This window comes from Physella acuta, unplaced genomic scaffold (assembly GCF_028476545.2).
Source record: "Physella acuta isolate Inbredline_101_S28 unplaced genomic scaffold, ASM2847654v3 ptg001112l, whole genome shotgun sequence".
NCBI classification, from domain to species: domain Eukaryota; kingdom Metazoa; phylum Mollusca; class Gastropoda; family Physidae; genus Physella; species Physella acuta.
This window is the reverse complement of record NW_026732629.1, coordinates 234,851-336,799: the sequence shown is the minus strand read 5'-3', so window position 1 is coordinate 336,799 and position 101,949 is coordinate 234,851. Positions and strand designations below refer to the sequence as shown.

General features: G+C 36.2%; 6 protein-coding genes across 8 annotated transcripts; 2 read left to right on the top strand and 4 right to left on the bottom strand.

Annotated features, from left to right (window-relative positions):
• Nucleotides 1–2,095: 2,095 nt before the first annotated feature.
• LOC131955876 (uncharacterized) lies at nt 2,096–18,873 on the bottom strand. The gene is made up of 6 exons (XM_059320174.1): nt 18,790–18,873; nt 15,741–15,824; nt 14,254–14,468; nt 9,463–9,658; nt 2,660–2,740; nt 2,096–2,266 (listed from the first exon to the last, which is right to left on the bottom strand). The coding sequence occupies exons 2-6, from the start codon at nt 15,805–15,807 to the stop codon at nt 2,196–2,198; spliced, it is 630 nt and encodes a 209-aa protein (XP_059176157.1). The 5' UTR covers nt 15,808–15,824; nt 18,790–18,873; the 3' UTR covers nt 2,096–2,195.
• Nucleotides 18,874–24,817: 5,944 nt separating this feature from the next.
• Nucleotides 24,818–32,477, bottom strand: LOC131955883 (uncharacterized). Its single transcript, XM_059320181.1, has 2 exons — nt 32,378–32,477; nt 24,818–30,473 (listed from the first exon to the last, which is right to left on the bottom strand). Exon 2 carries the CDS (start codon nt 30,458–30,460, stop codon nt 25,313–25,315), a length of 5,148 nt encoding a protein of 1,715 aa, XP_059176164.1. The 5' UTR covers nt 30,461–30,473; nt 32,378–32,477; the 3' UTR covers nt 24,818–25,312.
• Nucleotides 32,478–32,501: 24 nt separating this feature from the next.
• Nucleotides 32,502–36,926, top strand: LOC131955880 (kelch domain-containing protein 9). The gene is made up of 2 exons (XM_059320178.1): nt 32,502–32,583; nt 33,956–36,926. Exon 2 carries the CDS (start codon nt 33,962–33,964, stop codon nt 35,000–35,002), a length of 1,041 nt encoding a protein of 346 aa, XP_059176161.1. The 5' UTR covers nt 32,502–32,583; nt 33,956–33,961; the 3' UTR covers nt 35,003–36,926.
• A 4,850-nt stretch (nt 36,927–41,776) lies between these two features.
• LOC131955881 (arf-GAP with SH3 domain, ANK repeat and PH domain-containing protein 2) lies at nt 41,777–76,307 on the bottom strand. The gene is made up of 31 exons (XM_059320179.1): nt 76,071–76,307; nt 71,195–71,267; nt 69,682–69,768; nt 69,385–69,446; nt 68,997–69,121; nt 67,487–67,562; nt 66,586–66,639; nt 66,140–66,225; nt 65,642–65,798; nt 64,094–64,120; nt 62,506–62,685; nt 61,942–61,989; nt 60,866–60,917; nt 60,548–60,596; nt 59,785–59,954; nt 59,069–59,202; nt 58,623–58,729; nt 57,971–58,151; nt 57,462–57,553; nt 57,047–57,233; nt 55,956–56,024; nt 55,268–55,312; nt 54,652–54,781; nt 49,421–49,516; nt 46,904–47,081; nt 45,202–45,311; nt 44,951–44,990; nt 44,097–44,134; nt 43,722–43,783; nt 43,488–43,601; nt 41,777–42,513 (listed from the first exon to the last, which is right to left on the bottom strand). Exons 1-31 carry the CDS (start codon nt 76,185–76,187, stop codon nt 42,439–42,441), a joined length of 3,021 nt encoding a protein of 1,006 aa, XP_059176162.1. The 5' UTR covers nt 76,188–76,307; the 3' UTR covers nt 41,777–42,438.
• Nucleotides 76,308–85,011: 8,704 nt separating this feature from the next.
• LOC131955884 (mitochondrial fission factor homolog B) lies at nt 85,012–92,867 on the bottom strand. 2 transcript variants are annotated; one of them, XM_059320182.1, is made up of 7 exons: nt 92,707–92,867; nt 92,087–92,202; nt 91,674–91,780; nt 90,032–90,178; nt 88,446–88,659; nt 87,793–87,883; nt 85,012–87,362 (listed from the first exon to the last, which is right to left on the bottom strand). In XM_059320182.1, exons 1-7 carry the CDS (start codon nt 92,722–92,724, stop codon nt 87,225–87,227), a joined length of 831 nt encoding a protein of 276 aa, XP_059176165.1. In that variant the 5' UTR covers nt 92,725–92,867; the 3' UTR covers nt 85,012–87,224. The 2 variants fall into 2 exon arrangements, with proteins under 2 accessions (XP_059176165.1, XP_059176166.1); XM_059320183.1 differs by lacking the exon at nt 90,032–90,178 and having other exon boundaries at nt 85,014–87,362.
• Nucleotides 92,868–98,083: 5,216 nt separating this feature from the next.
• Nucleotides 98,084–100,300, top strand: LOC131955878 (uncharacterized). 2 transcript variants are annotated; one of them, XM_059320177.1, is made up of 6 exons: nt 98,084–98,753; nt 98,902–99,007; nt 99,109–99,293; nt 99,413–99,666; nt 99,766–99,928; nt 100,102–100,300. In XM_059320177.1, exons 1-6 carry the CDS (start codon nt 98,558–98,560, stop codon nt 100,251–100,253), a joined length of 1,056 nt encoding a protein of 351 aa, XP_059176160.1. In that variant the 5' UTR covers nt 98,084–98,557; the 3' UTR covers nt 100,254–100,300. The 2 variants fall into 2 exon arrangements, with proteins under 2 accessions (XP_059176160.1, XP_059176159.1); XM_059320176.1 differs by having other exon boundaries at nt 99,109–99,305.
• The last annotated feature ends 1,649 nt before the right edge of the window (nt 100,301–101,949 follow it).

Below are 101,949 nucleotides of genomic sequence, written 5' to 3'. Positions count from 1 at the left end.
CACCCCACACGGGACTCTCCCCCACCCCACACGGGACTCTCCCCCACCCCACACGGGACTATCCCCCACCCCACACTGGACCCTGTCCCACCTACACGGGACTCTCCCCCACCCCACACACGGCTCTCCCCCACCCCACACATGACCCCCACCCTCACCTCCTCCAACAAACAGCACTACTCGACTCAGGCTAATCCGATTCCCAGCCCATGAAACAATAACCTGAATAAACAAGACAAAAGATGTCTCATGCTTGTTTTTATTAGCAACAGATTTCATTTTATAAGATGCTGAATGAATGGTGAAATGTAAAGGTTATACTTCTTTAGTGCGTGATTATCTGTTCTGTGATAACCTTGACTGTGTATTAAGTTTGGTCACTGAAGTCATCTCTCACATGTATATGACTGAAGTCATCTCTCACATGTATATGACTAAAGTCATCTCTCACACGTATATGACTAAAGTCATCTCTCACACGTATATGACTAAAGTCATCTCTCACACGTATATGACTCAAGTCATCTCTCACAAGTATATGACTCAAGTCATCTATCTCTGCTGCCTATCCCCAGCAAGGATGCAACGATACATTTCTTTAAAAAAGCCATCAATTCTTGTTCAGCTCAGATTTTTAAAAATTACGATCCTAACTAGGAGTATGATCGCTAAATTAGCGAAAAGAACACATCTAACCCACACTACACTCCACACACACACACACACACACACACACACACACGTTTCGAAAAACAAGTTAACATGTGTGAAAACATAAACTAAAATCTTCATTTAGGACAGACGGTGAAAAAAAAATGGAACTATTGTGTTTTTGTTGTTTTTTTATTTTAATTTGTATTTATATCAGTCAAAGAATACGTACGCACATTCAAAACAGTAACGTATTTTGTTTCGTAACAATCTCATACCAAATGGCTTCACGGGTCAAGGGGTTATGACGTTAAACTATATGATGCTCTTTAAAAAAAAACGTGTTTACTTAACATTTAAAAGAAAGTTTAAAAATAATTGAAATGTAAGACTTAGATCAAATAACCTTAATGAGTTTAAAATTCGATTTTTTTTTTTTAAATGTTTTAAACGAACGAAAAAAAAATTGGTTTTGTCGCGAAATTTGAATTTAAGTTACAGACCATAATTGCATGGAATTTGGAAAGCATAACTAAGTATAAGTGCTTGGAATCATAATAACATCATACACTCACGCACACACATACATACACACACACAAGCACACAGTTACATTCAATAAAAATTTTATCCCTAGCAAATTGGAGGGTAGCGATTTATCCCCCTTGACATTTTCATGATAAGAAAAAATAACTATCTCAAACATTTTGAGTCAACAATCTACAGTCCAGACAATATATCTTATAATTCAAGCTAACAATATACTGCCCAGACAATATAGCTTATAATTCAAGCTAACAATATACTGTCCAGACAATATAGCGTATATTTCAAGTCAACAGTATACTACCAGTAATATACAGCTTATAATTCAAGCTAAAAATATACTGCCCAGACAATATAGCGTATATTTCAAGTCAACAGTATACTACCAGTAATATAGCGTATATTTCAAGTCAACAGTATACTACTAGTAATATAGCGTATATTTCAAGTCAACAGTATACTACCAGTAATATACAGCTTATAATTCAAGCTAACAATATACTGCCCAGACAATATAGCGTATATTTCAAGTCAACAGTATACTACCAGTAATATACAGCTTATAATTCAAACTAACAATATACTGCCCAGACAATATAGCGTATATTTCAAGTCAACAGTATACTACCAGTAATATACAGCTTATAATTCAACTGAACTCATACGAATTCTATTCTATCGCTTGACTTGGTCGAATTGACTTGACTTGGAAGAATTGACTTGACTTGGACGAATTGACTTGACTTGGACGAATTGACCTGACTTGGACGAATTGACTTGACTTGGACGAATTGACTTGACTTGGACGAATTGACCTGACTTGGACGAATTGACTTGACTTGGACGAATTGACTTGACTTGGACGAATTGACTTGACTTGGACGAATTGACCTGACTTGGACGAATTGACTTGACTTGGACGAAGTATTGACATAAATTGTCTGCTGATACCCTTTATTTGACATGCTGGACGATTCACTTCCGGCAGTTGAAGTCTGCTATAAAAAGGCGGGAAACACGACTTGCTGGACCATGACGGATATAACACAGAGAGCGATCCAGACGGCGACTGATCTTGTAAAATAAGAGTTCAATTACCATGTACTAATATCAATGTCTAAATGATATATATATATATATATATATATATATATATATATATATATATAGTAAGTGGAGTGTGTATGTATGTTTATGTATATATATATATATATATATATATATATATATATATATATATATATATATATATATATATATATATATATATATTTATTTATTTATTTATATATTTATATATTTATATATATATATATATATATATATATATATATATATATATATATATATATATATATATATATATATATATATATATATATATATAGGCCCTATATGTATATATAGGCCCTATATGTATATATGTACCTGCTTGTATGTACCAGTATATGTAAGTTAATACCTGCTTGTATGTGCACATTTCCATTACTTGAAAAATCGATCTTAGAATCGATAGAATCGACATCGTTTGCATTGAAGTCCTCTGAAACATTTAAGAAAATTTGTTTTAAAAAATGGGAATGTAGAGTCAAAGATGGCGGATTTTTCCCCAGGTTACTGGAATAGGCCTACTCTAATCCATCCCCAGTAACAAACGATATGGTGCTGACAAAAATCACTCTACTTTGTCAATAAATACATTTTGTGCGTTAAACTTTGTTAATATATAAAAATATATACCTTATAACAGACTTATAACATTTCCGATTATTCTATCATATATCTAATATAAAGGCCTAATATATATACCTCATAACAGACTCGATAAGGGGTCATCAATAAATGAAGTCACACTCGTAGGAAGGAGGGGTGGTCCGTAATTTTGTGACGATGTGTGATGAGGGGGATGGGGGGGGGGGGGGGGGGGGGTTCAGATGTTGCGACGTCACATTTTTGCATTATAAAAAAGCAATGTTAGAAAACGAATTTTAGACGTTTTTTCGCGTTTTAGATAACTGTTTTAATAAATTGTAATAGTTTAGACATAATTTTGGAAAAATATGGATGTTTTTAAAAATTCAACTGCTATGTTGAGGGAGGGGGGGTTGTAGATTAAGGTGTGACGTCATTTTAGGGGGGGGGGTCTGGCTTTTTGTGACGACATATGACGGAGGGGAGGGGGGAGGTAAAAACCGTTTAAAAAAGCGTGACGTCATTTATGGATGACCCCTAATGATGGACCGAAAACAAAAAATGTATCTCATCTTAAAACTACATTTACTATCAACAATGCGCCAATCAAAATAAACATAATAACAGCACAATAGCATCTGTCGCGTCAAGCCCACATTCTCCTCTTCTACCCCCTCCCCCCCCCCCCACACACACACAATGACGAGCTAAAGCACTCTCCCAGTCGAGCGACACACACACACACACAATGACGAGCTAAAACACTCCCTAGTCAAGCGACACACACACACACACACACAATGACGAGCTAAAGCACTCCCTAGTCAAGATACACACACACAATGACGAGCTAAAACACTCCCTAGTCAAGCGACACACACACACACACACACAATGACGAGCTAGAGCACCCCCTAGTCGAGCGACACACATACACATACACACACAATGACGAGCTATAGCACTCCCTAGTCAAGCGACACACACACACAATGACGAGCTAAAACACTCCCTAGTCAAGCGACACACACACACACACACAATGACGAGCTAAAGCACTCCCTAGTCAAGCGACACACACACACAATGACGAGCTAAAACACTCCCTAGTCAAGCGACACACACACACACACACAATGACGAGCTAAAGCACTCCCTAGTCGAGCGACACACACACACACAATGACGAGCTAAAGCACTCCCTAGTCAAGCGACACACACACACACACAATGACGAGCTAAAGCACTCCCTAGTTGAGCGACACACACACACACACACAATGACGAGCTAAAGCACTCCCTAGTCGAGCGACACACACACACACAATGACGAGCTAAAGCACTCCCTAGTCAAGCGACACACACACACACACAATGACGAGCTAAAGCACTCCCTAGTCGAGCGACACACACACACACAATGACGAGCTAAAGCACTCCCTAGTCAAGCGACACACACACAATGACGAGCTAAAGAACTCCCTAGTCAAGCGACACACACACAATGACGAGCTAAAGCACTCCCTAGTCAAGCGACACACACACACAATGACGAGCTAAAGAACTCCCTAGTCAAGCGACACACACACAATGACGAGCTAAAGCACTCCCTAGTCGAGCGACACACACACACACAATGACGAGCTAAAGCACTCCCTAGTCAAGCGACACACACACACACACACACACAATGACGAGCTAAAGCACTCCCTAGTCAAGTGACACACACACACACACACACACACAATGACGAGCTAAGCACTCCCTAGTCGAGCGACACACACACACACAATGACGAGCTAAAGCACTCCCTAGTCAAGCGACACACACACACAATGACGAGCTAAAGCACTCCCTAGTCAAGCGACACACACACACACACACACACAATGAGAAGCTAATGCACTCCCTAGTCGAACGACACACACACACACAATGACGAGCTAAAGCACTCCCTAGTCAAGCGACACACACACACACACACAATGACGAGCTAAAGCACTCCCTAGTCAAGCGACACACACACACACACACACAATGAAGATTTAAAGCACTCCCTAGTCGAGCGACACACACACACACAATGAGAAGCTAATGCACTCCCTAGTCGAGCGACACACACACACACAATGACGAGCTAAAGCACTCCCTAGTCGAGCGACACACACACACACAATGACGAGCTAAAGCACTCCCTAGTCGAGCGACACACACACACACAATGACGAGCTAAAGCACTCCCTAGTCGAGCGACACACACACACACACAATGACGAGCTAAAGCACTCCCTAGTCAAGCGACCCACACACACACAATGACGAGCTAAAGCACTCTCCCAGTCGAGCGACACACACACACACGCACACAATGACGAGCTAAAGCACTCCCTAGTCAAGCGACACACACACACACAATGACGAGCTAAAGCACTCCCTAGTCAAGCGACACACACACACACACAATGACGATTTAAAGCACTCCCTAGTTGAGCGACACACACACACAATGACGATTTAAAGCACTCCCTAGTCAAGCGACACACACACACAATGACGAGCTAAAGCACTCCCTAGTCAAGCGACACACACACACACACAATGACGATTTAAAGCACTCCCTAGTTGAGCGACACACACACACAATGACGATTTAAAGCACTCCCTAGTCAAGCGACACACACACACACACACACACACACACAATGACGAGCTAAAGCACTCCCTAGTCAAGCGACACACACACACACACACACACACACAATGACGAGCTAAAGCACTCCCTAGTCAAGCGACACACACACACACAATGACGAGCTAAAGCACTCCCTAGTCAAGCGACACACACACACACACACAATGACGAGCTAAAGCACTCCCTAGTCAAGCGACACACACACACACAATGACGAGCTAAAGCACTCCTTAGTCAAGCGACACACACACACACAATGACGAGCTAAAGAACTCCCTAGTCAAGCGACACACACACACACACACACACACAATGACGAGCTAAAGCACTCCCTAGTCGAGCGACACACACACACAATGACGAGCTAAAGCATTCCCTAGTCAAGCGACACACACACACACACACAATGACGAGCTAAAGCACTCCCTAGTCAAGCGACACACACACACACAATGACGAGCTAAAGAACTCCCTAGTCAAGCGACACACACACACACACACACAATGACGAGCTAAAGCACTCCCTAGTCGAGCGACACACACACACAATGACGAGCTAAAGCATTCCCTAGTCAAGCGACACACACACACACACACAATGACGAGCTAAAGCACTCCCTAGTCAAGCGACACACACACACACAATGACGATTTAAAGCACTCCCGAGTCGAGCGACACACACTTACACTGACGAGCTAAAGCACTCCCTACTCAAGCGACACACACACACACAATGACGAGCTAAAGCACTCCCTAGTCGAGCGACACACACACACACAATGACGAGCTAAAGCACTCCCTAGTCAAGCGACACACACACACACACAATGACGAGCTAAAGCACTCCCTAGTCGAGCGACACACACACACACAATGACGAGCTAAAGCACTCCCTAGTCAAGCGACACACACACAATGACGAGCTAAAGAACTCCCTAGTCAAGCGACACACACACAATGACGAGCTAAAGCACTCCCTAGTCAAGCGACACACACACACAATGACGAGCTAAAGAACTCCCTAGTCAAGCGACACACACACAATGACGAGCTAAAGCACTCCCTAGTCGAGCGACACACACACACACAATGACGAGCTAAAGCACTCCCTAGTCAAGCGACACACACACACACACACACAATGACGAGCTAAAGCACTCCCTAGTCAAGTGACACACACACACACACACACACAATGACGAGCTAAAGCACTCCCTAGTCGAGCGACACACACACACACAATGACGAGCTAAAGCACTCCCTAGTCAAGCGACACACACACACAATGACGAGCTAAAGCACTCCCTAGTCAAGCGACACACACACACACACACACACACACAATGAGAAGCTAATGCACTCCCTAGTCGAACGACACACACACACACAATGACGAGCTAAAGCACTCCCTAGTCAAGCGACACACACACACACACAATGACGAGCTAAAGCACTCCCTAGTCAAGCGACACACACACACACACACACAATGAAGATTTAAAGCACTCCCTAGTCGAGCGACACACACACACACAATGAGAAGCTAATGCACTCCCTAGTCGAGCGACACACACACACACAATGACGAGCTAAAGCACTCCCTAGTCGAGCGACACACACACACACAATGACGAGCTAAAGCACTCCCTAGTCGAGCGACACACACACACACACAATGACGAGCTAAAGCACTCCCTAGTCAAGCGACCCACACACACACAATGACGAGCTAAAGCACTCTCCCAGTCGAGCGACACACACACACACGCACACAATGACGAGCTAAAGCACTCCCTAGTCAAGCGACACACACACACACAATGACGAGCTAAAGCACTCCCTAGTCAAGCGACACACACACACACACAATGACGATTTAAAGCACTCCCTAGTTGAGCGACACACACACACAATGACGATTTAAAGCACTCCCTAGTCAAGCGACACACACACACAATGACGAGCTAAAGCACTCCCTAGTCAAGCGACACACACACACACAATGACGAGCTAAAGCACTCCCTAGTCAAGCGACACACACACACACAATGACGAGCTAAAGCACTCCCTAGTCAAGCGACACACACACACACACAATGACGATTTAAAGCACTCCCTAGTTGAGCGACACACACACACAATGACGATTTAAAGCACTCCCTAGTCAAGCGACACACACACACACACACACACACACAATGACGAGCTAAAGCACTCCCTAGTCAAGCGACACACACACACACACACACACAATGACGAGCTAAAGCACTCCCTAGTCAAGCGACACACACACACACAATGACGAGCTAAAGCACTCCCTAGTCAAGCGACACACACACACACACACACAATGACGAGCTAAAGCACTCCCTAGTCAAGCGACACACACACACACAATGACGAGCTAAAGCACTCCTTAGTCAAGCGACACACACACACACAATGACGAGCTAAAGAACTCCCTAGTCAAGCGACACACACACACACACACACAATGACGAGCTAAAGCACTCCCTAGTCGAGCGACACACACACACAATGACGAGCTAAAGCATTCCCTAGTCAAGCGACACACACACACACACACAATGACGAGCTAAAGCACTCCCTAGTCAAGCGACACACACACACACAATGACGAGCTAAAGAACTCCCTAGTCAAGCGACACACACACACACACACACAATGACGAGCTAAAGCACTCCCTAGTCGAGCGACACACACACACAATGACGAGCTAAAGCATTCCCTAGTCAAGCGACACACACACACACACACAATGACGAGCTAAAGCACTCCCTAGTCAAGCGACACACACACACACACACACAATGACGAGCTAAAGCACTCCCTAGTCAAGCGACACACACACACACAATGACGATTTAAAGCACTCCCCAGTCGAGCGACACACACACACACACTGACGAGCTAAAGCACTCCCTACTCAAGCGACACACACACACACAATGACGAGCTAAAGCACTCCCTAGTCGAGCGACACACACACACACAATGACGAGCTAAAGCATTCCCTAGTCAAGCGACACACACACACACACACAAGGACGAGCTAAAGCACTCCTTAGTCAAGCGACACACACACACACAATGACGAGCTAAAGAACTCCCTAGTCAAGCGACACACACACACACACACACAATGACGAGCTAAAGCACTCCCTAGTCGAGCGACACACACACACAATGACGAGCTAAAGCATTCCCTAGTCAAGCGACACACACACACACACACAATGACGAGCTAAAGCACTCCCTAGTCAAGCGACACACACACACACAATGACGAGCTAAAGAACTCCCTAGTCAAGCGACACACACACACACACACACAATGACGAGCTAAAGCACTCCCTAGTCGAGCGACACACACACACAATGACGAGCTAAAGCATTCCCTAGTCAAGCGACACACACACACACACACAATGACGAGCTAAAGCACTCCCTAGTCAAGCGACACACACACACACACACACAATGACGAGCTAAAGCACTCCCTAGTCAAGCGACACACACACACACAATGACGATTTAAAGCACTCCCCAGTCGAGCGACACACACACACACACTGACGAGCTAAAGCACTCCCTACTCAAGCGACACACACACACACAATGACGAGCTAAAGCACTCCCTAGTCGAGCGACACACACACACACAATGACGAGCTAAAGCATTCCCTAGTCAAGCGACACACACACACACACACAAGGACGAGCTAAAGCACTCCCTAGTCAAGCGACACACACACACACAATGACGAGCTAAAGCACTCCCTAGTCAAGCGACACACACACACACACACAAGGACGAGCTAAAGCACTCTCCCAGTCAAGCGAACATCTGAGACTCACCAGGTGGGCTGGCACTGACCACATTGCTGAGGGCGATATAGCCCAGGTCCAGGATGCTCTCCAGCTTGATACGGTAGCTGTGGCTGGTGGCCCGAGGGGTAAAACGGATCACGCTCGGCGACTCGGACGTACAGGAGCACTCTTTGCTGATATTTAAGCACCCAGCCGTGCACGGGACCGCTTTCAAAAAACAAAACTGAGATTGAAGAATAGAATTAATTGCAGTTGATATGTCCAATGGATAGTTTAGGTTAAGGTTACTCTAATTAAAAAGGTTAAGGTTACTCTAATTAAAAATTACAAATCACTTTCGAAAATATTTTGGGTGTCATTCATGAAAGACGTCACACTTTTTTTTTACGATTTACCCCCCCCCCCCCACCCATTTCCTCACTATCAGACATCGTCACAAAAACCCTACCATCCCCCCCCCCCCTGAATGACGTCACACATCAACCTACAACTCCCTCAAAATAGCAATTTTATTTATTTTTACAAGCTTTTATTTAATTTGCTCCCCCTGTCTGTCCTAATTTTGTTTTTAAAATGTATTAATTTCCAAAATAGTTACTGATTTTGGCCAAGATAGCGCGATTTCTATTACAATTTACAAAAACTGCTTCCTAACCGCTAAAGTTCAGCTTCTAACAGTGGTGTAGCTAGGTCGGGCGTCACACGGTTCGGAACCTGATGGTGTCACCCCCCCCCCCCCCTCCCCCCGTTAGAAAAAAAAATATATATAGGCCTATAAATTATATATATATATATATATATATATATATATATATATATATATATATATATATATATATATATATGTGTGTGTGTGTGTGTATATATTCTATATACACTTGTAAGTATGTGTATATGTGTCTATTTTTCTGCTGGATGTATTTAATTTTTTTTTTTTTGCTAGTTTTTGCCTTGGTGTCACCCCCCTAAATGGTGTCACACGGTGCGATCCTCAATGAAATCTAAAATGGAGAACCCTATCATGTTAGAGATATATTTGTCGGTCTAGAATTTAGGTCACATTACTGCTCTATCCTACTGTTGCAAAAAAATAGCCACACTATATTCTTGTTGGTCGCTAAAGACGTGAATAATAAAGTGTAGAATCTCTGTCTTCGGATGTTGATATTTCATGATAATGCAGTAGTGTTCACCTGTGTTTTTGAACTGTTACAAGTATAGCATCTAAGCAACCGGATGTTGATGTTTCATAACAGTGACGATTTTCCTCCGAAGACTTTGAACATTTCTTATTTGTGATCGGGCTCACAAAGTTCAAGTAGAGCGTCCTCTAACAGCTATTTCTCTATGTATGTGAACGTGAATGCTAAGAGTTTTTTTTACATAGATCTTTTTGTTGATATGTTTCATTTTTTAGCAGTCATTTTTTTTTTAATTCTCAATCTTTTATGAGGAGATGAAATCATAAATTTTTTAATAAATATTTTGTTTGACTTAATCACCATGTACGATGTCCAAATGAATATCTTGATCATTGATCAATCTGCTTAATTGCGTTTTGAATTCGGTGTTTCGCACTGTTGTCAACTACCTACCGCGTGTAATCGTTACTTCAACTTTTCTGTTACTAATGATGTACTTTGGTCTTACGTTTCCTATAAAGTACATAACATCACTAAACAGTACTTGGTCGTTTGTTTGTATTCTTGGGACGATTCTTGCATTTGAACAATCGTCAGTTGAGGTATCGTAGATAGCTGTAGTCTATGTCGTTGATGGTAGATTTGATCCTAGGAAATGTTGCTTGGAACTATTTTCGATTTTTCAGCTAAATAACGCCTACCTAGGAGCAATCCTAGGTAGGATGATCCGTCACGACACCATCGAACTTACGAATCTCGACGAACTATACTCAACGACCAACTCGACTACATAAATTTATTAATCTCTCTACAACTTAAACAATATTATCTCAATAAACTATTCTAAAAAAACGTTACTACCCGACATTCTCAACATGCGATTTCCAACACACGATTACTCAACCGCATTTACCAATCAACAATGAATCAACTCTCGGCCACGCTAAAATTATTTACTTTCAACGCGTCTCCCTAACTCAAGGATTATCCAACCCTTAAGCATTACGCTCTCCTCACATACTCAAACACTTAAATCTTGTCCCTTGATTTCAAGGGATCCAAAATTGGAAAATAGCTTATTTAATTGTCACGCAGATAATGCGGTAATTTCCCTTCTTGAAAAATTCAGCCGACCATTGATTTAATGCTTTTTTACATATTTTAGTGCAAATTAATTATTCAGAAATCCAAAAAACTATCAAGACTGGACAGAATACTACCAAGAACACAAATAGCTGTGTTGATTATAATAAATAAAACAATACTTTTGGTTTATATTGTATTAATACGTTTGTTCTTGTGCAAAAATTCATGAATATTTCTTGCTTCCCCTAGTTGCTCTGAATTTTGAAATGGGAAACAACTAATACAAAGAAATATATGTAAATCGATTCAATTTGCAACAACCAGCCATTGGTACCCGTTACACGTGAATTATAGGCATAGGTATTTTAATGACGAGAAAAATGGCCCGTTGAGGAAGGGTACAACGGGCGCTAGGCTGATAGTGCTGTCTCTTTTCTCTAAACTAAAACCAACCCCCCCCCCCCACACACACCACCCCCACCCCACCCCCACACACCACCCCCACCCCCACCCCCCACCACACACCACCCCCAACCCAACCCCTCAACCCCACACACCACCCCCACCCCCCACCACACACCACCCCCACCCCCACCCCCACACACCACCCCCTCCACACACCGCCCCCCCACCCCCCCACCCCCCCCCCCCCCAAAAAAAACATGTCTACCGTCCCATTCAACGAAATATAATTATATACTTTTTCCAGTGTCCGCCCCCTCCCAGAAAATTCTACCCCCGCCCCCGAAAATTTCAAGTACCCCCACCCCTCTCCGGGGAGGAAAAAGTCTGAAAGAAACACTGAAACCAACCCACACACCACACACCCCCCCCACCCCCCCCCACCCCCACACACCACCCCAACCCCCCCCCCCCCCCCCACACCCCCCCCCCCACACCCACCCCTCCACCCCCCCCCCCCCCCCAAAAAAAACATGTCTACCGTCCCATTGCAAGAAAACCACTTTTTAGATTAGACACATTAATTAGGCGGTAATTTTATTATAGAGTATCGATGAGGAAATTTCTTTTGAGTTGTGGAGGGGGGGGGGGGGCTCAGACGTTCTTACGCGGGGGGTGGGGCTTCGCCCCTACCCGAAGAATTGTATGCAAGAAACTCTTCACGCAAACCATTTAGATTAGACAACATTTCCTTTTTTTCAATGTTTACGCGATAATCAATGACGTCATTTTACTGTGTGCACTCTCTGGTTTGAGATTATGTTCTACTCTACGCTAAATGTGGCGACGTCATATTTCGTTTTTCGAATTACTGTGCATGTTTTTATTTTGCTTGTGTTTTCTCTAGAGCGTTCTTGTCAGACAAAGCGTTCTTGTCAGACAGAGCGTTCTTGTCAGATAGACAGACAGCGAAACTATTAGTATTAATATAATTTGTTTTTGAGATGTATGTATATATATGTGTATATATGTATATATATATATATATATATATATATATATATATATATATATATATATATATATATATATATATATATATATATATATATATATATATATATATATATATATATATATATATATGTATGTGTGTGTGTCGGCCTAAATAAGCCTTAATTTAAATATATATGCCACATAGGCGTACATGTATGTGTATAAGCTTTAATCGCTGCAGAATTAATAGTAAAGACTGTATCTATAGTCTGTTAATAATACAGTTTGATTTTGAACATTTTGCAATTTCTTGCCTTGGTGTCTCCCCTCTAAATGTTGTCACACCAGAGGCGTAGCGAGGTAACGGGGGGGCGAGGGCGCCGACCTTAGGGGGCGCCAAAATGGGTTGGAAAAAAATTAAAATCTGACTTTAGCTGCAGTTTTGCATTACAGTTTTTTTTAAATGGTGACGGGGTGCAAATTGAAAGTTTGAGGGGGGGAGGGGGAGCAAATTGAAAGTTTGAGGTATGGTGCAAATTGAAAGTTTTTGGGAGTGCAAATTGAAAGTTTGAGGAGGGGTGCAAATTGAAAATTGAAAGGTTGCCCCCGAGGGGTTCCCCGAATTGAAAGTTTATCTCCGGGCGCCAGGAAGGGTCGCAACGCCCCTGTGTTACCCGGTGCGGTCTGCACCCCCCGCCCCGCCCTCGCTACGCCTCTGGCTTCTAACATTACTTTTAAAACATGCAAAAGTGTGACGTCACACTTTCTGAACCCCTCTCGCTTAATACACATCGTTACAAAATTCCGAAACCCCCCTCCCACACACCTCCTTCTTTAAGCGTAACGTTATTTATTACGACCTCTTTGTAGAATGTAAATATCATTAAATAATTAATATCATGTACGACGTGCAGTAATGACCCAGGTAAAAAAAAACGCGCATGAGAAAAGTGCCCCCAATTGAAACTTAAAACTTTAGAACAGCGAACATAAAATACGCCCCTGATCTTTCTACTTATCTGGATAGATACGCCCTTGATTTATATTGACGTCATAATATACATGGACAATCACGCCCTTGATTAATATTTCAATTGATATGCATGGAACCGACCCAGTAATATATTTCAATTGATATGCATGGAACCGACCCAGTAATATATTTCAATTGATATAAATGTGCCCTACTTACCACACCCCAGGAACTATTACGGGAACAATTATCCGGACAGAACTCGACCAAGAGCATTTTCATTTGACGATTATCGTAATAGTGACACTCGTATTCGCTTAAAACTGTAAACAAGAATTCTCCTTTCATTTTTCCGGTGTAGTGGCAAGTTGTGTCGACGCAGTTTTTTTCATAGCCATCTAGATGGACCGCATACCTCTCTACAGAGGTGGGATCTGAAGAAGAATTGGTGTAAGGTCCTAGAACCAGACTGTTCTAACTCCATTTTTTTTTAATGTTGACAACAAAGCTTTTAAGTTTTGTTTTTCTTAATATTTCCATATAAAGAACTTGGTAAAATTGTTGTGAGGCACGGCCATGAACTTTTTTTGTTGCCATAATGCCTAGATCTAGATCTAGGTGGATTTAAAACTCACCGGTATATAAATCTCGAAAAAAAACATTTTAAAATATTGAGTTAGAAAGTCTGGTTCTAGGGAAGCTATATATATATATACATATATATATACATATACATATATATATATACATATATATATACATATATATATACATATATATATACATATATATATACATATATATATACATATATATATACATATACATATATACATATACATATACATATATATATATATACATATACATATACATATGCATATACATATACATATATATATATACATATACATATACATATACATATACATATACATATACATATACATATACATATACATATATATATATACATATACATATACATATACATATATATATATATATACATATACATATATATATATATATATATATATATATATATATATATATATATATATATATATATATATATATATAATTGAAGATATTTCAATAATTTTTTATCGCAAAATTGTGTTTAAATAAATAGCATCGTGGATTGTTACGGGTGGGTGGGGTGGGGGGGGCGCTGGAGATGATATATAAGGGGTGGGGTAGTTTTTTGTTACATAATGTACGCATTATCCATTAGCTATAACGTAACCCTTGCCTAATCAGTAACCCTAATATAACCCTTGCCTAATCAGTAACCCTAATATAACCCTTGCCTAATCAGTAACCCTAATATACCCCTTGCCTAATCAGTAACCCTAATATAACCCTTGCCTAATCAGTAACCCTAATATACCCCTTGCCTAATCAGTAACCCTAATATAACCCTTGCCTAATCAGTAACCCTAATATACCCCTTGCCTAATCAGTAACCCTAATATAACCCTTGCCTAATCAGTAACCCTAATATACCCCTTGCCTAATCAGTAACCCTAATATACCCCTTGCCTAATCAGTAACCCTAATATAACCCTTGTTTAATCACTGAGCCTAATATAACCCTTACCTAGTCACCGCGCCTAATAATCCTGCGGTATCTATCGTTCGAGGCCTACCTAGCAATGTATTGTATTACTTTTAAGGTACATTTCTAGGATTCAAACCCTCACCTGCTCGCGACAAAGCTGTACAACAGACCAACACAAATTTTAAACAGGTCTCCATGGTTACTGACATTTTGATTTTAGAGTTTCCTGAAAAGGGAAACAAAAATCGTTCTATTATTTTTAAGTCGTGGAGTCTTAAGTCTGGTCTGTCTGGTCTGTCTGGTCTGTCTGGTCTGTCTAGTCTGTCTGGTCTGTGTTGTCTGTCTGGTCTGTCTAGTCTGTCTGGTCTGTGTTGTCTGTTTGGTCTGTCTGGTCTGTCTGGTCTGCCTGGTCTGCCTGGTCTGTCTGTATGTCTAGCCTGACTACCATGTCTGGTCTGACTACCATGTCTGGTCTGACTACCATGTCTGGTCTGTCTGGTCTGACTACCATGACTGGTCTGTCTGGTCTGTCTGGTCTGTCTGGTCTGTCTGGTCTGTCTGGTCTGTCTGGTCTGTCTGGTCTGTCTGGTCTGTCTGGTCTGTCTGGTCTGTCTGGTCTGTCTGTATGTCTAGCCTGACTACCATGTCTGGTCTGACTACCATGTCTGGTCTGTCTGTATGTCTAGCCTGACTACCATGTCTGGTCTGACTACCATGTCTGGTCTGACTACCATGTCTGGTCTAACTACCATGTCTGGTCTGACTACCATGACTGGTCTGTCTGGTCTGTCTGGTCTGTCTGTCTGGTCTGTCTGTCTGGTGTGTCTGTCTGGTCTGTCTGGTGTGTCTGTCTGGTCTGTCTGTCTGGTGTGTCTGTCTGGTGTGTCTGTCTGGTGTGTCTGTCTGGTGTGTCTGTCTGGTCTGTCTGTCTGGTGTGTCTGTCTGGTGTGTCTGTCTGGTGTGTCTGTCTGGTCTGGTCTGTCTGTCTGGTCTGGTCTGGTCTGTCTGTCTGGTCTGTCTGTCTGGTCTGTCTGGTCTGTCTGGTGTGTCTGTCTGGTGTGTCTGTCTGGTCTGGTCTGTCTGTCTGGTCTGGTCTGGTCTGTCTGTCTGGTCTGTCTGTCTGGTCTGTCTGGTCTGTCTGGTCTGTCTGGTCTGTCTGTCTGGTCTGTCTGGTCTGTCTGTCTGGTCTGTCTGTCTGGTCTGTCTGTCTGGTCTGTCTGTCTGGTCTGTCTGTCTGGTCTGTCTGTCTGGTCTGTCTGTCTGGTCTGTCTGGTCTGTCTGTCTGGTCTGTCTGGTCTGTCTGGTCTGTCTGGTCTGTCTGGTCTGTCTGGTCTGTCTGGTCTGTCTGGTCTGTCTGGTCTGTCTGGTCTGTCTGGTCTGTCTGGTCTGTCTGGTCTGTCTGGTCTGTCTGGTCTGTCTGGTCTGTCTGGTCTGTCTGGTCTGTCTGGTCTGTCTGGTCTGTCTGTCTGGTCTGTCTGGTCTGTCTGTCTGGTCTGTCTGGTCTGTCTGTCTGGTCTGTCTGTCTGGTCTGTCTGTCTGGTCTGTCTGTCTGGTCTGTCTGTCTGGTCTGTCTGTCTGTCTGGTCTGTCTGTCTGTCTGGTCTGTCTGTCTGGTCTGTCTGTCTGGTCTGTCTGTCTGGTCTGTCTGTCTGGTCTGTCTGTCTGGTCTGTCTGTCTGGTCTGTCTGTCTGGTCTGTCTGTCTGGTCTGTCTGTCTGGTCTGTCTGTCTGTCTGGTCTGTCTGTCTGGTCTGTCTGTCTGGTCTGTCTGTCTGGTCTGTCTGTCTGGTCTGTCTGTCTGTCTGTCTGTCCTGTCTGTCTGGTCTGTCTGTCTGGTCTGTCTGTCTGGTCTGTCTGTCTGTCTGTCTGGTCTGTCTGTCTGTCTGTCCTGTCTGTCTGGTCTGTCTGTCTGGTCTGTCTGTCTGGTCTGTCTGTCTGTCTGGTCTGTCTGTCTGGTCTGTCTGTCTGGTCTGTCTGTCTGGTCTGTCTGTCTGGTCTGTCTGTCTGGTCTGTCTGTCTGTCTGGTCTGTCTGTCTGGTCTGTCTGTCTGTCTGGTCTGTCTGTCTGGTCTGTCTGTCTGGTCTGTCTGTCTGGTCTGTCTGTCTAGTCTGTCTGTCTGGTCTGTCTGTCTGTCTGGTCTGTCTGTCTGGTCTGTCTGTCTGGTCTGTCTGTCTGGTCTGTCTGTCTGGTCTGTCTGTCTGTCTGGTCTGTCTGTCTGTCTGGTCTGTCTGTCTGTCTGGTCTGTCTGTCTGGTCTGTCTGTCTGGTCTGTCTGTCTGGTCTGTCTGCCTGGTCTGTCTGGTCTGTCTGGTCTGTCTGGTCTGTCTGGTATGTCGCGTCTTTCTGTCTGGTCTGTCTGGTCTGTCTGGTGTGTCTGTCTGGTCTGTCTGGTCTGTCTGGTCTGTCTGTCTGTCTGGTCTGTCTGTCTGGTCTGTCTGTCTGGTCTGTCTGTCTGGTCTGCCTGGTCTGTCTGGTCTGTCTGGTCTGTCTGGTCTGTCTGGTCTGTCTGGTCTGTCTGTCTGTCTGGTCTGTCTGTCTGTCTAGTCTAGTCTGTCTGGTCTGTCTGTCTGGTCTGTCTGTCTGTCTGGTCTGGTCTGGTCTGTCTGTCTGTCTGTCTGGTCTGTCTGGTCTGTCTGGTCTGTCTGGTCTGTCTGTCTGGTCTGTCTGGTCTGTCTGGTCTGTCTGGTCTGTCTGGTCTGCCTGGTCTGTCTGGTCTGTCTGGTCTGTCTGTCTGGTCTGTCTGGTCTGTCTGGTCTGTCTGTCTTGTCTGTCTTGTCTGTCTGGTCTGCCTGGTCTGCCTGGTCTGTCTGGTCTGTCTGGTCTGTCTAAATTGTCTGTCTGACCTAAGATATACCTGTACGATATGATTAGATACATCTTGTAGATAAACCTTGAACTACGTCACTGTTACGTCCAGGTTAGTTTCAGATAAACAACAACGCTTCGTGACTACGTTCACTACTTTTATTTCGTCTCAAATATATACATTCCAGCATAGCCCTCGTCCTAACCGCTATCAACTAACCCCTGACAACCATTCACTTCTGCTTTTATACCGCATTCGCCTTGGGATAACAATACATAAAAACACCGGGGTTAACAATACTCTAGGGTAAACTCAACTCACACTCTCCCCTAGTTCTAGATTATTCTAACCTATTTCTATCTAACCTACAACTGACCCGTAACAGTCACCTGTGCCTCTGGCGAGAAGCGACGTGTCCTTTTTCTTGGTCAACCATTCCACAACAACACAGTATACGATACTTTGAGTTTTAAAAAAAAATCACTTCAAACCACAATTTTTTTTTAATGTACTGTATTATTTTTTAAAATGTGTCTTTGTTCAATCTTGGCGCCTTTGTTTTGTTTGTGTTGAGATGTTTGGGAATTCCCACTTGGCGTGAACCAACAAAGTGAGAAAACCGAAGCAAGTCTGCGCGACTTTCAGACTTTCGAACCTCACTCATCGTCAGAAAGTTGAAGTCAACCAGACAACAACCACTTACTGTGAAGAGATAGTGTGGTCAGCAAGTAGCGTAGCGAGGGGGGGGGGGGACATATGTCCCCGGGCGGTGACCTTAGGGGGCGCCAAAATGGGTTGGAAAAATAAATTAAAAGGTTGAGGGGGGTGCAAATCGAAAGTTTGAGGGGAGGGGTCCAAATCGAAATCTCGGGGGGGGGGGGGGGGTGCAAATCGAAAGTTTGAGGGGGGGTGCAAATCGAAATCTCGAGGGGGGGTGCAAATCGAAAAGTTTGTCCCCGGGCGCCGGGAAGGGTCGCTACGCCTCTGCCCCCCCCCCCCCCCCCCCCCCCACCCCCCTCCCGAGAAAAAAGTCCGGAATGAGTAAAAAAAAAAATACATGGGTATACAAGGGAGACAACCTAAATTACTCTCGGTCATTTATAAATCGACCGTTACTTCCCTTGATTGAATATCTGAGACTCTAAGTTGCCTTCAGTTTTCTGGTTCAGTCTTTTGATAAAACTACAAAGGTCAATATTGCTTGCTTACAATTAATCGAGGTGAAAATTACTAAATACCCAAAGAATGAACTATTTTAACAAGTGTTGATGATTTTGGGTTTTGGTTCACTACTTGTGTTCAAATACTTTCTTTGAAGTTGAAGACTAATTTAGATAAATTAATATATCTGTCTACTCTTTGACAAGTGTTATAATTTAGAACAAATGTGTGTAGGTGTACAATTAATGTTTGCAACACAACGTACCTATGCTTGGATGTAGTCTCAATATATACAAGACATTATACCTTTGTGTGGGTATACATTATATATATATATATATATATATATATATATATATATATATATATATATATATATATATATATATATATATATATATAACATAGCGTTGTGTGGGTATACATTCAATGTATACAAGACAAACCTTTGTGTGAAGCATTAGACGCTTGTATAGGAGAACACAACATACATTTTGTGTTCATACACTCTCACATAGGTTTGTGTGGATATAAAGAACACAACATACATTTTGTGTTCATACACTCTCACATAGGTTTGTGTGGATAACAAGAACACAACATACATTTTGTGTTCATACACTCTCACATAGGTTTGTATGGATAACAAGAAGACAACATATATTTTGTTCATACACTCTCACATAGGTTTGTGGGGATAACAAGAAGACAACATACATTTTGTGTTCATACACCCTCACATAGGTTTGTGTGGATAACAAAAAAACATGCAGGTTCCACCATACTGTACCATAACCAATCAAAGACATAATCTGATGATTATGTGGCACAATATAGCATTACCAGGTGGCACAAAACCTTGGACTAAAGCAAAACATTACAGTTACAGTATCTATATAGATAATAATATTAAAGGCCATGTCCAGATTTCTTCCCCCCCCCCCCATTCTAGCCCATTTTAACAACTTGTAGCTTCAACGAAAGTATATTTTGCATTGTTACAAGGTGTTGCTATGTGTGTTCTTTAATTAACAAAGAACAAAAGTCAATGATTAAAAACAAGACATTGTTTAATTTCAAATGAAATGCATTGAAAGCCAAAGTTAATTTGAACAGCTGACAAGTGTAATGATATCTTGATGCATCGCCATGACAACGAATTTCACAAACTTAGTGAAGTTACAATGTGTAGCCATGAAATCATAATAATTCTTTTACACAGAAACTTATATACAAACCTAGTGAAGTGATCTAAAAACTCATTCACACAGCTAATCAAGGTACAAACTCACACAGCTAATCAAAGTACAAACTCATTCACACAGCTAATCAAAGTACAAACTCATTCACACAGCTAATCAAAGTACAAACTCATTCACACAGCTAATCAAGGTACAAACTCACACAGCTCATCAAGGTACAAACTCATTCACACAGCTAATCAAGGTACAAACTCATTCACACAGCTAATCAAAGTACAAACTCATTCACACAGCTAATCAAAGTACAAACTCACACAGCTAATCAAGGTACAAACTCATTCACACAGCTAATCAAGGTACAAACTCATTCACACAGCTAATCAAAGTACAAACTCATTCACACAGCTAATCAAAGTACAAACTCACACAGCTAATCAAGGTACAAACTCACACAGCTAATCAAGGTACAAACTCACACAGCTAATCAAGGTACAAACTCACACAGCTAATCAAGGTACAAACTCACACAGCTAATCAAGGTACAAACTCATTCAGACATCTATTCAAGGTACTAACTCACTCACACAGCTAATCAAGGTACAAACTCACACAGCTAATCAAGGTACAAACTCACTCACACAGCTAATCAAGGTACAAACTCACACAGCTAATCAAAGTACAAACTCACACAGCTAATCAAGGTACAAACTCACTCACACAGCTAATCAAGGTACAAACTCACTCACACAGCTAATCAAGGTACAAACTCACACAGCTAATCAAGGTACAAACTCACACAGCTAATCAAGGTACAAACTCACACAGCTAATCAAGGTACAAACTCACACAGCTAATCAAAGTACAAACTCACACAGCTAATCAAAGTACAAACTCACACAGCTAATCAAGGTACAAACTCACTCACACAGCTAATCAAGGTACAAACTCACTCACACAGCTAATCAAGGTACAAACTCACACAGCTAATCAAGGTACAAACTCACACAGCTAATCAAAGTACAAACTCACACAGCTAATCAAGGTACAAACTCACTCACACAGCTAATCAAGGTACAAACTCACTCACACAGCTAATCAAGGTACAAACTCACACAGCTAATCAAGGTACAAACTCACACAGCTAATCAAAGTACAAACTCACACAGCTAATCAAGGTACAAACTCACTCACACAGCTAATCAAGGTACAAACTCACACAGCTAATCAAGGTACAAACTCACACAGCTAATCAAGGTACAAACTCACACAGCTAATCAAGGTGCAAACTCATTCACACAGCTAATCAAGGTACAAACTCACTCACACAGCTAATCAAGGTACAAACTCACACAGCTAATCAAGGTACAAACTCACACAGCTAATCAAAGTACAAACTCACACAGCTAATCAAGGTACAAACTCACTCACACAGCTAATCAAGGTACAAACTCACACAGCTAATCAAGGTACAAACTCACACAGCTAATCAAGGTACAAACTCACACAGCTAATCAAAGTACAAACTCACACAGCTAATCAAAGTACAAACTCACACAGCTAATCAAGGTACAAACTCACTCACACAGCTAATCAAAGTACAAACTCACACAGCTAATCAAAGTACAAACTCACACAGCTAATCAAGGTACAAACTCACTCACACAGCTAATCAAGGTACAAACTCACTCACACAGCTAATCAAGGTACAAACTCACACAGCTAATCAAGGTACAAACTCACACAGCTAATCAAAGTACAAACTCACACAGCTAATCAAGGTACAAACTCACTCACACAGCTAATCAAGGTACAAACTCACTCACACAGCTAATCAAGGTACAAACTCAGTCACACAGCTAATCAAGGTACAAACTCACTCACACAGCTAATCAAGGTACAAACTCACTCACACAGCTAATCAAGGTACAAACTCACACAGCTAATCAAGGTACAAACTCACACAGCTAATCAAGGTACAAACTCACACAGCTAATCAAGGTACAAACTCACACAGCTAATCAAGGTACAAACTCATTCAGACATCTATTCAAGGTACAAACTCACTCACACAGCTAATCAAGGTACAAACTCACTCACACAGCTAATCAAGGTACAAACTCACTCACACAGCTAATCAAGGTACAAACTCATTCACACAGCTAATCAAGGTACAAACTCACACAGCTAATAGAGGTACAAACTCACTCACACAGCTAATCAAAGTACAAACTCATTCACACAGCTAATCAAGGTACAAACTCATTCACACAGCTAATCAAAGTACAAACTCATTCACACAGCTAATCAAGGTACAAACTCACTCACACAGCTAATCAAAGTACAAACTCACACAGCTAATCAAAGTACAAACTCATTCACACAGCTAATAGAGGTACAAACTCACTCACACAGCTAATAGAGGTACAAACTCATTCACACAGCTTATCAAGGTACAAACTCATTCACACAGCTAATCAAGGTACAAACTCATTCACACATCTAATCAAGGTACAAATTCATTCACACAGCTAATCAAGGTACAAACTCACTCACACAGCTAATCAAGGTACAAACTAATGACTGCCACACTTGAAATCAATGATTCACGGAGTCAAGAAACCTCAGATTGCACCTTGCCTGGGCAGAGAGGGGAAGTAATCAACCGGGGAGCAACTGTGGGGTTCCCTACAGCCAATCTCTAGTACAAGAACAGATAACCTGCGCTTCAGAGATTGGTAGAAAACAAAACAAAAATACTGATGACACATGAAAGCCTGGGTTTCTACATCAACCCAACACCTGCAAACAAATCTCGCAGGCTGAGTAGTCAGATGACTGACATGCAGATGAACTAGTTACAATAACAGAGCAGAAGCCAAAAGTTTCTATTTACAATAGTGTACACAAGTCAAAGCAACAATAAGTCGTAACAATTGTTCATGGGTTCAGTGAGGGTTGTCAGGTTCAGAGGTTGGGGTTGTCAGGTTTAGAGATGAGAGAGTTTGTGCAACCTCCTCTAGAATTACTATCTTACCATCATTTAAAAAAATGTATAATCAAGATAATTTAGGGCGACCTTAAAAATTAACTGTTTATTTTAATATTCACACATTTTAACGGGTTTTCTAGGTAGCACTGACATGCTTTCCAACTAATTTCTTGGCTAGGATTAACAGTGATCTCCCCTGTTAAATTGATATGGACCACAGGGACATCACTCTTTCAGCTTAGTTTTCCATCAAGCTGAAGAATGTGCAAGTTATTTAAATTAAGTAATTTAAATATACAACTAGGCTTTAAAAACTTTAAAACCCTAACCAAAAAGGATTAAAAATGTACAAGTATACAATTAGTAGCTTTTAGGGAAAAAAGGTTCATAAAACAGAATTTATTTTCTTACAACACATCAACAATAAAAACAAATACAATGATGGTGAAACAAAAAATGGTTCCCAATAAAAATGAGATCAGTGACATGATACAAGATGAAGGAAAATAAAAACTAAAAAGACACTGCCATACAGAGATGAGGGGAAATAAAAATTAAGGACACTGCCGTACACTAACAAAGATGAAAGGAAATAACATGTAAAGACATAGACATACAAATCGATTGAAATAAAAACTAAAAAGATACTGCCATACAGATCATTTGTCAAAAAAGTAGCTCAAAGATTGTACACTTATACAGCACCAATCTGTGTGTACAGTATTTGTACACATCCATAAACAACAGTATGAACACCAGAAACAGTGGTTAAGTACATATCACCGAGAACACTAACTTATTTCAGCCATAAAGTTACTGGTAGTAGTAAATTTGTAGGCATGTCAAGTTTAAAAACAATACATAGATGTGTCTCATCTACAAAAGAGCTATTACACCTAGCATCACTTAATGCATATATATATACATCTAAAGAGTTCTTTATTTTATTCAAACCTGTCAAAAGTTTATCTACAAGTAGCTGTAGTGTAACTTGTTCTTTCAACAAAATTAAATGCCAAAACCAGACATTTTTTTGACACTTATTTCATGGAAACGTGTATTAGTGTAAAAATTATTTACTGAGAAATTCAGGTATAGTATTCTGTTAATACTATGCTAATTAAAACATGGCAATCAATAAGTATCAAGACAACATATGAAAATTCATTTCATTAAAAAAATCCTAAGAAATTTAAAGAAAACATACAACACGATTGAAACAAATATTTACAATTGATTTCATCATCAATGTAAACTTCTTGTGATCTGTTTTTTAACTTTACATAACATGGAAAACCATTGTAAATTTCATACATAATTACCAATTAACTTCAGAAATCCATTGAGCTTTGAAATATGAATTATACAATCAAATTTTTGTTTTTTAATTCTTAACTGTTTCCTTCTGTATTTTTTATACAAATATCAAAACAGCTTTATCACTTAAAATGTTTAAACAAGAAGTTTATCAGGTGAAATGGAATCAAATTTTTTCCTTCTGGAATTGGGAGGGAAAAAAATGATGTGAAAACAGATGTGGTATAGGTTTTTCTTTAGGCCTCAGATAAAATGTTGGTGAATGACAAAGGTACCAGAAGGTAGACCATCCTCTTCAGACGTTGTGGTTGGCGTGCTCCGTCCCCCTGCCTCCTTAGACCTGACGGTGATTGTTGAGGTGGAGGAGGAAGAGGGGGGGAATATGGGTGCTGATGCGGTTGATGAGCTGACGGAGGATTGCTTCTCTTCCGCGGCGTGGGTGTAGACAATTATTTTACCAGATGAGCCGTGGCTTAAGACAATGGAGGGTGTACACTTTGAAGAGTTTGCTCCAGAGGTAGGCAAACTGGGAGGAAGGGATGAAACAAGCGACTTTCCCTGAGAGGAATCTAGTCGTATTTGAGCAGTGGTCACTGGCCCTTTATTCATTGCAATTTTTGTCAGTTTTTCTTGTCCCTGGGCTGGGGTTGATCCTGGCGCTGCCACAACGGTTCCAGACGTGCTCATGTTGTCACCAAGTTTTTTAAGCTTCATCAGAGACTTTGCCACCTGCTCTGAGAGTGCAGGGAACGTGTCCAATGGAGCCTCCCTGGGTTTCTGCAAAGAATTTGCCGGAAGGGTAACAGTTTTGGGGATTTTGCCAAACACCCCCGCAGGCTGAGTCCCTGGGGAGGTGATGATATATTTCACCTGCCCTTTCTGAGCAAGTGGCAAGTTGTGTTTTGTAACAAAATTGTCACCTGCGACAAGTTTTTGCTGTGCTGGCACCAAGGATGATGAAGCCTCAGAAAGCTTAGACTGTGGAATATGAATCATCCTCTGGGATTTCTCTCCCTCAGAATCAGAGACTACTATGTGAGGTTTTCTATCCCCTTCTGGCTCAGATCCATTAGTGGCTGCGGGAACCTTACCTGCCATGTCTTCAGACTGCTCATCATTCACTGTGTGGATTTTGTGAGGGCTTTTCTCAGACGAGGTGGATTCTCGTCTGAGTTTCTCAAAAATATTCTCCACACTTTCTGTGTTTTCAGCCCCTGGATTTGTCTTAACCCCATTTTCATGGGTTTCTGGTGACACCACAACAATTATTTCTTTCCCAGTGACCACATGTTTAGGGAACCTACTTTTCCTAGTCTGTAAGTTAGACTTGGCTCCTTGAATGAAAGAACGCCTGTATGGACTTGTGTCGAACGTACGAGGGGAGTTTCTGGTTGAGATGTTAAAGGGCAGGTTTTTCATACCTCTGCCAGTTAACTGCCTGTCTGTGGTTCTTGATCGTGGAGACTCCCTCTGCCTGGATGAGGACGAGCTGTCTGAGTTCATCCCTGGCTCTGGTGAGATGACAGTACAGTCCGACCCATCAGAGGTGGTCATGGAAATGTTTTCGCTACTTTGCATGGCCGACCTCTGCGGCAGCCTTGGAACTCTTTTAACAGTTGGCCTGGCATAGATGTTGCCCTCTTTCTCAGACTGCTGCTTGTCCCGTAGTGTGTTAGTTTTCTTCAGACTGCGTACTTTGGATCCCTGTTTGACCAGGTCAATGATCAAGGATTTGATTGATTTGGTGCTCTTCCTGGAGACTGTGGTCATGTGTGTTCTAAGGATGTGAGTGTTACACTCCGACCTGTCGTAGCACTCAAACTTACACAGCCTGCACTTAAATCTGCTCCACTTGAGGTGCTGCCTGATGACGTGCCTGCGCAGGTTGGACACCTGGGTAAACTGCTCCCCACACTGCAAACATTTGGCGTTTGCCTCATCAATTAGTTTGTACACCTTGGACTGGTCATAACAGCGAAGTTTGTGAACTTTTGATTTGCTTTTCTCCAAAACATAAATCCTGTTGGAAACCACACGGCCTTTACCTTTAACAGGCTCCTCCTCTTCTTCTTCATCGTCGTCATCATCACTGCTACTGTCTTCATCCTCCATATCTTTTCTTCTTGTATTGCCCCTTGGTTTACTTTTGATATCATCCCCTCCTTCTGTTACAACACTGTCTTGAGCATCTGAAGACGCTAATCCTCTTGTATTCCCACTTCTGACTGGCTGGGCTTTAGTCTCAGATAATCTAGCTCTCTTGTAGGGAACTGGCTCTCTGTTGTGTTTATGAATCTTAGACAGCATCTCCTCGGCATCTAAGCTCCGTGTGGGCACCTTACGTTTACGCTTAGGTCTCTCAGACAATGCAGGTGTAGGTATACGTGGTGATGCTGCTTGCTCTGTACTCTTAAAGCTACTGCCTTCGTCTTTTAACAAATACTCTTTAAGAAGTTCACCGTAACGTAAGCTTTTCACATCAGATTTCTCCACATTGGTCTCTTGTATGCTCCGTGGCGTATCTGTTTTCTCAGCATTGCTCTCTGATTTGATCTGCGATGCATCTGTTTTCTCACAAGTGTGACCGGATGACAAGTGGGTGACTGGAGTTTGACCAGCCTGGTGAGAAGAATTGACAGTGGTACACAAGACTTTAGTTATGGGCACACCCTGCGCGCTACAAATCTGATAGCCCAGCTCCTGGCTGCGGTAAAACAAACCAGATTCGGTCTTAACCGTGGGTTCGACCTTGGCTTCTAGTCCCACCTTCTGCTGCAGGCTCCTGGGTTTGACGGTACAGACAAACGTGGAAGGGGATATTTTCTTGGGCGAGCCAAGCTCTCTGTACGGCGAGGTGGGGGAATGGATGGAAGAGTTCACGCTGGTCATGGGATTTCTCGGGGCAAAGTATGTTTTCTGAGGACACCCTGTGCCAGATTTGGTCTCAGATTTCAAGTTACCTGCGGCGTTAGGGTTCGCCTTCTCAGGTAACACAGAGGCGCTGTCTTTAGGAACATTTTTCATGACGGTAATTCTGTATGAGCTGTTCTTGGTTTTGAGGCGGGTCACAGAGAGGTTGGGGTCACTAGGGTTACTGGTCTGTGATGTGTCTACTAGTTTTGTAACTTCTGTCTCCACTTTCTTTGGTGATGTTGACTGTAATTTATCTGCTGCGTCAGCCTGGGGTTTCCCTGGCTGGTCTGGGGTGATGCCAGGTGCAGCGTAGCGTGACGGCGTGTGTCTGCGCACTCTGGGCATCCTACCCTCCACGTTACTTTGGGTGCTTTCTACAGAAGAATCCCTTCCCCCTGGGGCTTTAGCAACTCTTTCCTGACTCCTGTTTCTGGATGGTCTTGGACTTAAATCTCTGTCAACACTGGCACATCTCTGCTGATGTCTGGACTTTCTGTTTGCCAGGGTTCTGCTAGCGTTGGGACTGGAATCTTTCTTCCTGCTTCTGGTACCTACACCCTCCAACTGACTGCTGACGGTACTGCTAGCTTTCTCCTGTTCTGTGCTTTCTCTCACCTTGGTTGATGATTCAGGTTTATTGGAATGAGGTTTGCTGCTAATGGAAATTTCGTCATTCTTTCGTGATGATTTTCCTAATTTATCTGATACATGGGTACCAGGTAAATCTTCATCAGCTTGACAAATTTTTAGATGGTTTTCGTAACTTATTTTACGACCGAAAGACCGCTGGCACTTTGAGCAAACACGTGAGTGGTCAGTTAAGTCTTCTGAAGCAGAGGAAGGAGCAGGGCTGGGCATGGAGGAAACAGAATTATCCAAACCATTGGAATCAACACTTATGGTCAGTTTACCCTCACCTTCATTGTTGTATTGCTGGAGTTTCTTATCCCCAGCAGAGGGCGTGGCTCTTCTCTGGGATTTAGCTGCCTCTGTCACACCCTTGCCTGGCATTTCATCAGAATTGTTGTTGTTCTTAGACCTATTCCTTGAGACTGGCTTTCTCCCTGCCCGGCTTGTTTTGTCTTTCTTTTTAGAGAGAGAGACTGGCCTGACCACAGCATTTTCTCTGATCTGGCTGCGCATGTTGTTGATCTCATCAGCTGATTTGTCATGGTTGTTATACAGGTGTCGTGTTATTCCATAAAAGTAATAGAAAGCACTGGGACAGTATGGACACTGGTAAAAAACTCTCTTCGACGAATGGTGTATCTTCATGTGAAACCCTAAGCTGCTTCTAGTGGAAAAAATGGAACTGCACTTGACGCAAGTAAGGGATTTTAATATATTCTTCTTTGAATTAGTCTTGATGATTTCCTTGGCAGCTTCAGATGCTTGGCGTCTGACAGCACTAGGGCGGGGTTGGCTACTTTCTCTACGTTTAACAACCGCACGTTCCCCTGTCCTAGTGGTTGTTGCTTTCTTCTCATCATTTGCCTTTGTCTCCTCTTTAGCCAGAAGTGATTGAAAGTTCTGGCGTGCTAAGTCACTCAGTCCTTCATTACTCTTCCCTTTGGCTTGTTTCTCATTATTTTGACCAGTGTCTTTGCGAGGAGAGGTCACAGTTTCTTCTTTTGACTTGCCTTTTGGCAGGACACCGGCATCTTGGGCAGCAGCTTTCTGCTTCACCTTGTGCTGAATTTCCTTTAAATGTTCCATTAAAATCTTCTGTGGTTCAGCCGAGTGCTTCTCTTGCTTGGCTGATTTCCTAGAAATCCTTGAGGATATGGTTGGACTGTTGTTTGCAGTTTTTTCCCCAGATTTTTTGTTTTTTGTTGCAGCGGCGGGTGGGTCAGACTCACCTGGAGAAGCCGCCACAACATTACTGTCTTGCTGCTGTCGTTCGTGAATGTTTACAGACGTTGTTTTAACTTCAATAAAAACGGCATTCTTATTGGTTGGTATGGGGGTTGTTCGTATTGTAGCTATTTTCATCCCTTCTTTTTGTCTTTGTAATTTCTCTGCTGCCTCAGTGTAAACTTTGTAAGCAAGAGATTTCCCCAACTCTCCTGATTGGATACGCTGGATCGTCTCGTCTAAGGTTGGACGCGGCTTAGGTTGCTGAGTGGACACACTGTCTTCATTTTCTTTTTCAGTCTCTTCTGGCGACTGTGGTTGGATGACCACCACCTTTTCTTCAGGAAGGTTTGCTATCATGACATGTCCATTTTCTAAGGACGATTTCACACAATATACACGTTTGTGAGAGATAAAATTCGGAAGGTCTCTAAACAAGGCTCTGCACACCTTACACTCAAATATAATATCACATTCATCCATAAGTAAGCACCTAAGTTCCGGGCTTCCATAATGTATACTGTTCAGAATTTGTTCAACAGGCTTGCCACTTAGTTGAATAGGATTGCGAATCTGAGAAATATCTGGTCCAGGTATATTTGCTTCTTTTGACTTGTTAGCCATGGTGTGATTGCATCTGAAATTTGAAGAACAGTAGTAATTAATAATAGGCTATGTAGATCTTTTTTTAAACTCATATTTTTAGCAGACTATACAAGTAACATATTTAAAAACAAAACGCAATATTATTTTTACTCATTATTCATTTAAATTGTAAACTTAATTGAATTCAAAATTTATTTTATATATGTTGAATTCAAAGTCTGTGAACTGCAGTTGCTTTAAAGCCCCAGAACGGCCATGTGCGCTGCAAAAGGGCACATAATCAGCTTCCAGAGATCACAAGCTACTGATAGTGTTTTAAAGCAAACATTTTTAGCAGTAGCCTTATGAATTACTAAAAAGTAAAAAAATAAAACAAATATTTAAAAATTATAACAAGATTTTAAATACGCTGAAAATAAGAGAATGAAACTATTTTGCCCTTTTTCATGAAAGCTTTGGTCGCTAAAATATATAAAAGATTTCACGAGCAACCAAAGCTTTTATGAAAGAAAGCAAATTAGGTTTTTTTAATTAATTTCAGTGCATTTAAAAGCTTGTTATAAGAAAAAGTGTTTTTATATTTGTATTATTAGTGATTGAAAACAGGGAAGATGTGGAGGCACACAACAAAAAAGTAACTGACAAGAGCTGGTCTTATCTAGAGGAAAACTGCCAGAGCCTAGCAAAATTGTAGAGAGCTTTCTGTAACAGCCCCATGAGTCCTGGGCACTGAAGGAGAAAGAATGATCTATTGTGCTTTGAGCCATAGGAAAGTATGTTAGGCCTATCTTATCTATAAGTCAGTAGTTTATATGTGGGTGAAATATTATAAATGAATAAATTTTAGGGACGGAGTGGTCTAGCGGTGGAGAGTTGGACTGCTAACCCGTAAGTCTCGAGTTCAAATGCGGGTTCAAGTCAGTAGACCGTCACTGAGTCCACCCAACTATGATGGGTACCTAACTCACGTTAGGGAGAGTAAAGGCGGCTGGGCATAGTGCTGATCACACTATCTCTTCATATGCCAAGGTCACAGAAACAAGTGAACTCTACCTCACTTGCCCCATAGATCGTCAGGTTTGAAAGGGAAACTTTTTTTTTAAATTTTAGGGTAAAAAAATTTAAGACTGATACTACAACTGTCCTCTTGAGCCTGCAGCACTTAAAACTGTATTATGTTTGTGTCAGATGGGAGTGTGCATGATTGCTAAACCCAATAGTCCCAAGCTCTGAAATATTAGGCCTAGATCTATAACTATAGGGCCTATTATTATTAGTATTATAATTAAAAAAAGAACGGTAAAGTTATTTAGATCTACTATTCTTCTGCCTACTGAGTTAACTTTATAAGACAAGATAATTATTTAAATTAGTTAGCACTAGATTGGTCTAGATCTAGATCTTAAACTAATTTTATTTTAGAGTTGGAGTAGATATCTCATTCTTAATTAATTGTAATTCTCTAGAACTAGATCTAGAAATCTAGATCTAGTCTAGACCTAGATTCTACATCTAGATCTAGATTCTAGATTAGAACGCATTCGTTTTATTTAGAATCTAGATCTATAAATTAAATGAACTGGAGGAGGCTTAATTAAAATAATTAAATGATAGAAAATTCGTGATGATGTAAGGCCTATTCATTTGAATAAAAATAATGACTCGTACGTTATACTCAGGGGAGACAGATCTAGTGTAGATCTAGATCTAGTTCTACCAAGAATCTATACGCTTTACAATGCAAACAATGACGGACGTCATCATCATCGGAATCACCATCACATGCAACAAAAACAACGGACAAATGTGAAGATTTGCACAATATACCAACCCTAACATCTAGGGCTACAAGCAAAATATTGATAAAAATCATTTGCAAGTAGTAAATTAAAATAATATACTGTACGCTTTAGCAATTTAGTACTGAATACTAACCAATATAAGAGTATAATATTGGGAACTTTGTTTTTTCGAAGTTAGGCTAACATGAAATCGACCATTCGTCTCCGCCAAAGTAGAACATCAACCATGGTAGAATGCAATGCATTGTGGGTTTTGACAAGCATCCGGGTTTAGTAAGAGAATGGCGCTGCAATAAAATTCGCAGCGTCCCTCACAACGATTATTTTAAGTCTCACACAGTAATTTTAGTAATTTTAGGCCTAATATAGATATAGATCTAATATATTATATTTTATCTAGATCTAATAGTAGTACAGTAGTAAATACTAGTTAGATAATCATAATATAGGCCTATTAATATTGATATTATAATATTATTAATTTTTTAGGCCTAAAAATAATTAATAAAAATTATTTTAATATTTGATCTTGAATCTATTTCTAATCTATATATTGATTATATTCTATTCTATAGGCTATAATTGAATTATTGGCCTAATTATTAAAAATTAAATATGACAGCACAGGTGAATGAGTGTCATGTTCCAGAATTTAGCAGGCCTACGTACTACGTATAGATCTATATCATACATATGTCTATGTACTACTGCTGATCTACTTCTAGTCTAGATCTAGATCTATGTTTTCAACAGATTAATTTTTTTAAAATTCAAATCCATTTATTGTTTTAGGGGTCATCCACTCGTAGGGGGGAGGGGGGTCCGTAATTTTGTGACGATGTGTGATGAGGGGGAGGGGGGGGGTCAGATGTTGCGACGTCACATTTTTGCATTATAAAAAAAGCAATGTTAGAAAACGAATTTTAGACGTTATTTCGCGTTTTAGATAACTGTTTTAATAAATTGTAATAGTTTAGACAAGATTTTGGAAAAATATCGATGTTTTTAAAAAATTCAACTGCAATTTTGAGGGGGGTTGTAGGTTGAGGTGTGACGTCATTTTAGGGGGGGGGGGGTCTGGCTTTGTGTGACGGAGGGGAGGTGGGGAGGTAAAAATCGTCAAAAAAAGCGTGAAGTCATTTATGGATGACCCCTTAAAGTGGAGGGAGGTTACAAGATTGTTTAATTATTAAAGATCTACTCAACTACTGGAATGATGTAGATCTATATATATACTATATGTGACATGAATTGATAATATATCACTAGATCTAGACTAGTATAAGTAGGCCTATAATTATTAATTTTCTTTACCTCTTCAGGATCTTTTTTAACCCACCTATAGATCTTGTAACTTGTATTCAATTTGATGGGATCCACTTGTTTGAACAATTCTTGCTTTATAACTCATCCACAGCCTACTTTAAATTTTGTATTAAAGACTAATAAATCTATCAAGCATTCATTAATTTATTTTACATGAAAATAATTTTGTAATAAATATAATATTTAATAAGCTATAACTGTCCCCACTCATGTTAGTCAGACATAAACTATTCTATATACTAATTAAATACGCTAATAAACATACTATATTTTACTACCTACCTTGTTTTTTTGTTAGAATCTAAGTTTTAGATTACAGGCAAGACAATACAGTATTATAACTAGGAATCTTCTGCTGATATTGCTATTTTATGTTTAATTTCAGTAGAGAATGAGTTCTGCATCTTTATCATGTTCAAGCAGATCCCAGTACTTTGCATCAAGAACAATAGAAGGAAAAGTACCTAAGCTAAAGTGGATACCCATTGCTCCACTTGGACCCAAAGCAGCTTTTCATGCTGGGGATGTCATTAAGGAAACTCTATATGTACATGGAGGGTTAACTGATTCCTCCTCTGTCATACCATCCAACCAATTTTACAGATTGGATCTCAAAACAAACTTGTGGGAAAAAATCAGAACCAAGGGAAGCCCAGCATTAAGTCACCATGCTGCGGTTGTGCTTGAAGATAGGTATTTTGTTTTAATAGGGGGGTGGGATGGGAAAAAACGATGTGCAAGCATCCATGTTTATGACACTGTAGAAGATCACTGGCAGAGAATGAACCACAGTGGATTCCCGTCAGGTGCTGGACTGAGTTCTCATACTGCATGCGCATTAGAAAATGGTGATATTGTTGTCATTGGCAGAGAAGGTAGTCTTCGATCTCAAAGAAAGCATGGAAATATGTACATACTGTCAGGGACTGTCACATCTGGCAGTTTTGTTTACAAGGAGTTCCATGACAACATAACTTCCAGGTCAGGGCATACTTCAGACGTCATTGGCAACAGTGTTTTTATTGTGGGAGGAAGAAGTGATCTTCTACTTGAAAAGGTGGTCGGTTTAAAAAGTACCGCATCCCCTAATTGCGAAATCTTGCAAAATTTATTAGCCACAATTAATAGTATCGGAATGGAACCAATGGTAAAGTTGCCATGTGGAAGAAAAAGCCATGTATCTGCTTGTGGTGACAGCTGCATTCTTATCCATGGCGGAGAAACATTTGATGGAAAATCTCATGAACCTGTGGGGGAAATGTTTTTGATCTCATTCAAGCCAACAACTAAATTCTTTAAGTTGAATTCCAGCAAATTACACAGGGCTGGCCACGTTTGTGTCTCTCTGCCAGACAAGGTGATATTTCATGGGGGGAAGAGTGGAAAGTCAACCATTAACTCCAATCTTTATGAGCTGAAATTGTCTCGTTAAAATTGGATAAAAGAAGTTTTATCTCTCAGTGACAATTCATATGATGAACCTATGTCAAATAATGAAAAAATTATGCAAACACTTGGACTTATCAGTTAATGACAAATTATAAAATTACTAATACTAGTCAATTGATGATTAATTATCAAATAAGTTGGACTAGTCAATTGATGACATATACCTTGGACTTGCCTAATATCTTGGGTTCAGACAAAAAATTATGTCAAACTATGCTAACACTTGCGTCTCCTTAATCTCAAGTACAAAATTTACCAAGGTGTTTTTTTAAATACTCATATCTATTTAGTACTAGTAGAAGAGTGATGTAAACTATTATTTGATTAATATAGTGTCTAAAAATGTATTAGATTTGTTGATCCAGAGACAGATATGTTCAGATATCCATTTTCAGCACGTTTCTTTGATTTTTGCATCCTTAATGGTCTTAAAAAGTTTTAGAAGTTGTAGAAAACAGTAACTGTTAAACTTTCACTTTAAATTGCTTCTGTCATAGTAAGCATTGCTATAATGAAAAATTATACTGCTATCATACTAAATTTATACTGCCAGCAATTTTTAAACAAAGAAAACATTCACATTGTATCACAAACAGCTCTTTTATTCTAACAATCAGGAAAGTTCAGAAAATCTTTCAGCATGGTTCAGAGTATAATTTAAAACACTTTTTTATGATTCCATACATGTGGTAGGACATAACATAAATTTTTTCAGAGTATACTTTATAACACTGTTTTTTGTCTCCATGCATTATTATTAATAACAGTAATTATGTCAGATTAAGCAAATCAAACTGATTTTTAATCTTTTTAATTCATTATTTAAATATGAGATTTTTTTTATACTGCCAAATATTGACAACATTTTACTTTAAAGATTAGCTTGATGTAAAAAAAAAATTGTTTTATTTTTCTTGTGATTTTTTAAATTTTTATTTTAACCGAAGCATATTGTTTATCATGTTTGTTTTCTTTGTAAGCTAATATGTGTACAGTGTTGTCAATGCTTGTTTTGAAGCTATGTTCAATAACTCCTTAAAAGTACAGCACACCAAAATAATGTACATGATTAGGAGACTGCATGATGTTATAGTATATTTTAATAGCACCATCTTTTTGAAAGTAAGGTATTTATGACATTGCCTAAAGCTTTTTTACTGTTGTTCTGATACTGGGGTTAAATTAAAGGAAATGCCTTTAGTTAAAGACTAATATGTCTTAAGATTTGATGGAGAATGATACCTTTGAAGTTAAACTTTTTTTAACTGAGTCCAGCAAACCAGTTTATCAAGATCTCAACAAAATTAGACTAAACGTTGCCAGATAAGTTATGGCAAATTGTAGCCAGATAACATTTGGCACAGATAAACCCAGATGGTGAAAGCTGGTCTGAAAAATGTCAAAATTATTGTATATGTGTTTACAGATTTGAAGAGTATATACCTTGTGGCAAATAACTGGTGAAGACTGACCTATGGGCTTACTAAATTAAAATATATTCTATAGGCTGATAAGTATTTTTTGGCAATGATTGTCTAATCCTATACTTATACTCAGTCGTAACTTGTAAGTAAATTTGAAGCTAAGTGATAAATAAAGTTACAATTAACATCAAGTTTTTATATTCATTAAGATTGGCCCAATTAGGCCCAGCCATGTCTTACACAATTGTTTTAGATTCAATGAGTGCCTTAATGATATCAATCAATCATGTGTATAATAGTACTAAACCATATCTTTTGATATTATTTTCCTTTCATAAACCAATGCATAAAAATCAGTATATTTTCATTTGAGACTTTTGATTTATAAACATTGTATATATAGTACTGACATCAATTAAAATAGCATTGTATATATCTTTAATTCCTATTTATATATTAACTTTACCAATTAAAAAAGACAAAACTCAATGAATAAAGTTAGTTTGTTTATTTGCAAGTTTGTTGAGATGTTTGTAACTTAACAGTGCCCTCCCTCCTTGAATGAGTAATCCATGAGATGAATCATACAAGAAAAATCTGTTCTATGCGTTTTACACTTTTAAAAAAAAACCTCTGATTAACTACATACATTGTCTGTTATTTTTTTTTTAAAAACATTTGACAATTCAGTTATAAAATATTTTGATAATATTTTATCCATTCGAAAAATACTTTATACAATTTGGTGATTAATTTAATTTTTGTCAAATATGAACCAAATTTCTAAGAAAATCAAACATGAATTTCTTGTAGGTTTCTTCAAGTTGTGTTGGAATGTGAACCTTCAAAAATGTGCAATGGTCTTGAATGTAATTAATATGAGTTTATGTATAACATCAGGCAGCTATGCAAGAAGAGGCGATTATCTTTCATTGACTCTACATTTTAACACACAGCTGAACACAGTCTAAAATCAAAGATTGACAATAACAAAGGTGTCACAATTAGAATCTCAGGTGAATAACATGAAAAATGGGGGGAAGGGGGGGGATTAAAAAACCTGAAAATAATTGTATTCTCAGTAAATGGAATGGAAGCCATCAAATACCTTGGAGATATTAAAAATTTCAAAATAATAACTAATTTAAAATATTTTAAACAAAAAAAAATGTAGATGTCTAGTATAAGCACCAAATACAGAGGTGTTGGATATTGAGAAAAAGAAATGACAATGAATGTTGAAAAATTATCCTTAATATTTTAAAAAATTCTACAAATATCTATGAAGAAAAGATCATACACAGAACATAAATTTTATAACACATGACACACTTATTGAAAAAAAAATTGTAGACAAATGGAATGAATAAGCAACGTAAAACAAAGGGAAGTAACTGTTAAAACAGCTTAGATACTCAACATTTGCTGATGGTAAACAAAAATTCATGTCAAAGGGCAGTAACCAACTATTTGTATTCAATTTGTTAAGTATTTATATCTTTTATGGTGTATATGTATTTTTACTTGAGTGCAAGGGATACAATCATAAAATATTTGATATTTAATTTTATAAATGTTGATAATCCAGATTTAGCAACAAAAAAAAAACATATGCATGGCAAATAATAAACACTGGATATTAAAATAACACAATATTTCATTTTCTTAAAGGAGAATAATACAGAAGAAAAGTAACAATTTTAAAATAATAAATTTGTTAAAAAAATTATTGAAGTTGGTTAGTTGTCAATGTAAAAGTGATCAAGTTGTTCAGCACCTTTTGTCTGTAAGTAATAAACTAACAAGCTGAGACAGTTATAATCAAGCTTATAGGATACAAGTAGGTGCACTACATAATTATAGCAGACAAATGATGAACACATAGCTTTTTCAAAGCAGGATTATTTAACCTAATGATTTTATATATATATATATATATATATATATATATATATATATATATATATAATGTTATCTTGTTAAATAGTATTAAACCACTAGGATGTAGTTATAATAGCTTTTCGGATTCTTGAGGAATTATTCTGACATTGCATGCCATGGACATATAAACAGAAATATTTATATTGAACCCATTCATAAACCCCATGCATGGTTTAGCAGTTGAAGAAATCATGCTTTAACTCACTGGTGCCAATCAACACATTTATCAAGTTTCAAAGAATTTAAATCTTAGGACATTCCTATCAGTTGTTCGTGCTAATTATGTTAATATATTATACAAGAGATTCTTACGAGACTGGACTGTACATTGATCTAGTAGCTAATGGCAAATATTTAAAGCACAAACAGTGAAATGTGAGGTGAGGCATTCACTACAATTTTATAGTGTGAAACATTTACTAAAACTTTATACGGTACATATTACTTAGAAGTGAAGTATTTAATCCAAAACAAAGTGCAGTTGTTTTTTTTACAGAACATGATACAAAATGAACTTTTATAAAAAAAATTACATACACATATCACATCTAAATTATGAACATATAAAAATTATACCAACATAAAAGAAGACATATTTTTGTTTTAATGTTCTCTAAGACATATCTGCATATCATCCCATACAAATATTGACAAAAATTACAAATAGCTGCGTTTAGAACCATAACAAATATGTTTTAACATATTTGAAGCTTTTTTGATGGGTGCAAAATGCATTTGAAAAAAATATTGTTTCAGCATGTTCTTGAACTTTACTTTTTTTTTAAATCTTTTTTATTAGATAAAGCAATGTGAAGCTAAGCATATATTTTTTTAATGCTGTTTATTTTGTTCATTATTTGGTTGCGCTAGTTTTAAATTTAACTCTTACTTTTTTTTATCATTTGGTTAAGCTGATTTTTAAAATAAAATTCTTTTATTCTCTATTTTATATATACTATATCGCATGTAATCATCAAGAAAAAAATGTGCACATATTATGAGGGTGTATATGGGTGTGTTTGTACATGTATATTCTATACATATGTATATACATACTCACCCATATTTTGACATTATCAAGTAAAAAATACTGTACATATTTAATTGGTGCAATGACTGAACAAATGAAAGAAAAATGACAGAACATTCAAGAATTTAGTATTGCACTGGATTCAAATACTGCCAATGTAAAATGGTACAAGAGGGGATAACTTTGAGCTCCCTCTAAACCACATTTTTTTTTTTCTTAATTTTTTTTTAAACAAGATACAATTATTAAAATATTATATTTTAATACATATATATAAGCACACTTACCAAGAGCTAGAATAATTTAGAATAGAGTTGCTACCATTTAGTTTGAAAACAGAAAAAAATAATGGGCCGACAATATTTTGGTTGCTATAAAACTGAAGGTGTTTTTTTTTTCTGGCAATATCGTTGTTAGGTTCATGGGCAATGGTTAGGGGCAGGATTAGAGTTACGGATAGGATTAAGGCCCATTACTATGTGAGTTCAGGGTAAGGAGAATGAGAGTAGTAGAAAGTAGTTCTACATTTAACAAATAAATTTTTACTAGCAAAGCTAGCTGAAGTAAGGGAGCTAACTCTAAACTACAACTAGAAACAAAGGGAATGCATAGTTGGACCAGGCCAAAGACAACTGAACACAAAATTTATCTGGCTAATGAATACAGTCAGGCAGGAATAAGATATGCTCAATGTGTTTACATATATGTGATTTAATTACATCTTCATCTTTGGATCAAAGGGTAGGAAAATAAAAACAAACATGAAAAAAATTCAATGTGCAAAAATATTAAAATAGGTTTAAAATGAGTTTGTTCATTCGAGGTGAATGGAGATAAGGTATCAGAAAAATGTTAAAGCAGGAAGTTTTTACTTAATACAATTTTATGTTCAAACAGAACAATACTTCTGTCTGAACATAAAATGATTTAAAGTGAAAGTTTGAAGAGAAAGGATTAGTAAAGATGAAGTGCTAATTAAATAATTCACCTTGTTGGTGATAAAACATGCTAGAGGAATCAGTCCACTCTTCAACACCATATTCTTGATATACCTGCACTATTCTCATTTGATACTAAATCCCAACTTTATACAATTTAACACATGTAATTTTTTAGATAGTTAAACTGTAATGTACAAAATTAATTTCATGTTGAAATAGAATATTTGACATGACAGTTTCCTTGACTTAAAAAAAAAGCACAGCAAAACAGTGTGTTATGTTGGGTGTAACTGTAAGCTTACTCTTGCATGCACTTTTAAGGGGAGATAACTCTTATTGACCACCAGAATTAATCAGCAATTAATTCAGTACTAGTGGACTCAGTTAACTGATCAAATATTTCAAAGAAAAAATCATGAAGTTGACTTTAAAAAAATTATTTTTATCAATATTAAATGACATTTCAGTCGTTGTTAAATTAAGAGTGGATGCATCTCAGCACCCTAAAAGATAAAATAGTACATTCCAACAAAATGGTATTTATGAGCATTCTGATACTGGCCTCCAAAGCCGATCGGCCCAGTAGTCTTATTATGCTTAAAATAAAAATAAACACACCACTGAACAACTGTAAAATTGTAAATGTTTGTCCATTTATCTACACTTATTGTACAAGTTGAGGGATGGGACAGTAATCAAATTCAACAAAGATTTTCTCACTTGATCAGTGCAATATGCCTTCGAGAAGACAATGTGCATGCATACGCAATCACCCATTTCACTCATTTATTTCAACAATTGGTAACTTTAATTATTTTTTTTAAAACTTGCTTAAAAAATTGTTAATAATGTTGCTTATTTTAGCCATTAAAAATACTACTAAAAACACATCAATGTTAATGTATATATTTTATAGCTATAAATAAACTTGGTTCTAGTGAAGCTACATACACTGAGTAGGACTTAGCAAATGAAATAATGTTTTTCATTGTATTATGAAAACATTTTAAGTTTAACATTATTTATGAGTCAACACAGCAAGTTTCAGATGGATATCTGAGATAAACATTTGCACAATGACTTCTCTACTGAGTTAATCTTTATTAGAGGATGCTAATTGCTAATGAGTTTCTATGGAATTCTCTCACAAATGTGTACAATACCCACACAATGTGATCTGAGTAGTAGGCATATCTAAATATTTGCCTATTTAATATGTATATATATGTATATACAAACATACATACACACATATTTATACAAATATGCATACATATACCTATATATTCTTACATACATACATATATATATATATATATATATATATATATATATATATATATATATATATATATATATATATATTATATATATATATTCTTATGTATACCTATACATGTATACATATATATATTTGTGTGTATATATGTGTACATATTATATACATGTGACCCCCCCACCACAAATCCTGCGTATATCACGCTGCCACACACCATTTTTTGTGTGGTAAGTGTGTGGTCTAAAACCTTCCAACATAATCATCTACCACACACCCCACTGTCCCCACACCCAGCTATTAATGAAAAATCTTCACCTCACATAGTATGTACACAGGGTGAAAGCATGAGTTAAACATTGATATGAACATTATTTCTGTATAAAATATTGCTTAAAAACTAAATGCAAAATCTGGTCTTTAGCTACAAATCTAACAAATGTAAGTAAACACTACAATGGGCTAAAGAAAATAATTTTGGTCAATTGCTACAGTGTAAATGTTGGGTTGGAAAATAATTTTTGGCCAATAGCTAGCCCCTTTACAAACATGGGTCTAAAAAATGTATTCTGACGAAGTAGCTAGCCTTGATTTTGTATACAGGGAATATTTATGCTTTGTGATAAAGAGTCATAAAAAAAGATTTTAAAATAGCCAATAATTTTATTTTACTCAACTTTAGGTATAATTTGTAACAGTGTGGCCAGATTTTTGTTAGAAAACAATAATGTCTGACTAGCAAATTGCCAGCTGGGATATCTTACAGGGATGGAGAGGTTACAAATCATACCTAAAGAGAACTAACTGTCAGTCATTTACAGGCGTCACAAAACTCAAGGGAAACAATCCACGCCGATGGGGCTGACCTTCAATTTCTCCTTCCTGGAAAAAGAAAGGCTTAAAATTTTAAACTTTCCAAATTTTGTATTAAAAAGTTCATGTCTGACAACTATACATCCTCAGTGACCAGCCAATATACCCTTGTTTTTATTTTATTCACAAAATGATTTAATTTGCACCCTCTATTTTGAGATATAGACAGACAAAAATTCATGCGTATGTCGTAAAATACAAATTTTGAAATTTTATTTACTACTAATTTTTTTTTTTACTTTGAGTGAGAGAGATTTTTATTTAAATGTAGCCTCTATTTTTTTAATACCAAAATTTCATATAAAAATTACTATCTTTATTTAAGTATCTTGTTATAGAGCTTTTTGAGTTACCTATGTGGATGAATACAAATAGTCTTAAATATTATAAATTAAAAATGAAAACATGAGGTAGCATAGGAGTTTTTTGTCTAAACACACAAGGTAATAAGTTCAAAATTTCTCAGGTGTATATGGATCGAATCTATTATGTTAACAAGGTACCTAATGTGTTAAGGTGAACTGATGTACAGTTGTGAGACACAAACAAGAACTATGAGCAGTTTTTTTATGGGTTTAAAACAAAGCTTGAAATAAATGTTTAAAATAACACAGTTAAAATTCTTTTGATAACTTTTATAAAACATGGAGTCCGTGTTTCAGATCTGATTCAGTTTCATGGTTCATGAACTCACTTTACAATGTTCAATGACTAATCACTTTACAATATTCAATGACTTATCACTTTACATTGTTCAATGACTAATCATTAAACAAATACAGTTTTAAAAAGTAACATATAAAACTGTAAATAAAATTTCAACTTCATTCATTTTACAAATTCATTTTTCTAAACCAATCAGTACAGTAGCTTAGTTGAAAAAAAACAAATTAAAATAACTGACACAAAATGACACTTGTTTGATTCCTAGCAAGGTGTTATTCAATCACCATGACAACGACCAAATGCTTATATCCACTTACCCACCACTCCTCCTCTTCTTCATAAACCACAACAATGATCTCCCCTTCTTTGAAAGTCAGCTCATCCTCATTATCAGCATCGCAGTCATAGAGAGCTCTGTAGCGCCGCTTGGCCTGAAAGTGGCCCAAAAGTTTTTTAATTTTTCTCTAAGATGTGCTATACAATTAATTATTGTGCGATGATATTAATTATGCAATTAATTATTATGCGATGAAAGACTACACTTAACGCACCTGTAACTTTGGATGTGGCCCTGGCTGTGTCTCCAGTTTAGGATCTGTCTTGCGCCTTTCATCTAAACAAAAACAAAAAGTTACTTGAATGCTGGTTATAGGGCTGGTAAGTAGGTCCATAAACAGTCCTATGGCTCATGCAGGTTTTATCGAGCCGTAGAACTGGTTGGTGACCTACTTACCAGCCCTAAAGTACAATCACTGCAATGTTACATAAGATTTCTTTACACTTTCTTACTACAAAGTCAGTGTCACTCAAATTTCTTTCAGCAAAACAATTCAAAATGAGATAAACAAATACACAATAAATACAAAGACTGTATAATAGATAGAGTAAAAAAAAATTCTAAACTAAAGAAATGTAAATAATTTTACCTCCTGTATTTGAAAAGCGCCTTCCTTGTAAGGCCTCACTACAAAACACAAACAATGTAAGTTTTAAGAAAAAGAAAAATTCAGAGATAGCAAAGATATAATTTTAAAAAGTTTTGGAATGATCTAAATGGAGAATTAAATATAGTTGATTTCAGTAGGGATACTTGATGTCTGACAGCCTTAATGTAGGGTTAGTTATATCTATAAAATAAATGTGAAAAACTAAAAAAAAAATGGTTATCTTTTAGTGAAAGTTAATACAATTATCACTACTTAAATGCTTAGGTCGACTTGGTTTGAAAATTTGTTTGTACTACTGTAATGTATTAGTGATACGTGAACTCTACTTCACCTGAATAAACTTACATTGGACTGTATAGTAAGGAAATATAACTGCTGTTGAAATATCGGATGAAGTGCAAGGGGATATAAATAAAGTTTACTGAGAGGGGATGAGTCAGTGGTCAGTTACTTTGTTGTGGTAGAGGATAAGTCAGTGGTCAGTCACTTTCTTGTGGTAGGGGATAAGTCAGTGGTCAGTCATTTTGTTGTGGTAGAGGATAAGTCAGTGGTCAGTCACTTTCTTGTGGTAGAGGATGAGTCAGTGGTCAACCTCTTTGTTGTGGTAGAGGATAAGTCAGTGGTCAGTCACTTTCTTGTGGTAGAGGATAAGCCAGTGGTCAGTCACTCTCTTGTGGTAGAGGATAAGTCAGTGGTCAGTCATTTTGTTGTGGGAGGGGATATGTCAGTGGTCAGTCACTTTCTTGTGGTAGGGGATAAGTCAGTGGTCAGTCACTTTCTTGTGGTAGCTAACATCAAAGAGAGGTGGCTAACATAAAACAAAGATCACTGACCTTTTCTCTGGAGGTACATTGCTGGGCATCACCTTCAACACTGAAGAATTAAGAATTCGTTAATTAAATAACAATTATTAGCCATCCTTAATTACAACATCAGTTAGATTACTTAATAAGACTTAGCTAATTAAAACATCAATAAAACTAATTAAATAAGAGGTCACTAAACATAATGAACCACAACAGTAAAACCTATGGTGATCAAATATAAAACCTCAGCCACCAGTGACCAGCAAAGGTGAACTGACCTGAATTAGCAGCAGCAACAGTCTTGTTGGGCTCAGGTGGGATGTTGGGTCTGGGGGGTGGCTCCGATATAGTCCGCTTGTGAGACAACAGCGCCACATCAGATTCTGACCTGAGCATTTAATTTCATATGTAACTTATTTCTGTAACCAAATATATTTTACAGCGGCGTAAAATGTAACAGGAAGCCAAGAATTTGGCTTCAATTATGTTAACTATTTTAGATATTTATGTCACTGTGTCATTAAGTAGGCATTCACTTCATTCAGGGTAAACGATTGTCAGTTATGACACATCTGGTAGCCATTCATGTCACCATGTCACACAAGGGGTAGCCATTCATATGACACTAAGTAGCCATTCATATCACACTAGGTAGCCATTCATGTCACACTAGGTAGCCATTCATGTCACACTAGGTAGCCATTCATGTCACACTAGGTAGTCATTCATATCACACTAGGTAGCCATTCAAGTCACCATATCACACTAGGTAGCCATTCATATCACATTTGGTAGCCATTCATGTCACACAAGGTAGCCATTCATGTCACACTAGGTAGCCATTCATGTCACAAAAGGTAGCCATTCGTGTCACACTAGGTAGCCATTCAAGTCACACTAGGTAGCCATTCATGTCACCATGTCACACAAGGTAGCCATTCATGTCACACAAGGTAGCCATTCATGTCAAACTAGGTAGCCATTTATGTCACAGTAGGTAGCCATTCATGTCACACGAGGTAGCCATTCATGTCACACAAGGTAGCCATTCATGTCACAAAAGGTAGCCATTCATGTCACACTAGATAGCCATTCATGTTACACTAGGTAGCCATTCATGTCACACAAGGTAGCCATTCATGTCACACTAGGTAGCCATTCATGTCACACTAGGTAGCCATTCATGTCACACTAGGTAGCCATTCATGTCACACTAGGTAGCCATTCATGTCACACTAGGTAGCCATTCATGTCACCATGTCACACTAGGTAGCCATTCATGTCACCATGTCACACTAGGTAGGCATTCATACCACACTAGGTAGCCATTTATGTCACACTAGGTAGCCATTCATGTCACACTAGGTAGCTATTCAAGTCACACTAGGTAGCCATTCATGTCACACAAGGTAGCCATTCATGTCACACAAGGTAGCCATTCATGTCACACTAGGTAGCCATTCAAGTCACACTAGGTAGCCATTCATGTCACACTAGGTAGCCATTCATGTCACACTAGGTAGCCATTTATGTCACCATGTCACACTAGGTAGCCATTCATATCACACTAGGTAGCCATTCATGTCACACTAGGTAGCCATTCATGTCACACTAGGTAGCCATTCATGTCACACTAGGTAGCCATTCATGTCACACTAGGTAGCCATTCATGTCACCATGTCACACAAAGTAGCCATTCATGTCAAACAAGGTAGCCATTCATGTCACAAAAGGTAGCCATTCATGTCACACTAGGTAGCCATTCATATCACATTTGGTAGCCATTCATGTCACACAAGGTAGCCATTCATGTCACAAAAGGTAGCCATTCATGTCACACTAGGTAATTCATATAACACAAGGTAACCATTCATATCGCACTAGGTAATTCATATCATACTAGGTAGCCATTCATATCCCATTAGATAATTCATATCCTACTAGGAAGCCATTCATGACTATCATTCCAAACAAACTTACTTGTTCCTGTTGTGCCCTTGAACTGAAGCAGGTACTGGGGGTGGGGGCGGTCTCTTGCCCCTGGGAGGAAGTGGTGGCAGCATGGGTGCCCTGGGTCCCTTCTCAGGTTCCCCAGAGGCCAGGGTGGTATGGTGTGACAAGACTGGACTACTCCGCCCATTACCTCCAGTAGAAGGTACTACAGAAGAAAACGGTCTGTTATTTCTCATTTCAAGACTTTTCAAACACAAGTGTAAACATGCAAAATAAACATGTTACATTGAAACCTTTTTGTCAAATCTTATTATAAAATTATCTACTCTGTTTATTTATGAAATGCCTTTAATATAGGTTTACATTTATAATAAAAGAAATATATCTCTGCAGCATAAAGACATATATGACATTACACAAAACTAGTACAAATCAGCTCAAAACAAATTAATTTTTTTTTCAATTAAAATTAAGGACGGAAACTACACTGTCTTCTGTTATATTTTAAACAAAATTCTTTTTGAAACTAAGCTGTTGGCTGTTTTGTTTGTTAATGCAACACAAAATATTATTACACAGTACTATACTATATACATATACATATATATACATATATATATCATAAAACATTAATTCCTACAAATTTAAAACGTAATATTTTTTACAGGATTATTATTCTCAATCCTTGCAAATGTTAATAAAGCTACCCTATTTTTTTAACATTAAATTCACAAATCATCTATAATAGTTAATTTTTCAAAATATAAAAAAAAGGTTAAATTTGTCTCATGCTAAAAAATTGTGGAATTATTTTAAAAAGTAAGACCATGTTTTAAATATTAAAATAAATGAACAAAATAAAATCCTCCTCAAAATATTAGGACATAACCCTTAGTACAAGACAATGGGTGACAAAATAAAATTTTGAAAAAAGAAACTTTAAAACAATATATTAATTTTTAAAAAAAATTTTTAAAAAGATTATTGTTTTAAGCAGTTATCTTGTGATTGTTTTATTAAAAATAAAACAAAAGTGGCAAGTGGGGCAGTGAAACAAACAATAAATAACATCAGTGTAGGCAATAAAACAAATGTGTTTGGGAGTGTTTGGGAGAAGAAACAAATATGCTGTGAGTCTAAAGAAACAGACTTGTCTGTAACTTAAGAAACAGACTTTTGGGGGAAGAAGAGACATAACCTAAGAAACAGACTTCTGGTGAAAGAAACAAATTTTGTGAGCTTAAAGAAACAGATTTCTGTGAGATTAAAGAAACAGATTTCTGTGAGATTAATGATACAGATTTCTGTGAGCTTAAAGAAACAGATTTCTGTGAGATTAAAGAAACAGATTTCTGTGAGATTAAAGATACAGATTTCTGTGAGATTAAAGAAACAGATTTCTGTGAGAGCAGCAAAACAGATTTCTGTGAGATTAAAGAAACAGAATTTTTTTAGATTTAAGAAAGTGACATTTTGTGGAAGAAATAAACACACTTTGTTGGAAAAAAAAAACTTCCCTAAGTTAAAAGAAATAGACTTATGTGGGATTAAAAAAAAAGACTATGTTAGAGAAAGACCAAGATATAAAACCAAGCTAAAAGACCGCCCTACCTAATCCAGACAAGTGTTACCTCAGTAAATGCCAGACTTAGTACCACATACACATTCTAAAGACTAAATGTGGACAAACCACGCATCATGCCACAACAAATCTGGCCAAACACCACAACTTACCTGACAAATATTGGCCTAGGCAAGAAAAATTTTTAAGGTGGAAAATAAACTCAATAGGTGCACATTCAATATTCACATTTTGTTTTGCAAATTAATAACACAAAAATAACTAATCCTACAACACAGAATGCATACCATTAAAAAAAATGTTAGCACATTTATATCTCAAAAACATATGCTTAAGTTTGTGTTAAAAAATTAAAACATGCTTTAAAGTGGTTGGTCTGCCTGTCTTGGTTTAGAACCATGCTCTTTTTGCCATGCTATCTTCAACAGTACTAATCAACTAAATAAATCACAAAACACAAAACAGTAATCAAATCAAATCTACTATGATGTTTAACAAACTCAAAATTAAAATTTGTCACCGGTAAAACAATTAAATTTTTGTGAATGTATCAAGAATATTAAAATTGTCATATCCATTTGATTTTTAAAGCAATTATTTTCAAATTAATTCTGTTTTAGTATTTTAGAAAAATGGAATGTAACACGGTGATGGTGGCTCCCAATGACAAATCCATATTAAACAGCAGATATTAAGTATGTAAATTTCAATCACCAACTGAAATGATTTACCAGTGAAATGTTCTAAAAGCAAACTGAATAAAAAATGATGTGAAAGTGAAAATGAAACAAACTGATAAGTGGTTAAAAAAATGAAAATAATACAATGCGATATTATTAGGTGTTTTTTTTTTAAATAACAAAGAAAATTATTAATAATATGGGATTATCCACACAAGCAATCAGCATCCACTGGATACAAATAAAACAGGAAGCTATCCCAAGATTCCTGGTGCCACTCACCAGATTTAATGGACGCCGTGTCACTGTCAATGGAGGAATGGTCAGCACCGTGGTTGGCATGGGATAATCTCAGCTTACTGTTTAAACTGAGGCTTTCTGAGGACACAAGGGATGTGTCTTCTAGTCAGTCGTTTGGACACAAGAGATGTGTCTTCTAATCAGTCATTTGGACACTAGAGATGTCTCACCTAATCAGTCAATTAGACACAAAAGATGTGTCTTCTAGTCAGTCATTTGGACACAAGAGAGATGTGTCACCTAATCAGTCATTTGGACACTAGAGAGATGTGTCACCTAATCAGTCATTTGGACACAAGAGATGTGTCACCTAATCAGTCATTTGGACACAAGAGATGTGTCACCTAATCAGTCATTTGGACACTAGAGATGTGTCACCTAATCAGTCATTTGGACACAAGAGATGTGTCACCTAATCAGTCATTTGGACACAAGAGAGATGTGTCACCTAATCAGTCATTTGAACACAAGAAATGTGTCACCTAATCAGTCAATTAGACACAAGAGATGTGTCACCTAATCAGTCAATTAGACACAAGAGATGTGTCACCTAATCAGTCAATTAGACACAAGAGAGATGTGTCACCTAATCAGTCATTTGGACACTAGAGATGTGTGTGTCACCTAATCAGTCAATTAGACACAAGAGAGATGTGTCTTCTAGTCAGTCGTTTGGACACAAGAGATGTGTCTTCTAATCAGTCAATTAGACACAAGAGATGTGTCTTCTAGTCAGTCATTTGGACACAAGAGATGTGTCACCTAATCAGTCATTTGGACACAAGAGATGTGTCACCTAATCAGTCATTTGGACACAAGAGATGTGTCACCTAATCAGTCATTTGGACACAAGAGATGTGTCACCTAATCAGTCATTTGAACACAAGAGATGTGTCACCTAATCAGTCATTTGGACACAAGAGATGTGTCTTCTAGTCAGTCATTTGGACACAAGAGATGTGTCACCTAATCAGTCATTTGGACACAAGAGATGTGTCACCTAATCAGTCATTTGGACACAAGAGATGTGTCACCTAATCAGTCATTTGGACACAAGAAAGGTGTCACCTAATCAGTCAATTAGACACAAGAGAGATGTGTCACCTAATCAGTCATTTGGACACAAGAGATGCGTCACCTAATCAGTCAATTAGACACAAGAAAGGTGTCACCTAATCAGCTATTTGGACACAAGAGATGTGTCACCTAATCAGTCATTTGGACATTAGAGATGTGTGTGTCACCTAATCAGTCATTTGAACACAAGAGATGTGTCACCTAATCAGTCATTTGGACACAAGAGAGATGTGTCACCTAATCAGTCATTTGGACACTAGAGATGTCTCACCTAATCAGTCAATTAGACACAAAAGATGTGTCTTCTAGTCAGTCATTTGGACACAAGAGAGATGTGTCACCTAATCAGTCATTTGGACACTAGAGAGATGTGTCACCTAATCAGTCATTTGGACACAAGAGATGTGTCACCTAATCAGTCATTTGGACACAAGAGATGTGTCACCTAATCAGTCATTTGGACACTAGAGATGTGTCACCTAATCAGTCATTTGGACACAAGAGAGATGTGTCACCTAATCAGTCATTTGGACACAAGAGATGCATCACCTAATCAGTCATTTGGACACAAGAGATGCATCACCTAATCAGTCATTTGGACACAAGAGATGTGTCACCTAATCAGTCATTTGGACACAAGAGATGTGTCACCTAATCAGTCAATTAGACACAAGAGAGATGTGTCTTCTAGTCAGTCATATGGACACAAGAGATGTGTCACCTAATCAGTCATTTGGACACAAGAGAGATGTGTCACCTAATCAGTCATTTGGACACAAGAGATGCATCACCTAATCAGTCATTTGGACACAAGAGATGCATCACCTAATCAGTCATTTGGACACAAGAGATGTGTCACCTAATCAGTCATTTGGACACAAGAGATGTGTCACCTAATCAGTCAATTGGACACAAGAGAGATGTGTCTTCTAGTCAGTCAATTAGACACAAGAGATGCGTCACCTAATCAGTCAATTAGACACAAGAAAGGTGTCACCTAATCAGTCATTTGGACACAAGAGATGTGTCACCTAATCAGTCATTTGGACACAAGAGATGTGTCACCTAATCAGTCAATTAGACACAAGAGAGATGTGTCTTCTAGTCAGTCAATTAGACACAAGAGATGCGTCACCTAATCAGTCAATTAGACACAAGAAAGGTGTCACCTAATCAGCTATTTGGACACAAGAGATGTGTCACCTAATCAGTCATTTGGACACAAGAGATGTGTCAACTAATCAGTCAAGTAGACACAAGAGATGTGTCACCTAATCAGTCATTTGGACACAAGAGAGATGTCACCTAATCAGTCATTTGGACACAAGAGAGATGTCACCTAATCAGTCATTTGGACACAAGAGATGTGTCACCTAATCAGTCATTTGGACACAAGAGAGATGTGTAACCCAAACAGATGATGTGTCACCCAAATAGATGTGTCACCCAGTTAGCCTTTTGTGTCAAGTCATCAAATAGGTCACTTTATAAGATTTCACCAAACAAAGTCTTTCTTTAAACTGCTGTATCACCAAATACGTCATTTATCATTAGCTCATGTATCACCAAATAGGTGATTTAATAAGATTTCACAAACAAAAAATCAATTTTTAAATGATGTATCACCAAATTATTCATTAAATAATAGCTAATGTTACCATCATTGGCTGATGTTGTCAAAAAAACAATGACCAAGTATAGCTTTAAAAAATGACCACATTTGAAACAAATGACCAAGGTGAACATAGATACATTGAACACAGAACCAGCAGTTGTAAAAGTAAAGTAAGGTTCCCCTTCCACACAGACGGTCTATGAGGCAAGTGAAGTAGAGTTAACCTGTTAATGTGACATCGGCATATGAAGGGATAGTGTGGTCAGCACTATGCCCAGCCGCCTTTACTCTCCCAAACTTGAGTTAGGTTCTTACAGTCAAATTTTGTATTGTTTACAGTAAAACTACCATAACTCAGGGAGCATTTGTCACATTTCTAAACAGTTTTCACCCTTGATGTCAGTGTAGAGCTGAAAATCTCAAACAGCCTACAGCGTGAATTAACATGTCCCTAATACAGATCTCAAACAATTAAACAAAATTGGATGTTTCTGATAATTAGGCCTACACACTTTAACAATAATCAACAAGTCAAGATGTCTATTAAAAACTAAAAATGCTGCGTATAATGTTCTAAAAATAAAATTTTAAGCTTAAAAAAATCAGTGCACATGCTGATGTACCTCCCTAGATAAGTAACTCTCCAATATAAAAAAAAACTTTTGTATATAACTTGTGTTGAACAATTTCAAACTTACACATTATGTAGCTGTAATCTTTTGATAACAAGGTTGCAAAAAATAATGTGTGAATGGTGATGAAAGGATGATGCAGTGATGACAGACACACAATACTGTATGATAGACACACACTCAGCACTATATGGTAGACACACACCCATCATTGCATTACAAACAATATTGTTTGACAGACACACACATCCATCACTGTATGACTGTCACACATCCATCACTGTATGACTGTCACACACCCAGCACTGTATGACTGTCACACATCCATCACTGTATGACTGTCACACATCCATCACTGTATGACTGTCACACATCCATCACTGTATGACTGTCATACATCCATCACTGTATGACTGTCACACATCCATCACTGTATGACTGTCACACATCCATCACTGTATGACTGTCACACATCCATCACTGTATGACTGTCACACATCCATCACTGTATGACTGTCACACATCCATCACTGTATGACTGTCACACATCCATCACTGTATGACTGTCACACATCCATCACTGTATGACTCTCACACATCCATCACTGTATGACTGTCACACATCCATCACTGTATGACTGTCACACATCCATCACTGTATGACTGACACACATCCATCAATGTCTGACTGTCACACATCTATCACTGTATGACTGACACACATCCATCACTGTATGACTGTCACACATCCATCACTGTATGACTGTCACACATCCATCACTGTATGACTGACACACATCCATCACTGTATGACTGACACACATCCATCACTGTATGACTGTCACACATCCATCACTGTATGACTGACACACATCCATCACTGTATGACTGTCACACATCCATCACTGTATGACTGTCACACATCCATCACTGTATGACTGTCACACATCCATCACTGTATGACTGTCACACATCCATCACTGTATGACTGTCACACATCCATCACTGTATGACTGTCACACATCCATCACTGTATGACTGTCACACATCCATCACTGTATGACTGTCACACATCCATCACTGTATGACTGTCACACATCCATCACTGTATGACTGTCACACAGCACTGTATGACTGTCACACATCCATCACTGCATGACTGACACACATCCATCACTGTATGGCAGACACCCAGCACTGAAGTATCTGAGTCAGTTTGGGTTAAGCAGACACTCGTGGAGCACTACATGACAGACAGCCAATAATGCATGACAGTTTTGACAGACAAATACTCAGCACTGTATGACAGACACGCATTATATTTCTGTTATTTAAACTAATATACTCCTAATGATATTAAAGTAAACTGTAGCAAGTGTTCTCCATCAATCAACCAATCAAACTCCTCCGAAAATGGTAACAAATAATTCAATCATGTTATCAAATAAATAACCTTCATAGAGTACATCATGTATCACTATTTCACAAGAAAATGCTTTAAAGTAATAATAATGGTATCAGATACAATTAACACATGATGCTTGTAAGAGGTTTGATAAGTTAGTAAATAAAAATAACAAGGTCGACCTGTCTAATCTATGTCAACAGGTATATGATCTACATATCTAATGTACATAATACTAACAGGTTATTGATCTACTTCTGCTTCTTAAATCTTAGCAAAAACATGTTGAATTTATATAAACTGACAGGTAATTGATCTACTTCTGCTTATCAAATCTTAGCAAAAACATGTTGAATCTATATAAACTGAAAGGTAATTGATCTACTATTACTGATCAATTCTAAGCAAAACCTGAGTAATCTCACTTTAATACAACAAGCCCAGGTAGCTAGTCTGCTTTGAAGGAGAACTTTAAAAAACTTACTGGCAGCTTTTGCTTTAGACCCAGCCACTGTGTCCCCCTTCTCTTTCTGATTGTTGATGACTGACAGGGCATCAGGTATGACAATCAGGCTGGAGGGGCGGGACCGGGCTTTTGGTTTGTCCGGAGTGTTCTAGAATACAGTTACACAATAGCTGGTTAGAAGAAAGACTTGCTGTTTGACACTGATTGAAGAGTGATAAAAAGATTCATTATCATTTTGAGTGTGTGCCCAAGACAAATGACACAGATGAAGAAGAGTTCATCTGTTTTAGAGACCTAAATATATGTAGGGACAGAGTGGTCAGCATTATGCCCAGCTGCCTTTACTTTCCCTAATGTCAGTTAGGTACCCATTAGAGCAGAGTAGACTCAGGGACGTCCTGCAGTCACGAGTTTGAACCAAAATCCAACTCGAGATCCTCGGGCTAGCAGTCAAACGCTCTACCATTCAACCACATCATCCCCCAAATATAATTAATAATTTTGTCAATTGTTACTATCTACTTAAATTTTAACAGAGATCAAATAGGCTGACCTAGATCATATAAACTGACAAATAAAATGTACATACACTTTCACAGTTAGCTAAAAAGAAATAAAACAAAACACTACTTACATCTAACTCATCATCACTGAATTCTAAGTCATAATTCCTTTCATCCTAGAAAAGATAAAAACATAGGAATATTAACTTTGGATAAATGAAGTAGAGAGTGTCTGTTTGAAGAGGTTAGGGTGTATACATGCCCCAACTTAAATCATGCAGGCAAGAGTACCTTAAGACATCTTAAAGATTTTGGTCATTCACTTATGAAGCCAAGTTGGGGTCACGCTATTGGCTTAAGCCAACAAATTAAGCCATCAGATGGGTCACATGCTAATCAATCAAAAAACTATTTCAACACAATTTATTTATTTTACTGCTTGTTTTTTTCTTGCTTCTGTATAAATATATATAAACCAATATTCTAAAGGCACAGAACTAGTACAACAAAGGGCTACCATATTTTTCACTATATTTCTACACTAAACGGTTGAGAAAAAAATATTTCATTGACACAGAACACAAAGTGCTACATTCCCCCCATATTTCTACACTAAATTGTTGAGAAACCAATATTTTAATGGCACAGAATTAATAGAATAAAGTGCTACAATACTTTTTCCGATATTTCTACAGTAAAACGGTTGATAAAAAAATATTTCATTGACATAGAATGAATACTTATACAACAATGTGCTACAACATTTCTCCCCATATTTCTACAGTCCCTTGTGAAATATAAACAGATGCCAATACTCACAGCATCCAGATCCCAATCAATATTGATGTGTAGAAAGAGATCAATTTTCCCTGACATTGCACCAGTCAACTGAAAATTTGAAAAAAGTATTTTATAACTCCAGCAGCTGAAGTAATAATTTTTTAGTAACATTTTTTTGGGGGTGAGCATGAAATAAAAGGTTCTGTTTAAAGCATGGTAGAAATAAAAGATTCTGTTTAAAGCAGGACAGAAATAAAAGATTCTGTTTAAAGCAGGGTAGAAATAAAAGATTCTGTTTAAAGCAGGACAGAAATAAAAGATTCTGTTTAAAGCAGGGTAGAAATAAAAGATTATGTTTAAAGCTGGGTAGAAATAAAATATTCTGTTTACAGCCGGGTAGAAATAAAAGATTCTGTTTAAAGCTGGGTAGAAATAAAAGATTTTGGTTAAAGCAGGGTAGAAATAAAAGATTCTGTTTACAGCCGGGTAGAAATAAAAGATTCTGTTTAAAGCTGGGTAGAAATAAAAGATTTTGGTTAAAGCAGGGTAGAAATAAAATATTCTGTTTAAAGCAGGGTAGAAATAAAAGATTCTGTTTAAAGCAGGGTAGAAATAAAAGATTCTGTTTAAAGCAGGGTAGAAATAAAAGATTCTGTTTAAAGCAGGACAGAAATAAAAGATTCTGTTTAAAGCATGGTAGAAATAAAAGATTCTGTTTACAGCCGGGTAGAAATAAAATATTCTGTTTAAAGCAGGGTAGAAATAAAAGATTTTGGTTAAAGCAGGGTAGAAATAAAAGATTATGTTTAAAGCTGGGTAGAAATAAAAGATTCTGTTTAAAGCAGGACAGAAATAAAAGATTCTGTTTAAAGCAGGGTAGAAATAAAAGATTCTGTTTACAGCCGGGTAGAAATAAAAGATTCTGTTTAAAGCAGGGTAGAAATAAAAGATTCTGTTTAAAGCAGGGTAGAAATAAAAGATTCTGTTTACAGTCGGGTAGAAATAAAAGATTCTGTTTAAAGCAGGGTAGAAATAAAAGATTCTGTTTAAAGCAGGGTAGAAATAAAAGATTCTGTTTACAGCCGGGTAGAAATAAAAGATTCTGTGTAAAGCAGGATAAAAAAACTTACAAGCTCAACACAATTGTTAAAGTTATTCTTCCTGGCAATGTCTAGTGGCGTTTCCCTCATGTTGTTCTCAAGTTTGGCTAAGTCTGGCCGCGTCCTGAGCAGAAGCTTCATGCACTCGGTCCTGTTGAGCTGGGCACACAGGTGGAGGGCTGTATCTCCACTGGTCGTCTTTCTCTCCAGGCTTCCTCTGGAGGATGTTTTAAAAAAATTGTATCTCAAGAACACTTTAAAATGTATTCATCTGGGTTGCCGTGGTCAAAGGTAGAAGCTGACCAACAACTTCTTATTCTCTATTCTATTAAATATTGCTCAGTGCTAAAATTATTGCTAAAGAAAATATAATTAATTCATAAAAGTGCCTTTCAGATTTATTTTTAAATATTTATTTTTTTAAATAGTACAACAATAAACTCACATAGGTGTATTTTGAATAAGGAAATCAACAAGAGGTAACGATGTACCATCATCTTCAAGAATGGCCAAGTAGAGAGCAGTTTCACCATTATCCTGCAAAAAAAAAACATATTTTAACAAAATAATAATGTAAAAAAAAATCAACAGCAAACACGACGAGCTGCCTATAATTTTTTTATCCAAAAATCATTTCCTTCAGAAAAAGAGATAGCCCGTCCTCAGAGTATGACCTTCAGTTCAAATCTTGAAATGTATTTGGAACTAAAAAAAAACTCTAGCAAAGTAGACTCTAGATATTTTTTTAAGGAAGTGAATGGAAAAAAACAATGAAGTGACTTATCGAGTCAGAAATGAACGACACAGACTACTGACTAAATAAAGTAAGTAGTTATAGCATCACAACTTGACCTGTTTACTGAGACAATAACACAAACTACTGACTAAATAAAGTCAGTAGTGATAGAGCCACAGCTTGACCTGTTTACTGAGACAATGACACAAACGACTGACCATATCAGGCAGTGGTGTGGACAAGTCCAGCTTCTCAGCGTAGACCTGCAGCAGTGCCAGCAGGTCTTTGTTCTGTGTGGCCTGCTTGAGATCCTGTCTCAGCTCCTCTGTGTTGGCACAGGTGATGATGGCAAACTTGTGCTGCAAGTACTTGGCTTTGATGAAGTCTCTCCGGTCGTTCCTAGCATTTGTTCAACAGATAAACATTTACAACTCCTGTCATTCCTAGCATTTGGTCAACAGATATGCATTTACAACACATGTCTACAAGCCAATTGAGTTATGCCTTAACCTGGCTTCTTTTTTTTAACCATGCAACAATAATTATGAATTATTTATGATGTTATTCCTTGTTTTTAAATTACCCAAATAAAAATACAACACACTTACAGAGTAAGGTCATATAGAGCAGGTAAAGAAGAGTTCACATATGACCTTACTAAGGTTGTGGTTTTGTAGACAGTACAGCTTCCTTTTTCAAAATAATTTGTAAAATTTATACCAGTATCCCTTAGTACGAGAAAATATGCTAAAAAGCATATTGTAAATGTATCCAACTTGAGCAAAAAATTTTATGTTGATTTCTAATATGAAAATGTGGTTCTGGCCTATTCTGTGTGAGAGAGGAGGCAATGAGATAAGATGTACTCACATGTGACTAGTTGGCTTGGGTTTGATGCTGCTGTGAGAAGTGTCGTTTGGATCAAGGGTAGCTTCCATTATGTCATTAAATGCTGCGTTGCCTATAACTCTTGCAAGCTGGAAAAAGTATTTGTTAATTATTAGTTGTTTATTCAGTCATTCCAAATTTTACAGAGCATTGTTTGATAATCATGTGGACACCAATCAGAATAAACCATTTCAATATTCTTGGGTATAATATTAAGTAATTTATTTGTTTGATTTTCAAACTTGACACCTTTTTATATTTAATCCAAGATTTTAAAAAACTTTAAATGAGTTTAAACGTAATAATGTATGCTTGTTAATAAAGATGTTAATGCAATGCCTAAAAAATTGCTATGCTAATACATTAAAATACATCACTTATACACTGCAGAGTTTAATGTGAGCTAAATAAAAAGGTAAACCAATCACCAGCAACTGTGATGTTCCAAGCTCATCAATGATGGTGCTCTGTGTACGAGATATATGGACGCCAAGTTCTCTGTGTATACCACAGCATTCCAAGCAGACCATCACCCCAAGGTTAACAGACAGCCACTCTGGATCTGTGTAGGTGGGCAAAAGTACATTATAACTATTTGTGTAGGTGGGCAAAAGTACATTATAACTATTTGTGTAGGTGGGCAAAAGTACATTATAACTATTTGTGTAGGTGGGCAAAAGTACATTATAACTATTTGTGTAGGTGGGCAAAAGTACATTATAACTATTTGTGTAGGTGGGCAAAAGTACATTATAACTATTTGTGTATGTGGGCAAAAGTACATTATAACTATTTGTGTAGGTGGGCAAAAGTACATTATAACTATTTGTGTAGGTGGGCAAAAGTACATTATAACTATTTGTGTAGGTGGGCAAAAGTACATTATAACTAGCTGTGTATGTGGACAAAAGTACATTATAACTCTGTTTATGTGGACAAAAGTACATTATAACTATCTGTGTATGTGGACTAAAGTACATTATAACTATCTGTTTATGTGGACAAAAGTACATTATAACTATCTGTGTATGTGTGATAAAGTACATTATAACTAGCTGTGGGCAACAGTACAAACTAAATTTTAAAACTATCTGTGTACATGAGGAAAAAAAAAATTAAAATAATTTAAAAACCAACAATGTACCTGGTGTTCCACAATCACAACAGTACTTGTTGCCTGGTAACCGTCGTATACGATCCATGATGCTTGCAGTCAGCTCGCGAACACTTTGATTGAGACTAGGTGAGTTGGTGTTGTTCTTTAAGAAGTTCATGAAAATTCCTTCCTTGGCGTTGTTTAAAACAGAAATCCACCTGGATTAAAAGTTTGTAGCGTGTTAAAGTTGAAGGAAGGGGACAATTTATTTTAAAAAGATAAAAATATTAAGAAATTAAGTTGTAATATATGTATGTTGAACTCTAAAACTGCTTGAAATTTTTATACGCATAGTAATTAATTTGGTTTAGTGCGCTGAATCACCAAAAACCAAGCATGATGAAGAACTGTGGTAGCCTCCAAATGCTGCACATGGAGTCCACAAGAATGATGATGACGATGTTAGTATTTTAAATGTTTATATGTGATCCTCATCATCTTTTCCCTTTTGTGCCCAAGACACATGGGGCAACATATGTGGATAGAATCTGGGTAATTCTCATCACATGTGCCAGAAAGTAAGATGGGATTGCATTGTTTAAAACTGTTTGCAACTGGATACATATTGCAATACATAAATTTAGACTGGGTAAAAAAAAGAATAAGATCCTACTAGTAAAAATCTGGCAATCTCACTACAGAACTTTCTACTTAAGCCAGGTTACAAAAAAAACATGGCACACCAATATATATATATATATATATATATATATATATATATATATATATATATATATTTATCTATACTTACTCCTCCATTTCTTTAGTGTCATCTGCTTGGAAGTGGTAAGTTCTGTTGTCTATGTAATTAAAAAAATATATTTTTAAAAATGTAATCGATATTTAATTTCTCTAAATACACTTGTCAGGGTCTACAACTCTACCCAATAGAATCCTTGTGTTGGGATAGGTTAAGCCTGTCAAGTCCAGCCTATATAAATCTAGTGCTATTTTACTATCAGCTTAAATCATCTACCAGTGTGGACCATCCAGTTTAAAAGGGTTATCAAATTATTTAATGTGTTACTGTTGATCATTGCAACAAGTAAAAGAGTAAAGTTATATCCACCTGATGAAGATACAATGTCGAAGCACTTTTTGCCGGGGTCATCTGGGACATGCTGAAAAAGAAAACTCAGAATCGACAAACAGGTAAACTGTAGGATCTACTACACTATAGACAAACTATAGGTAATAACTTATGTACTCAATTGTGGGGATCTACTACACTATAGACAAACTATAGGTAATAACTTCTGTACTCAATTGTGGGGATCTACTACACTATAGACAAACTATAGGTAATAACTTCTGTGCTCTATTGTGGGGATCTACAACACTATAGACAAACTATAGGTAATAACTTCTGTACTCAATTGTGGGATTTAATACACTATAGACAAACTATAGGTAATAACTTTTGTACTGTAGGGTCTACTACACTATAGACAAACTATAGGTAATAACTTTTGTACTCAATTGTGGGATTTAATACACTATAGACAAACTATAGGTAATAACTTTTGTACTGTAGGGTCTACTACACTATAGACAAACTATAGGTAATAACTTTTGTACTCAATTGTGGGATTTACTACACTATTGACAAACTATAGGAAATAACTTTTGTACTCAATTGTGGGATCTACAACGCTATAGACAAACTATAGGTAATAACTTTTGTACTCAATTGTGGGATCTACTACACTATAGACAAACTATAGGTAATAACTTTTGTACTCAATTGTGGGATCTACTACACTATAGACAAACTATAGGTAATAACTTTTGTACTCAATTGTGGGATCTACTACACTATAGACAAACTATAGGTAATAACTTTTGTACTCAATTGTGGGATCTACTACACTATAGACAAACTATAGGTAATAACTTTTGTACTCAATTGTGGGATCTACAATGCTATAGACAAACTATAGGTAATAACTTCTATACTCAATTGTGGGATTTACTACACTATAGACAAACTATAGGTAATAACTTCTATTCTCAATTGTGGGATTTACTACACTATAAACAAGTTAGAGGTGAAAAGTTTTGAAAATATAATGGGATGGTGTGGTCATATGATGGAGCATGGAATTCATAACATGCCACGACAAAAAGTATAGAAATGAAACTTACTTTTACTTGACAAGTCAATAAACACAACTTGACTGGATCTTTACTTTCCTAGAAAAAGAAAAAAAATTATACCTAGTTGCAATTTATCAGATATAGGGTCAATCTTAAATGAAACTAAGCACATAACAGGGAAGGAATAAAGAAATTGGACATAGCAAACCTTTTTTATTACTTAAAAATAGAATAATGGAAAGCATGTTGATCTTATTTAGAATGATGGGTACTTTAGATTGGGTGAGTTTTACATTGTGATGTTAATTTAAGGGGAAGGGTGTAAAACTAGTTAAATATAAGCAACATCATTTTTGAATAACCTGTTGTCTTATGTTTGACTTCAGAGAAGAATATATAGATCTATAATAATGTTTACAGATAATTACAACATATAAGCTTAGGCTATTGAAAAAAATTGCCAAAATATTTATTGGTTTTCATTGCTGAATGTTTACTTAATTACAAATAATTTGCACCTTCTTAAAATGAATATATTTAAGTTATCAAAATATTTTGTTTTTATAGCAAAGTTCTCATGCTAATATTCAATGAAAAAAAAATGTAACATACATCTTGATGGCTAATCTCCATATGACCATCTCTGATAATGCACTTCCTCTTGAGCCAGATCTTGCGCACCCGGCTCTCCGACTTCTTCAACAGGTGACCCTTCTTCTCGCAGCCCAGAGATTTGTCCCCACACGGCTGGTGGAGGTTGTAGCCAGCTGGGGAGGAGTTGACTGGTGGGGCCTGCAAGGGAGAGAACTGATCAGTTGGGGCCTGCAAGGGAGATAAAATACAAGTAACTTGGCTGAATCAGTTGATAGCAAAACCTTACTCTTACCTTGTCTGTTATTCAAGAACTAGATCTAAAGTGAGATAATAAAAAAACGGACTAATGGTTTTAAGTAAAAATACACTGACCCACAGTTTTCAATTTTTAAAAGTGTTTTTAATTTCCCAAATTTTAGGTTTTATTCATTTTTATTTTTTTTACAATAATGTTAAGATAGTTTGAATGGAAAATATTTTTTACATTATTCTAAGGTGCAAATGGTGAGTGGGGGGCACAGGGAGTTTAAGCTGACCAAAATAAAACTTGTCCAAAAAAATATTACACAAAATAATTTTACAATAAATACACAATGTAGGCTAGATACATTCATTTAACTCCTATTCAGCAAATCAAAATGAATTAGCACACAAAAATATGTACCCCTGAAATAATATCTGCTCTTAAAAAAAATAATTGCTTTCAAGATGCAACCAAATACTATTATTTGTTTCACTATTTTAAAATGATAAACAATGGTATGAAAATCAGGATACATAAGAAAACAACAGGCAAATAAACAAGAATAAGCAATCACATGAAAGTATTTGGATAGTAGTTCAGCAGTATAAAAAACATCAGTTAAGCATGGGGTGTGCATTATGGTTTGGATCCACTGTATAATTCCACTTCTAGTATTTGGATTTACAGGTAATAAGTAGGTTAAACAGCTCATTCATTAATTAATGGTATGTTAATTTAGTATTATCGTTCAGTATCTGACAATGACTAGGTTATGAATGAAGACACAACAAAAACTGAATCAAAATATGATTGTTCAACAAGTCAACATCCTTCAAAACCTCAAATTATGTTGCCATATGTTTTAAATGAAAAACATTATTTAATTTACATACTTGTAAATATATTTTTTTTTATGTTACAACTAAGCACCAATTTGACCAAAATAATTTTAACAGAGGAAATAAATTAGATTTAAAACAAAAATCAATACTTAAAAAAATGATATAGGACCACAAAGATTGTTGAGACATTTCACTCCAAGTACTCATTCAATAGTTGGACATTTTTTAAATATTTTAATTTTCAGGTTGAAATATAATTTTCTTTTAAAAAGAAATTGATACTAAAAAATTATAACTGAGTTTTAGAACATGAACTACAAAATCCATGACTAGTTTTTATCAAATTCAACAACTGTTCACTAACATAAGACAAGTGTGAAGCTACCAACAATTAAAACCATTTATTCTTATTTCACAAAGCTTCAAAAACAAATAACAGGGGTTTTTTTGTGAGGATTTTCTAAAGGAAGTGATAAGGGGTGAAGTGCCTCAAACAAAATGACAACATAAAGTAATGTACCCATCCTGATCCAGAGAAGCGGTTGGTCTGCAACAGGGGTTTGGTTAAAGGAGAGATACAATTGTAGAAAAAAATAGTTGCTAAATATTTTTGAAAGCATTTTATAGGAATAGCTTCAAGTTTTTTTATAAGCAATAAACTTACTAAAGCATTACGTTAGATACAAAGAAATAGAAAAATGAAACTGAATACTTCAGTTAATGATAGTTTAAGAATAAAAAAGTGAAACCCTTTAAATGGTTAAGAAATTATTATTTTTAAGAATTGTTTTCTTATAGGACTATACATGAAAAAAGATCCTTTTGAAATGTTAAATGAACATGTCAACTCTTTCAATAATATAATCAGGGCTGCCTACCCCAAAAAAATTTTCCCCGTAGCAAGAGCATAGGTTTTCCGTAACTTTCCGTAACTTACCGTATTTTTACACATTTTTTAAATACAATGTAAATAAGACCCATATTATATGATCGTAAAGCTCATCAGCGTAATGATGACAGTCGGCGACTCGTGCTACTTTTTATTTTATGGACTAATAATTAGTTTATAAAAAAAACGCCGTTAAATTCAGAATGTAAGGCGACAATGGAAAATTTCAAATAGGAATTGTTCTTGCAATGAGTAGTATGACGTATGTTATAGGCCAACACTACGGATATCTAAACCAATGTGAACTCAGTGACCCCTCGACTGTGCGAGTCAGGATTTTTTCTCCCGCGAACAAGAAAACGTAAGCGGCCGACGGGTGACGATGTTTAGAATTAGCGTATTTCTTGAATATTTTTTTTTTAAATCTACATTTTATCAATGTAATATCTAGAAGAAAAGAACAATTTTAAAAATATGATCCGTAATTGATCTAGGTGAGCCTAGATCTCGTTGTTTAGTAAAATCTTGTCTTCTCTCACATCTCAAACAAAATGCCTCGATATCTCGCTATTTAGGCATTTAGCCGTAATGCCGCCTCAGCAAATATGTCTCGCCAGACTGCTCGATGAGACTTTCAATGATTTAGGCCACGCCCTTTTTTCTCTACGGACAACACCGACTCATGAGGTAACACAGACCACTCGCGGGGTCAATAGTTCACAATATAAAAACACGACAGCCATGACCAGAGCGGGAAGGGAAGGGGGAGGGTGGAGGGGGGATTGTTACGGAAGAGGCTGAGAACCTTAGAACCGGATAACACACTGAAATACTGAAATATAACTAGCTAAATTGAAATATAAAACTCAGACCGGGAACATAAAGTTAAGTTACCACCAGAATTTATTTTTTTTTACACTAAAGTCGATTTTGATCTCTACTGAAATCAAAACCGTAATTTTGCAGCATAATCGTAATTCCGTAACCTGGGTGTCAAAATCGTAAAGTTACGGGCAAAACCGTACAAGTAGGCAGCCCTGTATAATACTCAAAAAAGTATTCTAAAACTATGTTCGTTTTTATTTATACTTTAATTCAAACAGAATTTTTGGGAGACTAAAAGAATAAATGGCAGGGGGGCACAACCCAGGAGAAGGGAACTGTTGAGAATGGACTCACTTCCTTGTAGTTCATGGAAGTCTTCAGGGCATCTCGGAGATCAATCAACTGTTTCTTCTCAGCCTCGTGCTTCTGCCTGATTTTATGGAGCTGTTTGAGGAGCTCTTCCACAAAGTCATGGAAGTGTTGAATGGTGCGGAGGCCATCTTTAAAGAAGCTGAAATTTTTTTTTATTTTTAAGTATTGGTAATGTGCTAATTTTCAAATATTTTTACAGTTATTTTAATTTAAAGTAACCATTAATGATCAAAATCTCTTATATAAAACTTATATTTTCTAAAATGTGACTATTATTAATGGTCCATAAAATGGAACTGACTTGGCCATCTTTAAAGAAGCTGAAATTTTTTTTTAATTTGTAAGTATTGGTAATGTACAAATTTTCAAATATTTTTAGTTATTTTTATTTAAAGTAACCATTAATTATCTAAATCTCTTATATAAAACTTATGTTTTCTAAAATTTGACTATTATTAATGGTCTAAAAATTGAACTGACTTAGCCTGGACTTGATAGTACTCAGCTAGAGACTGCAGTAGATCAGATCCCTTCTTTGTTCGTATTTCATTCACTTTAATCAGGTACTGAAATTTTAAAGAAAATATTTTAAATTCTATTTTTCAATACAACATGGAATTAACAAAATGGTGTTTGATATATAGATAACTCTAGGCTCCACATTGGATTAACAAGTTTGATGATGATACACAATATAATTTTGAAATAAGGCAAACAAGCAAATAAATTAATAAAGACTATAGAGCCCACTGTAATGATAATGATACAGACACAATTTAAAGACAGGTCTTAATGGTGGTGATGACACTAATAACACAACTTGTAAAGAATTTAACACACATGTAACAGGCACTGCACATCACATGATTAACTGAGAGTAGAATACAATGTTAGTTAAAAATTTCCTGTTAATTTTTTATACTTACTTCACACATTTGAAGTTGAAATATTTTCCTTTCTTTTTCCATTTCTTCAGCAAGCTACAAAGACCAAAAATATAATAAACTAAAAATGTGTGATGGTAAAAGTAATAACATGTTACAGTGAGTATTAATAATATTGTACAGGTAGAAACTAAGAAATCAAAATGCTTTTTCTAAATTTGAGGTTAGGCCTAGATTAAGGATTCTAGGCCTAGGATTAAGGATTAGGGACGGAGTGGCCTAGTGGTAGAGAGATGGACTGCTAACCCGTAAGTCTCTAGTTCAAATCCGGGTTCAAGTAAGTAGACGGTCCCTGAGTTCACCCAGCTCTGATGGGTATCTAACTCACGTTAGGGTAAGTAAAGGCGGCTGGGCATAGTGCTGACCGCACTATCCCTTCATATGCAGAGGTCACATTAACAAGTGAACTCTACTTCACTTGCCCCGTAGACCGTCAGATTAAGGATTAGGAAAAATTTGATGTCTGGGCCTAGATTCTAAGGGTTAAGACAAAATTGAGGGCTAGGACTAGATTAAGGGTTAGGACAAAATTGACGGTCATGATAAGATTGAGAGTGAGGACTAGATTGAGGGTTAGGATTAGATTAAGGGTTAGGACAAAAGTGAGGATTAGGATAAGATTGATGGTAAGGACTAGAGGGTATCCAATGAACTTGAGCCCATGGACTTAACTGTTAGTTATACTGTTCTCTACCATTTAACCAGATTTCAGGATAAAGATTATTTCAAATGTGAAGGTCTTTGTTACTTATCCTATATGTGATAGTCGGACTAGTGCAACAAAAATATTATTTGAAATACTTAAGTTTAAGATTTCTAACTGAAAATGTGTGTAAAAATACAACCAAAATAAACTACTGTTATAAAAAAAAACAACCCATACCTCAGCCCCAGATATCTCCCCCCTCACCATCCCAGCAAGAATCGCCTCTTTCTTCTTCTCTTTTTCTGTCTTGGAGCTAAAGAAACAACAAAAGACAAAAAAATTGTACTTCTATTTCAGGTGGTCAACAGGTGACATAGCATACCCAAACAAAAACTGCGGCCATATTCAGCCTAAACAAACAACAGCCATCAGCAAGAGTAAACAATATGCATGGCCAGACAAACAAAGGCTTTGGACGTTATTTCAAGTAAATTTGTCTTTGATTTGCGACAACTAACAGTGTTTACTTTTTAAATTTGTTACTCTATGTATTGGTTCCTTAAATTTGTTCCTTGTTTACTTTTTTACCGTTTCCTTGATTTGCGACAACTAACAGTGTTTACTTTTTAAATGTGTTACTATATGTATTGGTTCCTTAAATTTGTTCTTTGTTTACTTTTTTACCTTTTCATTTTTTTTAAATGAACTAAAATTACCACAGCATTCAGTAGAAGGTACAGAACTTTTCCCTCTAAAAACGTCTGGGTCAAGGAGGTATACATCACCCAGACAACAAGGGGGGGGGGGGGGGGGGGGGGGGTTCAGAAATGTAAGTCTAGCTGAACTTGCCAGTTTTATTTTGCAAAAACATAAAATAATAGGTGGACTAGATTATTATTTTATTTTTGTTAAAAAAAAATACAGTAAAAAAACTTTTAAATACACTGCTCTCTCACAGACAGATTTTTTATTTAGGAGTTTTTGGCAAACATAGATATTACATCTTCTTAGGTATTAAATGATAAACTATCGTCATAGGTGAATCCATGACTGCCATGCAGGTTGTTAAAAAACAACCCAACAAAGAAGTCAAATCTTAACAATAAAACTTTACCTACATAAACCTGCTTTGTGACAATTTAAAAAAAAATTATTTCCCACTAGGCCTATTTGAAATCTATCTATCTATATATATAATTCTCTTCTGGGAGCCGTTAGAAAACAAGCTGCAAGCGCCTACTTGCAGTCCCCTCTCTTTCTCTCTATCACAATCACTACCACCCCCACCCCACCCCCACATTGTCTGGTGAGCTGTGTTCACTCTAAATGTTTACAAATCGTAGAGCCGTAGAGCCGGGTTTCTATTAGGGGCAGATAATTTAGTTCGATTTTAAACTTACAGGAGGTAACTAAGAAATAACTAAGAGGAGGCTGCTTTCACGGGGGGGGGGGGGTTAGGGGAAAAGTGGGGGGGGGGGGGGGTTAGTGTTTTAAAGCAAATATTTTCAGTGGCAGCATTGGTACTGTCGAATTCACAAATTATGAATTACTGAAAAGTAGAAAATAAAACAACTAAATAGCTGCGTATGATACGCTGCGGGTCGGCTCGTAGAATTAAATCTCTGAAAGAAACTAAACTTCAATTATTTTAAAGTTAGTTGGGTCTTGTATCAAATGTAGGTAACTTAACAATTTAGACAAAGTTTATCTAATGAAGAGAAATAAGCAAGGAAAATGATGTTCTTACAATTTGGTTTCATAATCCTTCCAGGCTTTGTCAAAAGGCTTCTTCAAGTCTCCTTTAGCACCTTTCAAATCCCCTTTCAGGAAAGAATCCAAGGGAAACAGAACCATGTTATGCAGCCCATCCATCTGGAGGTATACATAAGTAAGAAATGCATAAGAAATGTAGAATTAGTGAACTGTAACATCAATAATTACTTGGGGTACAGGATTATACGGCAATAGTTAATAAAGAACACCATCATATGCTGTTGATTCAAAATTCATCTTTAATATGAATTTTTTTTTATTTTTATAATTTGTTTAAAGATCTCTCATAATGTCAATACATCATGTTTAAATAAGTAAACCATAGTTTTATTAATAAAATACATATATATTTATATGCATACCATATTCTTCATCATGGACGAGAGATCTTTGGTCACATGTGAGAATTTCATAAATGCATCACCTGAAATAGAAGAAAACAATTTTACTTTAAAACAATTTTTAAAAATTTCATATTTTCACTTTTACTTTATTTTTAAACAGAGATTCTATAACAGACTGGATTGTAAACTATATTGAATATTTTTAACTGCAGGTGTATGTTAACACCTAATTATTTCAAGATCTAAAAAAGAATCAGATCAAATCTAGACCTATCAGAATCAGATTCAATGTACATCAAACATAGACCAACTCACCAATTTCCTGCTCGCTGTCCCTGGTCTTGGCAATAGTTCCAAGTCTCTCAAGGTTCTCTGCCACTATAGCGTCATTTGTGACATGAGCTGTGAAGTACATGATCAAGTAGGTCAATTAATACAGCTGAGATAACATTCTATTACATGAGCCCGTAGGTCCCTTAATACGGCTGAGATAACATTTTATTACATGATCAAGTAGGTCTCTTAATACGGCTGAGATATCATTCTATCAAAGCAAATGCTTACACGAGCATGTAGGTCCCATAATACAACTGAGATATCATTTTATTACATGAGCATGTAGGTCCCTTAATACGGCTGAGATAACATTCTATTACATGAGCAGGTAGGTCCCTTAATATAGCTGAGATAACATTCTATTACATGAGCAGGTAGGTCTCTTAATATGGCTGAGATAACATTCTATCAAAGCAACTGCTTACATGAGCATGTAGGTCAAATAATACAGCTGAGATAACATTCTATTACATGAGCATGTAGGTCCCTAAACAGAGCTGAGATATTCTATGAAAACAACTATTTACATGAGCAAGTAAGTCCCTACATAATACTGAGATATAGTATAAAAATAACAGCCCGAGTCTAACCATGAGAAATAGCTTAGCATGATAGAGTTTATAGTCAAACTCCTACTTTACAACTATGTATATAGAAAATTTGAGACCAAAAGATTTATCCAGAAAATAACTGAAAAATTAATACCTAAATAAGATTTTTTGTAACATCAAATATGGGGGAAAACAGGGGAATATTATCATATGGACTTTCTATGGTTTCAGTTTAAAGATTTCCTCAACTATGTACACAGGATACATGTCAAGAAAATGGCACAATATAACCAGTCCATGCGCTGAATGCTTGTAGTGTCCATGTGCCCTGCCAGCTGTTACCACAGGCCTCATCACTAAAACATTGCCTCATTCCTTGCTAACAATACAGCACATCTGTGCAGCTACTACAGAGAAAACTAAAGAGGTGGGGCCAGACTAAGGCTAGTAGGGTAAAGGTCAAGGCTATTTTTTTTTTTTTGACTTCTTGTATCCTTACTCTAAAACAGCCAAGAATTTTAATATAATTCTCCTATCAGTTTTAACGTAAATTTTCTTTTGATTTTGATTAATTTTCCTTTCAGCAAATCAAATTTTGAGATAAACATTGCTTTCTGTAGCAGTAAAAAGAATTAAAGCAATAACAGATTTGCACGTCCACATAGTTGAGGAAAGGGGATATGTATATTTTGTGTGATGTCTTAATACTATACTTTGACATAGCATGTAAAAATGAATGTTGTCTGCCTTCTATTTTTAATGTTGAGTTTTCTTTGGTAAGAGTAAAGGCAGGGAAAGAGACAAAAATTGTTTAACGATGGGCCTTAACTTACTTAAAATTAAATAGATATTCTTTTTGCAATACATTTAAAATAAACCTTTGCATTACTTCAAATCCGTTGTTTACAAAAAAAATAATAGAAAAACTACACTCAACTCACTGTTTCCTGTATTGTAAAGTGCTTTCACAGACTTCTTCATTTTGGTCAAACTGCTCCTGTCCATGTCCAGAGTCTGATAAATTATAAATTAATGAGACATAAGTAATTCTTGAAGTTACAGTTACCTTTAAATATTATATACATTTTTACAATTTTACTGTGAAGGAAAACACATTTAATCTAATGCCTGTATTTTTCGGAAAGGAGAATAGTATATAAATACTGAAGGGGGGGAGCTAAGCGTAATGTCCTTTCTGAGATCAGCCCATGACTGTGTTACATTTTATAAAATCAAATTTGTTTGTAGTACCAAATAGTGTCGTGGTTAAGTCCCATAAAAGTTATACAATATGGGGCTTGGTAATGTATATAAACATATAGTTAAAGTGTGGGGAGTGAAGGTTGAGCAAAAAAATTTCCTGTGATTCAAACTGCACACACATTACATACGAAAGTGCTTGTAAATAACTGTTGCATGAAAAGGTAGGTATGTATTGGTATATATTGTGATATGATTAAAATGATGTTCCAAAAATAGATCACAGTAATAAAGTTATAGACCTTAAACATGGGCTATCCTTAAATGTAGTAAGGTAAGATGAGCATCATAATAAAGTACGCTTCTTGTCAACTTTTACAAATCCATATATATCCAAACACTAGTCTTAAAGTCTTAAGAACTAAAAAATAATTAACTCAGTTCTGCCATTAGTGCTTACTAATAATCTTAAAGTGTAGGCTCAAAAGTCACTGTGTATACCTAAACTCTGTTAATTAGCTTTTGGATTATAGGCTTATCCAAAAAAATAAAATAATCCCTACTTGAGAGGGAAGAGTAAGTTAAAACTAGACTTAATAGGGGTCATACCTAAATGAAGTCACAATATACATTCCTGGGGGAGGGGGGGGGGGGGGGGGGGTTGGAAGTATGAAAAGGTGTAGTGGGGTTCAAAAAATTTGATGTCACACTGTTCCATTTTTAAAAAGTGATGTTAAAAGCTGAATTTTAGCAGTTATTTTTAAAATTGTATTAGAAATTGATTAATATATTCTGTTGACTGAGCTCAGTCAATATTTTAGAAAGAAATGGATGTTTTAAAAAAAATTAAGCTGCAATTTTGAGATGGGTTGTAGGCTAATGTGTGACATCATTTTAGGGGGTGGGTCTGGCTTTTAGTGACAAATGTGTTACAGTGGGGAGGTAAAATTGCCCAATAAAAGTGATGTCATTTATAAATGACCCCATAAGCTAGAAGTATTATTAATTATTTAATATTAACTAAGTTTAATTTATTCCCTAAAGTTACAAACATTTCAAAACACAGCACCCCCTATGGTATGAGTTTATATTAAAACTATTGTGGGATGATTTTAAATACTGATGTCCGATAATAGGGGGTCATCCATAAATGACGTCACGCTTTTTAAAAGATTTCCCCCCCCTCCCCTCTGTCACACATCGTCACAAAAAGTCCAACCCCCACCCTTAAAATGACGTCTCACCTCAGCCTACAACCCCCCCCAAAATTGCAGTTGAATTTTTCTTATAACACTGATATTTTTCCAAAATCTTGTCTGAACTCTGTCAATATAGAGTATTTTAATCAATTCCTATTGCAATTTATTAAAAACAGTTTTCTAAAACGCGAAATAACGTCTTAAATTAGGTTTAAACATTGCTTTTATAATGCAAAAGTGTGACGTCGCACCATCTGAAATCCCCCCCTCCCCCTCATCACACACCTTCACAAAATTACGGACCCCTCCTCCCCCCTTCAAGTGTAATGTCATTTATGGACGACCCCTAGACTCTTCCATAAAACAGGTGTGTTGGTCATTAGTAGTATTGCAATCTCGACTAATTTTATGGTTAGAAATTACTAATTAGGGTTGATGGGGCAGGACTAGCCTAGTGACAAGGGTTGGGTTAGCATTGACATCAGCCAGCAATGTGTGTATTTGGTTAACTACCAGTAACCTAAGACCCCTTTTTAAAAGAAGATTCTATTAACTGTTATCGGACACTTAGATCTAGCCATTAACACTAGTACTAGTACCACTAGTTAGTACCAGTGATTAACACTTATTAACAGTAATAACAGGGATGGCAGGGTATTTTTAGGCCTAATACTAACTAATACAGTATTCAGTATACTTAATGGAGGCGAGCGAGTTGACGAGATTCCTTCTATAATGTTGTTGACATGGAGTAAAAACGTGCTTTTTAGATTTAGACCGTAAAAAAAATAAAAAATAAAAACTTAAGCCTAAAATTAATTTAGAAATTTTATATTTTTAGAATAAATGCTATAAAAGTTGCAAATCCAGAGAACTTGAAAATAATTTGTTGAGTTTAAGGCTACATTTCTATTTATTTTTATCAAGCCTAAGTTATAACCGGATGTTTCACTTTCGTAAGACAAATATTGATTGGCTGTACAGTAACTTAGTGATCGATAACTATTTGTTTACAAAACTTTGCAGATCAAGTTTTTAAATGACAATGCAAATTTAAAACCCCATGAACTAGTTTTCTATTTTTAGCTTACAATGTGTACAATAAAATCAATGGCGGCCTATCCAATAGCAGGATGCCATTGTTTATGTCGCCATTACACGTGATAACCAAATTGTTTTTGCTTTTTTTTTAAATTTTATTTAGTTACCGAAAATATTAAAAACATCAAATACGTCCAATCTTTAGTAAAGTCCAAAAATAACCAGAAAGACAGGATTTTATAACCATATTAATTGTAACTACGTCGTGCAAGATTTTTAAATTAATTTATGCACCTCTCAAATACCTTTGAGACTTTTCTCGCTCGTGTCCATTTAGTATAGGCCTACTAGTATTTCAAAGTATTTGTCTATTTGACAATTTGTTTTTGTATTTTAGAATCTAATCTACCTAACCTAGCATAGTGTAGCTAGTCTCATAACGCGAGTTGAATTACCTCCCCTGACCCGCTTTTTTATGGCCACTTTCTAGTTCGTTTTTTTCGATCGCGTCTCGGCACTGTTGCTAAAAATAGCATTCGCGCAATACCATACGGGTAAATCTGTTTGGCGTCTGCTACACGTGATAGATCGTTGAATGGCCGACAAGCTGATATAAAAATTATTGCGACCGGATGCGATTTTCGTGGAAATTGAGCTAGATTTAGCAAAAGACAGCTATATTTGTGTAAAATATTATTATTTATACTTCTACTTACACAGATATTTTGATAACTGCAGTTCAGCCGTCCATTTTTCTTTTAAAATGTATCTTTAGAATTTCTGTACCTTTTGGCAATCGGTCAGGAGCATTTGCGCACTAAACCCACCCCCCTACGGCAGTTCCGATTTTTTTCCCAGTGAACTCGTACTGACCTCCCACATAGCTAAGATAGTACATTGATACTGCTGGGAAAGCCTCTAAATCTGTTTCCTACTAGAGATCTAGAAATAAATCTAGATCGTGGAGTTTTTATAATGACTTTTAAATTGAATGTCTCCAGTTTAAGATATTTTTTTTTCAAAACATAGCTACTTTTAGTACTATATTTAAGTATTTCAAACCCTTTAGGTAGTTTTTTCTTAAACTTAGACCTAGATCTAGTGACTAGATCTAGATATCTATATACTATATTTTGTACTTATAACTTGCAGGCCTATTAAAATAATAATAAAACAGTTTGCTTGATAACTTCATTAGGTCATTTCATAAACACAAATGTTATAAACATATAAAAATCACAAAACCATAGGTAATATCTGAATTCTGTAGCCTACCTTACATTTAGGCTAATACTGAATTAAAAAGAAATTACATTAAGGTTTGAAATTAATACAACTTGTAATTAAGAAAGAAAGCTTTAATTCTAAATACTACAAGATATAATAACAAACAATGAAACAAATTCAAAGCTTTTTTCAACCCATTTAGTCGAAAAGATTTTTATTTTTTCCGATATTGACCAAAATAAGTTTTTAAAGCTTAGGCCTACTGTTTTTACAAACATAACTCAATTTTATTAGGCCCCTGTAATCATTAATTAAGATTCCTCTGTAGACAAAGCAATCTATTTGGCAGATGAAGTAGAGTTCATGTTTCTTGACCTCGGCATATGAAGTGATTATCCGTGTGGTCAGCGATATTCACAGCCGCCTTTACTTTTTACCTTTAATTTCCCCAATGTATATCAGGTACCCATCAGAAATGGGTGGACTCTAATTGAATTTTATTAAACAAACATTTTGATATAGGCCTAGATCTATAATCTATAACATTCCAAACAACATCTGTTCTGTAGAATTTACCTTTCTGCTTCCAAATGCAGTACTTCCAATTGAAAATTCATCACAAAACATACAATAAATTATATAAATGGCATTTTATAAATTTATACACACTATTTCCTTTCACCTTGGTGTAAAAAAATGTAGGTATAAGCAAACTGATTTCAATAGTAAGAAAGAATCATGTCTTTTCTTGCTTACTAGCTTTAAAACAAGTGAATTTGACTTTTTACCTGCGTTTTTGGTCGCGTTTCTATATATTTTATTTGCGACACTAAAAAAATTATATTTAATCAACCGATTATGCTAAATTAATAAAATTGGTACTGTTGGATTGCATTTTTAAAGCTCTACAATTATATGCTATTCTTTTTATAATTTGAAGAAAATTGAATTTATATGAGACTAACTACATAGTGCATTTTACTGATTTTAGGGGGGGGGGGTCTAAAAAACTCTATAGTCTATATATGTAACAAGTAGAAAATCGTGTAGTCTATGACTTTACTTTTTTATTATAGATCTAGATCTAGATCTAACTGAATTTACTATGAAACACTGAAACTTGAAAAAATAGAATGAAAGTGGAACTCACTTCCTCCAGGTTGGACACAGTTTGGCGGCATACGCCCATTTTGCTGGTGAATGTGGAGGTTGTAGGCGACTTGAAATCCTCCCATGTTTCTCGAACAAAATCTTGCACTGCTATCATCTCATTTGTTTTTGTTAACGTCGAAGGAAAATTTTTATTTCCTTCCTCTTCCCTTCATAGGATGCAAATTGTCTGCTAGGAGGAAGTAACTTTAGGCCTTTCGCGCATTTGTTTTGTATTCAATATGGAGGACTTAAACCAGAGTTGCGTACCCTTGGGCTGGGATTGATTATTATTAGATTTTTTTTTCAAAGTAGCAAACTAGCCATCCCTGCCAGGACCTGCACTGGCCTCTGTGAAAAACCTATCTGTACAGGACCATGACTAGTGTGTTTTGTAATCAGCATATACCCGGCATTGCCCGGGTTTAGGAGAAATATTACTTTTCAAATTAACCCTAACCAAAACCAACCAACAAAAAAAAAAAACACAAAAAAACGCAAACATAACACAAACACAAATACAAACACAAACACAAAGAAAACACAAACGCAAACAAAAAAAGTAAACGAAAACAAATCCAAACGCAAACTCAAACCCAACCACAATCGCAAACTCAAACACAAAGAAAACACAAACGCAAACAAAAAAAAGGAAACACAAAGGCAAATACAAAGAGAAACACAAACGCAAACAATAACTAAAAATAATGCTAATAAACGCAAACATAAACACAAACTTAAATGCAGATATAAACCAAAAGTGCTCACAGACTAGCCCGGTGTGCCAAATCGTGCCATGCTGGGGCGCTGGCGGAACCACCTGATTCAACTTATTAAACAACTTTAGTACCCCAACTTATTCGATCATGGTCTTCTGCACTCACTTAGGCGCCACAGCGTTCACGGGAATGCCCGGGGTGCCAAATAGCACCCTGTTGGGGCGCCGGAGGATGCCCGAATTCGATTCAGTTAAAGACTATAGTAACCTTTCTTATCCATAGTCTATCGCACTGTTTAAAACACAATTATGCACCATAGCGCTAACATGATAACCCCAGGGAACCAAATCGAACCCTGCCGGGGTTAACGACTATAATACACCAAGCTTATCCGCAAACGGAAAGATATAAGTAAACATTAGAGGACAATGTTTAGCTGGCTTCCAAACTGTTATTGATTAAAAAGAATAATTAGTAAACAGTACGTTCAATGTATAAAATACATAAAAGGCAGTATTTGAAATATCTGTGTTTTACTTACCACATTTCACTTGATCAATCCACGCTAAATATGTAATTGTTTTTTCCCAAAACCAAAACAAAGTAATAAAAAGTAAATAATCTTCCTCCGATGTCATGTTTTTTTTTAAAGGGAAGTAGTTGCGTTAGCCTAATTTATCAAAGGAAGCAATGAGTGCTAAAGGACTAAAAGTAAATAATTTTCAGACACAATTACAATTTTTGTAAAGGGTGATATATTTTCTTTACTTTTGTTTAATGCACATGCCAAAAATTAACACTATAAGTTTGGAAAATGAAATTTGTTTTATAACACCTTCAATATTAATTTGTTATGCCATTAATTTAAGGGGGCAGTATCACCCAGACATTTGAAAATTGACAAAAAAATTTGCCAAAAAAAAACTATTATACCTACACACATAAATTTTTTACCATAATAGTAAATATCAAGGAGCTATAAAACAGCACATAAAAGAAAGTTAACGTATGATGCAAACACTTTTTATAAATAATTTTACCAAAAAATGTTTACTAAGTAATTTTAGGCTGTGGTTTACCAACATTTAGGCCCATCCTGCTGAAAATACTCTAGGGCAGGGGTCGGCAACCTTTTGAAGCGGAAGAGCCAAAAGTTACAATTTTCAAAATTTCCCTGGTTTTAAAGAGCCACTAACATTTTTTTTATTTCAAATATTTTATTTTTTTATTAAGATTATTAGTATTTGTTCAAGGAGCTGGAGAGCCGCATCTTGATATCAAGGGGGCCGCATGCGGCTCGCGAGCCGCAGGTTGCCGACCCCTGCTCTAGGGGATGCATAACTGGGTAGCCTATGGCCGGAACTAGGAAATATCCATTGTGACAAATTTTAAAATTTTTAGAATTTTTCAAAATTGGACCAAAAAATTGAACTTTGAAATTTTCTAAAAAATTTATCTGTCATTAGAATACTATTATTTTAGTTCCGGCCATAGCCATGAACGCAAGGAATGTTTATACCAAATTTTAAGTACTTTACTTATGGTTTCGAAAAATTGTTTACAAAAAAATCAAAATGTGATAAAATATTAACAAAATAATTTTTTGAAAATTTATTGCCATACATATACCCTACAATTTATATACTGTATTATAGCAGAAGAAACGTTACTACTGCTGTAAAATTTTGACATGTGTATGTCAAATAGTTTTTTTTTGGTGATAGTTTTTGTTTCCCTCCCTTAGTCTGGGTGATACTGCCCCCTTAAATGATGAGCACTTTAGATCAGGGGTCGGCAACCTTTTGAAGCAGAAGAGCCAAAAGTTACAATTTTCAAAATTTCCCTGGTTTTAAAGAGCCACTAACATTTTTTTTCATTTCAAATATTTTTTTTTTAAAGATTATTAGTATTTGTTCAAGGAGCTGGAGAGCCGCATCTTCATATCAAAGGAGCCGCATGCGGCTCTTTTGATGTCAAGATGAGGCTCTCCAGCTCCTTGAACATATACTAATAATCTTAATAAAAAAATAAAATATTTGAAATAAAAAAAATGTTAGTGGCTCTTTAAAACCAGGGAAATTATGAAAATTGTAACTTTTGGCTCTTCCGCTTCAAAAGGTTGCCGACCCCTGGTTTAGGAGGTCATTAAATAACTGTTGTTTTAGTAGCGTAACAGATCAGGAGTGGGGCCCTTACCCCAGGGGCGTAATTCCAGATACGGAGCTTTATAATTTACACACACACACACACACACACACATATATATATATATATATATATATATATATATATATATATATATATATATATATATATATATATATATATATATATACATATATATATATATATATATATATATATATATATATATATATATATATAGGCCTATATATATATAGGCCTATATATTTTTATATATTCAATCATTAGCCGTGCTCTGCTACAGTGTTTTATCCAGACTTTTTTTCTCCGGGGGTGCACTTGATATTTTCGAGGGGGGGGGGGCGGACACTGGTAAGATGTTTTCTATAGAGTCCTTTCATATGACGTCACGTCCGTTCGTGATACCTACGCCCGCCGCCACAGTGGTGTACACAAGACGTAAACACAATCAGCTGTTCGCCAGCGCTGGACGTGTTCACCAGCGCTGGACGCGTTCACTGTATGTAAAGAACCGCACCCGCGGAAAAGGAAAAATACGTTAAAAAACTTGAACTCTTAGGAATTGAAGATCCTTATACTGTTATTGACAGTTTCGTATAAATAAATATGTGGACAAAATTTCTAAATAAAAATACTGTTAGTAATACTGTTTGCGTTTAGAGTTAAAGTAGCCGAATCTGATCAAATGCAGTTCTCGATACTTTGTTTCATATAAGGACAGTAAAATAATAAACTTCATTTTAATTATAAAAGATAACTATTAATAAAACAAATATGCTCGACCTTCACAAATACTAATAGTAAAAGACAAAGTCAAAAGTAATATTATAGGCTAATAAGAATAACAAGATCTAATAGTAGGCTTATACCTGGCTCCGCTGGGTAGACATAGAATCTAGAATCTACTTCTTTACTTAAATTTAATTACTTTAGATCTACATTCGATTCAAAATACACCCATAATAAATCAAAAGTAGTCATAATAGGCCTAATAAAGCATTTAATTGTCTCTAAGATCTAAAATCTCGCTCTATTATCTAATCATTTTTTTAGCAAACGAAATTTTCTGAAATTGAAATAGATTATATGACTAGACTTAGATCTAGAATCTGCTACTTAAATTAAATTGTAAAAACTTTATACAAGCATGTAGTTGATATTATTGTAGTAGAAGGCTTTAATAAATTACTAAGGCCTACCTACTTTGTTGTCTTTTTACAGCAATATGTATCTGATACTGGACTGAGTTTAATTAAATTCAAATTCATATCTAGTAATTGGTCTACTAAGTTTTTGTAGCCTAGTAGTACAATCTAGATCATACCAGCCAACAACAAATAACCACATTATTATTATTAGGTTAATGATTAGGCTAATTTTTTTTTTAATCCACTGTTTATAAAAGAAACAAATCAAGCTAGAAACATTATAAGTGAGATGGTTTAGAATAATAACAATGGACCCAGTCTACAATTGATACAATTGCAGGTCTACATAGGGCCTACAGTCTAGTAGTTTACAGTAGGCACCTAGTGTGTAGCTAGTATACTAGTGTGTAGCTGTCCAGAGTTAAGATTCTTAATGCCTTAATGCTTTCCCCTGATAAGCCGTGTGTGCTATAAATGACATAACATGACACCGAGGTGAGAAGTGTTGAGGGGAGAGCAGTGGGACTTTCCCCTTTGTTCTCCCTGCTGGGCCCTGAGGGTCAAAATTATATAAGAAATACTATCTCTGTGGGGCTGGGTATCACGGAGGTGAGACATTTTCAGGGGAGGGCAGGGCAGACTCCTCTTTGGTTTTATTGTGGGCTAGATACAGGTGGGGGCAGCCATCACGACGGTTGAACGTCAGTATTAATGTGTCTGATTACTTCCCTGCTGGATTATAAGGGTCTTAAATTGTATAACATGCTACCCAGATTGGTTATTACCCATGGATTATATTAGCCGTTGTAGTGTGGGTTTTGTAGGAGTTAAGTGGTCTCACGTTTGCTACAGTAGATAACCTCTAATATATTACTGCATTTGATCAGCTTCGTCTACTTAAACTCTAAACGCAAACGGTATTACTAACAGTATTTTTATTTAGAAATTTCGGCCACATATTTATATTATCCACGAAACTGTCAATAACTGTATAAGGATCTTAAAATTCCTAAGAGTTCAAGTTTTTGAACATATTTTTCCTTTTCCGCGGGCGCGATTCTTTACATACGGTGAACACGTCCAGCGCTGGTGAACACGTCCAGCGCTGGCGAACAGCTGATTGTGTTTACGTCTGATGTACACCACTGTGGCGGCGGGCGTAGGTATCACGTGATTTAGGTCACGTGTTTGCAAGGACTCTATATAAATTCCATTTCGTTCGGGGGGGGGGGGGGGCGGTAGACTTTTTTCGGGGAGGGCAGAGAGCCCCCCCCCCCCCCCCCCCCCAATAGATGCCTGGAAGAAACTCTGCTTCGCTACGATGTCAAACAAGTTAATAAAAAGTCTAGTGACAATTTAAGCGCAATTTCCTTAATTAATTTTTTGTGACCGAACGAAAGGATATTTTTGAAAACTTTCTCCGGCAATATTGTTCTAAATAATGGCAGGAATCGATTGGTAAATGTTTCAAGTCGCTAAGTGGTCTAGTTGCCGAGATATGGGCCAAAAACTGCATTTTTTTTTCGAGTTTTTTTGGCTTTTCCGGGAAATCCAGGAAGGAATTCCCGAATTTTTTTGGCCCACAATCATCCTCGGAACTTGCTTAACATATTTGCTTTGGAACTAGTCCTCGATATTGCTTCGTTGAGGAGGAGATACGACTTAAAGCTGCGGACACACATCCATCCAGAAATGACGAGTTAATAATAATAATCGCAATTGTCCGTATGGAAATTGCGCTAAAAAAATATTGCATTTTGAAAGAAATACTAAAAAGAACACAACACAAAGACATAACACACCACATAACAAAAAATAACACATCATACACAGCAAATACAAAAGACAACCTTGTAAAATAAATTTTATTTTAATTATGAAAGTTTTTAAAATATTTAAAGCCAGCTTTCAAAAGTAGGGGAAATGATCACACTCGTTAATACAGTTCCGTACACATTTTTACTACATCTTTCAAATTTTACTTTATAATAAATAACTTTTCAATATACTATATAAATATTGTTTTTAATTTATTATACAAAATATTAATATCTTTCTGAAACGTTTTAATATATTATATTAATATAAACTATAACTTTTAAACCGTGGAGAAAAGTCTACACAAACCGGATTAAAATAAAAATGCATTGTTAAAAAAGTGGTGCAATATTAAGATTTGAATGGAGTCTACACGGTAGTAACCTTCTCAAAATTATTTTTAAAAGAATTATACTCATGTTGTCCCGCAGCTTAAAATAAACATTATTTTAAAATGCTGCCGCCTCATTTTATTAAAGAAGAAGAACGAGTCTTTAAGTACATCATTGGCATTGCTTTTGTGCTTGTTTAAGCTATTCTAATTTATTCTAAACTGACAGCCACTGATTAGGTTCTTAAGAGTTTTTATTTTACAACATATCAGAGGCGTAGCGACCCTTCCCGGCGCCCGGGGACAAACTTTTCGATTTGCACCCCCCCCCCTCAAGATTTTGATTTGCGCCCCCCCCCCCCCTCAAACTTTCGATTTGCACACCCCCCCCCCCTTCAAACTTTCAATTTGAACCCCTTCAACCTTTCAATCTATTTTTCCAACCCATTTTGGCGCCCCCTTAGGTTGGCGCCCGGGGACATATGTACCCCCCTCCCCCCCCCGGTAAACGGAAAAAAAGTCACAGGAAAAAAAAAACACAGAAAAAAGTCACAGTTTTTGCTAGGAAAAAAAGTCACAGAAAAAAAGTCACAGTGGAAAAAATTTATCGGAAAAAAAGTCACAGAAATAGTCACAGAAAAAAGTCACAAAAATCTTTTTAGAAATATTTTTATTAATTTGTTAAGAATTGTACAATTTTGTATGTTTATTGTTGTGGGTTGTATTTTTTTATAGCATAAATTATTTATAGACGTTAAAAGCATTATGATTTATAACAATTATAACAATTGTAAGTAAAAATACTCTAAGATAATTTACACAACAATCTCAACTTTTGTTACGTATTTAGTTGAATACGCGGTAGAAAAGTTAATTATAAAAGAAATTTAGGCAAATTTTGCTGTAGACTATTCTCTGGTCGGCCTCTCCTCAGTAGGCATTGTCCGAACATATTTTGTGTTGTTGACGTTATGCGTCAATGACAGCCTTTGAACCTTGTCGGCTTTCTGTTTTGATCCTAAGGTTTGTTATGTAATGAGCGTGATAAATGTGGGCAGTAAAGGTGGTTGAACTAAACATAACTATTGTTGCGATGAGTTGAGGGCAGCAAGTCAGATGAACTTACCATTTCACGGTAATTTAATGTTGGTATTTAAAAAAAAACACGATGAAAAACGTGGACTTTAAAGAATTCTATTAAATGCTACTAATTTTAAGTTTAACATAATTACAATCTATATTACTTCATAATAAATATTTTTAGATGAATTATAAAAATTCCTATCCGTATACAGCCTACACACATCACATTACATTTAATTAATCCTAAGTTAATTTGCACTCTCTAAATATTTAATACATCAAAGTATTAACAAATATCATGCAAATATATATTTGTGACTTTTTTTCCTGTGACTTTTTTCCTGTGACTTTTTTTCTGTGTTTTTTTTCCTGTGTTTTTTTCCCTGTGACTTTTTTTCCTACAATTCCCCCCCCCCCCCCCCCCCCCGCTACGCTACTGCAACATATGGGCTAGATCTCACTACTGCATGTAGTAAACACATAATGGTAAATTCAAATATAATTTTAGAGGGTGTCGATTGTTTTTAGGGCTTAAGTATCGCTTCTGATTGCAAAAAAAAAAAAGGTAGTTGTTCTTTTCCTGCAGTATCGTGAGTCCCGTTTTGGTAGCAATTTTATGATTCTAAGCAGAGTTTCTTCCAGGCATCTCTTCGGGGGGGGGGGGGGGGGGGGGGGGGGGGGGGACAAAGCCCCCTCTCCCCCCCGAAAATTTTTTACCGCCCCCCCCCCCCCGAACGAAATGAAATTTATATAATTTATATAGAAAATATATACTTTTAACAGTGTCCGCCCCCCCGAAGAAAGTCTACCGCCCCCCGAAAATTTCAAGTGCCCCCCCCCCCCGGAGAAAAAAGTCTGGAAGAAACACTGATTCTAAGTACTTATTTCTTTTGTAAAAAGAATGAGAAAAAAATTAAAACATCGGGTCTCCAAATGTATTCACTTTATAAGCTCGGCCTTGGGGCTCGTTGTTGTCGACCTTGGTTACATGGTTGCTGCGCCACAACCTTTAATATGAAAAATAAACTTTTAAACCTTTTAAAAACCTGTCAGTAAAGTTTCTTGCATAAAACTTCTGCTTTTTCCTTATATCCACACCTATTTTTGTATAGATGTATATATATTTGTATATAGATGATATATTGCCCTATTAAGGTGTCTCAATTTTATTCTTTTAAAGGTGTGTTAAAATAGTTTTGCTCTAATATTTATCTATTTGAACTAGTCCCACTCAGGAATAGTTTGATGTTTAAAAAAAAAGTAAAATAATAATGATACGTTTTTCTGTAAGATCAACTTTGATTTAGCAAAACAAGTCCAGTGAGAAAATTGTTACACTTCAAACAACACCAGCCCCCCCCCCCCCCACCCCCCCCCCCCCCCGGATGACTAGAATGAGTTAAAAAAGCAGTTTACGAAGAAATTAAGGGTGATGTAACATCTTAACATGGAATGAAGAAGACATCCACTAACTGGGTTTGCTGAAGAGGTACAGACATCCTGTTTTGATAGATTCAGACATCTTTGTTTTTAGTTAACACATGGATTTATTTACTCATGTATTTGCTAGCAGCATACTAACAATATTGGGACAAGTGCTCAAACTAATCAACTTTCTATTTCATGCTTCATTCCCCCCCCCCCCCCCCCACTAATTATGCTGATCAAATTTTCTTCCATGCATTCCAGGTATCAAGAGGTAGATCTAAAGCTAGCTAAAGGAATTTTAATATCTATCTTTTAATAATTAATATACTTGTAAACTACATTTCATATGATAAATATCATTGTAGCATAAATACTGATACTATTTACCGCATCACTCAGCTTTAAAATACATGTAGAAAATGTATAAATAGACGAATTTCAGGCCAAACACTAAAATGCTTCTAGATATATGGTGTTGTACTTTTCTTGCTAAATATTATAAAGCAAAAAATAAAATACTTGTCAAGTAAAAATTGTTTTAATTAAATGTTCAACACTGAGGATGTAAAGATGACATCAAAATGGTTTGTACACAAGTTCAGTAGCATTGAACATACATATTTTACATATTAATTTATACAGCGCCAAAGTTAACTGCTTTACTAAACATCTACAAGTTAATTCAATAAATTATAAAACTGTTAGAATTAGGTACACAACAGGAGATTTAAAAAACAGAATTTTCAAGGATTCTTGATTTCCTTAAAGTATCTTTCAAAGTAAAAAAATATGACCTGTGAGGTTAGATTTATTTAGGCATACAAATATTTAGACACAATTTTTTTCTAAATGTACTGGTTGACTTAAATAAATGTTATTGATTATAAAAATGCATAGTTATTTAATTTAAAAAATTAAAGGTTTACTAACTTTTTATATAATTAAGTATTAATCTTTAATATAGAGCTTAATAATTATGTCTGAGACTAACATGCCCACAGCCCTTGGATTTTAAAAGATAGTAAAATTTGCAAGCAAGAAATTTATAGAGCAAGAAAGTCAAAAACAACATCAGTTCTTAAAAAACTGACATGGGTAGCTTAAAGCCATTGATCTTGTGCACAGTTACCAGCTCAAGTATGTACAATGACAGTTCTTATTTCACCAAGTTTGAAAATCAGACTAATTGCTAATAAGGCATGAATAAAAAAACAATTGGCCATCAACTGTCTAATCAGAAATTTTCAACATACAACTGTCTAGTAGTAGTAGGTAAATCCAAATAATATGCCAACAATGATTGATGAAGTTGAAACATTTAATGTTTTATCTAGTTGTTTAAAATACTTAATCTTTTAAAACAAAATAGCATTCTTTGTTTAATGTTTACTATATACTCTTACAAGTTTTAAGCCACTTAAGGAATTCAGTATTTTCAATGTGATTAAAAGCCGACATGCACATTAATTTCATTCAAAATATCTTGTCAAAACATTATATCTGAGAGTCAAAAAATTAATCTGGACACTTCAATCCTCAAGTGCACAAATTGCAGATAGCATTGGCAAAGTAAAAAAATCTGGACACCTCGCTCCTTGTAGACAAGAACACACACATTCAATATCAATTAGAAAGACTGGAGGAACAAAAAACGTCAGGCCACATTAATATTGCAACTAATGTGTACAAAACAGAATGGCTGAAAAGTAAAATAGCTAAAATCATTATTATTTTTATAACTTTAAGTTGTTTTAGTTGTTTTTTTTTAAATTAAAGTTACATTCAAAACAGTTCAATTCTATTTTCACTTAAATTCATTTTAATTTATTTTTTTTGCTAGAACTTATAATAATAAAAATAAGTACATTATTTTTCTGTGCTTTTATAACATATAATATATGTAAAGGAACTAAATACCATGACATACATATTTTGTTTTTAAAAATTCTAAGCAGAAAATCTCCATGCATACAAATGAGCAAGAGTGAATTTCTTAACAAATCTCTCCTTCTTAATGTTTTCTTATATTACATATTAATGATAATATAAATGGAAAATAAGTTTTGCCCCACTGAAAGTGACATTGGGATACAAATATTTAATTGTAAAGCCAGACCTAAATATATGATACTAATTTACACATAAAATGCTTGTATTATTTACAACTTCCATAAAATTTAAGATTTAAATTACAAAAAATGTATTCACTAGGCATACCCATGTTGAAATCAAATTCTTGAGAACTTAATAAATAACAAGAAATTGACGATAATTAGGTATTTGAATCAACATGGTAAAAGGACATAAAAAAAATGCAACAGTTTATATCCGACCAGGCCAATGGATACAAAAAATAAGGAAAGGGAAAACCATTAAAGGTACTAAGTTTATCCACCTATATCACTAAGCACAGCTCACTATTCAGTTCAAGCTGTGCACCTCACATGGCTCCAAATACATGCTCATCTGTCCCTTGTCAGCCAGCCTAAGAATTTCCACAGGAAATAGCCGAGAATGATGGGATACATAACCAGTTCCCGCCCAGCCCTCCTCTGATTGTCTTGCTCTATCACCTGTACACGCCTGGTCAACTTGGCTACCTGTAGAAGTTAATAGCAAGTTGTGTTAATGAATGAAAACTATTCTAGATAAACATTAACTAATGTTGTATGTTGACAGTGAGAATTAGCATATAACAATGCAGAATACAATTCCTGCATATTAAATCCTTTACACAAATCTAAGCTAGAAATTCAGTAAAATGTCATGTGTACTATTGCAATCTTAAAAGTTCAGATATAGATCTATATCCTCTGGTTATAATGTAAGCTGAGTTTTAGTAATGCCATCTTGATGCACCTGATGAGTGTTTTTAACCTTACAAAGAAGTTAACTTTGTCTTCCCATAAAAAAGCTAATGCTGTTAACAGTTTTCTTGGATTATTTTTTATTATTTCAATACATCACTGAATTTATTTATTTTTAAACTGCAGTAGTAAAATATTTCAAGTGATCCTATATCCAATTCACCTGTGTCCTTAAAAGTGTGGCCTCATTTTCTTCATTAAGCAGAACAGAATCATTCAAATTAACACCAGGATCATAAGGTACTGGACCAGCTCTGTAAACAAACAAATAAAACCTTTTTTTTATTATAAAGATTTGAATCCATGTCTGTATTAGAACATAATTCAAAGTAAAAGGTTAGTTCAAGAATGTGTGCTCACGCTAAGTGAGTGATTGTTGACTCATACATGGTCACAAGCTTGAGCCTATAGGACAAGAGTCCACACAGCTTCAATGGATCCCTAGATTTTATAGGGGAAAGTAGGGATGGCGTAGCCTAGCGTTACAGAGCTAGACTACTAACCCAAGAGTCTTGAGTTCGAAACAGAGTGCAAATTAGTGGAACGTCTCTGAGTCCACCCAGCCCTGATGGGTACCAGACTTACGTTTGGGAAACAAAGGCGGCTGGGCATAGTGCTGACCACATACTGCCATTAGCGAGAAAATGGTCCTTAAAAGTGACATTAAGAACTTCAGAGTTATTCTCAATACATTATCTCTATTCATCATACATACTATGAAAAGAGTCACAGATACAGACACAGTAGAGCAAAATTTTGTAGAGGAGAAAAATCGCTGAACTTTTGTAGAGGAAAAAAATTCTACGTATTACTTACATATGTCCATTAGCACCTAACTTTACTTTACTGGCACCTGTGTTTCCAGCCATCATTTTTTGGTCATCTGTCTCTTCAACAACAGGGAATCTTTCCTCCAGAGTTAATGTTCTTGGGGGTGTGATCAGACCAACATAGGACATATCATGCAGGTGGGCATTGCTTGGCAAATCTAGGTCAAGGTCCTGTTTCAATGCTATATGGTGGTTATCCCCTAGAAGACAAAATTAAATACTTTTTAAAAAAATGTAGATTTTAATTCAAAGTCTTAAGTTTTTTCAGTTTCTAAAACAACAGAAGATATTTATTAAGTGCCTGCTTTTTAAACTTAAAAAGAACTAATCAAACTTGACCTAACTAGCAAAGAATGTCATGTATATTTAAATGTAAGATTTTACTAAGAGCCATAATTACAAAATTTCAACAGTTACTTAAAACATTTTTCAGTAGAAATAAAAACAATACAGAAAAACCATCAAATCATTATAATGTGAACTTATGTCTTATAGCAGATACACACAGGTAGGGGACATACACTTATTGTCACAAATAGGAATGTAAATATATAGAAAACTTGAAACAAAAATAAACAACCTTGCATTAAAAACTTTTAATGTAACAAATTACAAAAATCAATTTTTTCTCTTATGGTAAGTAAATGTGTTGGTAAACCAAAAAATCTTTTATAAACTAATTCTTCTATATCAAATTTCTTAAAATTCAATGCATTTAAAGCTTTTTAAGCAAGTTTCATTTTAGCGCTTGGGATTATAAAATGACAACAGAAATTCGACACTTCAGTTTGAAAAATAATTAGAACCATAATCATGATCATTCTCAATTAAGGTGACACCCATACCCACTAAAAGCTATTGCTGTAGATAGCAAATAATCCCTAATGAAAGCCACTTTTTAAAAGTGTTATCTGCCCCTTATTACTACAACTGAAAAGAAGACAGCTAAAAGTTTTAGAGCATCGCAGCTAACCCCAAAGCCTCAAGTCTTATTCTGTTGGAGATTTCTGAGTCAACCCAGTTCTGGTGGAAACCAGACTAAAGAGTAAAGGCAGCTGGGCATGGGAACTGACCACAATATCATTTTGTCTGATGAGGTAACAGAAAAAGGTGAACTTTATTTCATCCACCATATTTGCCCTCAGTTCCTATAAGTGTAGCTTTAGATTTTCTTAAACTTATAGGAAAGAAACTTATTTACACAAAAATCACTGACAGAGATATGTCAAAACTGTGTAAAAAGATTAGACAACAAACATAACCACTGTGACTTGAAAGATGGTTTTTAATATTTTATATTACTTTAATTAAATAACTGACTCAAATCACCTTTGATCAACTATTTTTAAAAAAATGCTTTTTTCCGAAAAACCATGCAATTTAAAACAGAAATGTAATAAATTTCATTAACATTTTAAAGTAAAATACAATATCAAACAGGGAAAATAACTACTGTTAGTACTTAGTAATAAAAGTAATTTTTAACCAAAAGCATATCACCATAATATGAAATGAGCAATTTAAAAATGTGTGGGTAAAACAATACAACAAGGAGAGATAACTAGAACAAACTTGTTGTGGAATCGTGACCACCCACTACAAGTGTATATGGCACATGCATAACAGAGCACTGTTGGTATGGGTCCCTATCCCATGGGTGATCTTTTACACTTGCTTCATCACCATCTTCTTCACTATTTCCATTAAACTCAACCTCCGCTATGATAAAAACAGATGTGGGGAGATGCAATTAAATAAATGTTACAATCAAACTGTGACCAAATGAACTTTTTTTTGTCTTGTCTATTATGAAATTATGACCAGGCAAAACAACATTTAACATTGCCATAGTTATTTTATCCGTAAGTAATCAGTAAGCTTTCTATGAGTTAGTTATATCAATATTTTTTGCCTGAATAAATATATGAGAAAAAACCTGATGAAATCACATTATCTTCTCCTCTAGCAATTTCCCTAATTAAGACAATAATTAAATCAAACAAAAGCACAGGCAGCTTACACATCTAATTTATATTCTTTGTAATAGAGAAAATGTATGTCTGTGCTATGGATATATCAAAGCATAAGAGACATAGATACAACAGATAGAATAGAATCTGCCAAAAACTGTTAAATGATGACCAATCATAAGTAGGAGACAGAGTGGAAAAATAGTACCCCTGGTCACTAGCCTAAGGGTTTTTCAGTAAATATAAATAAAAAAAATAAAATTCTGAATTAGACCTGTTGGTTATTTTAATCTGTCCAGCAGTGAAATAAATTCAATGCATCTGTCATATCTACCTAATCAACTTTAAGGCCAGATTCTTTTCACCTTTAGATAAGTTAGCTATTTTCTAGTTTTATTTGAAGACAAAATTACATTAAAGTAATTTTGTTTGATCCAAATAAATGTAATTTTTAAAAATGACAATGAACACAAGTGTCAAAATTCCACAAACTAATGAATCAGTGCAATTTAATTTGAAGTTTATTTCATTTGAATTTTAATACTGGAAAGAAACATGACAATTATAGGCCTATGACTGCTAAACCATAAATACTCAAAAAGAAATGCCAGATAACTAAATGCATGGCAGAAGTTCCCCAAACTAGTGAAGTTTTTTTTAAATTAAAAAAGTGACAAAATAAAATATGAAAGTTACACCTCATATTACTGGCATTAATAATAGTAGCGATGAGTAACAGTAGCAACCAAAGAGTATACATTAGTAGTTACTAAAGATTCTAGAATGCTGTAATCCGTTCTCTATATAGAGCATTGTCTTTGTCCCGTATAAATTCTGTTAGACTGTCAGCTGACCCAATAGCTTCTCCAATGATAGACTACTAGGAGAAATGGAAAGGAAAGTGGTTTCCGAAATAATTGAAAAAAAATAAGATGACACTGGATGGGGCACGTTTTAAGAATGAATCCAGAAGACATCAAAGATATAGCGCTAAGCTGCACAGTTAGTACTAAGCTGCACGCCTCAAGGAAAAAGGAAACAAGGAAGGCCAAGGGAAACAATCAGGCACTCTGCAGAAAAACAACTGACAAAAGCACGGCTATCTAAATTGCAAGGGACAGTCAAAGGTGGAAATAGCTTTCTGTGGCGGCCTCATGTGTTATGGGAACAAAAGGGAAAAACATGAGGAGTTGCTAAAGTGTTTAGGAAAAATAAATAGATGAAAAGTGAAAAAAAAAACCTACCTCCAAGGATGATCCGATCTGGTACAGACATTGCTGCAAAATTTGCAGATATTTCTGAGTTCACATAACCATTTTCTCTGGTATCATAATGGGACCCCACAGATATTCTGACATTTTAAAAAATAGAGTAAATAATTAATAGAAAGAAATCTCTTTTTTTATTATTAAAACATTACTCAAGTATTCAAGGCAACCCACTTTTTAAAAAAAAAAAATGGGTTAATCTTTTATGCACTAATATTATTACATATATTAGTTAATGTACTCAACAATAAAATTTACTTTACTAAAATTGGTGCCTAGTTTACTTAAGTTCTCCCTTGGTACGATTAGTACATTCTTTGTAACATATCAGCATTCAGACACAAATAAACTTGACTAAGATAAACATGAAGCAGTTGGAGAATTTGTACCTGTCTGGTACTTGCATCTTGCTGCTAATCTGTGATATAAATTCTGGATCATAAGTCTTTGGATGAACATCACTATAATCAGAAGGCTGGGTGTGGTCTGGAAGTTTGATTTTTTCCTGTTGACATAAATAAAAAGTATGGGGAAACAGATATATTATTTTTTTTTAAAAAGTAAAGCTGCACTTTTGGACCAGGCAGTCAACAGAGCAGATGAATGAGCGTTACTGCTAATCATAAAGTAGAAAGATTTAGACTCTTATCTCTTCTCTCCACACTCATTATTCATGATTTTAATTAGATCTAAATCTAATAAATTTATCAAGTAATTTAAAAAAGCCTTAGAATCCGAGTTCTGTCAGAGCTTCAAATCGCTGATTCTAAATATTATCTTTTATTTTTATTATTAGGCCCAGATCTTATTAGTAAATGTAGTAGGCAATAAGTCCTGGTTATTTTGATTTTGAAAAGTACTAAAAATAACATAACACTACTGACTACACTTACTACTTTACTACTACACTACAAAAACGTAAAAACATCATTTTATTTTTAAGACATTTTTTTATTTTTATTAATTAAATTTACAACTCGTAACAACAAAACTGAATAAAATGCCATACTTCAGTGTTCTCTGTCATCTTTTGTGGTTCAGTTGTAAAGTTTTACACTAAATAGATTATATGTTAAATGTGAATCTATGACGATGAACTGAACGAGCGTTCTTCAAGACAGACTTTTATTTTCAACTTTTGTCCGCTGCCATCTTTATTTTGGGATATTTAGCTCTAGATCTAGATCTAGTACAAAGGGAAATCACCCACAATTTCGCAATAAAGGTCAATAATATTTTGATAGGCTAATAGTAGTAATAGTAATAGGTGACGTTAAAGAGGTGGGCTAGATCTAGATTTTCTAGATGTAGATCTCTAGATTATGCCAAATCACAAAAGATTGTCAATATTATAGAATCTATAGGCCTATAGAATTAATAGAATCAAGTTTACATTGTTTAGTTCAGATATTTGCTAGGTAGTGGGTGGAGTGCGCAGAGGCATAGAAATTATCTAATCGAACTTAGAAGTAGAAGAGGTGTGGGATTTCGCGATATTTTACTGTCATTTTATTTAACAAAAAAATTAAATACCATTAAATTTCTCATTAAAATTGTAAAAGCATTTGTCGCACAAAAGTGTCAGAGATTTCATAGGTAGAGGAGAAGCAATACACCCCCCCCCCCCCACCCCGAAACAAAATAGAATTTACATTAAAAATGTTCAGTTCAAGATGAGCTTTTATTTTTTCTACCCACCCGCCTTGCCCTAGCTATAGGAAATTGTTTTAAATGTAGGCCTATCAAAAGGAGATTTTTAAAAAAAAAAATTTCAGTTTTACTTTCTTCCAAAACTTATCGGAAGATGGGCACCAAAAAAAATGTAAATGTTTTATTAGATTTTCAGTTGCACATTTCATGTTCTATGTATAAAATGTTATGGAAACAACATGGAATGACTAAAGTAACTAATATTAAATATACACTAAGATACACAAATCATGTGCACTCTCTCTGCTCTTCACACACGAATTACCGACCACCTCTTTTTAAGTTTTTAAACTTACCTACGAAGTAAATTAACATGTAAACCATTAATATAAAAAACTAATAACTGTTATGCCACACAGAAAATTTAAGTGAGCGGGACATTAAAAAAAAAGTTTAAATCTGAAAAAAAAAACATTTCTCTTTACCCGTAACTCTTCTTGGCTTTTTTGTATTATTTGCTTATTTCCCTTTAAAATCTTTTATTGATGGTATATACCAGCACATCTGCAAACTGTGTAGCATTCACGTTGTATTATTAGTTTGTCATGTCAACATCTTGTGACGTGCTTATAATTTTATGGCACTTCGCAAAGAAATATTAGGTGTAACGTCGGTATTAGTAAATAACATGCATTATTTTCTATTTGAAACGCATATTGAACTAAATTCCTTAGTCCTCCTGCAGCTATCTTACTCCTGCACAGTGGCGTAGGCAAGGGGGGGTAGGAGGGGGGGGTTAACTCCTCTCATGGACCCCTATATATATATATATATATATATATATATATATATATATATATATATATATATATATATATATATATATATATATAGGATTGTATACATATGGAAACATGTTTGAACCCCTCCCATGACCGATTCCTGGCTACGCCACTGCTCCTGCATTTCATTATCCTGTTGTGATTTTAAACTACTTTACAGCACTGTTTGTAACTGCATGACACAGCTCAATAAATAAAAATGTATAGCCCCCCCCCCCCCCTCCCAAAAAAAAGCTAGATCCAGTTATAGTAGTGCCGATCAAAACGATCATCTTTTTATGTTTCGTGGAACACGTTTGCCGAAGCTAGAGGCGTAGGAGTAGGCAGGAAGCGTTTCACGCAGCTTTACGTCTGCCTACGCACTAGATCTAGACCTCGACTGTAGTCATACAGGGTCCTGTGTTGGTTTTAATTAGCGGTCTTTAGGCTGGCTTTCGCCGCTTTGATGGCAAGCACAATATTCAGTAGGCGTGCACAGTCTAACTCAGTCGTTTAAAAACTCCTATATCAAATAAAATTATACTCCTATCATTATTAGAATATCTCAGATATTATTCTCCCAGTAACTAAAATACTATAATAGATTATCAGTTGTCCCAAAAGGCCTACTCTACCTATGAAAAAAGATATCGGTATAAAATCTAACCGTTTTCTTGGATAGAAATGCTAAATAACGACTTATTTTTAAATTACAGTTCTGTGTATTTCAAGGTTTGGCCCGGAAAACAAAGTACTAAACATTTAAAGTTATTTTTGTGGAAAAATAATAAAGCAGATTAGTACCAGTAAGTGCATAGGTTGAAGAGTTGAAGTACCCGCGGGTATAGAATGGCATCTGGAAGTGTTTCTTTTAGACTTTTTTCTCCGGGGGGAGGGGGGCAATTTAATTTTTGAGAGGGTGGCAAGGGCACTGGTATAAGTATTAATTATATATATATATATATATATATATATATATATATATATATATATATATATATATATATATATATATATATATATATATATATATATATATATATATATATAAGGCCTTTGACAGTATATTGGGCTGATGGTGAGGACACTATATTCTCTTTACCTGGGGTCATGTCATTACAGCCTTCCCTATCTCATTTTCAACATATCTCATCCTGGTTCTTTTTTTTAAATCACCGTTTCGTCCATCTTCCCCCTTGGCCTGTGGGTGCCACTCCCCAGCTAACACAATTTATTAACCCAATGTCGTTCCAAGGTTGGCCCAATATCGCTATCTTGGCGATAAATTGGCCAAGGTCCCGCCATGCTTATGCCAGGATACGGCCAAGATTTGTACGTGCTTGCATCCCTTTGTTTTGAATAGCTTCCCTTGATACCTTGATATTTAACCGTTTTTACCCTGGCTTGCCAAGATTACAATGATTTATGTATTTACTGCAGCAATTTTATTTAAATAGGTTTGTTAAACTTAATATATGTTCCATGAAATACGTTTAAAAATCAAATATAATACTTCAGTTTAAAATTAGATTTAACTACAAACTATGTTGCGTGTTTTAAACATTTTGTTTAATATTTTTAAAATTGTGTGCGTGGCTACCCGTCCAGCGTCACGCTAGTCCATCGCATCTCGGCCTAAATTCTATGCCCACATTCCTTTCTATTGTTATCAAGCCAGCATCCCGCCAGGTCTTTACTTGCCATTCTTTGCTCGCCATTTTCCTCAACAACAGAGCCTTTGTTGTATCAAGCCAGCGGCACTAAGACCTCGTCTTTATCATCGCTTAATCTACCGACGTTTGGATTCTGTTAATAATCCTTTCAAGGACTTAAAACCACTTAATCAACAGGTAACATCGTCAATTATTATCGATAACAGATTATCCGACAACAGGTGAGCTTGTCGCATCAACAGGTATTGCACCAATTATTGACTTTTTTTTCAACAGTGAGGAGAATAATGTACATAAATTCATACTGCTGTGTAGAAAACACTTTCTGTCATTAAATAAGAGGAAGTCTATTTACATAGTTAGGCATTACAGTAACAGGCTAGGTGATTGTTTTAAATAATAAATATGTTTTCAACGAAAGAACCATCTAAAAGTTCTATTTGGAGAGCTACCCGAAAAAGGGTTAGTAATGATTTAGCTGACTGTATAAGGGCAGTACATGACGTTTCTGTCAGAGGCAGGCCCAGGAATTATGATTATGAGTATGATAGGCCTATTGATAAAAGTAGTAATCAGAGGCCTATTCTCAATGAGTTTGACAGTGTAAATTATTCATCAACACCAGTCACAGTAACTGGTCACCAAGCATGTTTTTCAGAAGTTAGAAACGAAGCTCACCATCAACAGACTGGCGCTGAGCAACACATGTATGATAATACTAGCAATTATGATTATACAGATTTAAATGATATTCTGTCGGATGTAGATTGTGAGACAGATGCAGACTCATCGCCAGAAGACAACTATGAAAATAATTTACAAGAGGAAGTCAGAAAGTGGGCTATTGATTTTCAAATAAAAAATGATGCACTTAGTGCCTTACTGTGCTTATTGTGCACCTACCACCCTTCATTACCAAAGGATTCAAGAACTTTGCTGAAAACTCCTAGAAAAATAAATGTTAAAGCTATTACAGGTGGTGCATACTACCATTTTGGAATTGAAAATTGCTTAACAAAATCGAACCATTTATTTAAATTTCTACATTCTCATCCAAATGAGACTCCAGTTATCCATTTGCAAATTAATTTTGATGGTTTGCCTTTATTTAAATCCTCATGCAGTCAATTTTGGCCAATTCTTGGAAGAATTTGTAAACCATTTGAATCTGATCCATTCCTTATTGGTTTGTATTATGGAGATAGCAAACCAGTTAGCATTGAAGAATATTTAACGGATTTTGTGAATGAAATGCATGTACTCGAGAAAGGTGCCACTTCACTCAGATTTGAAGACAACGAAGATTCTATTTTTCCTATTAAACTGTGTATATCTTGTTTTATATGTGATGCTCCAGCGCGGTCTTTTGTTAAGAAAACAAAAGGGCATTCAGGTTACTGGGGCTGTGATAAATGTTGTCAAAAAGGGGAGTGGGCTGAAAAAGTCATCTTTCCTGAAATAAATGCAACATTACGTTCAGATGAAGCTTTCGATTTAATTGAAGATGAAAATCATCAATTTCATGGATTATCTCCCTTGACTAGTTTGTCAGTTGGCATGGTCACTCAGTTTCCTTTAGATTACATGCATTTAGTGTGCTTAGGGGTGACAAGAAGAATTCTTTTACTCTGGCTTAAGAGTCCAGTTTCAAAAGGCCTTAGAATAGGAAATCAGGCTGTCCAACAGATATCAAACCGTCTACTACTCTTCAAAGAATATATTCCACGTGAATTCTCTAGAAAATGCCGTTCTCTGCATGATATAGAAAGGTGGAAAGCTACAGAGTTTAGGCAGTTTTTGTTATACAGTGGTATAGTTGCATTGAAAGGAAATATAGACAAAGTACATTATAGTCATTACCTTTTATTCTTTGTTGGTATTTATTGCCTTGCTAGTCCTACTTTATGTTACAGTCATGTTGATTATGCACATGAACTGTTGTGTATGTTTGTAGAAGAAGCTAAAGAACTTTATGGTAAAGAATTTCTGGTTTATAATGTGCATGGGCTCACACATTTGGCAGCAGATGTTAAGAATTTTGGACCACTAGATTCTTTCAGTGCTTTTCCATTCGAAAATTTTTTGGGTATGTTGAAGAAACTTGTTCGTAAACCACAGACACCACTAGAACAAGTTGTCAAGAGGTTATCGGAAAGAGCAGTCTCAGATAAAGGATTATTTTCATCTCAAGATTTTGTAACTGACAAGCCTTATCCTTTTCCAAAAAAAAAACATTGTCTTGGGCCATTGCCAAATGGAGTTAGATGTGATCAATTTGCTCAAATTAATTTTAAAGGTATCTTTTTTTCCATAGATAATGGAGACAACTGTGTTAAAATTGAAGACACTTTCTTTTTGCTTAGAAACATTCTCATTATGGATTTGTCTTCTGAACCAGTACTTGTTGTTGAGCGATTTCTAACATGTTATGATTTTTTTCAATATCCATTATTGTCCTCAAAATTGAGCATTTTTGAGGTGTCAAATCTTTCTGGTAAATTAGAGACATTCAATGTATCAAAAATTGAACAGAAATGTGTTCTCTTACCATACAAAAAGAGATATGTGCTGCTTCCTCTAAATCACAAAGAACAAAAATATTAGAATTTGTTTTATCTAATCCATTTAAGTCTTTAATTTTTATGTAAATACTGTGTATTCATATTTGTTGCAATTAGTATAGTTTATGTATTTAAGTCTGTATTAAAGTTAAAGAATGTACCACCTTCTGGAAACTGTTGAGGATAATGTAAGGATGGTGATGGTGGTGCCAGATGTGTGGCTGCTGGCTGGCAAAAAGCAATGTTACTGGCCAAGCACACCAACTGCTGGAGATGCATGGGTGCGCAATGCAAAGGAGCCATGTGAGAGCTGGCAGATTTTTACATATGAGAAAATTCTGCACAGCAATGGTAAGAATTAACATATTTTTAAATTACCAACAATTACTTACATTAAAAATTTTAAATATTAAAAGTAACATATACTTATTATAATACAATTATATTATTGTTTTTTAATGTTTTATTAAAACATTTAGACATTTTTATCACATTACAGTTTCCTATGAAAAGATAAAATCACTCGAGAGAAAGGCTCTAGATAAGAGTGATGTTGAGAGCTCAGGATCAGAGCCACATCGGCAGTCACGGCCAACAATTAGATGGTATATATTACAATCTCTAATTTAGATCTTGAGCTAAATATATAGCCTCATTTAAGTTTGTTATGTTTGTATAAATAATGAAAATAAAAATTTTGCATTAGGAGTCCCAATGATGATTCTGAATCATCAGAATCATCACCTGCCAGGAAGAAGCAGTGCAGAGTCGTGGTGAGGCGGAGGTCAAGGTCACCTATACCTTCCATAAAATATTTGCCACAACCACCTGAAGCTTCCAAAGCTGTTCCAAAACCACCTGCATCATATGCACAGTTTTCAGCGTCCCCTAGTTTTTCTGGCTGTAAGTGTATTGTATTTTTTTAAAATAAATCATTACTTTGTTAGCATTCTTGCTTTTGTTTGTAAAAAAATTTAGTAAAGATTTGACATAAATTATTTCTTTTCTAGTCACCCAGCAAAGTACAGATCAGCTGATGCCATTTTTTAAAAAGATTATGGAAAACAATGCAGAGCTGCTTGAAGAAATCCGGCGCCTGCATAGAAAAGTGGATAGGCTTGAGGCTAAATTGAATGGTATGGGAGAGGATATGCCAGAAACTATCCAGAGCCTGCCAGAAGGGTACACCTTTCCTTTACAGTCAGTTGAGCAAATGGTCAGCCTGGATAGTTGTCTGAATGACACATCAGTACAGAAGAGGATGGTAAGCAATGTTATAACAAAGTTACTGTTAAATTAGAAACTAGAGTGTATTATATTTCTTTCAATACTTTGTATTAACTGAATACTTTTTGTTCAACAGAGTCTTTACCTCAGCAACTATGGAGGTAAAAATGCTCGGCATGGTCTGTTCAGGGTTTTAAAAGAATTAATATGTCCTCAGTTATCAACTCTTTACTCATTTGAAGGCAAAAAAGGAAAACTGAAATTCAATGACCTCCAGAACCTCAAGATGACAATTTTTGGTAAAATGAAAATGGCTTCTTTGCTTCCAATAACTTAAAATTATGTAGGCCTATTTGTATATATCTAAAGCTGTCTGTCTATACAGAAAGACAAAGATGAGGTAAATGACAGATATATGGACAGAAGAATTGACAAGGCAAGATGCTGATAAGTTTTACTTTTTTTTTTTCAGATTCTATACTAAGATCTTTTAAAAATTCTACTATAAAAGAACTGGAAAAGGGGACAAGTGAATGGCTTGCCATGTCTGGTGACCGTGCAGGGGGGAGAAAAAGAAGAGAGGGCCCCAGCAAACAGCTACAGAATCATAAAGAGGCGGAGTGATTATTTTAAGCATCAGCCCCCCCCCCCCCCAATCCCAAGTAAAACAAAATTGCACACCTTCATTAATGGTATTTTTAAAAAAATCAATTTTTAATAAAAGTATAAGTTTATTCAAAATAACATAAATGCCTTAGTGATAGTGTTTACTACATTGTAAATCTGTGAAAATGCTGAATTTTTTTAACAAATACTATTACCCCTGTTATGTATATGTATAAATTAAGTATTTTGTTTGAATGTTATTTTTACTTACCATAGTAGTACATGACAGCTTCTGTATTCTTGTACAGTAAATTAAGTTTTTACATTCGTTTAATTTTAACTGTACTTAACAGCTGTTACATTATATGAAAATTTTTGTATATTTGTTTTTAATTTGTTTGTATAAAATTAAAAGTCAACATGAAAGCTACTACACTACTATTTACATATTCATTTTCTATCAGTACTTTATAATATAGTTATAGTTTTCTTACATTTGAATGAATTGTATAATACATATTTTAATAGATGAACAGTTTTTTGTGAATGTATTGCTGCTTTATTACATTTTGATTAAAGTTTCTATCACATTTTGAAATTAACTTTGTAAATACTATGACTGATATGAGAATGGAGTTTTTTGTATGTAAAAAATCATAATTTGAGCCTATTTGAGGCCAGGTTATAATACAGGATGAGCCAAGGTATAGCCAAAATATAGCCATTATTGGGCCAAGATATAGCCAGGATAAAATACACAATGAGCCAAGATATAGCCAAGATATAGCCATTATTGGGCCAAGATATAGCCATTATTGGGCCAAGATATAGCCATTATTGGGCCAAGATATAGCCATTATTGGGCCAAGATATAGCCATTATTGGGCCAAGATATAGCCAATATTGGGCCAAGATGTAGCCAATATTGGGCCAAGATATAGCCAATATTGGGCCAAGATATAGCCAATATTTGGCCAAGATATAGCCAATATTGGGCCAAGATATAGCCAATATTTGGCCAAGATATAGCCAATGTTGGGCCAATATGTAGCCGGGATATAGCCAATATTGTGCCAACATTGCGCCAACATCATGCCGAGTTTCACTACCAATGTTTGGCCAAGGTTAAGCCAATGTTGCACCAAGATGTAGCCAATATTGGTAACCAATGTTTAGCCAATATTGGGCCAATATATGTGTGCTGACTGGGTCTACTAGTGCTACCTGATTCGTGATGTCACTAAATGTTATTAATCTTACTTGATGCACAAATACATGCGCAATTCCTGCTTAAAAGATTGTGAAGAAAGTAATAAAAACAGAACTCCGGGGGGGGGGGGCACTTGAAATTTTCGGGGGGGGGGGGGGCGGTAGACTTTCTTGGGGGGGGGGACACTGTTAAAATTAAATATTTTCTATATAAATTATATAAATTTCATTTCGTTCGGGGGGGGGGGGGGTAGAATTTTTTTCGCCCCCCCCCCCCCCCCCCGAAGAGATGCCTGGAAGAAACTCTAGGGTGATGTACCACTCGGTGGATAACGAAGTGGTAAACATCTTCCATTTTCATGTAAGAAATTTTATAACGCCAACAAAAGTCATTTTCTTTGTAACTAAGCTGTGACCTTTAACTTTGATGAGATGGGGTGATTGGACTGGGGGTGGGTGGGCAGGTAATAGATCTTGCTGGATAACACTGTTTGTCACAATAAGA

Coding starts and splice junctions, on each gene's coding strand:
- LOC131955876 (XM_059320174.1), bottom strand. CDS start 15,807: ATGTCAGTAACCATGGAGACCTGTTTAAAATTTGTGTTGGTCTGTTGT. Junction 9,659..14,253: donor GTAATAGTTCCTGGGGTGTG/GTAAGTAGGGCA, acceptor CTTCAATCTCAG/TTTTGTTTTTTGAAAGCGGT. Junction 2,741..9,462: donor GGTCAGTGCCAGCCCACCTG/GTGAGTCTCAGA, acceptor TAAATGTTTCAG/AGGACTTCAATGCAAACGAT.
- LOC131955883 (XM_059320181.1), bottom strand. CDS start 30,460: ATGGCTAACAAGTCAAAAGAAGCAAATATACCTGGACCAGATATTTCT.
- LOC131955880 (XM_059320178.1), top strand. CDS start 33,962: ATGAGTTCTGCATCTTTATCATGTTCAAGCAGATCCCAGTACTTTGCA.
- LOC131955881 (XM_059320179.1), bottom strand. CDS start 76,187: ATGATAGCAGTGCAAGATTTTGTTCGAGAAACATGGGAGGATTTCAAG. Junction 54,782..55,267: donor TCAGTGATGATGAGTTAGAT/GTAAGTAGTGTT, acceptor ACTGTATTCTAG/AACACTCCGGACAAACCAAA. Junction 47,082..49,420: donor CACGGCGTCCATTAAATCTG/GTGAGTGGCACC, acceptor TTTCTTCTGTAG/TACCTTCTACTGGAGGTAAT.
- LOC131955884 (XM_059320182.1), bottom strand. Junction 91,781..92,086: donor AAGATGCAAGTACCAGACAG/GTACAAATTCTC, acceptor TTAAAATGTCAG/AATATCTGTGGGGTCCCATT. Junction 88,660..90,031: donor TGGTCACGATTCCACAACAA/GTTTGTTCTAGT, acceptor TTTGTCTTCTAG/GGGATAACCACCATATAGCA.
- LOC131955878 (XM_059320176.1), top strand. CDS start 98,558: ATGTACCACCTTCTGGAAACTGTTGAGGATAATGTAAGGATGGTGATG. Junction 98,754..98,901: donor GAAAATTCTGCACAGCAATG/GTAAGAATTAAC, acceptor ATCACATTACAG/TTTCCTATGAAAAGATAAAA. Junction 99,306..99,412: donor GTCCCCTAGTTTTTCTGGCT/GTAAGTGTATTG, acceptor TTTCTTTTCTAG/TCACCCAGCAAAGTACAGAT.